This window comes from Microtus pennsylvanicus, chromosome 6 (genome assembly GCF_037038515.1).
Source record: "Microtus pennsylvanicus isolate mMicPen1 chromosome 6, mMicPen1.hap1, whole genome shotgun sequence".
Lineage (NCBI taxonomy): Eukaryota > Metazoa > Chordata > Mammalia > Rodentia > Cricetidae > Microtus > Microtus pennsylvanicus.
In genome coordinates, this window is record NC_134584.1 from 81722030 (window position 1) to 81866208 (window position 144179).

The 144179-nt window shown below is 46.1% G+C and overlaps 1 protein-coding gene and 1 pseudogene across 8 annotated transcripts; both read right to left on the reverse strand.

Moving 5' to 3' along the window:
• Positions 1–3942: 3942 nt before the first annotated feature.
• Gab1 (GRB2 associated binding protein 1) lies at positions 3943–120106 on the reverse strand. 8 transcript variants are annotated; one of them, XM_075976548.1, is made up of 12 exons: positions 119134–120106; positions 38681–38975; positions 31669–31897; positions 31251–31331; positions 26883–27484; positions 22948–23033; positions 22483–22783; positions 14438–14527; positions 13234–13327; positions 12830–12953; positions 9638–9760; positions 3943–6135 (listed from the first exon to the last, which is right to left on the reverse strand). In XM_075976548.1, the coding sequence occupies exons 1-12, from the start codon at positions 119203–119205 to the stop codon at positions 5977–5979; spliced, it is 2256 nt and encodes a 751-aa protein (XP_075832663.1). In that variant the 5' UTR covers positions 119206–120106; the 3' UTR covers positions 3943–5976. The 8 variants fall into 8 exon arrangements, with proteins under 8 accessions (XP_075832663.1, XP_075832665.1, XP_075832664.1 ...); XM_075976550.1 differs by lacking the exon at positions 14438–14527; XM_075976549.1 differs by lacking the exon at positions 31251–31331 and having other exon boundaries at positions 119134–120104.
• Positions 120107–143669: 23563 nt separating this feature from the next.
• Positions 143670–144179, reverse strand: part of LOC142853074 (neurturin-like) — a 3166-nt pseudogene continuing 2656 nt past the window's right edge.

The following is a 144179-nucleotide window of genomic DNA, read 5'->3' on the forward strand; positions in this document are numbered from 1 at the left end:
GTGGTGATCTTTAACCATACAGTTATTTTCATTGCTAGTTCATAAGTCTATTTTTGCTACTCTTATGAATTATCATGTAAATAAATATGTTTTCCAATAGTCTTAGGCGACCTCTCTGAAAGGATCGTTTGACCCCCCAAAGGGGTCATGACACATCAGTTGAGAACCACTGCTCTAAGACTCAGGGAAGGCACAGCCAGCTCGATGTTTCTACAGTGCCAAAGATTCCACAGCTATTCAAACTATTCATGCATTTGAGCAGAATGGATTCGATAAACAGAATCACAACCACCGTTTATAACATAGTGTACATGCAAAAAGTAGCATTTCTGCAAAATACTTTTAAAAAACTAAAAATAACTAAATATTAAGTAAAAAGGAAAAGCAGAGAACTTCCCATTGGTTGAGGACAGCGGTGCACATCTGGCATCCCAGCACTCCGGAGGTGAGGGCAAAAGAAGCATGTGTAGAGGCCAGCCTGGCCGACACAGTGGGTCCTGTTTCAAGAAGTCCCCCAAACAAAACAAAAAAGAAAGGCAAACACTAGTGTTCAGTTTAAACATGGATAACTGGCAAGGTGGTGCACATCTTTAATCCCAGCACAAGGGAGGTAGAGGCAGGCAGATCTCTGAGAGTTTGAGGCCAGTCTGGTCTATGTAGCAAGTTCTAGAATAGCCAAGGCTACATAGAGAAACCCTGTCTTGAAAAACAAAAATAAAAGCAAAAATACTCCAACATAAATAATTCAGAAAATTTTCACTTTAATGTACAAATATAGCAGTATTTCTATATCAAATTATTTCATGGTTAAACAAATATACACACACATATTTATGAATATGTACATGTGTATATATGCATATACATGTATGTGCACAGAGACACACTCTTAACTTTATAGATTTCTTTAAAATTTTCACAGTAGAAATGTATAGAATGCCGATGAAAAACATTTTTTGCAGCTTAGTGGACAATTACTTCTGTGGGTTAAAAGCTTCATTTCTGTTTGAATTTCAGTTTTTGGAAGCAGAACTATGCTTTGACATCCAAATCTTTGTCAGACCTTACAGCTTTGTAAAATAAGGGATAAAAGCAAGGCAGTAACAAATATAAGAGAAAAATAATTCTCTTATTACCTCTCATCTTTGAATTGACTGTATTGTGACTTTAACTACCTCTAGAGATCCTTATGAAATCTGTGGGGGATTTTTGTTGTTGTTTGTTTTTAATATTTATTTATGTGTATATTTATCTACATGTATGTCTGTTTGTTACATGTATGCCTGATCTCCACACAGAGATCAGCTGGCACTGGAATTAAAGGAGGCTGTGAGCCACCATGTGGGTGCTGGTATCTGAACTTGGGTCCTCTGCGAGAACAGGTGCTCTTAACCACTGAGCTGACTCTCCAACTCTGTGCTGGTTTTTGAAGACAGGATTTCACTGTGTAGCCGTGACTGTCCTGGAACTCACTCTGTAGACCAAGCTGGCCTTGAACTCACAGAGATCCACCTGCCTCTGCCTCCTGAGTGCAGGGACTGCAGACAAATGTTACCACGTCTATGTAAAGATGTTTGTGTTTTAACTTAAGTTTGTGATTATCTTTGCAGAAACAAATGTTTTCCTAATGGCATACACAAAAGCCCCTAAGCTTAGACATAAACTAGTTCCTCATGTCTTTATAAACAATTTCAACACATCAAGTTCTCCAGAGATAATTTAAACACAACAGTGAAATAATTTTTTTTCTGGCTCTATGTATTTGAGTAACATAAATATTTTAGGTGCCTGATGCTGAAAAGGACTTGGAAAAGTCTGCTCCACAGTAACTGTCTCATAAGTCAAACTACTACTACAAAGTTTAATACGTCTCATCTATGACAGCAAAGGGCCTCCCTAACACAACTGCTTCTGTGTTTTAAAACTGTGAATTGGGCCAGCTTATGAAGCTCATGGCCTGCCACTAAGCTATATCCCAGCATAATAACATGCTTGCAAACCAGAATGCTGTAGATCTACAAAAGCAGCACTTTCTGAAAAGCTATGGAGAGTTTCATAACTGTTTTGAAACCGACTGGTCAGATGATCTAAACTATTTTCATATGTACGTGTGTTCTACCTGCACATATGTCTGTGCACTACATGTGTGCCGTATCCAGGCCTGGAATTACACACAGCTGTGGGCTGACATGTGGGTACTGGGAATCGAACCCTGATCCACTGGAAAAATAACCAGTGTCCTTAACTGCTGAGTCATCTCTCCAGCCACAGGTAAAATGGTTTTGAGACAAAGTCTCAATGTAGCCCAGGCTGGCTTTAATCTTTTCAGTTCCTGCCTCCACCTCCCGAGTGCTGGATTATGTGTGTGCTACTATGCCCAGCTGGCCCATTTATGCAGAGCTGGGGACTGAAGCCAAGGGTTTGCACATTCCAGGTGAGCACTCTACCGGGTTCCTGACATGCAGCTTCAAAGAAAGGTTTTACTTTTGGATTAATCATGTATTATTGTATTTGAAATCTAAAAATACATTCATCTTCCACACAACACCCTCTGCTATCTTTCACACCTATTTCATGGTTTGAGAGTTTAGGTGCATCTCAGTCATTTGGAAGTTTTGTTTCAGAACGTGCAAAAATTCAAGGTTGTGAGCCTCTCTGGGCTCCCAGTAATGTGGTTAACTATATTCAGATACCTAGGAGTAGGATGAGCCATGGGTTTCCTTTCTTTTCTTGCATCACTTTGCATGCCTGGTGCCAAAGGAAGTCAGAAGAGGGCACTGGGTCCTCTAGAACCAGAGTTATGGATGGCTGTGAACTACCATGTAGATACTTGGGATCAAACCCTGGTTCTCTGCAAGAGCAACCTTTAGGCCATCTCTCTTGCCCTCTACCTGCCATGTACATATCCATCCATGTACATATTCATCCATGTACATATCCATCCACGTAGTATCCATCCATGTACATATCCATCCATGTACATATCCATCCATGTACATATTCATCCATGTACACATTCATCCGTGCACACATTCATCCATGTAATATTCATCCGTGTACATATTCATCCGTGCACACATTCATCCATGTACATATCCATCCATGTACATATCCATCCATGTACATATTCATCCATGTACACATTCATCCGTGCACACATTCATCCATGTAATATTCATCCGTGTACACATTCATCCATGTAATATTCATCCGTGTACATATTCATCCATGTACATATTCATCCATGTACATATCCATCCATGTACATATCCATCCATGTACATATTCATCCATGTACACATTCATCCACGTAATATTCATCCGTGCACACATTCATCCATGTAATATTCATCCGTGTACACATTCATCCATGTAATATTCATCCGTGCACACATTCATCCATGTAATATTCATCCGTGCACACATTCATCCATGTAATATTCATCCGTGTACACATTCATCCATGTAATATTCATCCGTGTACATATTCATCCATGTAATATTCATCCGTGCACACATTCATCCATGTAATATTCATGTGTGTACACATTCATCCACGTAATATTCATCCGTGTACACATTCATCCATGTAATATTCATGCGTGTACACATTCATCCATGTAATATTCATCCGTGTACATATTCAAAGAGAACATGTACTTAACAACAATGACAAGTTTTAAATTTACTTTAAGAACATTTGTATGGGTGCTTTGCCTACATGTAAGCCTGTGCCCATGTGTGCAGTGCCTGGAGGCTGGAAGAGGCTGTCAGATTCCCTGGAACTAGAATGACAGACAGCTGTGAGTTGTACAGTGATGCTCAGCTTGCATCCCAGTCCTCTGTAAGAGCAGCCAGTGCTCATAACCACTGAGTCATCTCTCCAGCCCTCGTACACATTTTCTTGACACGTTACTTATTCGCAGAAAATTACAAAAGAGCTCACACACCAAACTCAATCTTTTTTTTTTATTTATTTAAAAATCCACCTCAAAATTCAGTTCTGGGTTTTAGTTTTTGTTTAAAAAGGAGCGAACATTTAAAAGCATCCAATGTTACTAGTCTACAATTCACCTAGTTATGAACACTTGGTTTGTGGCCTGGGAAAACAAGCACAGCACACAGATCAGGCACAGTACTGTGGCCAGTGGGCCAGAAATCAGGGCACATTGTGTACGCAGGCAACAGTTAAGAGGTCTGAATGGAGGGAGACAAGCCTCAGATGTGGACATTCCGTTCTGTGTCCCCTCCCCAAGCCATCAGTGAGTCTCAGATCAATGCATAGAGATTGTATGTAACTTGGGCAGACAAGGGACAATGCTAGCTGCTTTCCAAGTCACACGGCAAAGCCAAGACAGACAAGTGCAATTACAGTGACAGTAATTCATGGTCTGAACATCCACACCACGCGACGCCATGTTACAGATGACAGAATCGCACCATTCCCTTGCTGGGTTCAGAGATCCAGTCGGGCGGTATTCACCACGACAGGGATTCACACAACAGCAAGGCTTCGATGGTTTGAGAACTGGGGCAGTGAATACAAATCACAGTACAAAATTCTTAATTCATCTACTCACCAAGGCAATAGGTGCTACTTACAAGGATCACTTAAAATGACATTTCTTTTTTTAAAATGCAGATATAAAACATTAATTGCATAGGGATTTAAATATAAGGCCAAGAAGAATATTAAGTAAAAAAAAATTATAGAAAGGGCACTATGGTGTCAAAAGAGAGGATTTCATTCTCAAGAGTAATAATATTGAATTACTGTCTACTTAATTCAAAATCACAGTATGTTGCTGTAACTGACAGTGAATGCCAACGTTTCATTAATTCTAAACCAATATTAGGATTAACCCAAACCTAACTGGAGCTCTCTGTCTAAACCTGATCAGGGTATTGGCACGGCAGTGCCCTGAACGTACCTGATTAGCCACAGAATCCACCTTTTGCAAATGTTTGATCCATGTGAACAAGGGTTGAGAGCAGACCACCAGTCCATCTGCAGGGGATTTGTGGGCCTAATAGTGTAACCGGAGCCAGTCTGGCAAAGGTGCAAGGTCCTACCCAGCAGAACCCTTCACACAATGAACCCAAAACACCAATTAACAAAAACCAACCAAGTTATACTATTAAAACCTAAGTATACATGAGCCAAAGAACTAGGTCTTGACACCAGTATATACATTTTCCCCTGTATTTTGGAAACCAACAAAGGGGGAGTCCAACTATATTCTACAGTTTAAGCTCATGGTTACCACCTTTACGGGAAAGCAAATTGGTGAACTACTTCTCATTTTAATGGTGTTAGCCTGTAGCTTCAACTGAAATTTCCAGAACTAAAAGGAGCTCATTTCACTTAGTATTGTTACATAGAGTAGTGTGAGAAGACAAAAGGAACTCCCAAGGGAATCTGCTAGGGTACATCGGGAACTCCCGAGGGAATCTGCTACGGTACTTCGGGAAGACCGAAAGGAATCTGTTAGGGTAAGTCGGGAAGACCCAAGGGAATCTAATCTGTTAGGGTACGTCGGGAAGACCCAAGGGAATCTGTTAGAGTACGTCGGGAAGACCCAAGGGAATCTAATCTGTTAGGGTACGTTGGGAAGACCCAAGGGAATCTGCTAGGGTACGTCGGGAAGAAGGGAATCTGTTAGGGTACATCAGGAAGACCCAAACCAACATGGTCAATGAAAAAGTGCATCACTATAGTAATACTACAGGCATGTTAGCTAGGGACAGATGTTTCTGTGAGAACCACAACACTATTTCCCCCACATTATTTACACGTTACAAATCCAATACCACACAGCACCATTTACAATCTAATTTGCTTGACCACGTCTGAGAGGTCCTTTTCTCCATCCTTGCTTGCTTGAGCTTCTACTGAGAGTAGAAGCATCGTGTTCTCTGCTTGGCATCTGTCTTTTCCTCAGTTCCCACTTGTTCGGCAGTGGCAATGGTGTATCTTCACTTCACACTTTTGGTGGGAGTTTCCGATTCTGTCGACTGCCTGCCATCCGTCCAGGCTTCCCGGGTGCTCTTCAGAGCCAGAGTCTTCTGCTGGTCCACCACAACATAATCCACCCTCTCGTCGGCCATGCTGCTGCCCGATCCACTGCTCTTTTGCTAAAAAAAAAACAAAGAAATTGCCCCCCAAGTGCAATTTGTGAGAATGATTCTGGGTGAAACTCAAAACTTAAAATAGATACATATGCCTTTCATGGGAGTGCCCATCTTTCCCCCCCAGGACTCGGAAGGCAGAACTAGGTAGGTGGAGCTGAGTTCAAAGTCAGCCTGGTCTATGTAGAGACTCCAGAGCAGCCAGGGCTACACAGTGAAACCCTGCTTCAAAAACAAACAAATATAGACAGATATTTGCAGCCCTGAAATTACATACAGAAAAGCCTTAGTTTAAGTGTATTGTCTGAACGTACCTAACTTGACACTAATTTCTCTTAATTTTAAAATTATATAGAACCATTCAAACAGAAGAAGGTGAAAACCAGGTCCATCTAAAACGCGGAGACCAGAGTCTTCCCTTAGCTTCTGTTCGACCTTTCCAGACCTGGATCAGCACCAGGACCACCTGCTGCTTACTCTTAGCCCTAAGTAAGGTGCTAGTCAAAGGAAAACAAACTACAAAGGTGATCCCCCTCGACCCCTAATGTGCAACTAGATACAGGGTAACTGAAAACAAACACAGCTGGCAATGTTCTGTAGGGCTCAGTATACAGCAGGAGACAGCTAGGATTTGAGGGAATGGTGAAGAAGGACAAGCCTTTGCCATGTACATGGATTGGTACAGTGCAATGGGGGGTGTAGGAGTGGGGGGCTAGGGAAGGAGAGATGCTGGGGTGTGGGACTAGGGAAGGAAGGATCTGGGTGGGCTAGGAAAGGAAGGATGCTGGGGTTGGGGGAGGCTAGGGAAGGAGAGATGCTGGGGTGTGGGACTAGGGAAGGAAGGATCTGGGTGGGCTAGGAAAGGAAGGATGCTGGGGTTGGGGGGGCTAGGGAAGGAGTGATGCTGGAGTTGGGGGGGTAGGAAACGAGTGATGCTGGAGTTGGGGGGCTAGGAAACGAGTGATGCTGGGGTGGGGGCTAGGGAAGGAGTGATGCTGAAACCGAGACTCCGGATAAGCTGGAGGTCCTCTAAGGAAGCTGATGTGGTCCTAGAGTAGTCGTCTCATCTGGCTTCTAGAAGCAAAGGAACTAGAATTGCTTTGTGCAGGAAATTCAGCTTCTCAAAGTTCAACCCTGAATTTGCAATAAAAATTCATAAACACACAAGGAGGCAAGCCATAAAGAATGTAGGCTAGTGGAAAGAATAAACACGAATTCCGGCCTCTGAGGACTTCAGATACTGAAATTACTGTATCAGACTATAGGTATGTGCACAGAGTATTAACGGGCTAATCAGAAAAGGCATTAGACACACAACAGAAAGAGATGAACATCAGTTAAAGCGAATCAAACAGAATTTCATTTCAGAGATAAATATACAATAATTGAAAACAACAAAGAAACCAAAAACCAAAATTCTCAACAAAAGAGAACTGAGAATTAGTAAATTTGGTGATAGAGCTATAAAAACTATCTAAAATTAGACAGAGAACCCAAGGACAGAAAACTACAAAGATGTGGAAATAGAAGGTGTGCTGTGTCTTAACTGGCAGGTGATAAAGGGAATTAGCAGAGAAGCGATATGTAAAGCCGCAGCGAACAGACTTTTGAGAACTGAGAAAAAGTTATAAATGGGGGTGGGGTGGGGAAGCACTGTTAACATCCAGGCACACGTTGAGAGCCTGGCACAGTGCGTCACCCACCCGTCTGCACATGGCTGACAGTATCCTGTTCCTTAGGAGACAAGTTCCATCTACTCCTGCTTTCTTCCTTTGCTTCTTCTCTGAGGAGGCAGCTCACTGTCTGTCTGTCTGTCTCTGTCTCTCTGTCACCTCCTCCTTACCCTTCCCTCAATCAACTCCACACTCAAGCTCTGTCTGTGTGGCCTCTCTGTCTTTCACCTGCCACGAGACTCACTGAAGGTTCCACCTTGCTGGGTAATCATAACAAGCATAACTTCTGTAGAGTGGACCAGTGAAAAGAAGTCTACGTCTACACACACTCTCGTGAAATTGTGAATTCAGACAGGGAAGAGTGAAGGCAGCCAGATGGGACATGGACAGAGGAAGAGGGTTCCGGGTGGTGAGGAGGGTCAGGCAAGAATCGACCTCAATAGCTCAACTCCCTGCCAGGAAACTGAGTCTCTCATTCTGTTAGGAGACGGTGTCATGTCAACATGACAGCAATGAGCTTTTCTCTGGTACAAATAATGACATCTTACGTAAGCAAACTCCCTAATTTTAAAGATTTAAGTTTATTACACTGAAAATTATCCAGATAAGCTGTGGAATACTCCTCTTGTACATTGTAGAGATCTGTCACTTGAACTGGTTTAATAAAACAATGATTGGCCAGTATCCAGGTAGGAAGTATAGGCTTGGCGAGCAAACAAAGAATGATAGGAAAGAGAAAGGTGACTTAAGAGCCCCTTGTCAGACAGCAAGATGGCCGTACTGAGATGAGGTACCATCATATGGCAGGGCATAAATAAGGGATATGGGTGAACTTAAAATATAAGAGTTAGGTAATTATAAGCCTGAGCTATTGACCGGGCACTTATAAGTACTATTAACTCTCTGTGTGGTAATTTGGGAAGCAGCTGCCAGGTATTTGGGACCAAGCAGCTCTGAGACAGGAAACTTCCACCTGCATAATTATGTGGGGGGAGGGGGAAGGAAAGAAATGTGATCTCAACAAAACCTGTTTCCAAAATAGAGACACACAACCTGAAAAACTCATCCCAACAGAGCTCCATTACAGGGACTTCTACAGGATGTACCGCAGTGGGGATGAGTGTAGGAAACACGACTTACAGAACCAGGAACTGGAAAGGGGCTTGGGGCTAAAAGTGTACACTGCTCCTGCAGAGGACCTGAACTGGATTCCTAGCGTTCACATCAGCAGGCTTTCAAGCACGTGTCATTCTGGCTCCTGGGAGCCGCTGCCCTCTTCTGGCCTCTGATGAGCATGCACTCATGTGCTTATACCCACACACAGATGAAAAGTTAAAAAATATATAATTTAACTGTCTAATTGGCAAGCATGATAGAAATTAAAATTTAAGGAAAAAAACAGCACATGATTTGAGCCATATTTTCTTTTTCTTTCATTTTTACAGAGGGTCTCCATGTAGAGCTGGCTAGTCTGGAATTCTCTATGTAGACCAGGCTGGCCTTGAACTCAAAGACCTTCCTGCTTCTGCCTCCTGAATGTTGGGATTTAAGGTGTCACCACCATGCTCAGCTAAGCCACATTTCCTTCATTCTAAAGAGAGTGAAAGCATGGGCAAACTCAGAATTTGTTAAGTAATCATTTCTACAGTAACCACAATGAGTGGAAAGCTTACAACTTCCACACCTCTACAGAACTAGTATCTTCGTAATTCTGTTGCTTGTGACTTAGAAAACAACTGTGGCGAAATTTCCATCAGGCCCCTAAAACTTCTCCAAAGAAGATGGTCTTTCAAAGAGTGCTTGAATTACTTACAGGGCACATCTGTCTCACTTACCTTCCGTGGTGGCGTGGATTTCCCAGAATCTAGGTCTAGATCTAGGTATTCGACTTGTTTATCTCCCTTGGGCTTAACCATGGGGCTGCTTCCTCCATCGAGGCTGTTACTGCCGAAGAGATTCTGAAAGCACAGAACAGCAACCAGTGGGCAGACATTCAGGAGATATGCTCTGCCCCCCTCTCTCTTTTTTCCCCCCCGGGGGATGGAGAAGAGTCACTGTGTTGTCCAAGACTGGTCTTGAACTCCTGGGCTTTAATTCAAACTTAGTTAAAGCAAGACCTGACCTAGGAGAGCCCCCAGCGATGACTACAGTAGGAGGCAGCCATATTTCTTAGTAGTGTAGCTAGCCACTGGTAAGTGTCCCTTGCTCAAGTAAATAACTCCTTACCCACACGTGTGCAAGCAACCCACCCCAGGCACATGTGCACACGAAACTGTGAAGAGCAATAATAAAAAATATTTAGACATCAAGCCACACATGACTGCAAAAGCTGAAGCAAACATTCTTTTGTTTGTTTTGGTTTTGGCTTTCTGAGACAGGATTTCTCTGTGTGTAGCTCTGGCTAGCCCGGAACTGGCTCCGTAGATCAGGCTGGCCTCAAACTCAGAGATCCACCTGCCTCTGTCTCCAAGTGCTAGGATTAAAGGCGTGTGCCACCATTGCCTGGCTGGTGTATTTTTAAATGCAGGGAGCCTGGTAAAAACTAAGACAGTTTTAGAAGATTTGTATATGTGCCCAGCTCAATTACATTTTTATAGAGAGGAACCCTCTTAGGTCTTGCTTTTAAAGTGGGGGGGGGGGTCTGGTAAGAGGTGAGGAGGAGAAGAATATGATCAAAATATACTGCATGGAAAATTTAAAAATAAATATCCACATTTAATTTCAAGCTATTTGGAGAAAGATACATCCAAGCATGTTAACTAAAGCTATGGATCATGACTGCACTTCCTTCAGCTAAGGACCTCACACTCTCTCAGCCTGATCTCTTCCTTACATCAAAGGAACTGCATTATAGAAGGACTCTCTAAAATCAGGCAGCAAACCCTGAAGACAGACTTTGGCAAGGACTTCCAGAGCAAATGGCACAGCTCACAGGATGGGGAGCACCTTAATGCCCAGTTAAAATGGCGGGCATGCTCCCTCTCCTAAGTTATGAAAAGAACAAAACCCCGCAATGCAATCACAATTCTTTCCCTCTAGAACGGCCCTCTCAGCTTGGAGTGTGGGTAACGCTCTGTCTGAAGGTGCCCAGTGCAAACACACATTTCACTTTTCTCCGGCCAGGGCGGTTTCTACAGTATTTTAAGTATAAGAGTGACACATAAATTCCTAGTTCCTGCACAGTTAATTCCAGTTGGCTGTTCCTCAGAGGACTGGTCAGCACTCCAAGCTGAACTCTGTCTAACTATCAGCAGAGCAGAACTAACTAACTGGGCTTTCTTCTCATCTCAACGTGGGGCTGAAATTCAGCTTCTTTAGGAACTCTATGGGCCCATCTCCACACTAGCCTTTCACCCAGTATTTTTCCCACACAAGTTTTAGAGAAATTCCAGGATTCTGAGACTCACTGTAAGCACTATGCACATGAAGTAACAAAATAAAGCAATAGTGCTAACGTTCTAAGAAATATGCAGGATTGATTGATGTTTTTGTTATCATCTAACAACATTTATGGCAGTAGTTGGACCATGACTCAAATTTTTGACAACCTATTAAGGGTTCATTTGATGAATGTGTGACTTGATCTGTACACACAAATCAGATGTAATATAAATCTGTCCTAACTTTTTGGAGACTATTAATTTTTCTACACCAGTTTAATAAATCCAAAAGCATGTCAGATCCTGTGAATTTCTGTCAACACATTGTATTACAACAGTTAAGAGTTCTGAGGAATCTTAACAACCACATTCTTTTCTAAGGAAGGGCCACATGGGCCACTGAGTCCTGGCAGCTGGCGGCATGGGGAGCTAGAAGGGACACAGTCGACTTATCGATTGTACCCACAGCTATTGCACTTAAAAAAAAACACAACTGTATATGTGTGTCTGTACATATGTGCATGTGTGTGCGGGGACTCACAGAGACCAGCAGAGCACACCGGATCCCTTGCGGGTAGAGTTACTGCCATGAACCATCTGAAGTGGGTGCTGGGAATTGAACTCTGGTGTGCTTGGCTGCTGGGTCATCTCTCCAGCCCCAGCTCATGCTTGTTTGGACATACTAGACATACCAAAGTACTTTCCTGCCTTAATGCCATAGGTACATACAATTCTTAATTTCATTTCCTCAGTTTGACTTCTGATTGTAATGCCTTTCTTTCTAGTCCTTCCTTTAGTAGAACTGAAAGATCATTGGAGACTGTCTGCATAAGACAGTTTTTCCAGACGCCTGCCATAACCTGGGCCTGGAGGATTTCACTGCACTACAGCTGGGGATGTTTTAAATGAACTACAGCTGGAACGGCTGTGAACTCCTGGAGTGTGGATGTGAAATGCCCTTCAAAGGGTGATCTGTGGGAGGACTTGATCTCACAATGGCACTACTGAGAGGTGGCGACATCTCCAAGAGGTGGGGTCTTTATTTATGTCACTGGGGTCACATCCTGAAGAGGGTGTGAGATCTTGGCTCTTTCTCACTTTGATACAGGTAAGGAGGCAGTAGCTCTGTCCCATGGGTCACCACAGGCCCAAAGCAACAAAACCAAGCAACCTCAGACACTCAGCACTCCAAGTAAAATAAACTTTCTCAGCCAGGCATGGTGGCACGTGCCTTTCCCACCTTTAATCCCAGCACTCTGGAGGCAGAGGCAAGCAGATCTCTGTGAGTTTGAGGTCAGCCTGGTTTATAGAGTGAGTTACAGGACTGGCTCCAAAGCTACACAAACCCTGTCTCAAAAACAAACAAACCTTCTCTCTAAACTGGTTGTCTCAGGAATTCGCTACAACGGTGCAGAGCTGGCACAAAACCCTTCATGTTTTTCAATGATTTACAACGGTAACACAGAACAGTTTGACCGCGGCTGGCATTAGACTATGATAGTCCTTAAATGAGCAAAAGTACTTTTAAGGGAGCCTTGGATTGGTTAGGCATAGGAAGAAAGGTGTGAGGGTAGAAGTGTGCAGATGGTCAGCACGGTTTAAGCTGCCCTGGTTTCACAGGGAGAAATGAACGAGGACCGTACATACCGAGTCTTCGCTGGACAGGTTTGGGTTCATGGGGACGTAGTTCTCCTCACTGTCGTGAGAGTCGCTGCTGGACGTCGTGCTGTGCACAGAATCCGGCCGAGGGGACAAGGGGAATCTAGAGGAGCTAAGGAAAGATCTCCATGAACATGAGGAAGAGCTGTCCAATCACTCCAGTATAAACCTAAGCGATAACACGCATCCTTTCTAGTTTACGGTTACATACTGCACATTTGTATTAGAACACATGACAGCTCCGACTTTGTAGACCCCTGGTAGGGGAGCTTCTCTAGGCTGTTGTTTGACCTATTGCTCTTGAATATAGGCGTTTTATAAAGTTATTTTATAAAATAGAATATTTTAATTGTCCCGCTGTCCAAACTTCGTGTTTTGAGCAGAAGACTTACTCCCGAGCGAAGCTCCTAGTGATGGGGGATCTGACTGGGGCTTGCAGCTCTTCCCACTCTGGCAGCGGCTTTATTTCCAGAGGTGCTGGCTTGGCTAGGAAGAAAGAGAAGAGAAGATCTGGGTGCATAAAGCCTCGAAAACCAAACAAGATCCTCTCAATTGCACAATTTATACATGGCAGGCAGACACTGTCTTACGTATGATAACAAGGCCTGCAGTGTCAGAGTTTTAAACGCTCAGGGAAAAAAGCTAAAACTTTCGATGCATGACTGTCAGTCAGCTCAAGGTCCAAACTACGAACGACTATATGTTGTTTCTCAATGCGGATACACACCTTGTAGATAGAAATTAAAGTTGCTGGGCACTATTCTCATTAAACCATTTTTTTTTTACAAATTTAATCTTTGGGAGCGGGGGACTTAAGCATCTGTGTAAAACTCGTTCCCCAGTACTGAAGCATCCAGCGGACAGCAGCGCATGTAAAATGACGTGCCAAAATCACCGGAAACTTCGCTAGATCCCAAACCAAAGGATCATCAACTTGTTCAAAAACATGTAATCTTAATCAGCTATCTTACACATATCACGAGAGCACCGGGTGGTCATTTCAAAGCTGCAGATCTCCTGGGCTCACAGCTCAAGCATGATGAAGCCCGTTACTGAATCTCAGTCAAGAGCTCTACCAAGCTATAGCCTTAAAACAGACACCTTCAGCATACTGCCTGCATGAAGGTGATTTTTCTTCGAGTTTCCTTTATTTATTTTTATTTTACATAGAATGGTGAACAAGAGTTCAGCTGTCAATTTCTAAGTTATGCCATGGTAAAAACACCGAAACTACTTTTTATTCTATTTCAGAACAGAAAACATATATATATATACAAAGACAGGAGACAACTGGGGCTCACAGCAGCCCATAAGCAAAGGGGAAACAGCTTGCTGCCGCCTAGAAAGTTAAGGGGTAATGCAGAGACAAGGCTGACTGTAGCTGACATGGAATCAAATGGTCCCCACGCTGCCTCTGCCCATCGGAACAAAGAGACTCACTGTGCACCATGAGCTGCATTCTCTTTAGAGACAGCACACTGGGAAGCAGCTTGCAACAGCAGTACTACTAAAGCTCCCCTTTCCCTTTTCCTTCTTTCTTCTGAATAAAAAAAAATAAAAATAAATAGATTCCCAATGCCCCAATTAGGTACATACCCTTTCTTCTTGTAGCAAAGTCAGCTATGGTTTGTGAATCAGTTCGCTCTAAACCATGGGGTTTGGGTCTTAAAATTTTAGGACTCTGACCTAATTGGTAAAAAGAAAACTCTCTTATTATAATGTTATTTTTAAATTTGAAAATGGATTCTGTTAAAAAAAAAAGGTACAGAGCCATGTGCAGAAGTGTGACTTAATAAAAGCACAAACAAAAACCTGTTAGTGAAAACCATGCCAGCCTCTCTAGACACTATTCATGCTCAGTACAATGAAAGGGAGAAGCTGCATGCTACGGCGTGACAGGCACGGGGAGGGGGACAGAGAGGGCCGGGAAAGGGACAACGAGCTGCTTAGCCTTCTTTTCTTGAGGACAAGGAGGAAGGCCGTGTGCCATGTTAGCAGTTCTTGTAACATGTCTTAGAGAACTAGAGAGCGCAAGAGGCTAAATGAACGTGACTTGAGCAGCTTCCTTTGGCTTCCCGCTGCTCAGGGATGCAGCCTTTACTGTGTTCCTCTACAGAGAACCGGGTGGCTTATCCACAAGTTCAGTATTGTTCTCCAGGTCAGCTTGCGATCTCACAGCTCTCTGGAGTCCACAGTCACCCACAGCGTCAGTCTACTCAAATGAAGCAGAGAGGTGCCCAGGACTGTTCTTGAATGTAGAGCTGTTATGACTCTGAGTAAATACAGATGTGGACATCACCTGTCTGAACACCACAGACCGCTGGCACATGGAGGTTCTAGTATATCCAAACTGCTGTTGGTGTTACCTGCGGCGTGTTGTTCACCCGGTGGTTGTCAGAAGGGCCAACGGTAGTTTTACTTTGTTCCTGAATTGTTCACCTCAGTATTCTCTAAACCTTTATTTGTTTAAGACAGGGTCTCCCTACATAACCCTGACACTCATTAAGTAAATAATGACTACACTTGACCTCACGGAGCTCTGTCTGCCCCTGTCTCCTGATGCTGGGATTAACGAAAGGCAATGAGCCACAACACCAAGCTGTACTCTCCAAATGTTATCTGGTTAAATAATGGCTGCTGTCTTGCTCTGGTTTCTCACATTTCTGTAGCTCCATACTTCAACTGCAACTGCTGTCCAGTACTTAGTGGGTCACACCATCAAGCCAACAGCCTTAGCAGGACCAGCACAGGGGTCAAAACCTCAGAGCTGCGTGAGAAGTCTGGCTCCTTCGAGCAGCTGCATCCGGACCACACATGTTAGGGAAGAGAGAACTACTAAATGAGAGGCATTGAAACAGAAGGAACAGGTCACCCCGGAGGATGAGAGCCTGTGTGAGTTCAGGCCTGGTGGCTCCCGCCCAGAATGATCTTGGGTTATGAAAAGTAGTGACACTCTTTAAAAAAACAAACAAACAAAAAACAACAAAACTATGCCTTAAAAATCAGGACATCAGTCTTCAAATGTCTCTTCTCCTGTTTCTACCAGGACAAACAGGGGCCAGGGTGTTCACAGACAAAACAGAATCATCAAGGATCTGATAACTGGGAGTTTCCTGATGGCCACTGAACTTATTAAAAGCTTAGTTATCTAGGAAATTATTTTGTTTTAATGTTTTCACCCCTGTGTTTTCGTTTCATAGATCTTTTTTTTTCTGGGAGGGACCAGTTTCAAATTAGTAAAAGCAGAAAAAAGTTCCCATCTATGTCCCTTTAAATTTCTTCTAGTAACATCTTATTGTGGCAAACAAAACAAAAGTATGCTTAGAGGAAGAAAAATCAGAACGAGTTTACTACTTGGATTTCTATTTCGTTTGTTTGGCTTTCCAGACAGGGTCTCACTGTGTAGCCTAGCTGTCCTGGACCGCACTCTATAGACCAGGCTGGCCTTGAGCCGAGAGGCACCAGTGGCCCTGCTGTGTGGGACCGTACAACGGGCACCCACTTACTTCCCATGATCACCCAGACATGAGATGGTTTTCGGAGATTAGATGGAGTGGAGGATCTGCCACAGAAGTGTACTGCGGACGCCCACCTCACCACACTGGTCAACGTCCCTTGTCCCTCCACAAAGCTCACTAAATCACACTTTATAAGACTGCCTCAGATGGCCCTTACCGAACAACAGCAGACACATACTGAGGACTTCCGGTAGCCAGGGATTGCCTGAGCGCACCTAACCCTCCCCAAGCTCCCCAGTGAAGGTCGGATTGGAACAAATGCTCAAATCGTCACTGAGGAATGAGGGGCTGCTAAGAGTCACAAGGACGGCAGCAGTGCCAACGGAATTGGAACTCTCTGAGTGCAGGCTGAGGGTTCACTTTCTCATCGCCATGGGCTTATTGCCGCCTGGAGCCCTTATCATGGCTATTCTACTTGCATAGTGGGTCCTCTCAACTGTGTTTATACTACCGCCTTCACGAGGAGGCGAACTCTGCTTTGTTACGTAAATAAAATAAAACCAGGCACCAGGGAGACAGTTCAATCAGTACCGGGCTGTGCAAGCTCCAGCACCTCATCTCTAGCACTCAGGGGGGCCCCAGGCAGAGTGCTGTACCCCTGCAACCTCAGTGTTGAGGAGTGGGGGTGGTAGGAGGGGGGCTACACAAGGGGATCCCCGGAGCTCACTAGGCAGCCAGTGAGGTAGGGGGGTGAGAGAGTGTGGTGGTGGGGATCCCTGTGTGGGGTTGGGGGGTGAGAGTGGGGTGGTGGGGATCCCTGTGTGGGGTTGGGGGGTGAGAGAGTGTGGTGGCGGGGATCCCTGTGTGGGGTTGGGGGTGAGATAGTTTGGTGGTGGGGATCCCTGTGTGGGGTTGGGGGGTGAGAGTGGGGTGGTGGGGATCCCTGTGTGGGGTTGGGGGTGAGATAGTGGGGTGGTGGGGATCCCTGTGTGGGGTTGGGGGTGAGATAGTGGGGTGGTGGGGATCCCTGTGTGGGGTTGGGGGTGAGATAGTGGGGTGGTGGGGATCCCCAGAGCTCGCTGGGCAGCCAGGCCAGCTGAATCATGAAGCTCAGGGTTTAGTGAGAGACCCTGCCTTCAATAATGAAGTGGAGAGCACTTGAGAAAAACACCCCACGCTGACTCTGGCCTCTGTACACTACATGAATAGAGGTGGGGGAAAAATCAAAGATTGTTATCAGAAAACATTTGCCTCTCAGAGTCAGTGTACTCAGCGCGGTTCTGCAGGCCACACTTTCTTCAAACACACACGTGCAGTTCCTTGTGAAAAGTCCTGCGCACTAATGGTATCCTTGGAGGTAGTTCCTACATAAACTCAAGGCTACACGAGAACGTTCTGAATTAGTTTATAATAGCATAGCTACATTATTACTCTTTTAAAATTATGTTATTATTTCCAGTGGGCACCCCCAAAATGAAGGCTGAAGAAAAGTAACTCGTAAGATCACTCTCTCAGCTGATTTCAGCAGGTACCTGAGGCAGAGTTGTGAAAGAAAACATCTGGGCTTGTGTGGACAGTGTAAGGAGGAGTGCAATAATGTAAGAGCGACAATTATTACACAGGGAAAACTGTCTCTGGCTAGTGAGGCTCTGCTATAAGAACAGAGCCCACACTTATTCCCCTTAAGCCATGACAAGTACTATCCCCAGTCTGATTTAGGATTAGCTCCTCTTTATTAACATTAGAGAAGGGGCTGAAGAGATGGATCAGGGAATACAGCACTGGCCGCTCTTGCAGAGGACTGGGTTTCATTCCTAGCATCTACAGGGTAGCTCAGAGGACTGGGTTTCATTCCTAGCATCTACAGGGTAGCTCAGAGGACTGGGTTTCACTCCTAGCATCTACAGGGTAGCTCAGAGGACTGGGTTTCATTCCTAGCATCTACAGGGTAGCTCAGAGGACTGGGTTTCATTCCTAGCATCCACATTAGCAAAACAAAGGCTTCACCGCTGCCCCAGTTCTGCTCAGCGCTTCTGGCGACTTCTCTGCTTCTCTGGCACCTCTTAACAATACGATTAAAGCGCTCCTTATCCAATGCATGTGACATGTGCCTCAAAGAAACACCCCTGAAAAGGACAGTGAACACTGAGCTACCCCGAAGGCCACACATTAGGTGTCTGCCCTTCTGCAGCTTCAATCAGTTGAGAGCATTTGGAAAACTGGCCAGTAGCACACACTATGACAGCTGACGTCTAGAACTGGGGCATAAACAAGACTAGGCTGTCACTTGTTCGTCACAGACTCTTCCAAGGAAAGCAATTGCAAAAAGCCAGTTGGTTGAGGCTCTAAGAGGAACCGAGTGAGTTTCTCACGAGTTAGTTAATAAGAGACGCTGACATAACAGCTCAATCACTTATCTGGTGTTAACGAACTAGCAGCTAAAATGCTCACCTGTTGCTATGAACAGCGAGAAGACTCTCACGGCCAAACGAGACATGCGCTCCCAGTGCATATGGTCAAGAATAAACTTAGTTGTGAGGTCGCAATTTCAGTTTTTATTTTGTCTTCTTTAGTGTTTTGAGACCGCATAGCCCTGGATGGCTTGAAACTTAGAAAGATCTGCCTGTGTCTGCCCCATGAGCTAGACCCATATGGCTGGAATCGGGTTTGTTGTTATTGTTTTGAGACAGGGTTTCTCACTGTAGCCCTAGCTGTCCTGGAACTCACTCTGTAGACCAGGCTGGCCTCGATTTTACAGAGATCCCTCTGCCTCTGCTGGAATTAAAGGAGTGTGCCACCACTGCCCAGTAATTTCTTTCATCTGTACTTACATGCATGTCAGGGGAGATATGTGTATGTGTGAGTGTGGGTGCCCTTGGAAGCTAGAAAAGGGTTTGGATCCCCTGGAAGCTGTAGGGAGAGCTTCTGGATATGGGTGCTGGGAACTGAATTTTGGTCCTTTTCAAGAGCCATCTTTCCAACCCCATCACTTTTTAAAATGTTATCATCATCATCGTCATCATCATTTGTTTTACTTTAGCCAGGGTTTCTCATTGTAGCCCTGGCTGCTCTGGGATTTCGCTCTGTAGACTAGGCTGGCCTCCAACTCAGAGATCTGCCTGCCTCCTAAATTCTGGAATTAAAGGCATTCACACCACCACCAGGCTTGGAATCTGTGTTTTAAATGGTGCTTTTTTTAAAAAAAAAAAACAAAAGATTTATTTATTTTATTATGTGTATGTCTGCACACCAGGACACCAGATTTCATTACAGACTGTTGTGAGTCACCATGTGGTTGCTGGGAATTGAACTCAGGACCTCTGTAAGAGCAGCCAGTGCTCTTATCTCTGGGCCATCTCTCGAGCTCCTAAACTGAACTTTTCTTAACAGTTAGACCTTCCCAGGGTGAGCTGACAAAGTATCCCTCGTGCAGTAAAAACTTTCCTAGGCCTCCTCTAGGAATCCTGCTGATTGGGATTAAAGGTTACAAGAGCACAAAAGAAAAGCAAAAACCCCTTTCACCGATACTATGATTTCAATAACTTCTTTAATATTTTGCTAAAACTGACCTTGGATGTTGCCCCGGCTGCTTTTTCTCAGCTCGTCATGTATCTAAGCAAATATGTCAAAATAAATAATTTGGTCAGGGTGTAGTGCTGGGAGTGGGCTCAGAACCTTCACACGCTGGCTGCACACCCAGCTTTCTCCTGTCTCAAGCTTGGCTAACTTTTATAAGAACGACAGCCTCCAGAAGCGTTCCAAACTTACTTTGTTCTATTCTATGGTAAAGTTACTTCAGGTTGATATAAAGACCCGAGGCACACAATGTCCTGGGTATCAGAGAGGTTGGTCCTTCCCCTCTGTCAGGGGGAGGCATAACTGTCCAAATATGTAATTAAAGAGATAGTATACGTCACAGTATGAAACAGACCTAAGACACTGCATAATAATACAGGACATAGCCGGGCGGTGGTGGCGCACGCCTTTAATCCCAGCACTCGGGAGGCAAAGGCAGGCGGATCTCTGTGAGTTCGAGACCAGCCTGGTCTACAAGAGCCAGTTCCACGACAGGCTCCAAAACCACAGAGAAACCCTGTCTCGAAAATAATAATAATAATACAGGACATACCAGCAATGTCAGGTTTAGAACCTCTGCCTTCCCCCTCCACCCCACCTCCACATTTATATGGAGCCAAAAGCTAACACAACTCCTAAGCTGGGGGTTCAAAAGCAGAGACTGCCGCTAGCATGAACTAACCACAGGAAAATAACACGCTGGTTTAATGTTTTAAAAAGGATCTCAATAATTGGTGTCTACAGTTCACAGACTGATCTTTCAGTGACCTGTGGCCCAATTATGAATCTCTTCATGTTCACTTACACTTTATGCCAAGAAGAAAACTATTAGTGGGGTTTCTAGTCGAGTTAAAGACAAAGGCAAAGAAAACGGAGAAAAAGGTTGCGGCACTTGGACCCTTTCTAAACAACTCCAGATCGTGATCAGGAAGGATGGGTAACTGGGAGGCAATGGATGAGACCCACAGTGGGCCTTTGCCGCAACAGCAGCTAGGTTCCCCAGCCAGACGTGAGAAGACAACCTGGGCCACTCCAATGATCTCTAACCAATCTGAAGTCTGTAATGATGGCGGAGGTAATCAGAAGCAGATGCAGGCAGGGTAGGCGCACAGAAGGCATTCAGAACTGAGGCCACAGAGAGGCGCTGCAGGCCAAAGCTCGTGAAAGCAGAACCCAGTCAAGGCAGAGAGCACAGGGAGGGAAAGAGAAATAAGAGACCAGAGTCTTATTGGCAGAGACGGCCACAAGACAAGCACACGAGGTGAAGACCACAGACTGCCGTACAGCAGTTCAGCATAAATACATTTATATTATGTAAGATTAAACCAGAGCCTTTAGTTTGAAATTGTCTGTCTCAGCCTCGGCTTCCCACAACTACAACATAATTAGTGTGAGTGATCAAAGCCCTGGTTAGCAAGAAATTTGCATAAATATTACATGTTCTGAAAAAGTCATAGATGGCACATGGCTTTTCAAATGACTTTAACTCCCCTGCAAGGAGCCAGGAGCCCATCTCGCTACATAGACTCTAACTTCAGTTGCTTATGAAGCCCAAGGCAGGCAAGTGGTGTGCTGAGCACAGTGGGTTGTATTTAAAAGGCTTATTCTAAATTTGCTTTATTTTGTTTTTGAGACAGAGTCTTAATATGCGGCTCTGGCTGACCCGGAACTACGTAGACCAGATTGGCTTTGGATCACAGAAATTCACCCGCCTCCCAAGCCGTGGGATAAAAAGAATTGGTCATCATGTCTGGTTTGCACCCAAGTTTTTAAAACTCGAGGAGACATTACCCGAAGGGCTGAGAAGTTTCCTCTGAAGAAGAGGACCAGGCCTAACGCGCTCTGCTGCTTTGGAACCCAACCTTCTTAGGAAGTCCAGACTAACCGCTACTGGAGCTTCTGCTCATCCCGGAGCCAAAACAGACTTTTTTTTTTAAAGTTATGATGTGGGAAAAGATTATACAGACACCATCACTATTGTTAAATAATCAATCAAGTGTGTTATAATGCACCTTTAATTTGATACTATATAAAAGAGCAAGGGAAGGTCATACATATCTACTGCTAGGTTTAATTTGATACTATATAAAAGAGCAAGGGAAGGTCATATCTACCGCTAGGTTTAATTTGATACTATATAAAAGAGCAAGGGAAGGTCATATCTACTGCTAGGTTTGGCTTGCAATTCTTTAAAAAAGCAAAATAGCTGGCAGACATTAACAACAATAAGAAAAAAAACAATCAAGAGGCGATGCACATAAACCCCTAGATTTCAGGTCACTCTTGACATGCATGACAGTCACACGCCACTGCATGGGGACAGTCAGGCAGGAATCGGATGTCCCGCCTACATGCTTTGGAAAAAAACAATCCAGATTCTCCTAGTGCTGGCCCGTTGCTGCCAGCGTTCTGGATATTGTAGCTTGTAACCACTATTCTAGGTTGAGGAGACCTGGAAATCCCATTCATTCACAAATAGCGGGATTTCTGTACTTAAGGACCCAGGCTGTATTACGACTTCAGACTGTCCCCCGCTAGCTCCGTGTTTAGGTATGGTTACAGGCAGCCCTAACTGCACCCTCTTCTACTTGCCACATTCCCCCTTACCTTTTCTGTCCGGCTTGAGGTTCCTATCCACTGGGGGTGGTTCACAGTCAGCGACTGGAACTGGCCTCCGGGGAGGGGTCTTTGGGCTGGACCTGAAGCCCAAATGAGCAGGAGGAGGGACTTGCATCCCAAATGAAGAAAAATCGAAGGTCCCAGGGGTCATTGGCACGTAATTTGGCTCCTGAGTTGGCTCCGTAAAGCTACTGGATTGTCGTGGTGGCGAGTTGGGGTTCATGGGGACATAGTTTTCATCCGGCTCTTCGCCTGAGACACCGCCCACTGTCAACACAGTTTTGATTTTCTAAAACACACATACATTTCTCTTAATAAGCAAAGCCACTGTTGCACGTGAAGACACAGTTATCATATCTGCCCATACGGGGTCTATTGTTCGTTTCATTTCACGGTCTCAGAGTCTCGGGTACTAAGTATGAAGATTCAGACAGTGCTACCGTCAATACTTACAGACTGGCTATGGAAGCCTTCCAGGGAACTAGATCTATCACTTGGAAAGGTTCGTGGAATATCATAGCAGTCTTGAGAAACGGCATCTAAAATTAAGAAAAAACCCTGTCAGTTTTGGTTCCCACTTCGCCAGTCTGCAGGTGTTCCGCTCTTCATGCTTGTCCACGCACACATTCGTCACCCTCGAAGGGTCACTCGCCACACAGGCTCTGGAACTAGCACATCAAACAAACACTGAGATGCTTGCCAATGTCACGACCTGACTGACAGCAACCGAATGTCGAAGCCCGGCATGAGAAAAGTTATCTAAAGATGGAGAAAAGAAATGGTATCCATTTTGAGCCATCTTGAGCCTAACATTTCACTGACATAACTAGGCTATATAGCCTCTTTGGAAAGAGAGTTAGAAGGCCATGTGTGGTGGGTCATATCTACAACCCCAGCACTGAGGAGGCAGAGGCAGGAGATGAGGAGTTCAGGTCATTCTCAGCTACACAGGGAAATCAGGGCTACATGAGATCCTGTGGCAGGAAGAAAGGAAGGGAGGGAGGGGAAAGGGAGAATGGCAGAAAGGGAGGGGAGGGGAGAATGATAGGGAGGGAGGGGAGGGGAGGAAGGGAGCATGGCACGAAGGGAGGAAGAAGGAAGGAGCAGAAATTTGAAATTGGCATCGGAAGACTGAACACATACTGATAAAAGTAACTTTATGGTATATTAATTCTTTGGCTTTTTTGCAACAGTTAGAAAACTCTACCACTGGCTCTGGCTCTAGGCAGTTTGGATGCTCACCTTACTAGACCTGGATGGAGGTGGGCGGTCCTTGGGCTTCCCACAGGTCAGGGAACCCTGATTGCTCTTCAAGCTGATGAGGGAGGGGGACTTGATTAGGGGAGGGGGAGGGAAATGGGAGGCAGTGGCGGGGAGGAGGCAGAAATCCTTAATAAATAAATAAATTTTAAAAAAAAGAAAGAAAACTCTACCACAAAACACAGAAATGCCAACGCACAGTTCTCAGGGCCTGTGTACCTACAGCAGTGGTTTTTAACTTTATAATTTTAAAAATCTTAGAGAAACAATGATTGTAGCACAAAACCAGACAGGTAGATCAATGAGCTAAGAAGGCCCAGATATAACCCCAGGTAGCTACAGCTCCCCCCCCCCATGGTCTTTTACAACGATGCCAAAAATATACACAAGAAAACATAGTCTCTTCAACAAAGCGTGCTGGGGAAACTGGATATCCAACTGCAGAAGAATGATACCGGATCCCAGTAGCTTATCCTGCAAAACTCAGCTCCCAGTGTATCAAAGGCCTTACTGTAAGACCTGAAACTCTGAAGTTGCTGGAGGAAAAAGAGGAGGAAAGACTGCTGGTGTGCCTGGAGGTAAGGACACTAAGTCCCCAGAACCAGCAAGTGACCAATGAGACCGCAGGAGATTAAGATGCCTCTGTAGAGCAAAGGGAGAAGCTGATGAGTAAAGAGATGGCCTAGAGAGTGGGAGAAAGTCTTTGCCAGCTACACAACTGATAGAGGACTCATTCCAAGAATAAACTCAAAAACAAACAAACCAACAACAAGAACAAAAGACCTAGCCCAGCAGTTCTCAACCTGGGGTGGGGCGGGTCTCCATCGATCCCTTTAAGGGGGTCTGCTAAGACCATTGGAAAACACGGATACTTGTATTATGATCCGTAACAGTAGCAAGATTACAATTATGAAGTAGCATCGAAGATAATTTTATGCTTGCCGTGTGTGTGTGGGGGGCGGTGTCATGCAACATGAGAAACTGTATTAAATGGTGGCAACATTAGGAAGGTGGAGGGCCACTCACCTAGTCAATAAACGGGCTAATTAAAGGAAGATCCAATACACAAAGAATGGGATACAAATGGCCATTAACACACAAAAACCTGTTTAGCCTCACTAGCTGTCAGAGAAATGCAAATTAAAACTACACTGAGATTCCTCCTTACCCCAGTCAGAATGCTGGTCACTAAACAAAAATAAACAAAAAGCAACTAAAAAGTGCTGGCAAGGATGAGGACAAAAGAGGGCTTTAAAATGTTGCTGGCAGGAACTTAACCAGAGCAGCTACTGTGAAAGCCAGTATGGAAGTTTCCGAAGAACAGAAGTCAGTCAAACTACAGGTACTGTGTGCGCAGCTACACCACTCCCGAGTGTTCAGGGTGATGCATGTGATGCATCCGAGACCTGCACATCAGAGTGTTCCCTGCAGCCCTGCTCACAACAGCCAGGCTAAGCGTCCACCAGCAGGGGAATGGACAGGAAAGTGTGATACACACACACACACACACACACACACACACACACACACACACACACACACACGGCACTCTAGCCATGAAGAAGTTGGCTCAGCGAATAAAGCCTGAGGACCTGAGTTATTCTCTTGTACCTCCATGGCAGAAGGAGAGAAGTGGCTCCTGAATGTTGTCCTCTGCCCTCCTACACATCATAAATGAATAAATAAAGGCAACCCCCCCGCAAAAAAAACCTGAATGAACATGTAAGAACATGGATGCAAGTTGAGATAATTAGAGAAATTATACAAATCTCATAAAAACAAATGTGTTTTATGGTCACTAGATTTTATATTGACATACAAAATTGTACGTAACATGAAAGCAGAAACAAAACTCTCTAGGAGATTAAGGGAAACAACAGGAACAGGGAGAAGGGAGGAAAGAAAGGACATGAGAACAATACGCTCAACACACGGCATTCAACTGTACCAAAACTTAAGACTCTTGGAGAATAAGCCAGACATAGTCCCCACTCCCAAAGTCTCCAGTTTGTGTTCACAAGCTCTACAAGACGGAATAAGACAAGCACCCCACAGTCAGTCAGCAAAGATGAACAGGGAGGACACTCAGTGCTCTAAAGATTAAAAAGCAGGAAGAGCATAATGGAAAACCCAAGAGATCTGACACAGAAGGGGCCATGTGATGGAGGAAGGTCATTGGCTAATAAAGAAACTGCCTTGGCCCATTTTATTGGTTAGAACATAGGTGGGTGGAGTAAACAGAACAGAATGCTGGGAGGAAGAGGAAGTGAGCTCAGAGACGCCATGCTCCCCTCTCCCGGGCAGACGCTATAGCTCTGCTCTCTGAGGCACATGCGATGAAGCTCCGACCCAGGATGGACATAGGCTGAATCTTTCCCGGTAAGACCGGTGCTACACAGTTTATTAGAGATGGGTTGACCGGGATATCAGAATTAGCCAGTAAGGGCTAGAGCTAATGGGCCAAGCAGTGTTTAAAAGAATACAATTTGTGTGTTGTTATTTCGGGTAAAGCTAGCCGGTGGCGGGAACTGGGTGGCGGAATGCAACCCGCAGCTCCTACTACAAAAGCCATGATGGCACATGGTCACAGGCAAGAACATAGCCCACTTCTGCAGAAGTCCCAGAAGGTAGCAGGCATATGGCCATACATTTCCAGGCATTAGATGATCCAGGTCTTTTCTAACTGAGCAGGCAGGCAGGCAGACAGACAGACACACTCTTCGGGGATGTACTGACTCTGACATCATGGATATATGTATGGGGGCCAGGGCTACAGAAGAAGAGAGATAAATACCCTTTAACACCACACTACACAGAAAGGAGCAATTACCGAGGAAAACGGGTTTTCCTGCATGTACATGTATGTGTCTGAACGAATGTGGTACATGTGCACATGTGCATGTGGGTTCATTTGCCTGTGTGCCTTCCCAGTGAGTGGAGACGAGAGGGGATGTCAGGGGTCCTCCTGAACCACTCTCTTGCCAGGGTTACACACTTGAGTGGGCATTGGGATCCGAGCTTAGGCCTCCATGCTTGAGCAGTAAAGGCTCTGACCTATTGAGCCATGTCTCTAGCCCCTCAGAAAACCAGGCTTGACCCCTAACAGAGGAGAACCTGCTGGAGCTGACCTTTCCGTAGCTTGTTCAAATCCACGGTGGAAATGGTATTACTCCGGGATGGCGGCACACCCGCTGCAGGAATACAGTAACTGCTGTCGGTGTCTGAAGCTGCGCGTGGGGCGCCACACGTTTCCACAGGAGACCGGTCGTGAGCTGGAAGTGGCTTTGGTGGCCGAGGTGGGGGGATATCAGGAATGGTGTCCAGCTTTGATGACTGTCCCAAGGTGCCTTCTGGAAATGTCCGTGGAATCTGGTAAGTGTTCCCAGGTGTGGGCGGAATGTCGTAACTGATAGATACGTGTCTCATCTGAGCTTCCACACTCGAAGCCCCAGACAGGGTATTAAAGACGTACAGCTCTCCGTCGGCTTCAGTGCTTGACGGAGACTCCTTTGGTAACACGTCATGGGAGTAACTTCTGGGCAGGTTATAGAGGCTGGAGTCTACAGAGACGGATGGAGCTCGGGATGGCGGGCAGTCATACAGCATTTGCTGCTGAAAAAAGCCGTTCATTCCGTGTTTGCTCTGGGAGGAAGCAGGGGTCTTATGGGAAGGGACGTTGTCATTGCAGTCTGTCTCGGAAGGGGTTGGCTTTGCAGAGTCAGCGTGGGTTCTGGATACAATTGGGAATGTCAAAAATAAAACAGTCAGGATAGACAGATTCAGTTTGGACATACCTACTATAGCTCAGCAAATAAAGTATGTTTTTCTGCTAGACTGTTTTTGTGATCCATAAGATTCAGGAAGCATAAATGTTCTTTAGTTGCATATAACTATAAACCAACAAAACGACCACCACCAAACTGCCAGAAGCATTCTCAGTAATTCCCATCTTGTACTGGCCCATGCCCATTTGCACCAAGGAAACACACAGACAGACAGACAGACACACACACACACACACACACACACACACACACACACACACTCCTCAGCACTGATCTCCACAGAACTCCAAACAGACACAAGGAAAGCATTTTCTACCAAGAACATGCAAAAACAAACAAACAAACAAACAACCCTGGCACCCATCCAGAATACAAAGTTCATCTATCGTTCTTTAATTTTGACAAACTGTTCTGCAAACCCAAAAACCAAGTGGGAACTGCAGAGGACTTCCAAGAGGACAACAGGCTTCTCTCTTTGGAGACACTCAGCCCGCGCTATTAAAAGGAACGAAATACATGGTACGGGGTTAACTAACTCCTAACAATCAAAGGAAATCTCATTTGAGATAATCCTGCTTTGGATATATTTCCAGTACCTGCAAAAAAGATTAATTATTGTTATTCCTAAACTTATGGATGTGTGTATCTGCACACAGGCGGGTACCAGAGGAGGCCACAGAGGGATCAGCATCCAGGAGCCGGAGTCACAGGTGTCTGTGAACTGCCTAAGTAGGTGCTGGGAACAGAACTCGGGTCCTCTTCTAGAGCTGAACCCACTCTCCAGCAGTGCGCCACCTCTACAGTTACACCTGGCTCTGTGTCACATCTGCCCTGGGTCCCCTCCCACTCTGGGGCAGAGACGTCACACTACACTAGACTACTTACCTTCTCTCTAGCTTTGTCCCACAGGACCTTTGCTCAGAGGCTAGCACCTCCCTCAGTCTCTACTTAGAAATGGCCAAGAAAGCTGCGCACACAGCACCGGAAGCTTCTTTCTCGTACCTTCACCTTCTCCAGGGAATGGGGACAGCTCTCATCTTCTCATTGAACTCTGAGTCCCCTATTTTCCAAGTCCTATCCTGTATGATATAATATCCATATCCTGCTCACATGCCCCAGTGCAAACTGCATTTCCTTTACAAACTAGCTGTTCTTGGCTGTCGGGGACAAAAGTGACTCCACTCGGACTCTTTAGCTTCAGTATCCTCGAAGCTTGATTTCCTGCGACCCCTACCACCAGTCAAGCCCTGAGTTTGAGTCCTCCCTCCCTCCCTCCGTCTCTCCCTCCCTCCCTCCCTCCCTCCCTTCCTCCCTCCCTCCCTCCCTCCCTCCCTCCCTCTTATCTGTCCCCTGCTCTGTTCCCACTCTACTCCAAGTTCAGATAAATCTCTGTGACACCCTCAGCACAGAACCTTCCCCTTCCAATCTGCCCACTTGAGCTAACACCAATATTTTCAAAACATCGTCTTTACAGTATTCATTTAATTAGAGAAAATTGTATAGATTGCTAGAGGTTGTTTGACTCTAAGGCCAAAGACCAGCTCAGAGTATCAAGGCTCCCAGTAATACTTAACGTTATTTGTGTGTGTGTGTGTGTGTGTGTGTGTGTGTGTGTGTGTGTGTGTATGTCAGGGGCTGTTGACAACTTCACAGAGCAGGTCCTTCCTTACATCTCCACATAGGTTCTGAGAATTGAACTCAAGATGTCCAGCTGTGTGCTAATTGAACTATCTTACTGACTGCCTTTTTTTTTTATCTTGAAAACAATGTTCAAACTATTCTTGTAGAATTCCTCAAGTGCCCATGCGAGCTGTGAAATATGCACCTCCTTCAGTCTGCATGTGGGGTCTCAAAGTGTGAGGAAAGCTTCTGGATCCCGCCAGTCGAACTCTCATGGTGGGAGAGAATACCTTCTGAGTTATTTCCAATACTACAATAGGATAGGGCACTGTATAGCTAGTATGGCGTAAAAAAAACCCAGAGAAGGCTGGCAGGATGGCACGGTGGGTAGAGGCCTTTACCACCAAGCCTGAGATGGTCCCTGGAAGCCACACAGCGGAGGAGAAAACCAACTCCTTTCTGATTTGTCTTCTGCTGTGCACACAAGCACTGTGGTATGGGTGACCGCACCACCACATACACACATAAATAAACAAACGTAAAAAGGCAACAACAAAACCCCAGCAACCCAGATGGACATTTCAGCCCAAGAGCCCGGAGAGAGGCTTCCCAGCAGGTAGAAAGAGCATGTGTGACCAGTACCACCTATGTCTGAATCTGTAAGTACTTCCCACTCCCACTGTCTGGCTTCTTCACAAGAAGAGCTCCCAGGGCGACTGCATCTCAGTGTCCTGTGGAATCAGTTTGTATCTTCACAGCATCTAACGTAATAGTGGGCATGGGTGGGCACTTCAGAAATGTTTGTTATTTAACTGTCACTCTGATAAAGTATCTTACACGCAGACATTTCTAGAACAATTTCTCCTGGAGCTGTAAAGGTGTTCTGCCGGTGATTAATGAGAGCGCAGTCATAAGACGAAAACGCACTAATCACGGCCTCACTTAAGATCCTCAAGTGAGGCTTCTTAGAAACAACAAACCACCCGAAAGTAATGGTGAGTCTCCATAAGGCAAAGTCTCCGTTAGTGGCACAGGGACAAGTCACAAGTGTGCAGCCTTCAGTCTTCACAGCAAACAAGCAGAGTTGAGTTAGAACTGGGCACTAGTAACTACTGTTGGTTTGCACAGCTTTCTTGCTCTTACAGGTAAAATTCCATTATAACAAACAGAACCATGTGAGGAATGTTCCCGCGCTCCTCCTGCTATCCCCCGGGAAGGTTTCACAAAAGCTTTTTCGGGGGTCGGGAGGTTGAGCTCTACATTCTTTTGGTTTGCTTGTTTGTTTTCAAGACAGGGTTTCTCTGTGTAGTCCTGGCTGTCCTGGAACTCATTCTGTAGACCAGGCTGGTCTCGAACTCAGAGATCCACCTGCCTCTGCCTCCCGAGTGCTGGGATTTAAGGCATCTGCCACTACACGCTACAGGTTCTACATAACAAGTATCCTCCCAAATACTATTCTAATCAACGACCACTTTCTTAACACCGAGAAAAGAAACAATAGAGCTTGAACTCCTCAGCACGTGGGTTTATAAACACCCTGTGTGCGCTCTGCAGGTCACCGCCACTTTTGCCCTGTGAATCAAGGCACCAGCTGGCAGTGCGGTCACCGATGGTCACAGGCTGTTAGCAGCAGACACTGGCCTGCTACTGATCTTCGTTTTCCTGTTGCTTCCTCAGGTAGTGAAATAACTGTGCTCTGGCCTCCTCTGCCGCTTTATGCCTTCTAACTCCCCAAAAGCCAAAGATGACCGATGACCAACTTAAAATATCGTTGGGATTATAGAACGGGGTATGTGTGCGGAGGGGGTGATGATCCCTGTACCAAGCATTGGGGAAAGGCTTTCTGGACCCTCTGGGTCAGTCATACACTCCATAGGTTTCTACTTAAAAACCTGTAAAATCAAGGCTTGGGGGTCAGCACTGCTCTGTGTCTGGGGAGAAAGATTTGAAAGGGTCACAGCTTTTAGTAGTCTATCTGATTTCACGAAACGTCATTGCCCCTCAGTCCACCTAGCCTCTAGGATTTGCCATATTGGGATTTTACCTGCGCGATTAGTTTCTCACACAGATCCAAAATTACAGCACACTCACTGCAATGGGATCGGTTTGCTTTCAAAATCTTCTAGTAGTAGGTACTCCTCTCCTTCTTCAGAAACAAAAGATGACCCTTGTCTGGTTTATAATCACATAAGAAATGGAGCAAGATCACCATTCACAAGTCAGAGACATCTGTCAAGCAAGTAACAAAAACTGCGAGACTCTTTACAAAAGAGCCTTGTAGAAACACTGTGATCGGCCATGATGGCAGAAACGGTTTTATCAACAAGAGACCTCCCAGATAACGGAAATCATTAACAAACCTATAATACAAACCTGCAGTGTAAGCCTACTGAGATGGTTTCGTGCAAGCTAGGCTTTTAAACTCTATACACACACGTGTACATATGTGTACTTGCATGCACCCACTCACACCCATTCACACACACACACGATGGCATGGATCATGTACCTGGTGGGTTCAGGCTTCTTGCTCTGACAGTTGATCAACAAGAGGTAGTCCTGGGGGTCATCCTGGAGGCCTAGAGTGTCTGGGTGTGGCGGGAGGCTGATGAGCTGGTAAGAAGGAGGTAGTGCTGCTGAGGAAGAGGCTTCCAGCTGGGTGGAGGCTGGTGCTGTATTCAGAGGGAAAGGTGAATCAACTGGTGCTTGCGAGGAGCTGCCAAGGGGCTTCACGGGATCTGCAATAAAGTTTAATTTTCTTCAATCTATCACAGTTTAAGGCTTTGTTCATGTTGTTAGACTAAACAGCTTTGAAGATAAACTCTTTTCATGCACAAAACCAGAATAAATGGTACATGTTGGTTAAAACAAATACTACCCAAGGCCACAGGCAGCGGTGCATGTGTGCAATGTTAGCTATTCTGAAGGCTGGTGTGGAAAACTTCTCACACTCAGGAGTTCCTCAGAACAAAGCAGCAAACACCACTTACATAGCCACATTTATGCGCTGTTTGATTCTTGTCAGAGATGTCTGAAGGATAACCTTCCCTTTATCGGGGGCCCTAAAGAAGTCTCAGTTGGGGCTGAGGAGATGCTCAGTTAGTTGGGAAAGTGCCTGCTATGCAAGCAGGAGGCCTGAATTGAGATCCCCGCAACACGCACGAAAAGCCAAGCAGACCCCTAAAGCTCACTGCCACCTAGTCTAACCCTCTTGAGCTTCGAGCAGAGTGAGAGACTTTGACTCAAATTGAAAGGAGATAGAGAAAGACATGATACCAACCTCTGGCATCCACACGCATGTGAACATGCATGTACACACGTCTACATCCCCTCCTCATGAGACCACGGTAATGGAACTCTGAACTACACTTAGTCTTGAAACTACTTACATTTAAAATAAAAATGTTCTATGATCTTAGCAGGACACATTTTTAATGCTAATTTAATTTACTGTGCACAGGTGATTTGCTTGCACATATATCTGTGCACTGTAACTACACGCATGCTTGGTGCCCTTGGAGGGCACAAGAGGGCATTGGGTGCTCTGGAAGTGGAGTTACAGGTGGTCACGAGCTACCATGTAGATACCAGTAATGGAACCTGTGGCCTCTGCAAGAACAGCCAGTACTCCAAACCACTGAGCCATCTCTCTCCAGTCAAGAGACAGGCATCTTGTTTGTTTTGTTTTGTGATTCCTCACCTCCCATGCCGAGGAAGTGTTTTCTAGGTCAAGCCAGTCTGACAAGGACAGCCTTGATGGCCACAGTGCTGATGGACGCTCCTGGGTCTGCTCTCTAGGCTATACCCAGGGTGCTGCTCATTCTTTCCTTTCTACTTCTCCCGTGGCTTGGGGAAAATCTGTCTAATCCAGAGGCTAGTGAAGATGGACTCTTCATCGTCGGCATCAGAGCCTCTGCCCTGGGCTCGCACCATACCGAGCAGCTTGCAGAATTTTCAGGAAAAGACAGTCAGTGAGCAAAGAAGCTATTCACACATCTCTTAATCATGTTCCCAAGTGATAAATGAAAATTGTGCAGAAGAATATGACTAGAAAATAAGTTGAGTAAGTTGTACGTCTAGAAATAAAACCCTCTGCAGTTTCTGACATGACAAAGTGCAATTCTAAGGGCCCTGGCAGATGGCAAGGCCATCATCGACAGCCAAGGAAAAGGCAATACTCAGATGTGAATGAACGAACAGAAAGGAGAAGGCTGAGGGAAAGTCAGTCTTTAAAAAAGGAAATACGCAGCCGGGCGGTGGTGGCACATGCCTTTAATTCCAGAGGCAGGCGGATCTCTGTGAGTTCGAGGCCAGCCTGGTCTACAAGAGCTAGTTCCAGGACAGGAACCAAAAGCTACGGAGAAACCTTGTCTCAAAAAATCCAAAAAAAAAAAAAAAAAAAAAAAAGGAAATACGCAAAACATGCTAAAGGGTTACCACGCCATCAGCTCCGACTGAGCACAGTCATTTAACCTGACGACCTGAGTTCCGCCTCAACCACTCTCTGGTGGAAAGAAGGGCACACTGTGCTCTGACTTCCGCTCTGTGACATGTGTGTGCATGTGTGCGCACACACAGATAAACACTCACACACAAATAAATGATGTCAATTAAAATTTTTGAACTGTGCCTATATCCTCTCTAATTTAAGATCTCCGCAAGAGTCAAACGGCCCCCAAAGCCTGCTGTTGGACCTTACAGGCTGTGACGTCAGCCACTTCTGGGCCACAAGCCCCACGGCCTAGACCACTCTGCTCTCTGCCTTGCTTGGATTTCTGATCTTTTCCTCTCTCTAAGTATCTTCCTAAGAACAAACAGTGGTTCAAAGTCTGCATGCCCATGTAAAATCATTTCCCATGTCTCAACTCAGAATGCACCAGAGTATGATTGATGCCTTTAAAGGCCTAACAAGCCCCTGGAGCAAACGCCTAATTGGAATTTCCTTAGAAAGCTAATAGACACCTCTAAGGTGAGACCTTCCAGCAAGTCTTCAGCACAGAAGGGAGATTATGATCTGAGTGGATCCACAAAGAATAAACTGGCTCACATGACCCCCTCACCCTATGTGTTGGTTTTTACTATTTAGGAACATCATGCTTTGTGTTAAAAAGGAAATATAGGCGACTGACAAGAATGGGGGGCAAGAGAGAAAGGTGTCTTATGTGGTAGTGGACATGACCAGAATATACTTGTGCATTGTATGAAACATCATTTCAAACCTACTAGTATATACATACAATGCATGATAATGAAAATTTAGTGGCCCAGTGACATGGTTCAACAGGTAAAGGCGTTTGCTGCCAAGCTTGATGACCTTAAGTCTGTCCCCAAGACCCACAAGATGGAAGGAGCTGACTCCTGCAGGTTATGCGACCCAGTAGGACCCACATGATGGAAGGAAGTCCTGCAGGTTATCTGTGACCCCGTAGTCACTGCCAGCGAAGCAAACTGCAGCTTCCACAGACTTGAACAACCAAGCAGGACTCTGAACCACTCACTTCACAACTTGTTTTCTGTTTCAAGTACAAAATGTCTCTTCGCTTTCCAAGCCTCTATTCACCACAGATTTCAAAACCTTCTTGGAGCCTTTTAATCCATAGGAGATGTTGACAAATGCCGCCATTCTTATTCAGCAACCTGACGGCATGAAAGTCCACTGTGGGGTGGTGTAGATGTTTATGAGGTGGGGCTATCTCGAGATAAAGGATTCCCTGGTGAAATGTGACTGCTGAAATTCTTAATTGGAGCTAGAACTTTTTAGCACACTGATGTTTATATGTGTGCAGATAAACACATATAAAACCTTGAAGCAATGCATTGACAACCTGTGATTACACAGTAGTAATAATAGATAGTGCTTTGATAAAAATGGTAAAAAGAGAGCTGGACGTGGCAGTACACACCTTAAATTTTAGTACCCGGGAGGCAGAGGTGGGAGAATCTGAGTTTAAGACCCGTGACAAAAGAAAAAAAAAAGATTGAAAAGAAAAAAAAGTTTCTTTTTACTGGGTCTGGAGAGAAGGATTACCAGTTAAGAGAACTGGTTGCTCTTCCAGAGGACCCGGGTTCAATTCCCAGCACCCACATGGTGAGTCACACCTGCTTGGAACTCCAGTTCAGAGGACCTAATACCATCTTCTGACTTCTACAGGCACCAGGTGGGCGAGGGGCACCCAGACATAATGTGTATGAGGGTTTGTTTGTATTACGTGTTCTTGATTAGTAAATACTGCTTTATTGAAAGGTTGCCACCCTCAATCCACCACTCTAAACTCTTTCCTTTTCACACCTGAGAAAAGATTTTCTATGTCCACGTAGCCAAGAAGGACCTTAAACTTCTGGTCCTCCTGCCCCCACCTCTCAAACGCTGGGATTTTACAGGCATGTACCAGCATGTTGGGCTTATGCTGTGTGAAGGATCAAACCCAGAGCTTTGTACCGGCTAGGCAAACACTCTACCAAGCTACCTCCTCAGTCTGCGTATGTTTTTCTTAAATGCCAGTGTATCTAGCTTACTAACGGGAAGAATACCAAACGGAGAATTGCATCTTTAAAACTGAACTACTATGGTCTGGATGCTTCGAGAAAAAGCAGTCCTGGCGGCTTTCTAAGCGCATGCCCTAAAATTAGCCCAGAGGTTTTTGCTCGATGTCAGAGATTCCTGCAGCCACCCCCCCCCCCCGCTGCCTCCCCGCCCCCCACCCCCGCACTTATTTTGCAGAGTTAACAGCTTCCACGTTGGTGTGCCCAAGCAAAAAAAGTCAATCTGAGCATTTCCAAGAAAAACAAAACAAGCCGGAGTCTATCCTCACATCCACTAAAGAAAGCTTCCATGGGAGCCACACACAGCTCAATGCACTAGGACTGAAAAACAGGACAGCGGCCAGCATTCTCCGTGGTCAATAATAGCAGCGGTCACCTGGGGCAGCGGAAATAACACAGTAATGATATTTTGAGGGGTTCCTGGAATCAGAACATAGGTCAGCTTTTTCCCTTCCTTTTGTTTTCAGGGGAAAATGAGCTATTCTCACAGGGACCAGGAGTCATTGCTGTCCGGGCCGTCTATTTCTTCCCACATTTGCCTTGAAACTCCCACAGAAGAAAAGTATCCTGAGGTATCAGTCAACATTTGAGCAAAGAACCGTGCGTATCCAGCCTTCAAATGGAGAGCACAGGGCTTAGCGACAGACCCGAGAAAGGAAAAAGTACCTATTACTATTTGGAGATTAGTTATGAGGTATGGTTGGAAACAGTAGGCATAGGAGAGGGCCCTGGTTTGATATACAGCACCCACATGGCAGCTGACAACTGTAACTCCAGTCCTAGGGGACCCAACACCCTCTTCTGTCCTCCACAGGCACCAGGCAGAATGTGGTGCAGAATAATATAATAATATACGCAGGAGAAATGCCCGCAATTCAAAACAAAACAAAACAAAAAACCCACTGTCTCCAATTTCAGTTCCAAGGGATCTGATGCCCTCTCCTGGCCTCTGCTGGTACTGCACATACATGCTGGCAGATCATCCAAATACATACAATAAAAAATAAAATTTAAGCCAGGTGGTGGTGGTGCACGCCTTTAATCCTAGCACTTGGGAGGCAGAGGCAGGTGGATCTCTGCGAGTTTGAGGCCAGCCTGGTCTACAGAGTGAGTTTCAGTACATCCAGGACTGTCAAAGAGAAATCCTGTCTCAAAAAACCAAAATAAATAAAAATAAATAATTAAATAAATTTAGCCAGGCGCGTGTGCATGTGCACGCGCACATACACACACACACATACAGATAGAGAGAGATAGAGATAGAGATAGATAGATAGATAGAGAGAGAGAGAGAGAGAGAGAGAGAGAGAGAGAGAGATTTAAAAACAATGGTAGCAAACCTAACGGAGAACACAGATATCCAGTCCTGATCACACGAGCTAAGTGCGGCCACAAAGCTCTTCTCTGCTGTTAGGATTGGATACAGAGCTTCAGACTCACTGAAATTATGTACTACAAATGCATGAGAATGTGGAACACTGGTTTTTAAAGCATGTTCCGCAGTTTTCCACCACATACTGAAAAGCAGAATTACAGAGTACATTGCTCTTTCTGGCTCTCTAACATGACGTAATAACCGGTCACCCGTCTATAGAGTTCTTTAAGAAACTCAGCTTATACATCAACACAGCACATCAAGACTGTCGGCTGTTTGGGGGCGACGGGTAGAAGGAAGCTGTGAGAACATGAACTAACAGCATCTAAGATATAATTCCCATTCTGCTTCAGGGGCTGTAAGAAGGATCGGGGACACTGAAACCTAGGGGCCGATGGAAAGAACAAGTTCACAGAGCGCGCAGCCCACATCTGAACGATGAGTTCCTAAGCAGCTCACAGTCTTCTGCCCTTCATGCGTGGCTGCGAAGACCAGTCAGCCCGAATATATTGCTGATTTCTAAAGACTTCAGAGTTCTGCCACTGGAAAGGTAGCTTCAGGTTATATCCCTAAAATACCCTCGTCAAGCCAGTGTGTAAGCAAAAGCTGACATGATTGTGACCAGCCAATCAATCCTGACATCTAAAAATCAAGGAAAATGTTCCACTAAATATTAAAAAAAAACCACTCAGTACATTTATCACAGAGCATTTAAAACAGGTCTTTTTCAGGAAAGTAGGAAGGGCACACCTGAAGGGGGAGAGGTCAAAAGGTCAAAGGGGGCAAATGGAGGTGATGGGATATTTAAGACACAAGGCCTTGCGGCACGGAAGCGGACAAGGAAGAGGTGAAGGTGGGAGGGGCCCATGATCATGGGCGGAGCAATAACAAAGCGTAATGACGCATACGCCACGTCCTATGACTCATGGGGCGTATTTTTTTTGTATTATAACAAAAAAAATTAACTGGAAATGTTCTCAGGCCAGCAAAGTCACTAAAATAGGTAAAAGCACTTGTCGTCAACTTGAATTAAAGTGCCAGGATTCCTACCTGGGGAAGAGAAAACAAACTTCTACGAGCTGTCCTTTGACCCCGCAGCACTCCTGGGCCATGCTCACACTGCAGCATGCGCATGCGCATGCCCCTTCCCCAAATCAGCAAAATGCCAACGTTCAAAATAGTTCCTATCACTGTCTTCATGACGACAGTTATTTAGACACTGGTCCACGCCAATTGGGTCTCTGGAAACCTGTAGAACTTTTCCTCAAACTGCCTGAAGAGTTTAGTGCTCGCTCTAAGTGTCAAACTCCTATTGTAAAAACAAAATAATGAGGCATATAACTGAAAGAACAAAGAATTTTATAGCTTTCTTAAACTATAGTAAAAAAAAAAAGTAAGCACTGCTCAAACTAATAGTAAAAGCCTTAAGCTCTGGGTGTGGAGAGATGGATCCAGGTTCAATTCTCAGCCCCAGGAGGTCTGACGCCCTCTTCAGGCTTTCTCAGGCATTGCATGCATGTGGTGCACAGACATACATGCAAGCAAAACAGCCATACACATATAATATTTTTTTTTTAAAAAAATCAAGCAGAATGGAACCTACCTTCTTCTGTGGGATTGAAGCCACAGATGTCACAGATACAACGAACCCACTTGTTCATGTCCTCCTCACTGTCTGCCACCAAGTAGAAAATCCGGTCGATGGTGTTGATATCAAAGATGTAGCTGTTTTCAAACTCCTTCTTGTTGAACGTCAGCCCAGCATCAACTTGCTGACACAAGTTTAAATCAATAATCCGGATTGGTTTCTTGGCGTGGTCATTTTTGTAATACTCCAGGACATCGGGGTCTCCAGTCAGACGGCCGCTGCGTAACACAAACCACCGTCTCTTCCATGCCTAGAAACAAGCAAACACCCGCTTGCATCAGGAAGGAACATCCTGTGGTGAGGCACATATCTCATAAAGGCATTGTCTGAAAAAGTTGTAACATCTTGTGTCGGTTCCATAACACAACAAATGAAGCCAAGTATAAAATCATTTCCATGAATAATGTTGGGAAAACGGCATCAGCCGGAGAAAGCAGCCACAGGGCAAACACTGTGATCCTGTGATACGAAGCATGTACGGTAGTTAAATCCAGACAGGCAGTGTGTGTAGAATAGTGGTTGTGCAGCTGTTCCAGAAAGGGGAAGAGGAGAAGGTTCGAGAGAAGTGGTCAAAGTGTATAACAATGTGAATGTATTTAACAACACCGAACTGGTTACTTAAAGTCAGTTAAAATGGTAAGTTGCCAGTTATTTTACCACTTTGAAAAATAGTGGGTTTCCATATCTTAATATGTCAAAGAAGGGCTGGAGAAATGGTTTAGTAGGGCAGAGTGTGCTGGGCGAGCATCAATTCCAAGTTCAGGTCTCCAACACCCATGTAAAAAGCTGGACGTGACCATACGTGCATCTCTATCCCCGGCTATACAGGGTAGAGGCTAGAAGGCTCGCTGGGGTTTTCTGGCCACCAGCCTAACGCTGGAGTCAGTGAGAGACCATGTATCAAAGGAATACACACAAGCACACTGTCTCCACCCTTACGCATGAGAGAATATACTTATGGTGCTTCTTCCTAAGATTTTAAACTAGAGAATCTGTTTTCTCAGAGTGAGACAACAGAGGAGGGAGAATAGGCTTGGGTGTTTCCCTGGTTGCTTCTTCCCTAGGGTGCCATTCTAAATGCATCCTACCTGATGTTCGACCTGAGATCTGTATTGCTCAACTGTCGTATTTCTCTTCCCGACACACATACATTACCAACGCACACACACAATGCTCAATATTTCCTTTCTCTTTCTCTTTAATACCATTCCTGAAGAAGGCTGGGAGAGTTGAAGCGATGACTCTGTAAGTAATAGCACTGGCTGCTCTTACAGAAGACCCAGGTTCAGTACCAGCACCCACGTGGCAGCTCAAACCATCTATAAGTCCAGTTCCAGGTGATCCACCAACTCCTCCTATGGCCTCCAAGGGCACCAGCACACATATGTTGAATATATACACATGCAGACAAAACACTCACACATAAAATTAAATATATAAATCAAAAAATCTTTTGGAAGAGGCTGCGATTCTTACCGCCACCTTCTCTAAAGACTGTATGGATTAGGTAAAGCAGGACTAGATGGCAGACTGTCTTCTTTGTTAGCTCGGATCCCCTCACATCTGGCTCTGGATCTCAAACCAAGCCTCACTGCTCTGAGTTTTGCTCTCTGGCAGCTAAGCAGGAAAAGGCAGTACCTCTCAGTCCCCTCCTAGGACACACGCACACTCCAGAACAAACCCTGGAGACAGGATGCCCAAGGATGGCACTCTGCAAACAGGGAGGGCTGAACCATGCATTTCTGCAGCTCTAGGGGTATCACGTGTGGCCAGAGTTATGCTTGGTGTCACAGCGTGTCAATGTTTTGGTTTCGGAAAACTCTACCCACACACACACTGCACAGATTTTCAGTAACGACTGGGATAAAGTCAGCCCCATGCCCAGTGTTTTCAGAGTTCATCCATCACCCATTAGGAGTTTGGTTTCCTGTGGTCTCATCAGATCAAGAGTGAGCTTCGTGGCTGTGTTGCTGATGTAAGGCGACCCCCAACTCAAGTACTCCTGTGTCTTCATTAACACAGTTGTGTGTTCGCAACTCGAGTACTCCCGTGTCTTCACTAACACCTGCAGATGTGTTCCCAACTCGAGTACTCCCGTGTCTTCACTAACACCTGCAGATGTGTTCCCAACTCGAGTACTCCCGTGTCTTCACTAACACCTGCAGATGTGTTCCCCAACTTGAGTACTCCCGTGTCTTCACTAACACCTGCAGATGTGTTCCCCAACTCGAGTACTCCCGTGTCTTCACTAACACCTACAGATGTGTTCCCAACTCGAGTACTCCCGTGTCTTCACTAACACCTACAGATGTGTTCCCCAACTCGAGTACTCCCGTGTCTTCACTAACACCTACAGATGTGTTCCCCAACTCGAGTACTCCCGTGTCTTCACTAACACCTACAGATGTGTTCCCCAACTCGAGTACTCCCGTGTCTTCACTAACACCTACAGATGTGTTCCCCAACTCGAGTACTCCCGTGTCTTCACTAACACCTACAGATGTGTTCCCAACTCAGTACTCCCAAGTCTTCACTAACACCTACAGATGTGTTCCCCGAGTACTCCCATGTCTTCACTAACACCTACAGATGTGTTCCCCGAGTACTCCCGTGTCTTCACTAACACCTACAGATGTGTTCCCCAACTCGAGTACTCCCGTGTCTTCACTAACACCTACAGATGTGTTCCCAACTCGAGTACTCCCGTGTCTTCACTAACACCTACAGATGTGTTCCCCGAGTACTCCCGTGTCTTCACTAACACCTACAGATGTGTTCCCAACTCGAGTACTCCCGTGTCTTCACTAACACCTACAGACGTGTTCCCCGAGTACTCCCGTGTCTTCACTAACACCTACAGATGTGTTCCCCAAGTACTCCCATATCTTCACTAACACCTACAGATGTGTTCCCCGAGTACTCCCGTGTCTTCACTAACACCTACAGATGTGTGTTCCTCTTGTTTAAACCACCAAAAGCAGAATGAGCGCTCCGTACCTTCTGTGTATCACAAATTTGGCAAATTTAACTAACAGACACTACAGTACCAACCTAAAAACAGCTTCATTTTATTCTGAAAATACATGAAAAAAGGATAATAACTAATATAATATCCATTTCTCTAGTAGCTATCTTGGGTTTAGCCTCCACATCAACCATTTTATCATAAATTAAGAAGGAGGAGCTAGGAAAGCACATAGGGTCTGAGGGGAAGACAGAGGGTCAAGCAACCTGCATGGCAGGCTTCATACCGTACTCACAAACGACTCCATCTGGGTGATAACTCTAGATATGTTAGAAATATTTTAAATTATATCAATTATGTAAATTTTTAAACTGCTTTAAATTATATCAATTAGGTAAATTAAGAAAAAAAATATCTATGAGTATATCAGTCAGTGAGTTCCTCTAGGCCCTAGAGAGAGTAATTGCCAACGGTGAAGGAAACGCTTCACATCCATGCAAACACTTTAGGACATAACAATGCTGGCAAAGCACCCAAAGCAACAGTGATAATGCACAGGCACCCACCTATAGAAAACTATGTGTAATCCTTCGGGGGAAAAACATGCAATTCTTTTCCCCTTTCTTTCTTTCTTTCTTTCTTTCTTTCTTTCTTTCTTTCTTTCTTTCTTTTTTTTTTTTGAGATGTTTTCTCTGTGTAGCCCTGGCTGTCCTCAAACTCACTCTATAGACAAAGCTGGTCTTGAACTTAAAGATTCATCTGCCTTTGCCTCCCAAGTGCTGGGATCAAAGGTACCAGCATGCAATTCTTCTTTTATTTTCCAGATTATTATTTATTTATTATGTATACAGTGCTCTGCCTACAGGTATGCTGGCATGACTGAAGAGGGCACCAGATCTCATTACAGATGTTTGTGAGCCACCAGCTGATTGCTGGGAACTGAACTCGGGACCATCTCTCCAGCCTCCAACATTCAATTAAGTATCAGTATTTGATTCTTCTTTGATGGAAACAGGATTTCATGTTTCCTAGGCTAGCCCTGAATTCTTGATCTTTCTGAGTTCTGGAATTACAAGCATGTAAACACTTCGTTTATGTGGCACCGAGGACTAAGCCCAGGGCTTCCTGAATGCCAGGCCAGTACTCTTATCAGCCAAGCTAAATCCCCATCCCCTAACATCAATATTTTAGATGAACTTCCCAAGGGAGTAAAGAATGTGTCCAGAAGAAGGCAGCATGGAGTTCTGTGGATGTTCCAAGTATCAGGAAATCCCAAGGCAACAGAAACACATGAATGTAGCACTAGACTACAAAAATCCACTTATTTAATTCAAATAAACAACAGCCCTCCTAGTCAGGGTGTGACAGTGCAAGCAAGATTCTGCGAGGCTCTGCCCCCACGCAGTAAGCCTGACCCAGCAACAGAGAAATAGAAAGGATGAAAACAGTTATTATTATGCAAGGCCATCCCAGGAACCTCTCTCTGACTAGTGTCTTTTCCAGACTGAAGAGGTTCTGTCTTTAAATACAGAAATGACTTTTAAAATTTTAATGGCTTGCAAGGAAATCTTTCTGAAATGCCTTACTACATAATTCATTGAACATAATTCACCCATTCCCCAGTGGCTGAGGCAAGGTAGTACAGGCATCCGCTTCTCAACTGCATCTGGGAGAGGCTGCTGGGCTGTGGAGGGTCATTTGCCCCACATGACCAAGCCCCCTGCTGGGTCTGCACGGTTCACCTGATCTTTTTAAGGTGTGTGTACACACACGTGTGTGCGCGTGCATGCAGAGGGCAGAGATCAACCTTGGTGTCACCCTCAAATACTGCACACCTTGTTTCTTATGTTTTACTTTTTAGTTCGGTCTCACACGGATCTAGAGCTTGCCAAGGAGTCTAGGCTGTCCAGCCTGTGAACCCCTGTGCTCTGCCTCTCTTTTCGTTTCCAGGCTTGGGCTTATAGGGACATCCCACCATGCCCAGCTTTTCTGCATGGGTTCTGGGATCTAACTCCGGTCCAGATGCTCGTATGACAAGTCCTTGCTCATCTAAGCAGCTCCTAGTCCTGCCTACAACCCTGCAAGCATCGTCTCTAGCCTTTCTGCCTTACATTGTATCATCTACCACTTCCGTCATCTGTCTTTGAGAGGATAAACTCTTTGCAGATTCTCTTTTCAAACATCTATTCTATTCTTCCGCCCCTCAACCCATGCCTTTCCTTCCGTGGCCACCTTTAGAGCGCCCAGAGGAAATAAAGTTGTACAGTTTGGGGAATATTAAATGCACTCTATGGCCTCATTAAAATGAGATCAGTGCTTTCCAAACCTCTTGTGGTGTGAGAAAAAGAAATACATGTGAAAAAAAAAACACGTATAAGATAACTGGTCCAAAACACGCCAGTGTGGTGGGAAAACCACAACCCAGAGGAGAACGGGCTGGGAGTCTTCCTGTGTGCCTTGGAGACACTTGAAGGATCACATTCTGTATCCTGCTTAATCAGCTTCCCCCATTTGGCCCTTGCTGTCCCCAACATCCAGAAGGCCTTTAGAATCTGCACTGGCCACAGTGGACCAGTGGCCACAGGAGCTGAGCAGACACCAGACAAACATGAACCCCAAAGACAGGAACTGCAGGACTGAAACACGGAACCGAGCCAGGCAGCACCTGCCACTTCTTTATTTATTTTTAACACGGTCCAAATGTGAACGTTTGTCTCGGTCACAAAATGAGTCACTCTCATTGACTCTGGCACTGACGAAATGGGAGAAACAAAAGCAATTACATAAACGCACACTTTAACAAGGCAGATACAAAGACTCTCTGGACTGTGGGACAAAGCACAATTTAGTCACAGAATAAAGCTCGATGCTTGACAAGAGCTCTGACATCAGCTCCCTTGCTGATCACAGCACAAAGGCCTCTCTGTCTTGTCCGAGCACAAAACAGCCTGCATAAGTCACTCTTTGTTATCTGAAAATATCTGGGATTCTTAAAGTTTGTCCTATTTTTATCCCGCTGTCTCGGTAGCCCCAGAGACAGCTGTATGCTGCCTTCCAGCCCTGCTTGAATAACACACAAAGCAGACAGTTTTCACGAAACCTTCAAAATCAAGCACTCGGATTAATTTGAAATACAAATCTCATGAAAAACCACTTAACTATTAGACGTTCACGACGTATGGGCAGTGGAGCAGTATCCATAAGGTTAGTTGAGAGTAATTACATAACAGTTTATGGAATTATTACCATTTCTTACATCAATTACTCCAATTTCAAGCTGAACAAACAACACAGTCCCAACTCCAGCGACTGCATACGGATGAAGCTCTGAGTGGCCACACTGGGACCAACTCCCCTGCTGACTGGGTGACTGCGTGCTACAGGAGAGAGCCCCAATTCTCCGACAGGGCATAATAACCCAGCCTCCAGCCACACCCCAAAGGTTCGCAGTCTCTGTTTCTGCCTCGGGCCCCAACACATGCTGTTTTTTAGCACAGGATACATCCCTGGACTCAGCTCACCCCCGCTTTACATCCCCGGACTCAGTTCACCCCCGCCTTACATCCCCGGACTCAGTTTACCCCCGCCTTACATCCCTGGACTCAGCTTACCACCACCCTCCGCCTTACATCCCTGGACTGGCTTGGAACCCCCCATTCTCACCTCCTTTCAATTACATACTGTTGGGTAGTCTTACATTTGAACCACTTGGGGGTTGGGGAAGCCTTGTTTTCTCACCTTGCCCCCAAGGGAGCTTCTAGCAGCCACTGCTGACGATACAGTCAAGCCCTCTGAAGCAAGGCTAAGGATACGGACGTTCTCATATGACCTACACATCTCAAGGATACGGGCTCGGGCACAACTGGCCTGGCCTTGTCAAGGACTTTCAGGAGAGGATGGGTACAGAAATACTCAATTAATTTATTTTTCAACCTCCAAACATACAAGAGGGTGTCTATGAATTTCAGTTGAAAGGAACCGTCTGTATAAACACTTTTTGCATTTAAGCAAATGAGGCAATGCTAAGCTGCATTCAGGCACATCCCACCTGCAACACTTTAGTGAGATCTGAGAATCGGCTTCTCGAGAAGCCACTAAACAGTATGAACGCATCAGCAACAAAGGAGAGATGGGGTCCTGTCGTCTAGCAGGAGGGACGAGAATTCCCACCCGTACTAGCCATTCCTGTGCTATTAGCAAGTGTACAGAACATGCCGAATTAGCCTGAGTGGAGCCTAGGTTCAGTTTTAAAGAAAACCACCCTTTCTGCCACACACTTGAGTCTCCAGTGGATAGAGGAACTGGAGAACTCTGCTTAGAGCGGTGAGTGAAGCCTTTGGAACAGCTACACCATCACGGCGTACCTGTGACGCGCACAGGTTTACGGCATACGTGGTAGCTGGCTTCCAGACACCCAGCACTTTCCCCCAAATGCTTCTCAGCTATTTTTCCAACTAAACGTAGACCCATTCTTTTATTGGTAATTTTTTTGTATCATCAACAATTCACAAATTATTAAGACCTTGAAAGCCTTGATAAGATAGATGGTCTAGTGTTTTCTGCCCACCAGAAATCACCACAGAGAGCCAGTGAACTTAATGGGAAGACCTCAGGGAAAGAAACCAGAAGTCTAAATTACCAAAGTCCAAGAGGCTGTTAAGGATGGCACATGAGCCAGTGTCTTCCAAACCAGGCTCTGCCCTCCACCCCACCATACGGCATTTTCTTTCTGTTTGTCTGTATTCCAAAGACCTCACCTGATGATCAACTTCCTTCAAAACCCACATCAAGAAGACATCGCTTAAAAAGGCCCGACTGCCTCACCTGCCACCCCTCACCCCTGCCTTCTCCGTGCTCTGGGAGACCACACCAGAGAGCCCACAGACAACCCTGCTTGCTCACGGGAGCTAAGGGGAGGTCTCCAAGACCTGCGGCAGCTGCCGAAGCCCACCAAAGTTTCTGTGAATGAGACACAAATGGCCAAGGACATCTCATCGGCCTGCGTTCACCTGAGAAGGCATGAGGAGAAAGTGCAACGGAGCTGGTACCATACAGCTGATACTCTGCGGGGGCAAACTATGAGCCTGTAGCAGGTTCTTTGGTAGAGAGAATGCAAACTGTACACATAGTCTGGGAATCTGGGGACCGTCACGAAGACGCAGAGTTTGCATTGTTGGGGTTCAGGATTTTGAGATGGTCTCATGTAGCTCAGGCTGCCTCTCCCTAACTATGCTCCTGTCTCTACATCCCACGTGAGATTTCAGGTGTTGGCATCCATGCCTAGTGTTCTCACCCAGCAGTCAGCCAGCTTTTTGGGACAGGGTTTTTCTGTGTAGCTCTGCCTATCCTGGAACTCTCTCTGTAGAACAGGTTGGCCTCGAATTCAGGGATCCACCTGCCTCTGCCTCCTGAGTACTGAGATTAAGAGTGTATTTTGTCTGTCTGAGAACACTGATATTTTGTTTTGGGTTTTGGTTTTTTGTGAGGCACAGTTTCTCGGTGTAAGCGCCCTGGCTGTTGTTGGACTAGTTCCGTAGGCCAGGTTGACCTTGAACTCACAGAGATCCGGCTTACCTCGGCATTCTGAGTGCTGGGACTAAAGGCAGGCACCACCATGCCTGGCCGAGCACTGAATTTTTAATGATAGGAATTGCATGGTTCATGTCTATCTGTAATCCCAGCACCGGAGAAGCTGAGGCAGGAGGACTGCCATAAATTCAAACAGACTGAAAGACACAGTGAATTCCAGGCCAGTCTTGATGACTGAGACCTTGCCTCAAACAACAACAGAGCAATAAGGCAATAGCTGCAGAACTATACATAAGGCATGGCTCTATTTGTCTAAAATTGCGTTTGCACACACACATTTGTACACACAGGTTTGTACACATGGAACAGTGTTTAGAAAAACCATCTGAAAACATGTGTATCCCACTGGTGACGGTGATGACTCTGTCACAGGAGTCAGAGGTTCAGACAAGCTGCACATCTAATTTTATAGACTTTAGTATAATCTGATTTTTTCAATGATCTTCCATTTATTACTTTTATAATTGAAATGTTATGTATTTTATGCCTAAAAAGACTTTAAAATGGAAAATGAGATTTTTTAAAAAAAATCTAGGAGCGGTGTACATAAAATGAAAAGTTTGCGTTGCCCGGAAATACCATTTTCTTGTTCCTCTGCAACTAGAGAACGAATTTAAAGTTCCTCTCAAATATAGAATTCCAGGATACATCTGGAAGCAGCTTAGCCAGGAAATGGCTTAAACAAAGATGTGGTTTTTGAGGACTGGGCTCAGGGGTTAAAAACAAACAAACTAGCAAAGCTGGGGAACACTTAAAATAGACAAGCGCCTGTCCCCCTCCCCCCATCTAACAGCCTTGCCACCCTCATTGCCTTTAAAAGCCACGCCAGCGAGTAGTCATGCACCCCGATGTTTGCATATCTAAAAACATACAGTCCATGCCTAGGGATCTGTTTTCCCCACTGAAACTACCAAATTTCCAAAATACTGTTCCAAGTGTAAATGAAATCGAGAAAAACACATTATCCGTGCACAGGGACAAAAGCAAAGCCCGGTGCTTTAAAAACCCTCACTTGTTTTCCAGGAAGCATTATCTTCTCTCCTAGAGCAAAATAAGGAAAAGGCAGGCTTTGTGGGGCTTTCCACCCACCGGCGCTATCATTACGACCGTCTGTTCCAAACACACACAGCCTAAAATTTCCTGTTTTCAAGCCGTGGTCACCACTTTCTAGCCCGGTCCTATGTGTGCTAACTTTAGTTTAGTAACATAAACAAGAGAACACACTGGAAATACTGCAGAATGACGCCTCTCGCTCCGAGCTCTCGGCTGTCCAGTGAACTGGATAAAAACAGGTTAGCCAAATGTGGAAAGGGTAAAGGCTTCCAAAGGCAGAGAAACCAGATTCAGCAGTAGCTGAAGAGAGCTCAAGGAGGTTTTGTGTAAACTGTTTCTTTTTGACACACATGCTAAATTGCTATCTCTCTAACAGCCAGGATATAAATTCTACATTAAAACAAGCACGCACAGTCACGACAGAAATGTCTTAGTGTTTAGTATGCAAAGTTGTTCTTAAGCTTTTTCCTGAGGCATGACTTGGTTTGAGGATTTGATGAAGGCAAACGGAGTGTTCCCTGGGAGGCAGGGGGGAGAAGTAAGGAGCAAGAGGAACAGACTAAGAACCATGAATACTTCTTACTACAGATAAGGCTGCTTTCCTACAGACTCCATGCTGGGAAATAGAGTTATCAACACGCATGCCAGTCACCTCCTGGGCTCAGTAGAGCACTTTAAGGCAGTTTGGGGTATTTTTTGCCACTGAATACTAACTACTGCTAGTATCTGGTTGTATTTCTCTTACTTATTCTGACCAAGAGAAGGCTGGGAAAAGATAACCATTCCACTTTCTATGTGGGCTGGATGAGGCCTGGGTGGCAGGGTAGCTCAGGGAAGAGAGCCGGGCTGCCTTGGCTCCACTGTATCTTGTCTTTCTTACAGCCCCAGACACCGAGATGGACACTCAGGTAGGACCAGGACATCCACTCCATGCCTGGAGAGCAGCATTTGGCCTGCCGCCGTTCTAGGCAAGAGGCAGCTGCAGTTTCTGAGTAATCCAGCCACTGGGTGTGCAGCTAACGATGAACAAATACACAGTGTGGTCCCTCTCCCGAAGGCAGAGGTGGACCCCTAATCCAGCTGAACAGAGCCAAAGGGCACAAGCGTTATCACAGCCACAAATGTGCCCAAGGGGACACAGGTGGTAGGGGAACCAGAGCGTTAAAGACTGTTGCAAAAACAGCTGGTTTTCTGACTTCATTTAAATTTGACTGCTGTGGCCTGAAGCTGTCATGTGGACAGCACAGCCTGAAAGGACAATTCTGTAACTCACAGATGAGGCAGCGTCATGTGGCAAAGCACAGCTCCAGATGATGAGACCCACGATGAATATTTGCTCGGGGCACTACTGTTAGCGGGGCGTCCACTCACTCCACACGAGTGCGCTGTGCACACTGATAGCGGGGCGTCCACTCACTCCACACGAGTGCGCTGTGCACACTGATAGCGGGGCGTCTACTCTACACGAGTGCCCTGTGCACACTGTTAGCGGGGTGTCCACTCTACACGAGTGCCCTGTGCACACTGATAGCGGGGCGTCCACTCTACACGAGTGCCCTGTGCACACTGATAGCGGGGCGTCCACTCTACACGAGTGCCCTGTGCACACTGATAGCGGGGCGTCCACTCTACACGAGTGCCCTGTGCACCGCTGTAAACGTGGCGTCCACTCTACACGAGTGCCCTGTGCACACTGTTAGTGGGGCGTCCACTCTACACGAGTGCCCTGTGCACACTGATAGCGGGGCGTCTACTCTACACGAGTGCCCTGTGCACACTGATAGCGGGGCGTCCACTCTACACGAGTGCCCTGTGCACACTGATAGCGGGGTGTCCACTCTACACGAGTGCCCTGTGCACACTGTTAGCGGGGTGTCCACTCTACACGAGTGCCCTGTGCACACTGTTAGCAGGGCGTCCACTCTACACGAGTGCCCTGTGCACACTGTTAGCAGGGCGTCCACTCTACACGAGTGCCCTGTGCACACTGATAGCGGGGCGTCTACTCTACACGAGTGCCCTGTGCACACTGTTAGCGGGGTGTCCACTCTACACGAGTGCCCTGTGCACACTGTTAGTGGGGCGTCCACTCTACACGAGTGCCCTGTGCACACTGATAGCGGGGCGTCCACTCTACACGAGTGCCCTGTGCACCGCTGTAAACGTGGCGTCCACTGTACACCATGAATGTCTGTCACTCCCATTACTGTTATTGCTATCTGGAAAACAACAACGCCTATTTTTAGGAACTGGAGCTGGTGTGGTGGCATGCACATTTAAAGCCAGTACTGGGTGATAGACACAGACAGGTCTCTGTCAGCTCAAGAACAGCCTGCTCTCCAGAGTGAGGGGTGGACCAGTCTGGGCTACATCCCAGCGCCTGTCTCCGCTGGTTTGGGGATGTCGCTCAGTACGGTGGCTGCCTAGAACTCATGAATCCTCGTTGGTACCCAGCGCCACATGGCATGTTGGCTTATGCATGATCTCAGCATTTGGGAGGCAGAAGTCTGTGAAGTCCAAGGCCACACAGCTGTGGGACGCTGTCCTTCAGCCATGGCACAGGCGGTTCCTTCGGTGACTCTCAGCAGTTGTGATTGTCTACAGCAGCGGTTCTCAACCTGTGGGTGGCGCCCCCCATTGGATCTGCATATCAGACCTTAACATTACAATTCACAACAGTGGCACAATTACCATCATGAAGAAGCAATGAAGTAGCTTTATGGTTTGGGGTCACCACGACATGAGGAACTGTATTTAAGGGCCTCAGCATCAGGGAGGTTGAGAACCACTGACCTACACAAGGCTTCTCCTCAAGACTGGGCCTATAACACTGCACCATGGAGGAAGGCAAGAGCTCACAGGTCCGAACTCCTCTCATCAAAGGTCTACTGACAATTAACACTTCTGGGAGGAAGAGAGACGTTCTCTTGAGGGGCTGCCCACTCGCTGCTTGCAAACTGTGCCTCTTAATGAAGTACACCAGTTCCCCCTGCCACACTTCAGTCCATGGCTGGTACCTTTTTGGGGTGAGCAGACTTTTCTGTCTCTCCAGGAAATGTTCACACAAGCTACATAGTGAATCCAAGGCCAGCCTGGGCTACATAAGACCCTGTCTCCAAACAAAAACAAAAATAAGCAAAACAAGCACCAAAACAATAATAGCAATCGCGCACGCGCGTGTGCGTGTGTGTGTGTGTGTGTGTTTTATCTTCTGGCTGGAAAGATGCACAGGAGTTAAGAGTGAATATTGATCTTCCAGAGGACCTGAGCTCAGTTCTCAGCACCTGCACCAGACAGCTCACAACAACATGTAATTTCTGCTCCAAGGCACTCAACACCCTCTTCTGGCCACCACAGATACATGTGCATATTGCCCAAGCCCCCACACAGAAACACACATACATATAATAAAAACAAATCCCTTTTTTATTTAAAAAAAAAAAAGCTATCTTCTGTAAAAACCCTCAAATTTCTCAACTCGATTTCTTGCTCACTGACCCAATCCAAAATCTTTCTTTCTGGGGTAAAATGAGTGGTTTTGTTTTGTTTTGAGTTTTCAGCAAAATATAAAAACATGTAGGCTGTCCAAGTTTCTTGTGGAGCTTTTGCAATGTATAATAAATTGGAGCTACAGTAAGAACCGGATGATGACAAGCCGGAGAGGGGCTCATCAGTTCCTGTGTGTACCTACTGCTCTTGCAGGGACCCTGTGGTCAGTTCCGAGCACCTCCAGGGCAGCTCGTAATAGCTGAAATTCCAGCTCCAGGGGAATGAGATGCCCTCTTCTAACCTCCAAGGTATCCTGCACACGTGGTAAACATACATATGCTAGGCACACACACATACCCAGAAAACAAGTAAATATATATATATATATATTTTTTTTTTTTTAAAAAAATTGGGACACAGTTCAAAAAATACTTTCACATCAATCACTGAAGTACTGGTAAAATTTCAAATTGCCATAATGATTCCAATATGGAGTAAGCCCATATGATGCTCAATCCCACTTTCTCCTGAACACGCAACTCAGTTCAAGACTTCTAGACCAAAGGCACGCAGCAATGTGAGTTTCCTTGAAGAAACTACTACAGTGAGTCCCACGCTCTAGAGTTCCTGACTCAGACAAGATAACTGACCTTACCCAAAGACAAGCACCAGGTACAGAAAGGATCCTGAGACAAACATCCCCTCACAAAGAAGAAAGTAAAATTCTCTTAACGCAAACATGGAAGGCTCAGCTCACGTGATCCAGGCACGGCTCTTCAAGGAAAATGATTTCCATTCATGTCACAAGCCAAGCATGATCTTGTCACCCAAGAACAACTGTTGACTATTAACCTCTTTCTGTTTGCGAATCACCCAAGCACTGGTCGGACCATTCTAGGCTGTGGACCCACTCAGAACCCAGCTTCCTATTTCCCGTCAACTTCCCATGGCCCTCTTTACCACACTCAAGCCTCATAACCTTTGGTCAGCAGGAAAGCCATAAAATGTACGGATGATGACAGCAAGAGAGGACCTGGAGGACCAGGACGCAGTTGGTGTAATGAGAACAATGTCTTCTGCCAAGTGGCGGCACCTGGTGTACCTTCCACTGGAATCAAAAGTATAGTCAAAGTCCCATGGCTCATAAAAACAAAACAAACCCCACCGACAGCAGTCCAGTCACCTACATACAACCACACCACAGAGGGCAGCTGATGCCAGAGAGCCTACATGCGCACAATGTTGGATGTGTTGGAAACCCCGGGAGACAATCAGAGCCATTGACAAAATGGAGTATCTGAGGTACAGGCAATAGTCAGAACTGCCTCTGCCTGCTAAAGTCTATGAAAGCTAAAAATAACCACACCGACATGTTTACAGCATTTAAAAACACAAGATCCACACAGTCATCTAAATATAGCCCTTGAGTTCAGACTGCAGGGGCTGGCTTTGGGTTTGCAGAGATGTCTCCCGACAATCCCACAGGACATCACAGACATTCACATTTTGCTATTTTACTTTAAATATGCAATTGCTGACGTTTAACTAGAAAGAAGAAGCAGTGAACTGGGGGTGAGGGAGGACAAGCAGGAGGAGGAAGGATGTCACTTTGTACCCCTCTAACTAGAATGCCCCAAATCACCGTGAACTCCTGCCCAAATACTTGATGGAGGAACCTGACCTCAGGGGACGTTATGCTTATATTTCTCCGCTCGGCACATCTACCCTTCCTCCCAGGGCTCCCTGTCCCTTCCCTTGCCTCATTCCTCACACAGAAGATTCCGAGATGCACACAGATTAAAAAAAAAAGCATGCACACATGAAAAGCTCCCATCCGCCATCTGGCATACCTGGTACAGGCTTGTGAAAGGCAGCGGTTTGGATTCGAATCCTGCTCTCATATTTGTTTGCTTCTGTTTTTCTAGACAGGGTCTCCCTACCTCGACCAGGCTGGCCTGGAGCTTGAGACCTACATTCTCTGCCTCACCAGAGTGCCGGGATTAGAAGCTCCGAAGCGAGCTTCTGATTCTGTTCTTGAAAAGTAAGATGTTCTCAATCAAACCAGTGAAAATATTACCTTGGAGTCACATGAAGGCCGGCAGATCAACTGAGCATCTCACCAGTGTGGTACTGTGAGATGAACAGCCAGATACTTTAAGGTTTATCCCCATAAAAACAAATAAACAAACAAGAAACGCTTGTCACAGCTCAGCCTTGTATTCGGAAGTAAGGCACTGAAAATATCTACATCTTTTAGAGGACCGTGGTGGAATTTTCACTGCTGAAGGTCATCTAGTGTTCCAGGAAAGTGTTCTCAGTTAACACTGTGCAGGTGGTATTGTTTTCTTTAAAACGTTTACTTTGAAGAAATTAATAGTAAAACGGAAAGGTTAGGGAGTGGTTGTAACTAACATGGCAACCATCAATGCGAGTATTTTCCAGACTCGGATCCAATTTTCATTCATATGCACACACATGCTTTCAATTCACCTGCCTTGCACGCGCTAGCAGGCCCTCTACACTGAGTTCCGTCCCCAGCACTGACTAATAGTGCAGGCAAACGGCTTTGAACCCCCAGCCCTCCTGTCTCAGCTCCTTGAGCATGAGACTGCGGGTGCACCAGCAGGCCGCTCTTCTAAGCAGTTCACAGAGAATCATCTCATGAGCCACTTCCCAGCACTGCTTTGTAAACATCCTTTCCCTCACAGCACAGCCCTCTTAGGCCAATGATCTGCCATGTGTGCACACTCAGGTCACGCATCTACCGCCTGTGCACACTCAGGTCACGCATCTACCGCCTGTGCACACTCAGGTCACGCATCTACCGCCTGTGCACACTCAGGTCACGCATCTACCGCCTGTGCACACTCAGGTCACGCATCTACCGCCTGTGCACACTCAGGTCACACATCTACCGCCTGTGCACACTCAGGTCACACATCTGCCACCTGTGCACACTCAGGTCACACATCTACCACCTGTGCACACTCAGGTCACACATCTACCGCCTGTGCACACTCAGGTCACACATCTGCCACCTGTGCACACTCAGGTCACGCATCTACCGCCTGTGCACACTCGGGCCACACATCTACCGCCTGTGCACACTCGGGTCACACATCTGCCACCTGTGCACACTCAGGTCACACATCTACCGCCTGTGCACACTCGGGCCACACATCTACCGCCTGTGCACACTCAGGTCACACATCTACCGCCTGTGCACACTCAGGTCACACATCTACCGCCTGTGCACACTCGGGCCACACATCTACCGCCTGTGCACACTCAGGTCACACATCTGCCGCCTGTGCACACTCAGGTCACACATCTACCGCCTGTGCACACTCAGGTCACACATCTGCCGCCTGTGCACACTCGGGCCACACATCTACCGCCTGTGCACACTCGGGCCACACATCTACCGCCTGTGCACACACGGGCCACACATCTACCGCCTGTGCACACTCGGGCCACACATCTACCGCCTGTGCACACTCGGGCCACACATCTACCGCCTGTGCACACTCGGGTAACACATCTACCGCCTGTGCACACTCGGGCCACACATCTACCGCCTGTGCACACTCGGGCCACACATCTACCGCCTGTGCACACTCGGGCCACACATCTACCGCCTGTGCACACTCAGGTCACACATCTACCGCCTGTGCACACTCGGGCCACACATCTACCGCCTGTGCACACTCGGGCCACACATCTACCGCCTGTGCACACTCGGGCCACACATCTACCGCCTGTGCACACTCAGGTCACACATCTGCCACCTGTGCACACTCAGGTCACAATCTGCCGCCTGTGCACACTCAGGTCATGTACCTATCATGTGTGCACACTCAGGCCACACATCTACCTCTGTGCACACTCAGGACCATGCATCTACCATCTGTGCACACTCAGGCCCCTGCCCTCTCGCACTGGTGGTCTTCCTCAAAACTCAGCACACACTAACCCACTGAAATGGAGTGTGAAGGCGTGAATTAATGTCTCTGTGCACAGGGAACATCAGGATAGTCACCAATGGACTGAAGAGACAGCTCAGAGGTTAAGAACACTGGTTGCTCTTCCAGAGGTCCTGAGTTCAATTCCCAGTACCCACATGGCAGTTCACAACCATCTGTAATGCAATCTGGTGCCCTCTTCTGGTGTATAGGCATACATGTAGGCAGAACACTGTATATGTAATAAATTTTTTTAAAAAAAAAGAAAAAAGAAGATAATTACCAATAAGTGATCATTAAGTGTTTGATGATAGATGTACCAGAAAAGTAAGAGACACTATGTCAACAAACTGAGGAATTGCCGTCGGAATTGTATAAATTTAAATCGTATAGAATTAAGTACAGGAAAGGCAAACTCTAAACCACTGTGTGAAGCTTAAGCAAGGAAGACTTGCCCCAAGTAACTGGGGCATAGGGATGAAGACATGTCTGCTCCCTAGTGGAGGGCCCAGGGACAGGGCAAGCTTCAAATTGGCTTACACTGCAAAACCCCAAACAAAACAAATCTGAAAGACAAACAGCACTGGGGCAGGAAATGAAACAAAGCCAGAGGTTGCTTCCCTCTTCTACAAGTAAGTCACTTCAAAAAAGGAAAGGTGACGACGGGTCCCTGGTAGGCACCTTTGACCCAGAGACAAAGCGCATCTACAACCCGGGCAAGCTGTTTCCTCAGGCACCTTTGGATGGTGATCACTGCCTTGTAAGGAACAGCCTCCATTTCTAGATTGTATCTAGTTCCCAGTGTGGATTTCTCCACAGGTAAGGCAACAATTCACCGGCTTTTTTTTTTTTTTTTTTTTTGCATCTAGGCCAACACAGGCCAGCCCCTCTGTTTCTGTTTATTTTGGATGTCCCAAACACGAATAATTAAAATAAAAACGCTTCCATAAAGAGGGCTCTGGAGGTCTCAGGGTTTCATAGGCACAGGCAAAATGAGTCAAGCCCTGGTTAGGGCTGGCAGCCGGCAGGCGAGGCGGTGTAGCTCCCCCAGACGCACATGGATCTCTGTGGGGCTCTTTCTGTGGAGAAGGGGTTGTGTGGTTTGCCTATGACCTCATCCTCAACCACAGCTGTCTTTTGAAACCAGCAGCGCCTTTTATATTAGAGTTCCCCACTAATACACAGGCAGTTCCTGACAGACAGGATGACAGGGAGGGCGGCTGGACTGCGGACACAACCCATCTGGGGACCCCCTCCCTGGAAACTAGTGACACAGGTTTCCAAGACAGAGAGCCACAGCTAGACAAGAGGCGTGGACTGGACAAAACACGATGCCTGAAAGTGAAGCCCAAGGACTGGGTATAGTTTCTGGCCTTAAATGATGGGGGGTAGTTCAATTTCTTTGTTCCTAAGCATCCAGAATGCATGGCTACTCTCTGTCTCCAGAGGGGATTCTAGATTCCCCCACACCTCATATTTAAGGGCACATAAAACTCCTTCTGGATCAGCTGGAATCAAGGACAACACAGCACTTCCTCAGTCCCTGTATCACCTTCCGCAGAATACACTGGTCACTTCGGTAGGTTCTAAAAGCGATCAGCCGCTAGTGATCTCTTAGCCACACCTGTGTGGATGCAGTGGTAGCTTGAAAGATCCCCACCAGCCTTTTGGAAGGCAGCGATGGAACGGAGCTGACATCATCGTGGCTGGAGTACTCATAGCTTACACTCAGCAAGTAAATGCCCAGGATCTAGGAAGATAAAACTTAGATTTTCCTGCTTCCCTGCCCAATTCCTGTTCATTCACGGTTGCGAATGCCACAATGGATGGGAGGAGAGGAGACTGAATCTATCCTCCTCTTGTTTTCCCTCTGAATCCAAACCCTTCAGCAACGGGACACACTAGGAAATACAGACAGACAAACAGACAGACACCCCATCATTGCTTGGGATCTCTACCAGAAGAGGAACCCTCAGCCAAGGCATCCCAAAAGATCTGTTCCAGCTACCAGGTTCTTATGTCTGGAGGAAGGTGGTGGGGGAGTCCCCAGCTCTCTCCGCTCAGATACAGATCCCTGAGTTAATTTTTATTCCTTGTCTCTTTTCTGTCTTCCTGCCAAATTATTTACGGTGGAGGAAAACAGCTCAAATAATTCACTTTCTTAAAATTCACTATATTTAGAGAATGATGTCACCACTCAGTCTGAAACACATGGTATAAGTCTTAAAGCATGCTCATATGTCTAACTTCATGCTTTGGAGTCAGTTCAAATTATTCATTAAAATGAGTAACAAAGAACAAAACACAGGGGTAGCAGCTGTTGTATTTGGATATCTGATTTGTATCAAGTAGTGTTTTTATAGTGGACAAACTGGCTTCACAGGAAAAGAGCCACTGCGACTCCCAAGTAATTATATGGCAAAAATAATCAAGCAAATAGTTTATTCAAAAAATGAATTGATTTTACTTATTATTTATTTACTTACATTTTTTGAGATGGGGTTTCACTGTGTAGCTTTCTCCTGGAACTCACTCTGTAGAAGAGGCTGGCCTCGAACTCATGGAGATCTTCCTGCTTCTGCCTCTCAAAGCTAAGATTAAAGGCATGTACTACCACTGCCCGGCTCTCAAGAATGCATTTTTATAAACGTGTTTGTGCACGTGTGTGCAGGTCCGAGATGACTTTCGGGAGTCTGTTCTCACTTTCCTCTTTGTCGTTGAGGCAGTGGCTCTCGTTTCTGTCACTATGCAGAACTCCAGACTAGCTGGCTAGGAGCCTGCAGATTCTCCTGCCTCTCCTATCTCACAGCAGGAGTGCTGGAATTACAGATGTGCACTAAAACATCCAGTTGTTTTTTCTTTTAAAAAAAAAAACATGATTTCTGGGAATCAAACCCAGGTTATCATTTCCCTGACCCCAAGAATTATTTTTTTTCTTACACTGTTAGTGGTTTTTGTTTGATTGGTGTAGCTTTGGGGCCTGTTCTGGAACTTGCTCTGTAGCCCAGGCTGGCCTCGAACTCACAGAGATCTGCCTGCCTCTGCCTCCAGAGTGCTGGGATTAAAGGCGTGCGCCACCACCACCTGGCCATTGTTAGTGTTTTTATAGGTTCTGAATTAAAATTTGTTCCATCAGGCATAGTTATAAACAAATTGAGGGCAGAGACTGAGTTTGCACTGTCTAACAAGCTCTGGGGACATTAAGTAACATGGGTGGATGCAAACTTTATCTTAAGTTGTTCTATTAAATCTATACGTGCACAAAGTCAAAATGTCAAGTAGTACAGGGGAGCTACAGAGCACACACTAGGATCGCTGTCTCAGGCATTCTGGACCCCAGCTCTACACGAGACAGAAGTACGCCCAGGCTTTGGTTTCTCTTCGTGGACACCCACTCCCCCTTGGCTAGCCTTGGTTTGCCCCCATGTCTTCACCTCATCTACCATCCTCTGCCCACTGTGTTTGGGGAGAGGTGGGCAGACGAATTCCCAGGGTGCTCCAGGCGCTGCTCTCCTATGGCTCTGCTGCCCACTGGACTTAGGCACTTGTTTGTTGTTCCAGCGACAGGGTTTTTCTGGGTAGCCCTGGCTGTCCTTGAACTCAGAAGACAACCTGCTTCTGTCTCCTGAATGTGGGGGATTTAAGGTGTGCGCAGCCATCACTCTGCTGAGAACCAGTTTTGAAACCTGCACCTATTGTTTGCAATTTTCTTTCCTGTGTCCTTCAAGTCACCTAAGCCAAAGGAGTATTTGAAACATCTGGAATGAATTCAGTTTATGATGGACATGCTTAAAAGAAAGACACAAAGAAGGAAAAGAAACTATGTTCACAAGGGAAACAGCACGCTTAGACATAAGCTACACCTTAGACCTCTGCTCGAGATTTTGAACTCATGAACGCTTCTTTCCAGCGTGGTTTTTCTTGTGGCTGGAGAGGTTTCCAGCCACACACTTATGCTGCTCCTTCTTTCCTTAGTCTCGCAATTTCTCTCCTGGTTTTCTGGCAGTATGAGCTTTATCCCCTCTCTGCTATTCCGTGTGTCCTCGAACTTCCCCTAAGTTCCATCTGCTGGACTTAGACTTTTAACTGTCAAAGCTGGTGCATAACCAGCTCAATATTTTTTTCTTCAATTTTAAAGTCTGCACCAATTTAAAGCCAACACAGCAGTCACAGTACTGTGACCATAGACACATTTCCCTAAGTCCCAAGATGGCCTGGGATTCTGTTTGCTTCTCTGCTTGTCGCGGGTCCTTGTCATTCTCCTCCTGTCACTCAAAGGCAAATGCTCTCAAGGCAGGCTCTAATGGAGGTCCCTTTTTTCCCACCTCACCAATTAATTGCCTTTCCAAAACTGTTGCGGCTTGAATGTGAATTGTCCCCCAGAGGTCGTGTGTTTGAACTCTTGGTCTCCAGATGGTGGTGCTGTCTGGAGAGGTCATAGAACCTTCCGGAGGCACTGGGGTCAGGCTTTGAGATGTAACGTTCTGACATCACTTCCCACCTCCTCCCTCTCTCCCTCCTGCCCCCCTTTCCTGAGTGTAGATGCAAGGCAATCATACAGTTTCTTGTCCCTGCCACCAGGAGCCATGTCTTCTCTGCCATGGTGAACTCTATCCCTTCAAAACTATAAACTGAAATAAACCCCTTTTCCTGTAAGCTGTTTCAGTGGTCTGGATATTTTCTCACGGCAACAGAAATCTAATCTGTAGTTTCCCCGCCCCCAACACCCATGCAATTTCTTAGCCATTCTGCACAGGTAGCTTCGGCTGGAATCTATCCCTTGTCCCTTTCTTCACTCAAGGATGGGGCTCACAAGCCTGATACATGAGCCAACCAATCCCTGCAGCGTGTCTTACTCCTTGGTGTGTTCATCTTACTCTACCCAGGGCCCATGAAAGGGTGTGGACGTCGGGCTTTAAAGGACGTGTGGCGTAGTGGTTACCTGTGTTTTCTAATTCACTCTGTCTGAAAGAGAAGTTCAATGAATTTTAGTTCATGGTGCACACAAGAACACAGAGAACAGCAAACTTTTAAAAGTGTTCTCAGATATTCTTAGAAGTTAAGGCTTCTGACTGAAGCCTTCGCCGCCTTGGCTGTTGTATCTAACCATGGTGTCAGTCACCATTTGCGCTGCAAAAACATAAATGTGTAAAAGCCTGAGTTGAATTTCCCTTTGGCATAATCTAGCTTCTCAATGGAGATCATTCAAAATTTACAACATTCTTCTTAGCAAAAATGGATCTAACATAATGCCAACTGGCAACCCACTTCCATCTGGAGAGGTATTTCATTGGGAATAATGGTTATACTTATTTAATCTGTTCATCCATTCACTCATTCCCAAAATATTTATTGAGTACTGACAAGTGCCACTGTCACCGCTGGAAGAAGGGTGGAGCTTTACCAAGTAGAGCGCTTCTGCCTTGGCAGACTCAAACTCTACTACAGGACGACAAAACCCAACAATAAAAAGAAATTGATTTTTTTTTAGGTCTATCATTGCTACAAAAGAAAACTCAACATTTTCTAAACCATCCTAAGGACACTGGGAAATGCCCTAACAGGGTCCCACAGTGTATTTCAGCAGGCCGAACCACCACTACCCTTGACATGGTCCCCCTGGGAGATGACAATTGGCGAGCTCTTAGCTCAGATCCTGGGAGCTGCACAAGCTTAAAAGCTCTGCAATCTCGTCCTCTTGAACGTCTCCATCAGCTCATAAGATGAGGTAATCAATGCGTGGCTTCATCGTGTAATCCTCATGCAAGGCCATTACTCCAGTCCCCTGACATCATCAAATACCCAGCCTAGGCCACTCATCACTCCGGTCCAATATCCATCAACAGAGTACACAGAGAACACAGCTAGAGTGAGAAGGAAAGAGAGAGAGAAACATGGAGAACTGTCTTTCATTAATTTTTAAAAAGCATTTTCTAAATAACCATTTGTCCTTTCCTGACTCAAAGGCCCGAGGATCAGAGAAAGGCGCTCAGACGTGGGTCAAATGTTTGATGATAACCGTGGCTGTGAATAACTAGCCAGGTGTCCTAAAGACTAAACATGTAAATATGGATTCACGGAGGTTCCTAGGGAGACATACACAAGGTATGGTTACTTGATGCCAAAAATTTATCTCTGCAACAGAAGAGAATCAAGCAAAAGGAATCACACATTTCCTGGAAATAGCGTGATCAACTGGACCTTGAGAAGCCTGCAGTGTCCTCTCAGCTGTGTCCTTCCCCTTTTCATTCCCATTTCCCCTTAGGTCTCTTTCTACATTATCTCCTCTTCTACATCTCTCACTCCACACCATTTCTTCCTCGACTGCTTCGCCGGAGTACATCAAAGGACTTTTGATTTGCTGTTTTTGAGGCAGGGCCTTTGCCATGTAGGCAAAGCTGGCCTGGACTGCATCCATCTCTTGCCTTAACCTCCAGAGTGCTGGGATGACAGGCCACGTGTGTGTCAACATGCCCAGCAGAAACGAGCCTCAGCGCCCCTTAACTTAGGAAGCATCGCTGTTTAGGGCTCCTTTTTTCAAGCGTTCTTCTCACATTTGAGTGTAGATTCAACTTTATTTTTCTTTCAGTAAAGCACTAATTATTAAAAAGCAACCCCCCCCCCAAAACCCAAATAAGCCTTCCCCTCTCAATGCAGAAATTACAAAATGGATTAAAGCATTCTGGATGGGCACCAGCTGAAACCTAGACCTAACTCAGACGCTCCTATAGAACTTTTTCCACCACAGAAACACTGATTAACATTTATTGAGCACTCATTAATCCCAGACATTGTTCTAAGCACTTATACATTCAGTTAATCCTCACCACAACACTATGAGGCAGGGTGTAATTATTCCCAATTATAGATGCAAAAATGAGGCAGAGAGATTAAGTAATTGGCCTGCGTCAAACCAGTGTCAGCTCAAGAGCCCAAGCCTCTTCCACAGGTATCTTGTCTTTGAGGGGCAGCATACGTTTTGTAAAGGTTAACTATGACATACATCTGTCCCGTTCTTTTTTTTTTTTTTTTTTTTTTTTGAGACAGGGCTTCTCTGTGTAACAGCGCTGGCTGTCCTGGAACTCACTCTGTAGAGCAGGCTGGTCTCTAATTCACAGAGATCTGCCTGCTTCTGCCTCCCAAGTGCTGGCATGGAAGACATGCGCCATGACCACCTGGCTCCGGCTCCGGCTCCGGCTCCGGCTCCGGCTCCGTCTCCTCCTCCTCCCCCTCCCCCTTCCCCTCCCCCTCCTCCTCCTCCTCCCCCTCCCCCTCCTCCTCCTCCTCCTCCTCCCCCTCCCCCTCCCCCTCCCCCTCCTCCTCCTCCTCCTCCTCCTCCTAGCAGCCCTTTCAAAACTAAGACCTTTCTTAAACAAACCAGCACTGCAGTCGCCTTTGCTGACCTCTGGTGTGTAATTCTATTATTTGTGTGTGTTAGTGTATATACACGCACATGAGTGGTAGTGGAATATGTGCATATAAAAGTGTAAGTTCTTGTTAATGTCAGTGTGTGCATGTTAGTGCGTACAGAGGCCAGAACTTGGGTGCTTTCCTTCACTGATATTTTTTATTTTTTGAGACAGGGTGTGTTGGTCACTAACCTGAGGCTCATGCCGTTGGCTAGCTTAGCTGGCCAATTAGGTTCTAGGATCCTGTACCTCCACCCTCTGCCCCTGCTAGGGTTCCCTGCTCCCTCGCAAAAGCCTGGGCTTTTCGCATTCATTCTGGGGATCCAAACTCGGGTCCTCACGATGGTGCAGTGGACACCTTACAGACCAAACCATCGCCCCTGCGCCACTTTTATTATTTCATAGGTGCCAGTCCACTCCTTTCACAGAAACAAGTCCAAGTCGGAGCAAATTGCTGTGAGACTTCAGTCGGTCTTGCAGTCCACAACCCAGGACCCAGAGCGATCAACGGTGCAGGCACAGAACAGGTAAAGAGAAACAAACATCCAAATCCATGCTGTCTGTGGATGCACATAAAACATATAGACCACAGGAAAGAACCAGGTGCATAATCACAAAAGAGAGGCCATAGGGATAATAATGGGATAACCTTAATAAAAACCAAGGACCTTAAGTTTCACAAAGAAACTTCACTCTCTACCTGCTGGACGTACAACTGTTGACACCCTTGCTGACATTTCTCAGGGTCTGCACACTGAGAAGCCACCAGTAGCCAGCCACTTAGGAATGCTGGCTCATTGTTTCCTTATCAAATATTATCTTCAATGTCAGAATCCTTAGCAAATACTATCTTCAATGTCAGAATCCTTATCAAATACTATCTTTAATGTCAGAAATGAAGGAAAAGTAGTCCGTTCGCTAAACTCTCAGGGCTCCTGAATGTGAACACTCGTAGCCCCCCCCCCCCACATCGGAGAGGACCTGCTTCTATAAAATAATAACCTTGGCATGCTTTCTCACCTTCTTAACGCATCATAATTTCTAACATTAATATTTTAGGCCACATATATTTTACCACAACTTAATGTCTTTTAAAAATCAAAAATTCTGAGCCAGCAAGACGGATCAGCTGGTAGACACTCATTTGCCACACAAGGCTGGTGACCTGAGCTTGATTCCAGGAACCCATTGAAAGTGGGTGGGGAGAACCCACCTCACAAAGCTGTCCTCTGATCTCTCCACACATGCTTCCCTACCTCAAAATGATAATTGTTTTCATTGCAACTAACGATTTACATTAGGATTTAATTAATAATCCAAAGATCTGTTTTGAATTAGGTCGCTTATATTCACTTTCAATCCACTAAGATACACAGCTCCGTCTACAAAGCCCATGCCCAGAAGTTTTCCTTCTAAGCATTTATATAAAATTTGGCTAATTTTAGCCTGGACGAGGGGCACAGACAATAAGAAATCATTTCACATCGACTTTCTTTCCTACTAAATTGAGGACATATGTTTAAAGTAACAGCAGTTGTTTTTAGCAGTAAGACAAGAGGGTACTTATAAAACGACAGTCACCTCTTCTTCAGCATCAGCCCTCATGCAGAGGAGGGGTTGCACATTCACACAGTTCCCGGGGTGCTACTGGCACACATACTCTTACAGACCGTTTTGTTGGGTTTTGGTTGTTTTTCATTCCTTCAGATTGCTTTCAGCAGTTTCTAAGCACGGAAGAGTTAGGAACCTGAGATCGTCACAGGCATCCGACAGAACCTAGTGACAACCCTCCTTAAGACTCTGTGCGTCTCTAATGAGGCAAGCTGCTAACTTCCTACTTCATATCTAACCTGAACTCCTTCCTCCTGAATGCAGGAATCTGTGTCTTCAGTCCCTTTTCTCCTGGGGGGCAGTGACAAGAGAAAGAAAATATAAGTGACTTCCTCCTTTTCATACAACAATGGTGATCGTCACAAGAAAGTCAAGCCCCAAGCCCCACCCCTATACTTCACCTGCCCTCTCTCTGCCCCCCCCCCCCCCCCCGCCAGCCCCTGGAAGTAACTGCACAGCTTCTACAAAGTTTCCTTTAGAAACCAATGCACTTTGTCATTGCCAGGTCGGATAAGGGCTTAACTTCAGAGTGGCCTTTCTCAGAGTTTTCATTCTCTTAGTTCTGGAGCTAATTGTACATACCCATGAGCTACAATTTGATAGCTGGGAACAGTGTGTAATAATGATCAAACCATTGCGGTAAACATATGTGCTCCTTTAAGCCTTATTTTTTTTTCAATTAATGTAACAGTCATATGCATTTGTGGGGCACCGTGCAATGCTTCAACACATGCATACAACATATACTAACAAAATCAGAACAATCCATGTTTCCCTTATTGGCATTATTTCTTACTTTTGGCAGCACAATTCACAAGATGTGGAATCAATCTAAATGAACATCAGTGTAATGGATAAGAAAATATAGTGTAGTAATTTCATCAAAGTACGCAATGAAATACTATTCAGCCATTAAAATGATATCCTATCATAGGCATCGAAATCGGTGGAGCTGGAAGACACTGTGCTGCGGCTAATTTGCAGGGACAGATGCATACGTGTCACATGTTCCTCCTGACACGCGGACGCTAGAGAGTCAGTGCCATGTACAGCAGTGACCGCAAGAGGCTAACAGGGCTGGAGGACAACCCGGAGCCGGTCACAGCCCACAGCCGGAAACCACAGCACAGTGGGGGAGACACGGGACACAAGAGCGATGAAGTATTTTAGAAACGCCTTAAGGGGAGGAGCAGGAAGGCTCTAAACACAGGCAACGAGAAGCAAGAGCTGGGAGAGAGGAGGGGGCCCCGCTACCCCATACTTGCTATCTACTGTGCTCACACTTAGTCCTTTGGGGTTTTGCTCTTTTTGAGGCAGGGTCTCGTAGCCCACGCTGGCCTTGAACTCCCTATGCAGGTGAGGCTGAACTTCTCTGATCTCGCCTCCACCTTCAAAGTACCTGGATGTCAAGGCGTGCTGAGCCACTGGAGCCAACATCTTTCTACAGAGTTTTAGTCATACTTTCTTTTTTAATGTGAGGTTTATCCAAAGTTTAAATTCGATACTTAAATAAGTGGATTCCATCCAAAAAAAGAAAAGAAAATCTATCTCATGTGAGAAACAAGGCCCGTGTGCAGTTCTGAGATTCCTCTCCCCGAGCAAGGACATTTAGATCTCTATTTGAAATGCTGTTTTAATAAATATTGCCTACACTGTGAATGAGCAGTAACTGGACACAGAAACCCACATAGAAGCAACACTTCCCAGTGTCTCTGGCAGTCGGCTGTGGCTGGGTGACTTAACCCTAACAGACACGGCACAGCCAAGAGGAACCTTTTCTAGGTCCAGGTCTACTGTCAACAGGCAGTCTGACTTCCCAGGTCTCCCTCTGCCCAGCGCAGCGTATCCTGGCTCCTACCGCAGAGACGGTCTCTGAGAGGCTGGGAGATGGAGCAACCGGTGGAAGGAACAGGAATCCTTGCAATTCAGTTCTGCAAGGAGCATCCTGCCTTGCACACCTGCGATGCTCGCTCTGCCAGGGCGGCCACGGGTGCAGCATAGGCTCCTTCGGTTCACAGGTTCCGAGGTCTCTGCTCGCAGCACAGGTAGCAGTCATCTGGGCTGGTAGCAGCAGGGACCACATGCCACACCGCCTCAGCTGTTTCCCGTGGACTATCTCATTCCTGATTTGGGGGCACAAGTCCTGCTAATGGTCCCTGCTTTGAAATAAAGAGGGAGACAAGCAGATGTGGCGGGCTGGATGTCTTATTGTTCCCCCAAAGACAAAGGGCAGGGCAGGCTGGTATATGATCAACTGCAGGTCTGCCCAATGTGCAGTGCAGACAGCTAACTACTACAGATGGTTTGTCCTCAGGGAAAGCTCCTGGCCACTCAGAGCGCTGCTCTCTTAGATTTTCCCTCTGTGGAGGTGCTCGTATCTGGGCCAGAAGAGTTAGATCAAAATTAAAGGTTTAATATCTGATTTGTTCACAAATACCTATAATCTACTGTTTACTTTTATTACATTACACAAAAATGTATGCGTGTGTGCATGCATGTTTGTGTGCGTGAGTGACCGCCAAAGTGCCTGTGATAGCAAGCCACCTTTACCTGCTAAGCCATTTCACCAGGTTGAGATTTCTGTGAAACTCAAACTTTGGAGGAAGTAAACTCAAGCAGAAACAATTCCTGGAGGAGACCTTCTTACTGTTATACAGTCTGTGATGTCTCAGTAAAGCCAAGCTTTGCATCATCACATTGCAGGGCTATAAACCACTAGACCATTGCAAATGAACTCAATCTGCAGTCCGTGTCTACGGCAGAGGGGTGGTGAAACGCCCTACGCACCCTAACTCGCCCAAACTTCTTTTTTGTTTCTTTTATTTTTCCAGATAGGGTTTTTCGGTTCTGGAACTTGCTGTGTAGACCACGCTGGCCTTGAACTCACAGAGATCTGCCTGCCTCTGCCTCCCTAGTGTTGGGATTAAAGGCATGTACCACCACTGCCTGGCTTCTCCCAAACTTCTAAAAGCAGGAGAGATTCCGGAGAGGCATAAATGCAGGGAGGATGAGAGCGTGAAGGAGGTGCCTGGAGATCACAGCCTTTTGTCTTCTCAAGACAAGCATCGTGCTCGAGAACCCTCTCATCCTCCTGAAAGCCCTGACAATTAAGTGTCCAGTGCACCTCTTTATTCATTCAGCAAACACGTACCGAGCACTCGCTGTCTGCAGAGTGCCATGCCAGTTGCTGGATCCACTTTGGCAAAGTGACTGAGAAGACAAACCAGAAACTTTCATACAGCCATCATGGCAGAGAACCTAACGTGAGCTTGAGAAAAAAACTCCACGTTAATTTGCTTTACCCCGAGTCACAAAAGCATAAGGAACAAGACCCCTTCGCTTTCCTTCCTTAAGTGACAGGTGTCCCACTGTCAAAAGGGGCCTGCCCACTGTATTTACGCTTCAGACACCACCCTGCTCAGAGGAAACCCCACCACTACCCCTGGGACTATCTTTCCTGCTGATCTTTTTAAAAGTTTGTGGTTATCTTATCCACCTGCTTTTCCAATGCTGTCGCCAAGCTCACCAGGTTTTAATTAATAAGCGATGAGAGAATGATGTGTGCTCTTGGCCAGCACAAGCAAGTATTTCATTATCTGTATCAGTCTCCTCGTTACATGCTTGCCTACAAAGACTAAGGAAGAAGGAGCACTGGCACCCTACATGATCAGCCATTCCTATTAAAATAAAAGCTCCCCTTTCCCTTGATTAGTTGCTGTGGAAAGATGAAGGGACACACGTGACACCAGCTGTGGCTAAGGTCCCTGGCAGTCTGCTGTGGGAAGGTCCCTGATCCTGTCCTTCCAAGTGGCCTGGGCTACATTCTGGCACTCATAGGGAACTCTGCCTTCACACCCCTACTTATGTGTCTCACTGGGCCACCCCTAAGTTTGGAATATAGACCCAGATGCAGAGGGGAGGTGCCTTCTATATCTTCCTATGGGGTCCATCCACATGACATCAGCACCCTCCTCTGCCCCAGTCATGAAAGAAGCGAGAGAAAAATGCACAATGATCTGTAGGGTGCAGGGAAGGGGGGCACCCCTGAAATAAGGGACGTCATTATGAAGGGAGAAGTTCACATGAGAAGCAACTTTTAAAAAGAGACACAAATGTGTGTGTGTGTGTGTGTGTGTGTGTGTGTGTGTGTGTGTGTGTGAGTGTGTGTGTGTATGTGCCCACAGTGGCTAGAGAAAAGCATTGGATCCCCAGGAGCTGGAGTTACAGGCAATTGTGAGTTGCCTGGTGTGGGTGCTGGGAACTGAACTTGGGTCCCCTGGAAGAGCAAGTGCTCATCTCTCTAGCGTTCCCCCGAAGCAACTTTTTGCACCACCCTCTTTCTTCACCCCCAACAAATAACTTCCTGCCTTGCTCCAAAAATCTACCCCTGAGCACCGCTTCTTCAACAATTACTTGCACACCAACTAACTTTCTGTGAGCTACCAATCTTTGTAGGCACAACGCCCAGCTGTGCCTTTCTACGGCACAGACTCACCCTGTTTACCAAGCTGCAAACGGCGGCACCAACTATTAGTTACTCCTCTAATTTCATTTCTCCATTTTATCTAGCAGATGTCAGCAGGCTTCTGAGAAGGGCAAGATAATAAATGTGTTCTGCGTTGAAGTCTATATGGTCTCAGAGAACTCCTCATCTTGTCCACGGTGCTATGAAAGGAGACCAACCATCCACAGGTCGATAGGAATGGCTGTGTCCTAACAATTTTCTTTCCAAGTTAGGTGACGGGCTGGTTTGACACACTGGCACTACTGACTCTTTAAGCATACTCTGTAGTCACAGAACCTGTCTGTGTGCTAATGTGTGTTTTTCATGGCTTCCCTTGCAGCTAGCTACGGCCACGTCAGGGTTCTGGAGAACTGGACGCTGAGTGAAAATGACCCATACAAATCTAGATCATCTCCCTTTTCTCGAGCTGAAATTAAACTAGGGCGAACTACATTTGAATGTGGAGGTAGGAACAGCTTTCAGAATGACTGAGGAAGAAGCTGGAAGGAATGTCCGGGCTGGAGGAAGGACTGGGAGAGGGAGAAAGGGGAAAGAGGGGGGAAAGAAGAGAGACAGAAACAGAGAAGACAGAGAGAGGCAAATTGTTTGTTGTTGTTGTTTAATTAGGTGGACTTTGGAGACCTTTTAATAAAGATTTGCATCTCCAAGCTTAGTTCAGGGCACAAGATGGTAACTGACTCAGAAAGGAAAGTAACTTTGTTCTAAGACTACAAAACCCCGATAATCCCACCACACACCCACACACCAAGTGGAGTCCAGTGACTTGCTACAAATCTACTAATACTGAAGCATCTGACCTCTTACAAGGCTAAGTCAGTGCTGTGCTCTTAGACATGCCTTCCCTTTGTAACAGTTGATATGAACTGTCACCTTTAGAAAGTGACAGTAGAAGCTCAGGCATCGCTGCAGAGATGTCTGGGGGACACAGAGTTCTTAACCACACTCTTTTCCCCCAATCGCCCACCTTGGGTGAGGACCAACCACAGTACTATTTAGTCGATTGCAGCGCGATCCTTAGGAGATGGCTTTGCCACTCCAGGTTTCAGTTTTCAAACCGAAAAGCGCCGCTGAGATCCACTGGCAGCTGGCTCCGGTTTAATTAGGACGCTCCTTTAGGAACCAAGTAAACCAATAACACAGGTTAAATGACTTACCAGGATTCCTCTGAAAAACCTTGAGAATGTCAAAAAGTGGATTTCATCGGACAGCCCCCAGTCTGCCAACCTCCAGCCCGGGCTGGTGCCATTACCTCTTCCCCAATTGCCCAGTGGATTGCAACGGTCTTGACGCTTAGGACACCAGGTTGAGAGAGGCCTGCTAATCAGTGGCAAAGCCCGCTAGAAAAATCCAAACAATTTTCCTGCCCCCTCTGTTTGGTGTGGCATCTACCCTCTGCTGGAGGTTTGGCACCTTAATGGGGACAATCTGGCTCTGTTTCCCTGACTGCCATGGCCTTTCTTGTCCTATACAGCCTGGAGAATCAAGGAAAGTTAAATATACCCTGAGACTACATCACAAGTATATAAACCCAAAAGCCAGTTGCAAAAAAAAAAAAGAAAAAAAAAACACAAAAAGCCAAAACCTTACTTCAAATTTAAAGGGAAGATTTCTTTCAAAAAATTTTAAATTTATTTATTTTTATTTGCATTAGTGATTTGCCTGCATGTAGATCTGTGGGAGGGTGTCAGATCTTGGAGTTATAGACAGCTGGGAGCTGCCATGTGAGTGCTGGGAATTGAACATAGGTCCTCTGGAAGAGGAGTCAATGCTCCTCACTCCAGGCCCTGAAGTTTTTTTTTTTTTAAGGTGGGGATAAAAGTTGGTTGTTTGAAAACTTTGCTATGAATAATAACTAATTAAAATAATTATTTTAATTAACTGTTGTTACGCAAAGGATTTCTAATATATGTTCATTTTATTACAAAAATTTTTCAAAGAGTAAATCTTTGGTATGTAAACATAAAATTTGCATATTATCAATTAAACTTTGAAGCAAATTTTTACTTTTAAAATTAGGAAAGAAATTAAAACTAGTGAGTGTGGTTTACCAGCAGGTATTCCAGTATCCTAGCCAGGGTTGCTGCTGCTGTGCCAAACGCCATGACCAAAGCAACTTGGAGAGGAAGGGTTTATGTCACTTACACTCCCACATCACAGGTCACTGTCACAGGAAGTCAGGGCAGGAACCTGGAGGCAGGAACTCATGCAGAGGCCATGGAGGGTGCTGCTTACTGGCTTGCTCCTCAGGACTTGCTCAGCCTGCTTTCTTATAGAACCCAGGACCACCAGCCCAGGAGTGGCCACACCCACAGTGAGCTGGACCCTCCCACATCAATTATGGGGGGGGTCACTGACCAATCAAATAAATGAAGGCATTTACTCAATTGAGGTTCCTTCTTCCAAAATGGCTATAGCTTATGTCAAGATGACAAAACCAGCCGCACACCCGCCATTAGGGACGTGCAGGCTGGAAGATCATGAGCTCAGGGGTAGCCTGTAATACACGAGACAAGGCCTTAGCATTTTTCTTTAAAGGTGTGTTAGGAAGATGGTAGAGTCAGTCAACTGTTTGCCAGAGAAGTCTGAAGATCTGAGTTTGGTCCCCAGTACCCACGTTATACCTGTAATCATCCGTCTGTGGAGACACGGACAGGACCTGGGCTCCCTGTCAGCCAGTTTAACGAAATCTGCAAGCTCCAGGTTCAATGAGAGATTCTCTCAAAAAGTCAGGTGGAGCACAAGTGAGGACCGCACCCAGTCAGTCTCTGGCACGGGCACACACGTGAGCATACGCAGAAATAAATAACTTGTAAAAATAAAAGAGAAAACAGGAGACATCTTCCAACTGTGCCTTTTAATTTTAGTGCACATTTTTCTCTAACTCTTTACAAGAAAAACCACACTAGATTAAAAGCAAACTCTGCAGCTATTTAAATACTATTTACCAAGAACAATCTGGGATGTGGAAAATGTGCTCAAATACTATGGTCTACAAACCCAGGTTCCTAAATAGTTTAAAGTATTTTTTCAAGAGAATGAGCAGGGCTGCTGAATGGCATGGTGCACAGAGAGATGGAAACAGGAGAATTAGGAGTTCTAGGACAGCCTGTCTCAAGAAGCCTGGATAAATAAATAGATAAGGATCTATGCATACAAAACCAATGTGGAAGTAATTACCTCAACATGTTAATAGTGGCTTTTCTATGATTGGTTTAATAATCGTTTTCTTCTTGATAACTTAAGAATTTGAATTTTTTTTCTACAACACATTCTAACAATATGGTTTTATTATGTATTTCGTATTTCTGGAGTTTAACTCACATATGCTAGGCAAGTAGTCTACCTGGCTACACACTCAGCCTATACACACATACACACACACACCATTTTTTTTAAAGACAAAATCTCACAGTGTATTTAGACTTCTCTGAACTCTAGGTGCTCCTGCCTCGGTCTTCCAAGCGCTGGGATTAAAGATATGCACCACCATGACCGGTCCATCACAGTCATCCCTAAGAGAAGTAGGTATAAAGACACCGCGACACTAGAAGAACAGACTTCTCCTTTCACTGTGGGAAGAGGCTGAAACAGCGGTGTGGGGGAAACACAAGTTCCTCCCTTTCATCAGAATCTGGGAAACTCACAAACTAAGCATCAAGCAAGGACTGAAGGAGCCAAGAGTGGGAATCTCAGGGGAAACCAGGACACGGAGTCTCTGGAGAGAGGGTCCGGACACATCACAACTCGCCAGTGCTGTGGCCACCCTTCCTGAGCCTGACAGTAAAGACAGAACGTGTGCAGTGCGCACGCATCCGTGGTCATGACGGAAGTCGCATTTTCTTAGGAATTATGATTTACAATTACTGCTTTTGAATTGAGAAAACAGAAAAGAAAAAAAAAACACCCCAAACTGTTGAAATAATAATGAAGTCCATGCATGTCACAATTTAGCGAGAAAGTAATTTTTACTTCACAGTGGAAAACCCCCCAATCATGTAGGAACATAAGTCAAAAGAAAGTATGTCTGGATATTGTTATCTTTCCCATTCCCACCACAACACAGCAGAATCTGAGTGCATGTATCTGCTTTCAGATATTAGTAACTACACACTGGTTTTTTTGTTTTTGTATTTTTAAAGAAGAGCTCAGCTGCGCAGGCTGACCTATGCCATTGTCCTGTCTCACTCTGAGGGTCACAGGATCCTCAAGCGCTCTTCCTCAGACTGCATCTTTCCTGGCAAACAATACCTCTTTTCATGAGCCAACCGATCACCAAAACAGCCTGAGCCCTGGCATCTGTGCTCTTCAAAGTGTGGAACCCCTCCAGAGCCAAACAAGGAGTGTTCCAGGAAAGAGCAGGTAGAGGGTTCAGGAAAATGTCTAATAAAATTCCACTGTGTTTTCCCAAAACCCAGATTCCCAAGCCCCAAACACTACAGCAGAGCAGGAAGGCAAGCATGTTCTTCAGTCACGCTCCTCAGACAAAGATTCTGACTCTGTCCACCGCATTATTCCAGTAACAGGGGAAACCCAGACGCCAACACCAGTGACACAGACGCAACAATTGCCACCCAACCTAGCATATGACAAAGGGTCTACAGAAACAGCCAGTCTAGTTGAACAATTCTACCTGCACTCAATAGACAAGATTTTATGCAATGAAGTAACAGCAGACAAAGGAAGCCGGACACATGGCCAACACAGCCCCGGTCAGCCTACGCAGAGAAGAGAAAGGCGCCCAGTGAGATGGGAGCTGCAGAGACAGTGAGCAGGATCCAGACCTAGTCACGTAAATACGAGGAAGCAGACAACACACCTTTCCTGTGGGCTGCTAGAGACGCAGCTTCCCTGGCCCTCTGACTTCCATCATCCCGCTCATGACCAGTCCAGGGAAGTAATAGACGACTTCAGTAATGCTGCCTGGCCTTCACCCAAGTCAGTGACTTCAACCGCTCCACATTAATAACAAAAGCCAGCCAGAGTGGACGCAGGGAGCAGGGAAGAGATGAAAGACAGGGGCAGCTCCTAAGAGAACAACTACCTCTTGTTAAAGATGCAGCCAGGGCCGACTGCTCGGAAGCAAGAGTTACCTCCTCTGAGCTATTAGTGGCTGAAGAGCCTACGGTAGGCCCATGTACACACCAAGTCCTCACCACACAAAGACCTTCACTGGGAAACACTATAGCAGCGCTCTGTGCACGCTGTACAACGTAAAGGCTGCCGGGCTGCCAATCAGGTCGATGCTATTCAACTTTGTACACTAACAGGAAGATACTCTTCAAGAGTACGGTTAGCTGAAGCAAACACAGCTTTGTCTGGCTCCAGAGGCCATGGGAGGAGCCAGTGGACCTGGATCACACAGTGAGTGCTCCAGAGGCTATGGGAGGAGCCAATGGACCTGGATCACACAGTGAGTGCTCCAGAGGCTATGGGAGGAGTCAGTGGACCTGTATCACACAGTGAGTGCTCCAGGGAAGAGCACAACCCGTTTGAGGCTGGAGACATTGCAGGTGAGACAGCAGTGGCTGCCCACACAGAAAAGGGCAAGAAGCTGACTTCTGCTAAGTGTCCACCCTGTGTCAGATGCTGTGCTACTTGGCTTTCTATTGCTGTTGTAAAGACCATGACCCAAAGCAGTTCTGGGAAGGAAAGCGTTTGTTTGGCTTACATTTCCTAATCGCAATCAATCATTCAAGGAAGTCAAGGCAAGAACTGAAGCAGAGCATGGAGGAGCTCCACCTACAGGCCTGCTCTCTATGGCCTGCTCAGCTTGCTTACTGTATATCTACAACCAACAACCGCCCGCTCAGCATGACACCAATCACAGTGAGCTGGACCCTTCCATGTCAATCATTAATCAAGAACTGAAGCGGAGCATGGAGGAGCTCCACCTACAGGCCTGCTCTCTATGGCCTGCTCAGCTTGCTTACTGTATATCTACAACCCACAACCGCCCGCTCAGCATGACACCAATCACAGTGAGCTGGACCCTTCCACGTCAATCATTAATCAAGAAAACGGCCCACAGACTTGCCTATAGGCCCACCCAATAGCAGCATTTTCTCAGTTGAGGTTCTCTAGATGACCCTAGCTTATGTCAAGTTGACAAGAACTAGCAGAATCCTTTTAGAAACAACACAAGTTGGAAGGCAGTATGGAGAGAGATCCCAGAGAACACGAGTTCACTCTCCAGCAGCCAAGCAGAACCGCCAGCAACCCCAGATGATAGAGAGATAGATAGATGATAGATAGATAAGTGAGCATGATATACCATCACTCGGGGCTCAGGATGGACAGGGGTTGAGCGCTGAAGTACACGAGGTAAATAATGCTTGCTAAGTCTTCACTAGAATCCGTGGAAGGAACACTGAACACATTAGAATACTATCTGCTGATGGGAAGGGCATACCTTGAAGGTGACAGTTCCTACCCATGATTAATCCCAATAAAAACACACAAAAAAAAATTAGAAAAAAAAAGCTGTCTGCTTCCACACAGGGTCCAGACCAGGAGCCCTTTGATGTTAACAGGATGTGTAAACTACGATCTTCTTAATTGCCCTGATAAGTAAACAGTGCTAATTGTCCGGGGAAGGGGAGGGGACATACCAGCTCTGGCTTCATCCCCAGCCTAAGTCTACCATCTTAATACAGAGTTGTGTAATATCAGTGCCAATTTACAGTGGGCGGAAGGTGTGACAAGACCCTGATGTCCTCTGAAAGGATTCAAGGATGGCAAGAGGAGATGCTTAAGCTCAGCTAGTGTAGCCAGTCTAAGATCTTTCACTGCAGAATAAAAACTGTTCTTTCTGTCATCTGTCTGCCCCTTGAATTTTAAGGCCTCGACACAAAAATCAATACTTTAATGAATTCTTTTAAAACCAAGACTTGTGGCTCAGCGTCAAGACTGCTCTTGAAGAGGACCTCCTGTAACTCCTCTTCTGACCTCCACCGAGGAACCAGGAAGGTGGCGTTAAACTGCCTGAGGCCAAAGGCATCAGGCCAGAGAGAAGCCAGGTCTGGGAATTTGTGGCCAGTGTGTGACCTGAAACTGGAGGTGATGAGGACAGGCATTCTCGGGGCTGGGGCTGTTTAGACTGAAAAGCCACCTTTCCGAGAAACAAACCTGGTTTATTTTCAATTCTGACCCCTGGATGTACGGTTGATGGCAAGTTACCGCTGACCCGTTTAGATGTGCCTGCACAACATGTAAGAGATGATGGGTTAAATGCACTCTGAGCGCCTGCCCGCAAACTCCACCACCACGATGGGCCGTTTCACATTCTGACCAAAGGATTACAGAGTTAGGGATCATGTGTTCACATGGCCAGGGCTAAGTTAGCCACCATGGCTATGCCTTGTTATGTCTTTTAAGCATATGCAGACATACACAGAGCATGTGTTCACAAAGCAGTATGCACAGCAAGAAAAGCTGAGCATGTCAGTGTAACCCAAGAACCTCGACGAAACTCCCACATGCTAAGATGGGAGATTACAGAAAGAGGTGGGAAAGTCCCGTCTATCCCGAGGCTGTGCCAAGACATCTGACATGGTCACGTCGCCAGGACTCTACAGTTATTCAAGCCAGAATCCATTTCTTTTACTTAAATCAGCATAGATATTGCAATGTTCCAAAAAAGTTCCAAGCGCCATTTCTCGCCAGAATAATTAACTTCTTGATATTTGCCAAAAGATTTGTTCTGAGAAAAAAAAATGTCTCCCTGCTAAGGGATTTCAATTACAAAAGGCAGAGAGGCAAGTTTTTCGGTTAGTAATTTTGAACAAATAACTCACCAGGTCAAAAGTTTTTTTTTTAGAGAGATCATATCAAGTTTAATATTCAAAAGAGGTCTCCAAAAGAGAGACCTCAGACCTAACTGTGACCGCCATGTCTACCAAGCAATGAGAACACTAGGAGAAATTCAGCTAGCCCAGAACATTTATCTGCAACTTCTGAAAAACAGTTTTAAGACTAAGATCTACATGAAACCAAACAAAGACAAAAGAACCATCCAGGTAAATCTAAACAGGGAACGAGCCATACCAAAGGCCACGAAGGCGCTGTGTCAGCCGGATTTCACTCTACCTCAAACGCAGGTGGATGTGCACTCCACAGCACGGCGGCCTGCCATTCGCTCCTGGCCTCTCACTAAGGAAAGGCCCTCCGAGCAGAAGCTCTGAGAAGTACGACAGAGATGAAAGCAGAAACAGCCGACACGCAAGAGAAACTCCGAATTGCCTCGTGTCTGTCCCGGAGCGTCCCCGGCTGCCGGGCCTCCCTGTAAGTTCTGAAGAAGAACAGCATAAACCCACTTACAGCTGTTTGTAGTCAGAAGGTACAAAATGTGAGAACCAAATTCCCTTGGCTATGGAGATGAGTCTTAAAATAGCCACAGGCAGCTAACATTTAATTTGGTGTTCTTACCTTCATGTGAGAAACCCTAGTGAGACACAAAATGCCCCTTATAAAACGCAGCAACCCACGGTAGGAGTCACGCACAGTACAGGCGTCTACAAAGAGCCTCGTCTCAATTTGGGGGGAGGGGAGCAGCAAATTGGTGTTTCTTTCTTGACATAAGAACTTCAAATAGTCTCTCAGAAGCCAGTTGCTAGTGAGCTTGCTTGGCTCACTTGAGAAATGTTTACTCTGCAGCTCGCATTTAAAGAATACTGGGCCTAGATACTAGTTTTTCTGGGACATTAATAAGCCGGTATGAGCATACACTTTCTTATGACGGGACAGAGCTTCATCAACAAGTCTGATGACCTTGATTTAATCCTCGGGACCCACACAGTGGAAGGAGGGAATCAGCACCCACATACTGTCCTCTGATTTCTATACACGCCAAAAAAACCCATGCACTCACACCCATAAATAAATAAATAAATATAAATAAATAAATAAATAAATGTAAAACAATTATACAATGCCAACCCAGTATTCTCCCCTCCCTCCATCTCCCTCCCTCTCTCTCTCTCTCTCTCTCTCTCTCACACACACACACACACACACCTTTATTTTTAATATTCACTAATTCGGAATGGGGGTCGGGTGAAGCGTGCCCCGCAGGACAGCATGCTGTATGGTTTCCACTCCATTCTCTCATCCGCTGGCTGCCCTGCTCCTGCATTTACCAGAAATCTGACGGCTATTTTGCCCCCAGGGGATATTTGTCCATCGCCAGAGACATTTTTGGTTGCCACAGGCTGCGGGTGGGACAGTAGTGCAATATTTAGTGATTTGAAATCTCGTGTACCATTACCTCCAACACATCCTATAAAAAGCAATTTTTAAGTTCTGCTTTTAAATTCATTCATTATTAGTAGTAGTATGTTTGTGTGCATGTGCTTAGGGTGTTTCCTGAGGGCCAGAAGTCAGATTCCCTGGAGCTGGAGTTCCAGGCCATGGCAAGCCACGCCCCATAGGCACTGAGAACGGAATCACACATGCGACCGCAATTGTGCAGTGCCCACAGGAGTCTAAGCCCAAAGTTATCTCTTCCTACCACATAGGTCCCAAATAGTGAACCCATCTGAGAACAATGCAGTCTTATATAGAACTCATAAATTAAAAACTAAACCCAAAACATGCCCAGTGCTTCGACATTTAACTAAGACCAAACGTAAAAAGAAATTTGTCTCCCGACCAGAGGTCAGATAAACAGGCCAGAGCCCAGTAGCCCCCAATCGCAGCAGCAGGGCTCCTGGGCACACAGAGCTGTTCTCCTACCTTCTTCTAAGGTTTGCCAAAGCGAGAGGAAAATACCACGCAAGGGGGTGGCATGCCTTCACAATTTTTCTAAATAAGGATCAAGCGGGGACTTCATGTTGGAAATGGTTATCCCTGGAAAAGTTACAAGGGGTACTTTAAATTGTAGCCATGCCTCATCTTTAAGGACCAAGGAGTCACTACAAACAATGCTTACATAAAATGAAGACACAGATGACAAGAGTCGTGATTGTTCACGGTTACTGCCATGCCATTAAAAAAGTTTTATTTTGGTTGTCGTTTGTGGTTTTTTTTAAAAAGGGATTAATTCATTTTTATTTTATGCACATGTTTGCCTGCACGTCTGTCTGGGTACCACATGCAGCCTGGTGCCCACAGTGGCCAGAAGAGAGTGTTGGATCCCCTGGAGCAGGAGTTACAGGTGGCTGTGTGTGTCACTGTGGAGCAAGGGCAGTAAATGTTCTACTCACAGAGCCAGCTCCCCAGCTCCCTTCAATGCCATCTTAAAGGAAGAAAACTAGAGACTGGCATTCTCGGGAACAACCTGCTATCCCTTTGTCATTTAGTGGAACAACTGTATTAATTACCTCGCTGAAGCTTGAGAAGGTCCTTATCAGTTTTGCAGATGACAAGGTTAGGTGAGAGAAAATATTCAAAATGATCCTGGGCTGGAGAGCTAGCTCATCAGTTAAGAACACTGACTACTCTTCCGAAGGACCCCAGTTCAATTCCCAGCACCCACACAACAGCTCACAACCATCTGTAACTGCAGTTCAGGAGACATGACACCCTCTTCTGTCCTCCACTGGTACCGACCATTGCAGGGAGCACAAGCATACATAAAAGCTGAATAGTCACATACGTAAAAATAAACAAATAAAAACCAAATTGTTGTATTCTATTTTTTTAAAAAAAATTTAAATATTTTACAAAATATAATTGTTTTTGCTTTTTGGATATTTTTCTTTTGAGAGGAGGGTGTTTGAGACAGGGTTTCTCTGTGTAACAGCTCAGGCTGTCCTGGATTTACTCTATAGACCAGGTTGACCTCAAACTCACAGAGATCCACCTGTCTCTGCCTCCCAAGTGCTGGGATTAAAGTCATGAGCTACCTGGCCTGGCAAAAAAAAAAAATAGTATTTGGGGGCTGGAGAGATGGCTCAGCGGTTAAGAGCACTGGCTGCTCTTCCAGAGTTTCTGAGTTCAATTCCCAGCAACCCCATGGAGGTTCACAACCATCTGTAATGGCGTCTGGTGCCCTCTTCTGGTGTGCAGGCATACGTGCAGATAGAACACTGCATACACAATAAATAAATAAATAAATAAATAAATAAATAAAGAATAGTATTGTTTAGAAAATAAAGCATGAATAGCAATGAACTTACACTTTAAGAGACAGAGCGAGAGAGCGAAAGAGAGGTCAGTATACTATACACATGAATAAACTGTACAGAGAGAAACACAGGAAACTGGCCTAACAAGACTGAGACTCATGAGACCGGCCCTTTGTTTCTTTCTATTTTTTTTTCAGGAAATTCAATCCTCAGCCACCTTACTAAACAGAAAAACTAGTTCAAGGGAAGGAAGCCAAAACAGCATTACCCAAGAAGAAGCCACATCTGGAGACAGCAGGTACATTTCAGAGCAGCGATGTGGGAGGGGATTAATTATCCGCAGTTAAAGAGACAGAGGTGGTGTGTGAGAGAAATCGATCATAATGGGAAGGTTAAGTCCAGAGCACTGCAGGAACTGGGGACATGATGGTCTCTTCAGCGATCTGAGGGCTGTAACAGGGAGCCCTCCCAAACACGTTCTAGTTTGCTGTCGTCTCTCCAAACTGTAAACCGCAGCACTCCAGGTCTGGCTTGATAGGAAGAAGGCAAGCAAGACCTCAGGTATTCAAGGGCAGGATGATGACGCAGCCTAGGCTGGAGCGGGGCTTCTTGGCCACCGCATCACCTGCTTGACTCATAATGAACTGAAACCCAATTTAAGCAGTTTTCTCTTGTGACCAGGGTTAACTGCTCTTAGTCAACGCTGTTATCACCAACAGACATCATGTTTCGTGTTTGTTGGCTCAAAGTCAGTCCTCACCCTCTAAGATGCCTCTGTCTGACACTGGGCACCAAGAACAAATCATGCCCACACGAGATATTTAGTAAGTGAGCTGCGTAAATGGTTGACTATTACAGAAAACAACAAAAATGTCTGTAATGCAAAAGACAGACACAAAAAAAGTAGCCTTGTCTTGTGCAGCTCCAAAAGAAAGAGAAAACAAGAGGCCAGGAGAGATGGCAGGGGATGAGAGCACTTGGTGACAAGAACGACAACCTAAACTGGATTCCCTGATTCTACAAGGTGGAAGGAAAGAACTGACTCTCACAAGGCAACCTCTGACCTCCGCATGGACCACACACTGTAGTGCATGCCCCTCCCCCTCTCCTGCACCAAACAAACAAACTGGTTTGGAAAAAAAGTAGTCAGAGGGGGCAGATGTCAAGGAAAACTTTCCTCAGGGATTCCTCAGTATCAGGACAGAGGGTCCCCGGAACATAAACTCGATTCCTTTAACTGAACAGACTAAGCTGGACGTTGAGTGGGTGCACTTTTAGAATCCATGACAGGGTAACTTCAAGCATCTTAGAGAGTCAGCAATTCCTGAGAGAGAGAGAGAGAGAGAGAGAGAGAGAGAGAGAGAGCGCTCCATGGTACCATGTGGAGGACAAGGCTGCCCCATCTGAGAGGACATCTATCCTAGACAGTATCCACCCTGCCTCCTGCCTGCGCTGCTGCCCCATCTGAGAGGACATCTATCCTAGACAGTATCCACCCTGCCTCCTGCCTGCGCTGCCTCAGGTTATAGGCTGCTGAGCTGACAAGGCAGGCGACAATGGTGGGAGATAGGACGGGAAGCTGAGAGGGGGCTGGCTCCTGGCTTGCAGTTTTGTAAACGCTCCTGGTTTGGTTCTGTGTTAGCAGCTTGAGCCTGCAAGGCAGCCCTTTCCACAGCCATCCCACTGTCCAAGTTTAAACAATCACACCCACATCATCTGCTCCAAAAACGGCAGAGTCCAAGGGACCTGACACCTGCTGCGGGGGAAAACAGAAACCAAGAGAACCCCAAGAATCTGGATTCTCCCTCTGCCCAAACTGGGCTGCCGTCTGCCCATCGTTTCCTTTTCTCTCGTGCATGACCACAGGAAGTAGTCTGGCACTAGAACAGGATCCCATCTCTTGTTTCATTCCCAACTCGGGCCAATCATCAGTGTTCCCTCCAACAAGCCTGTAGCTATGGCTGAAACACAACAGCAGATAACCAGATTCCTCCACCTTGCACTTGACAGCCACGTGTGCGGAGAACACAACAAGCGTGGAAAACATCTAACAGTTTAAGATGCTTTGCCTTAAAACGCCATCCGGAAAGAAAAATGCATCTGCTGTCTTTTAAATCCCGAGATCAAGTTCACTTCGGACACGAAACGTGAAAAGTTAAGTTAAGCAAAGTTAATATGAAGTTCAGCATCTGAACAAATGTTCTCAGAGTGAGCCTAACATCCCTCCCATGAGCCAAGCAAGAGCACCCTGGGGCCACGCTCCATCATACATGCTTCTGCTGCTGTATGGAAAAGACCTGCAACTTACAGAAGACATCAGTTTCTGTTCAATAGTCTCAACTTTCCAATCTTGTTGCTGATCTTCTTTTCCATCGATGAAACCACTACTTCAATGTGTAGCTATTTTGTGCCAGTTAAGGGGGAAAGCGTTTCCAGTTGTGGAGGTGGCTCGATCAATACAGCGCTTGCAGCACAAGTGTGAGCACCTGAGTTAGGCCATGCAGAAGGCCCAATGTGTCTGCCCGTCAGCCCAGCGTGTCAGAGCCTCTCGGCCTCCCTGAAGCAGCTATTGCCCATAACTGATGGGCTGGGATGTGGGATTTCCCTCTGTGTGCTGTGATTACCATTAATGAATAAAGAAACTGCTTTGGACCTATAGCAGGGCAGAATTTAGGTAGGTGGGGAAGACGAAACTGAATGCTGGGAGAAAGAAGGGCGGAGTCAGAAGCCATGTAGCCCACGTGGTGATATACAGATTAATAGAAATAGGTTAAGTTAATATATGAGTTAGCCAATAAGAAGCTAGAGCTAATGGGCCAAGCAGTAATTTAATTAATACAGTTTCTGTGTGATTATTTTGGGGCTGAGCGGCCAGGGACAAACTAGTGGCCTCCTTAGTACAGGCTGTTTCTTCCCTCAAACAGAACTAGTCTCTTAGTGTGAGGTTTCAATTTCTCATAATTACGGGAACCAGATTCCAAAGAAGTTCGAGTTTCATATTAAAAGAAACTGCTCTGATGTTGGATAAGAAACTCAAAATCTGAGGTTTCTCAGTAGTTGCGGAGAAGTCTAATACGGAGCTGCATGCATGGGTGAGCAGGCAAACATGACGGTGGAAACAACACAGACAACTACTGCAAATGTATGCACCCGCAGGAAACACAGACAGCAAGGAGTGCAGGCTCCTTAGGTACTGACTTGGGAATTCACGTGCGCAGGTGCCGACCACCGAATGAATGAAAGCTCCTACATGAAGACAGTGGCGGCTTCACCCCAGATCCTGGGAAGAAGCAGGCATCAGTTTACTTGCCAGGAGCAACCACACTAGTTAATTTACAGGCTTTTGGGAATTTTTTTTTTGAGACAGAGTTTCTCTGTGTAACAGTCCTAGCTATTCTGGAACTAGCTCTGTAGACCAGGCTGGCCTCAAACTCCTTGACTCACTGAGATCCTCCTGCCTCTGCCTCCCTAGTGCTGGATTAAAGGTGTGCACCACCACCACTGCCCAGCGATTTACAGGCTTTACTTAAAATAAAAGCTATCCATTAATAAGAGGGTTTGTTGTTCAAAGATGTGATCCACAGCGCTAAAAGGAGAAGGGGGGAGGGGGAGGAGGAGGAGAAGAAGAGCAGGTGGGAGGAGGAGAAAGTGGAGGGGAGAAAGATGTGGGAAAGGAAAAGGGGGAGGGAAGGAAGATGTGGGGGACGAGAAGGGGGAGGGGAGAAAGAGGTGGGAGAGGGGAGAAAGAGGTGGGGGAGAAAGAAGATTGGCAAGTAGCTGGATAACTTGAGTCTCAAGTTTGAAGGGAAAAAAAATGACTAGCCCCACACAGCCCGTCATAATTCAGAAAACTCAAAAAATAAAGATATAAAAATAAAAGGTTCATGTAAATTTGCTTCAGGAAATTTTAAATCTATTATGTAAATACCAGCAGAGTTTTCTCATGAAAATATAGATGTCCCACATCCCAGCTCCCACTATTACACAGAGATGCACAGGGGAGTGGGGGGTAGAGGATACACAGAGGTGACTGACCTTGAGAAGTCTAAGCCACTCAAATACATGCCTGAATCTAAAGACATGCTGTGCTGTGTGCATGGGTGAGTGTACATGTATGACGTGGAATGAAAGAAAAACACAATTGTTGCAAAAAGAACACAGACTACAAGAAAACATAAAAAACAAAAACAAAAACAAAAAACCACCAGGGACTGGAGAGATGGCTCAGAGGTTAAGAGCACCGGCTGCTCTTCCAGAGGTCTTGAGTTCAATTCCCAGCAGCCACATGGTGGCTCACAACCATTGATAATGAGATCTGGTGCCCTCTTCTGGTGTGTACATGTTAACAGAACAATGCATGCATAATAAATAAATAAACAAACACATACATACATACATACATAAATCTTTAAAGAAAAAACAGCCAAAAGTATATATTCCTACCATGTATATTCCTGCATTAATCCTTGTGGAATATCACATGACTTTCAAAGTGAACATATCCCGACACTAAGTCACCATCGTTCTATTTTTATGTCAGTTTCTTGATGTGTCTTTGTCTTTTTATTATTTAAAAAAAACTAACATAAAAATCCACAGAGAGGGCTCCTAAGATTGTTCAATAGTTACAGGCCTCACAACCTTTGATTGCCAGAACCTGGAGGGGACTCCTGCACAGCTGGGGTGCCCTCCAGACCCCTGATTAGGCACAACCCACACCAAACACCTGTATTCACAGAGATCCTTTATTAAGCAGGGAAGAAAGTGGCTGCTTTCTGACTCTGGCAGAAAAACAGCAGCAAACAACCTTGCATTTTTAAGAAGAGAAAAAGGGAAGGCCTGTGTTAGGAGGGGCTAGGATATGGTGGTCAAGGAGACAGAGGACAGGGAGACGGAGAAGGGAACAAGAGAGAGGGGCAGGGATATTTGTCCCAGAGAGACCAAGGACTGCCTTTGGATAGAGGGCAGACAGATGTGGCATATGGGGAAACCCACGCTTAAGGATGAGGTATTTCATTTTAATGGTGCATGCTAATTAGGTGAATCAAGGGGGGGTTTGATTGCTGGACTTTGGTAGTCAGCCTCAGGAGGAGAAAATGGTCAAATAAGGAAATGTAATCTAATGATTTTAGCAAGGAAGAGGGAATGGGAAGAAAGGGTATGGCCTGCGAGAACCATGCTCATGTTCAAGCTGGCCAGAGTCCCCTTAGGAATCATATGGTGGACACAGGGAACTGACTCACAAGGTGGCCTCTGATGGACACACATTCGAATGGCGTACACACACACACACGAGAGAGAGAGAGAGAGAGAGAGAGAGAGAGAGAGAGAGAGAGAGAGAGAGAAATATAATAAAAGAAATTAAGAGAGCTAAGCCATTTTGAAGTTACCAATTGGCTGTCACAGAATAAAGGGAAATGAAATAAAAGGCCATTATACTGCTTGCTCCTGGATTGTACATCTTTGTCCTAGGCTTCGGCGGGGTGACACCGCCACTGGGTGCTTGAGAATGTCGCTATGCTTTCACCCACTGTTAACTAAAAATAAATCTGGTTAACAGAACCACATAACCCAAGGAAAACAGGCAAACCACAGATACAATAATTCAAAAGTCACAGAATCAGTACGTCACATCTGGAAACGACCTTCTACGCTGGAGTTGAACTCTTGCTCAAGTGAAATCTCCCACGGTCCTCTGCAGGACTCCATTCACGTGTGAAGCCTTCCTACACCATCATCCAGCGTGCGCTAGGCACACGACAAACACATTTGAGATGAACTACCCATGTTGGCTGGACAAAGGAAATTCATTTTAATGTAATAACTTACAATCTCCAGAGAAAAGATCCCTCTGGCTCTGGTCCTTCAGCAAGGTAATGGTTGTTCACTTATGGAGAAGTGGGTAAAGGCTGACCAGGAAGCATGTGATAGAGTCCTCACTGGCTGGGACGCTCTCACCCAGAGCTTGGAGGCAATGGGTTCATCAGAAGTCAGAATGTATGCTCCCACAGAAACCATGTCCACAACGCTTTACTCTAGACCAGCAGCCGAGAGACACCGAACACCACATGTGTGAAAATGTTCCACACAGCAACTACTCACCCCAGAGTGGGAACTACCTCCAATGCTCCCCAGGAGAGCGATCCCTTCAAGGTTAATCTGGGGGACATGTGGGCGAGGACAGAGAGAAACGGCTGGTCCGAGTCTCCTTCTCCTCTTTGCTCGTTCACCAAGCAAGATTTATTGATTTACTGATGGTGTTGGGAATGGAACCCAGGGACTCAAATGGCCTACACAGATTCTACCACAGAGCTACATCCTTGGCCCCAACCAACCATCGTTGGAGGCCTCCTGGATGTCACGTCCCATGCTAGACATGATTTCTAACAAGGAAAGAAAACAATCTAAAGGGTTAGAAACAAGAAGTTGAGGTGAGAGGGTATATGATAGGCAGGAGGGAAAGGGGGACAGAAAGTCCATTATTGTCTCCCCGTCCCTCTTCTCTGTCTATGCTGAGCCCGTCTAGGTGAAGGGAGATGAGAACAGACAGATTTCCAAACGCAGACATGGGGAGAAGTTTGAGTTCTTTGTCCTGATCCTTCTTAAACCTTTTTAAATAAATCTTCATAACTTACATGGGATAAGTAAAAAATGCAAAAATGTGGGTAGGGCCGAGGGCCAGCAAACACTGAAGATGCAACCTGACTTAGAGAAGGACTTCTCACAACTCTAGAATGCAGGAGTTGAGGCTGCACCTAAAACCAGGAAAACCTACTCAGAGCACAGGTGAGAGACGCCACGCTGGATGCTTACCCTTACAGTCACCAAGGATGCTCCGGCGCAGATCCAACTGCACCCACGGTTTTCAAGAATATACTTTCTTTTCTGCTGTGATGGCGCCTCAGTGTCTTCCAAGGTGTGTGGGGAAGGGCAGGGGGCACGGGGCTGGTTCAAAGTTCAGGTCCTTTACAAAACTGCCGTGGTATATAGATAAAACCTACTCACATCCTCCCATACTGCCTAGATCATCTTTATGCTAATTCTAGTAATACATATAAATATTTTATGAAGTACAGTAGAGATGAAAACTTTTTCCAAGTATTTTCTACCTATGATTACATGAATCAAGAATTACAGAAGCCATGGGTACAGGTATTCTTATGCCATACCCAAGCGTTCTGAAGTTCTCTCTACTCTAGCTAGCCACTTTTATAGTTTGTAATTTATTTATTCAGTTTTTAGTTTTCTGGGTATGGGTGGTCACCTGCATGTCTGTCTGTGCTCTGTGTACATGGCTGGAAACCTGAAGAGGGCAGGGGTTACAGATGCTTATGAACAGCCTTGTGGGTGCGGAGAACCAAACTGGTCCTCTAGAAGAGCAACCGGTGCACTTAACCCTTGCGCCATGCATGGCCCTAGCCCAGAAGCTGGTGTAGGACAATGGTCTGTATTCTGTCAATTATATTTTAAATAAATGCTGGTTGTCCAGTAGCCAGGCAGGAAGTATAGGTGGGACAACCCGACAGGAAGTAGAGGTGGGTCAATGAGAACAGAAGAAGCCCATTCCTCTACAGTCCTGACCCGACCACAGAAGTAGCAAGATGTGACTGCCTGGCCAAATAAGGTATAGAATAAGGTACTGAGCCACATGACTAACACGAATAAGAATAATGGGCTAATATAAGTTGTAAGAGTTAATAAGAAGCCCGAGATACTGGGCCAATCAGTTTATAGTTAATGTAGACCTCTGTGTGATTTCTTTGGGATTTAACAACTGCGGGGACCAGGTAGGACAGAAACCCCTCCAACAACAAGAAGCCACAACTAAATCATCGTAATTACAACGTGAATTCCAATGGTCCTGCAAGGTGACAGCAGGTCGGAGCTAGAAACGGGATGGAAGTCACTACAAGGCCTTCCGGGTTGGAAGGGAGATGGCAGGCGGGCTCCGAGTGGACACCTGGATGGAGCCATAGAAGAGAACAGTTATTCTTATGGGAAGGCCTCCTAAAGCAACAGCAAGGGGTATGGGGGGGGGGGGACACCAGAGTTCACCTAGAATGTTCAGAGAGTCAGCACCCAAGACCAAAGGGGACAAAAAGTGACCCCACTGGAAAACCACTATAAAACCAAAGCACAAAACAGAGCCTGACCCAGAATAGCACAGGGTTTGTTGTTGTTGTTTTGTTGTTTATGTTTCATTGCTGCACTGATTTAGAGGGGGAAGGTAGGCAGAGAAATTACACAACATCAGCATAACTTCCTGCTTGTTCAGGTCACCCCGCCTTCCCCCAAGCCCCTGGCCCTTAGTCAGTTCACCCCGCCTTCCCACAAGCCCCTGGCCGCTGTCCACTCTCCTTTTAAAAGTGTGCTCTGGTCCCTCACAGGCTTCCATTCTGGTCCTCCTCCTGCCAAGTTAGCAATGACCTTCTGAGGCTTCCTCCTTGTCCAACATGCCCCTGAACCAGTGTTCTGGTGACTTCTCTCCTCTCTTGTGGAACAGATGGATTCCTTCTGTGCAACCTCCTCTAGTCCCAAAGCATAGGGACTCTTACAGCCTGTGACTCCAGAGTCCACGGCTGGCCCCTGTCACTTTCTGGTGACTGGCAAAATCTTGCAACTCCAGATAAAAGATAAAATCTTGGATTAAGGGACACCACACAGAAACACACTGGAAACTGTCTACTCTTAGTCGGGGAGGTCATCTGTACTCCTCTAAGAGATTCCAGTGCAGAGAAAGCTGACTCAAAGGCCAGAGCAAGGTTTTGGAGCAGACATACATGTTGCCACATCCCAGCTGTGTGACAGGTTGGGGACCCGAACATCAGTTTCCTGTATAAAGAAGGGAGCGATGGCGTCTATTTTTTTTGAGGGGTTTTATAGATTACAAAAACAAACAAACATATAGATCTAACCTAGCCTCTCTGGAGGGCTTGCCAGTGGGGAGTCACTGGGCCACTGTGGCTCTACTCTACCCCCACGGTTACAGGGCTCACGAAGCGCCTGAGTGACTGACAGTGAATAAGGCCAGGCAGGCTCGGCTGGTGCGGAAAGCAAGCGTCAGGCCCGCCACTGAACAGCCCACGTTCCAGCACGGTACAGTCTGGGCGCTGTAAGGTTTGGCACCCTAAAAGTGGTGCCCCCTGGATCTCAAGGGTTGTACATTTGGCCAAGAGGAAGTGGGAGGGGCTGAGCAGCACAGGCTAGCCCCCCCAGAAGATCACTGAGCCCACTGTGTCCCCAGATTACACCATCCTTGGTGTGGGATGCACCAATCTCACAGCTGTCCAGCGTGGAACAGCCACTCCTGTGTTTGTGGATGCTATGAGGCCACTGCATTTTTCTCATTACTATTAATAGACATTTTATGTTTTTCAAATTAGTTATATATTGTGTGGGGTTATTATAGGGTGGGCAAAGGTCAGAGGACAATCTGCAGGAGGTTTCTCCTGCTTGTGAGTTCAGGACTGAATTCAGGCCCACAGGCTTCATAGCAAGCTCCTTTACTTCCTAGACAATCTCACTGGCCCGATGTATTTTTATAATTATTGTAAAACTGCAGCTCATCTTTATTTTTTATATACATGCTGCCACATGCTACATGTAATGGAAATATGATTTTCCTGTGTTTCTACATGCCACCAACGTGCCAGATGTGATGGAGTTGATGTTTTGTGTTATCCAATGTCTGACTCCCTTCCTATGTCAGAAAAACATTAACTGCAAAAACAAAAGCCCCAGATAATCATTTCCTCATTGACTCTCTAACCTAAAGTGTAGGAACAAGACTCAGCCCACCAGCTCTACACACCAAGTCCACCCTAGCTCCTGAATCATTTTAAGGAACATGAACGAGGCCCGAGATGGCTTGCTGAGTAAAGGAGCTTCCCACTCAGTCTGATGACCTGGGTTCTTTCCCAAGGTTACATGGTGCAAGGAGGGAGAGAATTGAGTCTCCCAAAAATTGCCCACTCACCTCCGTACATGCACTGTGGCATGCCTACCCCACCCCTGCAATAAATAAATGTAATTTTAAAAGTTAGAGTAAGAAGCATCGATGAGAACTATATACAAAATCCGTGTCAGGGGTTGGGGTGGGAGGCAGTTGGGGTGGTGGTCCTGTCTTATGTCACTGGTGTGGGCAATGTAGGATGTGGGACCTATGGTCATGGGCCTCAAGGTGTTTGTGATGTTCCTTGGGCCAGTCTAACCACACTGTCCTAGAGGACAGGCTTCCATGGCAGGTCCTGGGATTTCCCAGAAAGACTATGAGCTACCTAATACCAAGTCCCAGAAGAAAGGGAGGGAGGGAGGGAGGGGGGAGAGAGAAAGGAAGGAAGGGAGGGAGAGAGGGAAGGAGGGAGGGAGGGAGAGGAGAGAGAGAAAGGAAGGGAGAGGAGAGAGGGAAGGAGGGAGGGAGTAGAGAGAGGGAAAAGGAAGGAGGGAGGGAAGAAGAAGAAGAAGAAGAAGAAGAGGAGGAGGAGGAGGAGGAGGAGGAGGAGGAGGAGGAGGAGGAAGAGGAGGAGGACGAAGAAGAGGAAGAAGAAGAAGAAGAAGAAGAAGAAGAAGAAGAAGAAGAAGAAGAAGAAGAAGAAGAAGAAGAAGAAGAAAGAACTTCTCCCTCTGATTAAAGCAGAGATTTATGTTGCGTACAAATTCAACTTGTAACTGATATTTCACGTCAGGTAACAGCTTATTGTTTTGGTCAAAGCCACTGTTAAGTTTTCAGAGCACACACAGCAATGAATCATTTCAGTCAGAGTCCATAAGTTGCTGAGCCAAAGGTTCTTGGCATTTCTGAATCATTTCTTGAAATTAACGAAAGGATGAACATACTACCATAGTGTTTTTGTAGTGATGATCTATGATGTGGGTCAGGCTGAGGCAGGAGGATGCAGAGTTGGAGGCTAGACTAGGATAAACTGAAAATTCAAAGCTAGCCTGGCTACAGAAACAAGACCCTATGGCAAAAAGAACCAAAAACTCAAAGAATAAGATTTGTTTTTCCCAATCAGACAGAAAGACACAATGCCTCGTCCCTCAGAACACACCTATGGGCTAAGAGATAGCTCGGTGGCTACAAAAGATCTGAGCTCGGGTGCCCAGCGTCCACATCTACCTGCAGCTTGAACTCTAGGAAGCTCTGACGCCCTCTTCTGGCCTCTGCAGGTTCCTGCGCACACATGGCATACACTCACATGGAGACACACATACACATAAATGAAAATAATTTTCTTTAAAAGAGCATTATTGTATATTTGACAGCTGATCACATCAAAAGCCCTCTAAAAACAAACAAAAAAAACTTGTTTTTGTTTTTGTTTTTTAGTGCTGAGTTTTGATCCAGGGACTCTGACACACTCATCTACTCATTGAGCTACATGTCCAGCCCTAAAGCTTAAGCTGGCTTTCCTGTTTAATACAATGATGCTGCTCCATTTAAAGGGGTCGGCGAGGAGCAGAGGCTTGTGGTGACCCGACAGAACAGAGCAACAGCGAGCTTTGATGGAGCTCTGACTGGCTCCAAATGAAAGTGCATTTTGCTTTTAGCTACAGCCAACAGCTATTCTCACTTTAGTCACTGTGGACAGTGCGCTGGTCTCCTAGTATCTGTAACTAAACTGTATCAAAGTCTACACTAAACGTCCCTTTTGCTTTATTACCAAGACATTTACCAATGCTCTTTAAAAAGTCTTTCCGGTGAGCCAGGCGAGCCAGGCGGTGGTGGTGCACGCCTTTAATCCCAGCACTTGGGAGGCGGAGGCAAGCGGATCTCTGTGAGTTCAAGGTTAGCCTGGTCTACAAGAGCTAGTTCCAGGTCAGGTTCCAAAACTACAGAGAAACCCTGTCTCAAAAAACCAAAAAAAAAAAAAAAAAAAGTCTTTCCAGTAAGATCCAAGTTGCTACAAGAGGCACATGACAAACAAAACTCTGACACGTGAGAAACTTTCCTCGGAAAGCAAGCATCAGGATTCCGAGAAGAAATAACTTGCAAGAAAGCTTCTTTTAGCAGGAGGGAGGGAGAGGGAGGGAGAAGGGACTGACAGGAAAAGGAGCTCACACTGCCAGCCAGCCCTCACATTCTTGCTCCTACAGCTACTTCATCAATGTCCAAGGAGAACTCCTTATCCCAGCCTCGTTTTAGTTTCCACTTTGTCCTCTCACAGTTACCCACTGTAACTGCCAGTGCACCCATGGAGGCTCGCCAACCCTAACCCTCAGTTCATGAAGGCAGAAAAGAGCAAAGGGGCTGGCAAGATGGCTCTGTGGGTAAAGGTGCTTGTCAGTAAACCTGAAGAACCGAGTTCAACCTCCAGAACCCACATGGTGGAAGGAGAGGACTGCCTCCCACAAACTATCCTGACCTCTACATACATGGCAGCCAACACACAGACCGGGGGGGGGGGGGCGGGGGGATAGAATGTGCGTGCGTGCGCGCACACACACACACACACATGTAAGAAACTGTATAAATAGGAAACTTTCAAAGAGTAAAAACTATTATTTTTAAATGTTTTTTAAAGAATAGAGAAAAGGAGTCAGGCAGTAATGGCAGCACACACCTTTAATCCCAGCACTCTGGAGGCAGAGGCAGGCAGATCTCTGAGTTTAAGGCCAGTCTGATCTACAGAGAGATTTTCAGGATAGCTAGGGCTACATGGGGGGAAACCCATCTCGGGGATATAACAACAAACTATAGAAAAGTAGTTTTTCAATCTCAAATAACAGAAGCAAATTTAAAACAGGAAAGTGCTTTAAAAAAAAAACAGAATCAGAAAAATAAACTGTTTGAAAACAACCCCAGTTCCAGAACTGACTGCTTTTTTTTTTAAAACAGGTATAACAAACACAGACGTATCACCTTCTTCACTATTCAAGAGTAAGACGGGAGTGGGAAACCTTTTCACACAAAGGACTAGTTTGTCTGGGAGCCAGACTTACAGTTACATCATCGGCACAAGGCCACGCAGTTTTGGCCATTTCCTCTTCTCTCTCTAACCACTCAACACCAGCGATGCTAAGCAGTCAGGCAGGTTGCAACCTGCCTGACCTACAGAAGTGGAGGCTCTTTCAGGGTATTTCAAGCTAAGAGTGACTCACTGGGGGTGGGGGTGGGGACACAGGTTGCTGCTAAATAGAGATCGTCTACGAGTTCCCCGTCTCTGAACAGACAGTGAGCCTAGAAGGGTCAGCATTGAGCTTCTACTTTGGATCTTAGAGTCATCATCTTACGGAGTCCAGAAAAGCACATATACCGACAGGGGCCCACAGTCCCATCAGACATGTCCTTCAGGGCCTTATCAGGGACAGTGTTATTCTGGGAAATTTCTAGAGTGACCCTATAGCTGAGGGAACACAGCGTCACTCAGACGGCCATCACTAAACACTCGCCTACACAGCGGGTTCCCCCCAGCCTTCCCTGTCTTCACAGTGGGCACAGGCTGCTGACGTGGGTGCAACTCTTGAGGTGGCAGTTAGCAGCTACCTGTTTTTAGCCCCGGGAATTTGCACTATCAGGCATGGAGACCTGCGTGTCTCACGTGGAAGGTGTCGTCACCTGACTGGGCCCTTCCTTACTACAATTTCCCACTTAGTTCCTGTAACGCAGAGGAACCGGAAACTGACCCAAAGGAGGCAGTCTCTTGGCACCTGGCCATGGGCCCTTTAGTCGTCTCTGGCCAAGTACTGTTTAACTTCTAATACCATTTAAAATGTTATCACATATTTACTTAGCTCTGCAGTTTAGAACAAACCAACCAAACAGGACAAGCCAGTCTGAATTATACAAAGTACCAGGGAGACGGCCGCCCGTGGGACGGGCAAGTCAGAACAAGGGCTGAGGGAGCCAAAGCGCACTACACCTGAAGGCAGCATCTCTCCTCCGACCTCACTTCTGTCCTAGAAGTGTCTTTACAGCTAAAAAGTGGGGCGCACAAACACCAATGAAGAGGCTTAGTGAGGCCACAAACATGGACAGAGCTGCTGCCAACCAGTTCCTGTGAGACAAAAGGCATTTAGTCTTCGAAATCTGGCACACCCCCTGAATAGCTCTTCCATGGGTCTGATAACAGTCAAAAGCATTCTGAAGGGATTATCAGTCATTAGTTTCTTCTTCCCCAACGAGCGCATATGCTATCAGTTTAAGTGCGGGCCAGGAGCCAGTTTTACCAGCGTTCTTCCTCTTCTGACCTGCCGAAATTGTCTTAGTTTCATGCATATGCTTGCTGAAGGATTTTCACATGGCCCACCTTCCTGGGTGTTGAAGAGGCAGCAGCAAAGCAATGGAACTGGTAACATTTCACAAATATCCCCGTAGAAGCTAATCTGAGGATGATCCAGAAATGAAACCACAGCCATTCTAACCCAAAGACAAAAGACTTCCGGAGATGGTATCTGAGGTGTTCGCCAACTGACATCACTTCGTGGAGATCGTAATGGCTTGTAATGTTTTCACGTCTGTTATACGTCAACTGGGAAAAGTTAGGGAAAAAACTACAGTTATGTTTCCTGTCTTAATTGCAGACGGTGGTCACACAAACACGCGAATCACAGGCATTACGGACAAAATTACAAGCCAAGCACTGACGTTCAACAAAAGAAAGGCTGCCAAACGATGGCTTCAACCTAGAAAGATAAAAGCTTACTAGTTACAAATAGGACTGAAGCATAAATAAATATATATTTAAAACATCTATTAAAAATGTGGGGCTTCCAGGCACGGTGACTGATAATCTCAGCATTTGGGAGAGCAAAGTGGGAGGCGGAACATCAGAGTTTGAGGCCAGCCCGGGCTACCTAGGGAGTGATATGTCAGTCAGCCTGGGATACAGTATTTCAAATTTCCCATTTCAAATTAAGTAAATAAAAATAGGAATACTGTAGAACTTAATGTGTGGGATTAGGGCTCTTCCCTAGATACTCAATTCTAAAAGGAAGTGGGGGGGGGGGGGCATGGGATATCATATAGGCTAACTTTAAACGCTGTATGCAGCCAAGGATAACCCCGAACTTGTGGCTCTTTAGACCTCAATGTTCTGAGTGCTAGGATTACGTGTATGTACCACTATGTTCAATCTACAGGGAGCTAGGGATTGAACCCAGGGCTTTCTGCAGGATAGTCCAATCAACTGCATCTCCAACTAAAGTACACCCTCCTTAGAAAAGCTTTTTGAAAAGCAATAATCAATTTGTTCTTCCCTATTTCTGATACTAGATGTCACGTGATTCGGAAAAAAAATCATGGTGGCACATATGAGACCAATCAGGAGGCTGAGATATAAGGGTCAGGAGTTCAAGGCCATCCTGGGCTATGTGAGATCCTTTTATCAAAACACAAGTATTAAAGAAGCACACACCTTTAATCCCAGAACTCTGGACTCTGGAGGCAGAGGCAGGCAGTGAGTTCAAGGCCAGCCTGGTCTACTGAGCTTCCAAGACAGAGAAACCCTGTCTTGAAAAACCAAACAATCAAGTATTATAAACCAGTTTTGAAGAGATAAAAGAAAAAGTAAAGCCCCCAAATGGGTGGCAGAGCCCATTTCTGGAGAGCCTATTATTTAGATTTATTTTATTTTATGTGTATGAATGTTTTTGCCTACACGTATGTGCAGCACCTGGTGCCGCAGGTCAGAAGAGAACATCAGATCCCTTGGATCACAGCTGTAAACCACTGTGCGGATGGGTGCTGGGAACTGAACCCAGGTCCTCTGCAAGAGCCAGGACTCCTAACCACCGAGCATCTCTCCAGCCTCTTGGTGAGCCTACTAAAAGTACCTTTTTTAACATTTGATTACTATGATGAGGATGGAGATGATGAAGAGGGTGATCGGAAACAAGGTCTGGCCAGACAGACTCGGCTATCTTCAAACTCCCAATCCTCTTGCCTCACCTGCCTAACAGGCTCCCAGCTTCATTTCGTCTTTGATAAGGCAGAATTGCTGTCACTAATCAGGAACATTCCATCCCAAAGAGCAAGCATGAGCTGCGAAGGCTGACCAGCAACGGGTCTGCTCCACGTGTGTGAAAGCCTGAGTTCAGCCCCTAGCGCGGGAAGGAGAAAAGTATAAAATAGAAGGGGAGGAGTGGGCACCTAAGTAGAGAAATCACCACACCATGGTGCGGATCATCAACAGTCACCCTTCACTTCAGTGCTCCCCAGATCTGCCTCCTGTGCTCCGCCTTTAAACCTGCCACACCCCCAAAACAAACAAACAACAGTAACAAAACCCACCGTAAATGGAAACATCTAGAAGCCTTCTCTTTTGTCAAAGAAACGTCAAGAAAGTATCTGGACAGACAGACCCCAGGCCACATCTTCACGGGGCCTCTTTATGATGTGAGCATCACTCTACAGGGCCCCTAGCTTATTCTGTCTGTCCTGGTACAAGCATTTATGATCTCACACACACAAACCCTCAGAGAAGAAGGTCTTCCTCCCAAAGCGTCAAACTTGCTGGCCAAAGAAGGTTGGATTACCAATCTCCCGTGGCACTGTTTAAAAATAATTAAATCAAAAATCCGGGTGTAGTAAGATCACTCCTGTAATCCCAGCACTCGGGAGGAGGCGGAAGCAGGTGGATCCAGTGTAGCTTGGTCTACAGAGTGAGCTCTAAGTCAGCACGGGTTACCCAGTGCCACCCCACTGAGAGAGACGATCCGAATTTAATCAGAACTGAAACAAAAGGAAACAAAATCCAGAAACAGGTTGTGAGGCAAGTGGGGACAACAGTCTTAAAGGCGTATTCTAAAGTCCTCCCCTTCAGAGAACCAGGAGAAAAAAGACTGCACACTCCCATCTCTATCTAACCTTCTCGCCAAAACTCCCACTGCTGCCTGGCGGGTTTCCAAAGGCCCAGCAAAGCTGGCACACATTCCAATACAGTTATTCAAAATATGTTAATGAGGTTAGCCCAGGGCCCACATCACACACACCTCCTTCCTTTGCTCTGTGGGAAGTGAACCTGCGCAGACTTCAACAGGCGTGCCCAACACTTGCTAGGCAGGATGACGGACGCAGGCTGGACAGCTGCCAGCCTAGGACAAGCTCTTAGGAGGACCAGCTCCTGGTTTTCCTTTGGGGATCAGTCACCGGCCTTCACACTTTGCTCTACTGGTATAAAAAGTCATTAATGATTTACGTTCCTTGAGATTACCCTGGAGATTTCAAGGCCCCGGATAAGGAGGGCAAACTTTTCAAATATGTCTCAGTGAACTGGGCTGCGTCTGCAAAGGAAGAGATAGGAGGAACGGCTACACTCTGCGCAGACAGTGGTGCAGGGACAGCAAGGGACAGCACCATGACAGTGAAACACAGCCCACGGTTTCTCCTGAACCCAGCAAGGCTGGGGGACACAGTGAAACCACAAAACAGCCAGACACTCTGCTCATTTAGGCTATGCGTGCGAACTCGGGCTGTCCTAAAGCGGTCGATCCTCCTTTCCCTGCCTCCCCAGAGAAACATTTGCTTTGGTCTGAACAGACATTCCAGGCATAGCCTGCATTTCAGAGCCCAAGCTATGCAGCTTCGTTTGCAGCAGGAAAGCACTGCTGGGGGAAAGGAGAAAAAAAAGGCAAGAAGAAAGGAAAATTTCACCACCTCCCCCAGGCTTTAAACGTAGCCTCCGTGTTAGACCTTACACTCCAAGGTCTTGGATTTCAAGAGCTCAAGCAGAGTTGGAAGGTGTGAGAGCAGAACTGCACACCTCTCCAAGGTGACTCATCCTCACATGCTCAAGATTAAACACAGCACGGAATCCAGCACCAGGAAGAAAGTTTTCCTCAGGGGCAGAAAGGTGTGTGGGATTTCCAAAAGTACACTGGAGTAGGATCATCTGTGTGGGTCAGGTGAGCAAATCCCACACACAACTTACTTCCTACTCCGGGGAGAGCACAAACACCATGGATGCGCAAGCCCTTCCTGAAACGAGTTTGGACAGAGTCCTGGGGGTGAGCCGTGTGATGTGGGGGCTGGGTGGAGATGCCAGGGGTGGGCTCCATGGCAGGGGTGGGCTACGCTTACACTGCTGCAGGCTAGAATCTGAGCGTGGATATACCCGCAATCACAGCACTGGAGAGGACACCCAAGATCAGGAGTTCGAGACCTGGGCTCCAGTGGTCTGTTCTACAGTGTGTGGCAGTCATCTGTTTTTAAACACACGTAGCAAATAAAAGAGGCAAGCTGGGATGGATATGTCATATTACAACTACTTTGGGGGTGCCTAAAGAAGGCTCTTCTCATGTAGAGACTGAGAGTGAGCAGAGAGGATGGAAGAACGTGCAGGCTGGGAGGAGCCTCCAGCGGCGTATCTGGAAGCCGAGTTCTGGTCCAGCCCTGACTGCTCGAGCAACTGGTCTTGGACAGAGAATGTTTCCTATGCTTACATTTCCTATACGCCTCATTTTTCTCATTAAGAATAGGAGGAGGGTCAGGGTGTGGTTCAGTGGTGAGGTGCTAGTCTTGCAATGCAAGGCCAAAGGTTCGAGCCCAAGTACTGAAAAGAAAAAAAAAAAGTGTGGCGTTTTAGACCGTCATGGTGATACACAATCACAGCCCAAGCATTTTGCAAATCTACCTGGAGACTACCTGGAAATCTACCCTGGAGCATGCAGTGAGATTCCACAGGGAGCTGGAGGCCAATCTGTCAACAGCTTAAACTGTCTCCAAAAAATAAAATAAAATAAAATAAAATAAAATAAAATAAAATAAAATAAAATGCTGGACCTAGTGGCACATGCCCACAGCACCACCCAAAATGCAAGAGGACTTTCCCAAGTCTGAGGTCAGTCTGATCTACATGAAGAGTTCCACGCCAACTAGGGCTACCTAATGAGATCCTGCCTCAAGGAAACAAAAAGGATAAAAAAGAACAATATAATTTTTTCTCCAGTTATATAAATAAGAAAAATGGGCCTTTATTGCGTGTGTGTGTGTGTGTGTGTGTGTGTGTGTGCATGCGCGCGCGTGCGCGCGCGCAGGCATGTGGGGGTAATGTGGTCACCATTCATCTTGTTCCCTGAGACAGTGTCTCTTACAGGCCTGGCGTTCACTGACTATGGTAAGCAAGCTGTTTGGCCAGCGAGCCCTGGGAGCCATCAGCGTCTGAGGCCTCAGTGCTGGGACTGAAAGCAGGAACCACTCCAGGCAGCTTTCCTCATGGCTTCCGGGAAGGAATGCAGGCTCTGGCGTCTGCGAGGCCCTTTGCTGCCTGCACCTTCACCCAGTCCCTGCACTTTATCTCTTTCTTCCATCATTTGCTTTTACTTGAGGTGCTTCAGACTTAGAAAACATGTGGTTTACAGAAACAAGAGACCTTGTGTGAGAACAGGCAGGACCGCGTTCAAGACAAGAACTTATTTCAAAGATGAGAAGGTATTTAAAGATACGGCTCAAGCTGTCCCTGGTCCAAGCTCAGGCTTCTCACCAAATATCTAACTTCCCAAGTTGGAACTAAACACACTTGCTTTTAAAAAAAATAAATACATAATTGGAGTATCTTCTACTTGCTTAAAAGTTACTTGACATCTCTGCTGGTTCCATGTTTCACTCACTTTATGTAAACTGAATCCAGGCCATAGGAATGGACCAGCAAAGAGGCTAAGTCTCTGATTTCAGTTAAACTCTAATGCAGACTGGCAAGTGGAGAAACAACCAAGTAAGTAATAACCTAGGAAGCAAAGGAAAGTTGCTGGGTCATATAGATAGAATTTTAAAGGTTCAGATATACTGGAAATAATAAGATTTTATGAGCTAAGCCAGGCATGGTGGAGCACACCTTTAATCCCAGCACTTGGCAGACAGGAACAGGATGATCTTTGGTGAGTTTGTGGCCAGCCTGGTCTACACACCAAGGCTGCAAGGTGAGACCGTGTCTCTGTCTCAAAATAATATTAATTAATATCACCTAAAATCAAATACCAATATAGTATGAACTTCAAGTCAGTCTATGTACATACTCTATTCAAATATAAATAGCTATAAAATCATAAACATGTTATAGGATTAAATACATTATAGTTCAAGGGTAATTCTAATAAAGAAACAGTTCCCCTGGGCCACATAAGCCCCTGTGTGGGGAGGGGAGGAGAGAAAGAGAGAGAGAGAGAGAGAGAGAGAGAGAGAGAACATTTCTCTTTAGTAGCTTACAAAGTCAAAAATCTGCTAACCTTACAACCTTTTATCTCTGTGCTAAACACTTCCAAAAGAACACCAAGTGTCAGCACTTTGACTGACGGGTCATAAGCCGTCATTTTCCAGTAGCGCTTAGCTGACTTCCTGATCAGCCTTCCCCGTCTAGTAAGCACTAGGACCCGTTCTCCGGGGGTCCCTGGAAACCTCTACCTCTAGGTTAAATTTACATGGAATAGAGTAGACTCCAAAAGTAAAACTAGATTAAGGCCAGTAAGAAACATTTAGCAAGCACATGACCACAGCAACATCCAAAGACAAGGGTATAAAGTCACCTGGGAGAAGCAAACACTCCTGTGTGTGGCCTTCCGTGCCTAGAGAAGAGTAGAAGCCATGGAGAGCGTCTTCCCGGGTTACCACCAGCACACAGCAGTAACCCTCCCGCTCGCTTCAGCAGCTAAGCATCTACTGACCCAACTCCCTTGCTCTGAGCAGTGCACGGGTGTGGCCTCCTCCTCCCCTAATGACAATAATGATCCTCAGCACTTACAAAGCAGAAATGAAGATGCGTGGAGATCTCGTAGGCAGATGGGTATGGTCCTTAAGAGGATGGAGTGTTCCTGGGTAAATGAGTGAAGGAGGAGAGGGGAAATGGAAGGTAGAAAAGGGAGAGGGAAGATGGGGAAAGTAGTGAGTATGACTGTATGGTGACGAGAATTCCAAGGAGCGTTGTGAGCAGAAAAGCAAAGATGTTGGTGCCAAAATGGATGGAGCTATTAAGATGGATCGTTTAATAAAGGTGGTGACACCCAGCATATTATAAACATCTCCCAAATCATTATTGATATCTTTGGTCAATATCTCCCCGTGAGGCAACTGAACAGAACGTTAAAATTCTCCCAAGGAAATACTATGTCAGCAACAACAAAAACCAGTCTTCCAGATAAAGACCGAGTTCCTTAGGACACAGCAGGAAGACAATTCCCTCACTCCCCTGCTGGGTGAAGCAACCTTTCTTACCTGGTCCACTTCTTAGGTGATTTCCTACAACAGGCTGGGTCTCCAGAGCTCTCATTCTCTATTGTGGATTTTGGGTTATACACATATATAAACGATAGTTGGAAAGTAAGAGTTTTGACGTCTGTCAGTAAGAGCAAGCACTTTGGTGCTCTTTCTCAACCAATCACATCTCAAAACCAGAAAGTAGGACACGCCAGTTTTATATTCACCAGGCAGTGGGAAAGGTATTTGAATTCTGAACTATTCCAGGAAATAATGTCACTTTAATAACACTCTTTCAAATTCTATAACCAGAATAACCAGTACTGTGGTGAAGAACTAATCCCCTTCATCTCTCCTCCTCATCTCTAAGCCATCCACAAAGTCTGCGCCCTCTTCTGAATGGAACTCGTTCTTGTCTGATGGATGTCAACTTAACACCTTCTCTGGCTCGACAGCTTTTGAGGACTTAGCAATACTTAGGGACTTTTTAACAGTCGAATCATTCTGAAAATTCTTCTTTAGTTTTGTCATCTAAGTACATCCTTATGGAGGAATACTTTTGATGTCAATCACAACCAAAAAAAGGCAAAACTAAACACCTGTATTTCCAAAACTCCCATATTCCCCTCATCTCAAAGAAACAAGAAAAAAATAACTCTGAGAGCCGATTCTACCTTCTCATCCCAATGTAAACAATATTCTTATTAGATCTTTGTTCTTTTCCCCTTTGCACTAAGATCAATATCTCCTCAAGTATTATCTGAGGCCCACCTCCATCAAATCATCAGGTGGACCAGGGTTGGTTTTTAACTGTGGGATCCTAGGGCTGGAGAGGTGACTCAGCTATTATGTGCTTGCTATGGAGGCCCTGAGTTCAGTCCCCAGCAGTCACAGAAAATAAATAAGTAAAAAGCCAGGTGTGGCAGTGTGCACCTGTCACATTAATGCTGGAAAACCAGAGCAGGGGGATTCCTGGGCTCTACAAACCAGCCAGTCTAGACGATTAGTGAACTCCAGGTTAGTGAGAAGTCCAACCTCAAAAAAAAAAAATAAAAAAGTAAGGTGGAGAGAGAGTGAGGACATTGGCGGAGACCTTCATCTTCCATCTGTACCAGTGCACACACGTGTGCACATACACAAATGTGTGTATCTACAAACCCCACAGACAAACACAAAATAGACAAATATATTTGCTTTTCTAAAAACAGAGTCCCTTTTCTTTGTACGTGTATGTGTGTCTATGTCCAGATATGTACAAGCCACAAGGGTCATGTGGTCAGATCCCCTGGAGCTGAGCCGCCCAATGAGGGTGCAGGAAATGAAACCCAGGCCTTCTGGAAGAGCCTCAAGTAAGGGAGCTTCTTGATAAGCACCCTCTCCAGCACAACACTTGGGGTTTTGTGGGTTTTTTTCTTTTTATTAATTTCTGGACCCTTACCTGTACTTACTAAAGTCATCAGGTGGGGGAAGGAAATAAAAACAGCTAGGCTGCACTTTAGAAGTGACACAGTGACGTCATGAACATGGAAATTTGAGGGCCACTACCTCAAACCTTCCATTTCCCCAAACCAAAGGACAACAAGGACTCTCCCAAGTCCTAACGTGGGGCCGCATTACATCTGAGATCCCGTGCTGGGTCTCTCCGCCTTCCATTTCAAACACAGGTAGAAGAGACAAGCGAGTTTGGCGAGCACATCTCCTACCCTACAAGAGCAGCAGTGCAGACTCGCTGGCCCGGCTCTGTGGCGACTGCCAATTACAGCAGCCAGACCAGCAAGAGGGCTTGATTACATGTAATTTATAAAGAGTAAACAAGTTGGGCGGCGTATGAACAGTGACTGGTGACCTTCCAGCCAGGAGGTAACAAAGAGTACAATCAATGACTCAGCACCCCCGCCCCCCACCCAGACAACAATGGCCTGTGCTCTATCTAGGAGAGTGAGGCAAATGAGCATCGGGGTTGATCTGAAGGACAATAGCTCTTTGGGCAGAGGCTCTGCCTTGCACAGTCTTTCCCAACCCTAGAGTGTTCGAAATACACGCACAGAAATGACTGGTCTTGTTGTTCTGACCAGAGTGAAGAAACGCTTTGACTCTAGGGTCACAACTGAACCCTGCACCTTCTAGAATTGCAGCTTCTGGTGGAATCATGGGACAGAAACCCAACAGATAACACGGGGGAGGGGCTGCTCACTGTGGCACGCTGACAGTCAGGGTCGGGCTGTGGTGTGTTGTGGGGCTGGGCTGTACAATACAGGTTTGGTCCTGATACCACCTCCCTCCAGACGCTACAAAAGACATCGCCTTCAGACACAGCCACATGTCCTATACCTGGGTAAAACGGCCTCCCCACCTCATACCACACTGACCCCTCTATGGGGAAACATCTCAAGAAACAGGCTTGTTAGTAAGCCAGCTCATGGAGCGTATTTTTGAAATCATAAACATCGCAATGATTCTTGCTTTTAAACATATATAAGGGAGTCTTGTAAGCATATATAAGGTAGCAAATATATACGTTTTTAGGTGTATCCTAATTTTCTGAGAACTGTTCTATTCCCAGGGACCAAACAGTGACATCTCAGAATTGCTTGTGAGCTACCTGGGTGATGACAAAAGTGCCACATAACTGAGCTGAGTGACCTTTTTGCCACTGTCCTGATCTATCTGCTGACGTATGCAGTGGGACTTTATCTGCAAAGCATTTCTGTCCACTCAACAATCAGTGTATCCATGAATGAATGGTATGTATACAAAAGGGGCAGTATCTGGTGACCAAGATAGTTTAATAGAGCTTAGAATATAATTACATTACAAAATATATTTTTGCCTACCCTGCCGCTGTGTGTGTATATTCATATATTTTTGCAATTTTTGCAAGAGTTGGTTCTCCCTAATTCATCATATACTCCAGGGATCAAACTGAGGTCTTCAGACTTTAGGTAAGTGCTCTGTGGAGGTTTGAAAGAAAATGGGCCCCAAAAGGAGTGGCAATATGAGGAGGTGTGGCTTTGTTGGAGGAAGTGTGTCACTGTAGAGGCGGGCTTTGAGGTCTCATATATACTCATGCTCAAAATAACACCCAGTGTCTCAATTCACTTCCTGTTGCCTTTGGGTCAAGACGTAAGGCCTCTCAGCTCCAGCACCATGTCTGCCTGTGTGTTGCCTTGCTTCCCGCCATGATAACAATGGACTAAACCTCTGAACTGTAAGCAAGCCACCCCAATTAAATGCTTTCCTTTATAAGAGTTTCCAGGGTCATGGGGTCTCTTCAGAGCAACAGAAATTCTAAAACATACCCTTATCTAAATTTTCATTTTCTGCTTCTCTGGTTTTGGTTTGTTGACACAGGGTCTCACTATGAATCCTTGGCCGGCCTGAAACTCATTCTGTAGTTCCAGACTGCTTTCCAATGTGAACTCATCCTGTCTTGGCTAGCCAAGTGCTGAGATTATCCATCCAAGCCACCACACCTGGCTTTACATTTTCTATGCAAGGGGATCCCATGAGAGCAAAAGTGCCTGGAGCCCATAGAAGTTGCAATGGACTTTACCTACCAGTATCACACAGTCTCTGGGAAAATAAACAACTACGTAAGTAAATACAACCAAGGGTGGGAGTGGCATGCTTAAAGACACAACTGTCTTTTATTTATTCATTTATTTATTTATTTATTTATTTATTTTTTTTTGGTTTTTCGAGACAGGGTTTCTCTGTGGTTTTGAAGCCTGTCCTGGAACTAGCTCTGCAGACCAGGCTGGTCTCGAACTCACAGAGATCCGCCTGCCTCTGCCTCCTGAGTGTTGGGATTAAAGGCGTGCGCCACCATCACTCGGCTTTTTTTTTTTTTTGACACAACCGTCTTGCACAGTGTGTCTGTGCCGGTGATGGAGTCCAGGCTAGACCACAGAGAGGAGAATGAGAACCAGCAGAAGTTAGTGTAGTTGAAAAAACAGAAAAAGAAGGTCAAGCATTCCTTCAGGGGCTAAGGTGTGTACAAAAGCCCAGAACGACAGGTCTCAGGGCCAACTGGGAACACAAGAGTCCAGCAAAGCTGAGGCAAAGGCTGCCTGAAGATGGTGGCATCAAGCCTCCTGGAGGGATGTGGTCATGCCACATGATGAAGCCTGGTGAGCCAAGGCGAAAGGCCTGGCTATTACCAACAGCAAAGGAACGCAGCAGAACCAACAACCTCAGCCCAGGGCGATGGCATCATTAGATTTGTTTCAGAAAAGTTGCCTCTGGATGCAGAGGCCAGCTAACAACTGCAGCTGTCCGGAGGGAAGGCAGCAGAGCCAACGGTCGAGAGCTGCTGAGGTAAACTGACAAGGTCTGTTTCTGGTCACTGTGCACAGAAGGAGAAAGCCTGCCCTCTCAAGCCACTGGAGAAGGGCCGCAGTGCTGAGCACCGGGGACGCGATGGGGACACCAGGCCTGAAAGGTGAAATGCTGGCACAGCCACCTGGCCCTTCTACAGAGCAACTAAGCAATCTGATCCACAGATTAAACATTGTGTCTGTGGGCATACGTCTGCCACACTGTGCGCAGGAGACGATCAGAGAAACTTGGAAGAGCCAGTTCTCTTCCACCACATTGGTTCTGGGGACTGAACTGGGTCGTGGCACTTGGTGGCTGGTTCTGGGGACTGAACTGGGTCGTGGCACTTGGTGGCTGGTTCTGGGGACTGAACTGGGTCGTGGCACTTGGTGGCTGGTTCTGGGGACTGAACTGGGTCGTGGCACTTGGTGGCTGGTTCTGGGGACTGAACTGGGTCGTGGCACTTGGTGGCTGGTTCTGGGGATTAAACTGTGTCATGAAACTTGGTGGCTGGTTCTGGGGATTGAACTGGGTCATGACACTGAGTGGCTGGTTCTGGATACTGAACTTGGGTCATGACACTGGGCGGCCAGTGTCTTTAAAGCTGATCAAGCTGACCCACCTGAGCACAGGGCTTTGAAACTCTCAAGGCGGTCACAACCTCACCATGGATGAAAAGCCACCGACAGGGACGGCAGAAGAAAGGTCACACTGGAGCTCTTAGGAACTCCAGGAGTTAAGCAGACTACAGCCTGCGTCAGGAAGGTATAGGAAGGGACTTGGTCATATACACCCAAGAGTTTCAAGAAAAAAGCTACAGTTCACCCCTAGTCTTGTTAACATGGGGCTCCCTGTAGAAGCTGGTGGCCATGGTTTTAGTTCAGGCCATGGAGGACTCGGGTTGCCGTCCACTACCACACTTGAGTGGCAGGTGAGGGAGCCAGCGGCCACATCTATATAACTCAAGGGTAGCTGGGGAAAGGCAGAGATGCAGAGTACTGAGGTCCTGCCCCCACTGTAGAAAAGTGGAACCAACCTTAACTAAGCACTGAAGAAACAGTCTCTTTTTAGGAAGCCTTTCTGAATCCCTGGACCAACCTCTCTTTGCCGAATTTAGTGAGAGCTCCATCTCATTCGTCACAGTCATCACGGGATGCTGAGCCTGAGCACATCCCATGCCCTCTACCCACGCGCCAACTCTTGAAGGTGACAGCAGTGTCCCTGGCCTCTCCTTTAAGTTCTTCACTGTACCTTTATAGCCTGCACTCACGGGGAGACTAAAAGATTTACCCTGAGCCCGATGGGACAGCTGGTGACACTGCACGGCCTTAGACAAATCAATCGTTTCCCTGAGGTTCCGTTTTATTTATTACCTGTAAAATGAGGGGGCTGGACTCTTCCACAAGTGGGGAAGGAGATACACGCAACTGGAAAGAGACTAGTCGATGTTGTTAATGTTCTTGGTATGCAAATCAAAGACAGGCTAAATAAAAAGCCAGAGGACACTGAACAAACCTGAGGAAGGAACCAGGAAAGCTGAGGAGGCGCTAGACAAGATGATTTATAATTCTGGACTCAAAAGTCTACAGCTGTTTGGTTATACTGTTCAAGAGATTGCATAAGGTCCCACATTTTAGACAAAGCGTAGATACCCTCTGCCCTCTGGGAAGGAATATCCTGCCCCAAACACCAAAGAGCAATGAATGAAGCAGTGATTGTTTGAAATAAATGCACACTTTCTTTTTACTGTGTATACCGTGGGTCAGTTTGAAAACCATCTTCAAAAATGCGCGATGCTTGCTGTTTCTGCTTGGAGCATCGCACACTGGGAAATCTGACCCGACTATGACGGCTTACAGCAAAAGTAATGAGAACCCGTCTCAATAGGACCTGTCTGATTCTGGTTCCTTTCTGGGGGTGCAAATGACTTACCTACCTCGCGAAGAGGCTGGGGCAGAAAAGCACCACCAGAGTAAGCCCCTTCTCCAATACCCAGTGTCTCCCGTCACTTTCTCTCGACCCTTCACTGAAACTGGAATTATCAGGGAGAACTTGTCAGGTCAGTTATGACCAGAGACTGGGGTTCAAATGACACCTCCCTAGCTGAGCCAGGCCATTGTTCCTCATCAAGCCCTAGACCACCCTCGGAATTCAAGTCATGGAAGGTGGCATCTTACCAAGCATCTCTCGTCCAAAACTGAAATTTGAAAGTGCTTCCACTGAAAGTCAAGTGTCACCTTGCCAACCAGCAGCCGTCAAATCCTGGCTCCGAGACTCTCCTCTGACCAGAGCACTGTGGGGAGGTCGAGCTACAGACTGAGCTGAGAAGGGGGTGAGTATGTCAATTCTTTAATCAGGTAGTCATCTCTGGGCGGAGTCCTGCAGTCAGAAGTGGCCCAGCCACATTTCCCAGTGCACTAGTAACTGAAGCCATGTATCATGAGAATGAAGCAAGCAGGCTGCCTACGGAGTGAACACCACCACTATTCGAGTCTTGGCTACCATACGGTGTCAGTGCAAGTTAGGAGTGGAGGGGAGGGGACTCTGGGAATAGCTTCTTTCTCCCAGCAGTCTGTTCTGTCTACTCTGCCTAGCTAATTTTCTGTCCTATCAGAGACCAAGCAGTTTCTTTATTACTTAACCAATGAAACAACAGATAGAAAGATGACCCTCCTCCTTCAAAGACGGACTTTTCTCTGACTTACGAAAGTTAGCAAAAACAATTTTAGAGCAACAGGCAAACCAATGCATTAAATACAACAGAAACCACAACAACAATATGCCAAGCTCTCAAAATCCCTATGCCACAGTCTATACTAGAGAAAAGAGTGCCAAGTGTTTGCCTGGGCTAGAGAGGTGGCTCAACACTTATGAGCATTCACTGCTCCCGTCGAGGCCCTAGGTTCAGGTCCCAGCAGCTGCACTGTAGCTCACAGCTGTCCATCACTCCAGTGCCAGGAGAGTTGATTTCCATCTGCTGCCCTCCACCAGCACCCAGGACACGTGGTGGCAGTGCAGACATGTACCCCGGCAAACGCATCCATGCAAAATTAAACAAGTCAGTCTAGAGAGGTCTTTAAATAAACAAGATTATATTTATCCGCTTATTTCATGCTAATGCGAAGATAAGTTCAACTTTATCTGGTGTTGTGAGAGTAAGCAATGCAGACTGATTTGCTTCTTTTTTTTATTTTTTTTTTTTGGTTTTTCGAGACAGGGTTTCTCTGTGGTTTTGGAGCCTGTCCTGGAACTAGCTCTTGTAGACCAGGCTGGTCTCGAACTCACAGAGATCCGCCTGCCTCTGCCTCCCGAGTGCTGGGATTAAAGGCGTGCGCCACCACCGCCCGGCATGATTTGCTTCTTGATATTGCGCCCCTATTCGTCAGAGCAGCGGGCAAGCCTCTTTCCTAACAGAAAATGGAGCTGTCATTGTCACTGGCCATGCGCGGTCATGAGAAGACCGTCTAAAACCGGACTCAAGTTACTTGATTCAAAGCAAAAGAAAATAAATAAAAGGGGGGAAGGAAACACACTTGACAGCATAATTAAAGCAAAGTTCAGTATTTTTCTTCCTTTAACAAAATGACGAGAGATTTTTTTTAAATGAAAAGAAATGTTTAGATTTTAGTATATTGTTTTTAATTCAACAATGTGGCAATTTGGGTCCCACGTCCCTTTCAGGACATTTGTTTTTTAGAACAGACATTTACCTAGGCCAAGGAGGAACTCAAAGCAAGAAGCTGAGAGAAAGAGAAAGAGAGAGGAGGGAGAGAAGAGAATTGAAAAACCTAGCAAACGCAGCACTCTTTGCAGTGCATAAAAACGAAAGATAACTTAGTTTAGAAAAATGACAAACATCTCTGGAAAACACACCAAGGCGACTTTAACAGCAGGGAAATATTAAATCACTCACGTTACTCCTTCTAGCCGCTTTCTCCTTTACAAAGTACACCGTCCCGGTGCGCTGCGCCGTGCCTACAGCAGCACAGCTGAGGCGAGCCACATGGAAAATTTTTGCTGCAGATAATAGTGCAGGACAGGGCTTGGCGGCTACCAATGGTAATCAGCAGGCTTCAAGAGCTAAAGTAGCAGAGATAAGGAAGAAATATGCACTGCAAAGCCCTGCCCTCAGAGCTGCAGGGCAGCCCAGAGCCTGCGAGCTTTCCACTTTGCTACGAATTTGGAAATGAGAAGTTTTCAAATAGGGAGATATTTTCCCCCTCTAGGTGTATAAAAGAATCACCTAAAATATATACACTCTTTCTTCCAGGTCAGGAACCCTTGTGTTATTGAAGGTGCCCATTTGTACGAGACCGGAATGGCTCATCTAAAACTTCTAGCTCCTAAAATGACTGCCCAACTATTCTGCAGCCTAAATGTTGCCTACAATTCATGAAAGTTCCCAAACCACCGTGCTCTGAGTTAGCAGTGGAAGGGTCTACATATTTAACAAATTTGGAAATTCACATCACAATAGACCACTTTCTCCTCAGTAATCATAAAGAATAATAATTTATTTGTGCTGTGGTCCAAGAGGAGAGGAGAAAGAGCCTCGCGATTCTAAGTTTTCTGTAGTTAGTGGACATGCGGGCTGAGAAAAAGGGAGTCACAGAAACGTGACTTTCCTCCAAGTTCACAGGGCAGATTTAGAAGGAGCTCTGGCTTGCTGGGAATGAGCACTGTCCACACAGGGAATGGGAGATGAGAGACCCTCACATCCCATCAACAGTCAGAAGGTGTGTCACGTGATCCGCTGGTATTATTCTCACCCCTCCAACACTGTCTGGCACTCACACAGCTGGGCTAAGATGGCTTCCAGAGTCCAAGTTCAGACGCTAGCAGCTCAGAAGCAGAGGAATCACAGGCTCTTTTATTCTTCTTCCCACCCGAACATGCTCCCTCTCTGTTGTAAACTGAAGGCTTGCCAGAATGAATTATTTAGCTCAAAACAGACATAAAGAAATCTTAAATCACACAGGTGCCTTGGAATTTTAATAGGCCCAGGTGACCATACAGGTTGCTGTATTTCTTTCGTCTTGGTTGCAGAGAACACACTGTGGTTAGGAGTCCATGAGAACCTGGTTAGATCACAGCAGAAGCAGAATTTCTTCAATGAGAAGTTACAGCTGACATCCACACTCTAGGTGTGAAGCCCAAGCATCCTGAAGCACTTCTTGTCACTTAAACGTCCTCTTTTCTTTATTGAAAACCATCCTTCCCGTAGGATTCTGCTGCAGCTGAGGGCAGCACCTCGAGCCTGCCTTCCTGGAACAGCCTGAAACACTGGTGGCAAATTCTCTGTGGTCTCTTCTTCCTGTTCTGCTCGCAGTTTGAACTCTGAAACAATTACAATCTGTAGCCCTCATCTGGCATTTAACCACAGATAGTTCCATAGCCAGTTTCTTGGTAAAGCTATTTAAATGTGCATGCATCTCTAACTTGTTTCCACAGATTAGAAACCCCTCACAGGGAGGGAGGGGACAAATGTCTCCACTGCATTCCACGCAAGGCCCAGGACCAAAGCTCCCGAAAGCAGCAGATAAGCTGTGGACTTCTACCCTGAGCCAGTGCTTGTCAGTGCCCCAGCACGTGAGCACTGCAGCCGACTGTCCGACTGTCCACCTGCCTTCTGTGCTGACTGCAGCCGAGTGTCCGTCTGTCTGTCTGAGCTGACTGCAGCCGACTGTCCGTCTGTCCATCTGCCTTCTGTGCTGACTACAGCCGACTGTCCGTCTGCCTTCTGTGCTGACTGCAGCTGACTGTCCATCTGTCTGTCTGAGCTGACTACAGCCGACTGTCCGTCTGCCTTCTGCACTGACTACAGCCGACTGTCTGCCTGCCTTCTGCACGGACACCAACACTGGGGAGGCCACAGAGAATTCCTACCATGTCTCCGCAACTATCAGAGATGAGCAGTAAGGCCTAACGTGCAGCTCCCTGTCTGCGCTGACATCAGGAAATGTCTAACAGGACGGTCTAAGAGGATGCTCTGGCTGGAGCTCTCACTGCCCACCCCCCAGAAGAAAGCAGAATCAGGTAGGAGGCGAGAGGCACAGTCCAGCACTCAGCCTGAGTTTCCTCTCACAGCAGGCAGAAGGCACAAGGAAACGCTCGGTGCTTTTTTGCTTTTTGTCCCCTCACTGTTCTGAGTCTCAGACTCAGTCCTCCCGCCTCTGTCTCCCGGGGCCTGCAGATTTAAGCTGCAAGACCCCCCCCCCCCCCGTAAAGATACAAGGTCTTTTTTAAAAAATTTAGCCGGGTGGTGGTGGCGCACGCCTTTAATCCCAGCACTCGGGTGGCAGAGGCAGGCGGATCTCTGTGAGTTCAAGGCCAGCCTGGTCTACAAGAGCTAGTTCCAAGACAGGAACCAAAAAGCTACGGAGAAACCCTGTCTCAAAAATCCAAAAAAATAAAAATAAAAAATTTGGCCTCAAACTATGTAACTTTGCGTGACCTTGAACTTCTGATCATTCTGCCTCCACCTCCCAAATGCAGGATTGCTGATACACTCCACCATCGCCAGTTTTCCACAGCGCTGAGGACTGACCCAGGGCTTTACCCGGCATACATGCTGGGCAAGCACTCACTCAAGTACTCCACATCCGCAGACCAAAGGACATCTTAATTTTCTTTTAAACAGCAGAATTCTAAATCCGTAGTCCTGACAGATGCTGACCATCTACCCCACCCTAATCTTGTTCGCCTTCAAGAACGGGGTGTCTAACAGCCAGAAGTTCCTCTTCAGGTAGGCTAGCCAAACTGGAAGCTGGTTGGCTCTAAGCTGGCTGAGAAAGAGACCACCAGATGGCTGCTGGCTCAATTATAATCCAATCTGCATGGCAAACAACGCACCTCCCAATGTCAGTACAGTTTAGAGTTGCCATGTTGACACTGGAAGGAAGCATAAAAGGAACAAGGAAAAGCAACACTTGAATGATCCAAGAAATCTCCACCTATTCCCAGAAAAGACACGAATATTCCTCCACTTCATTAGCCTGTCCCTCCTCTCATAATTTTTTTTTAGCCTGTCTATAACTTTCCTAATCCCAAGAGTTGAAAAGTTTCTAAATTGACTTTCCACTTCTGTTCTTGGCAGAGCTGAATGTCCTCTCCACAGCCCCGTGAGAGCTGAATGTCCTCTCCGACTCTGAATGTCCCCGCGAGTGCCTGCATCTTGGTTTTGGTTCCACAGTTTTAGAAGGAAAGAAAGGATCCAGTTTGGGGGTAAAAAATGTCAATGAAACTACCACATGACATAGTTTTCATACAGTAATTCTGAACCCCCAAAAGCTAACAGTGGTATTTAGAGATCCGGCGAGCATAACGGGGGAGTTTTTTTACAACTTACCATTCTGCCCAGGCATGACAAAAGAATTACCTATCATTAACTAGTAGGAAGGCTTAACATAATTGATAGTTAAAGCCCTGTGTTAATAGACAATGGTCCTGCCATACTTCATAATGTGGAGTGGAGACAGCAGAACTTGAGGTGAACTATTCACTAACAAGAAGATAAAAGGGGAAAACATCCCCAACTGAGAAGCCGTACGACTTCAACATAAGGCCATGAGAGCAGACCGTGGGCTTGAGTTTAGCACACAGCGTCCGTTACCCTTGAGCCAAGGGGATGCTGCATGGGCTCCCCTCCTCCGTGTCAGATGGCAGGTGCCCACCCAGTGAGAAAGGTTATTCTGTTTCTAGGCTCACTTCCAGAACGAGGAGTGTGTTCCCAAAGTCCAGACAAAAACACTGCCCCGTTAATTGACAGCCGCAGTTCCAGAGCTCAAGCCGGGGGACAGATGGCATACCCACCCAAGAACTCGCCGAGGCCGTGCTGCAGGGCCGTCTGCTGACAGGCCGCCTTGCTCTGGCTGCCCAAGCAGGTTCTCTGACTGAGATGGAACACCTGCTCCTCCTTGACACCTGCCCAGAGCTGGCGGCAGGCTGTGTGTCCCAGCTCACTGGGTGTCCAGGCTGGAGGGAGACTCCGGGGAAGCTCCACCTGCAGAAATACGGTGAGAGCCAGCTGGCTGGAGGCAACCCTTTATTAACTCATTTACATCTACTTCTGTGAAAATTTCAAGTTCTACTGAAAATTCCCACCGATACTTAAAAAAAAAAAAAACTTCTACTGGGTTTGTTCTTTGAAGTTTTCAAGTATGTATAACGTGCACTCTGGATATTATAATCCCCACCAATACTTTTAAAAGAAATCCTTATGAATCTGAACACCTATCAAGATGCATCTTTTATGTGTTATCAGGAGAGATGGTCAATGACTACCAACACAAACACAAAAATTAAAATGTTTAGGGAGATAAGAAGACTTAACTACCTGACCTGACCACTGCACACATGTACTAAATCACCACACGGTAGCCTCAAGTGCTCGGACAGCTGTTAAAACGTTTACATGTTGTTTAAGACGTCATCGTGGCAAGGCTCATGTCTACTAGTAAGGACAATCTTATTAATCTTACTTTTTATTGGGGCTGTGTGTGTGCTTAAGTGTGTGTTGTGTGTGCGCATGCGTGCACTGTACATGCGCGCGTGCGCGATGAAACTTGGGTTGAGGTCAGAGGACGACTTTCAAGAGCCAATTCTCTCCTTGCAAGGATGAAACTCAGGTGATCGGTGGCGGCATGCTCTTATCCACTGAGCCATCTCCCCTCCCCCACCCGCACCCTCTCCACTCCCTGCCAAGATGAAGCTTGAACTTTGGCTCTTCCTGCTTCCTCCTCCCAAGTGCTGGGATTGCAGCTTGAGACAGTGTGACTGGTTCAGAGATGCTGGACATCAAACACAGGACTTCCTGTCTGGTAGGCCATGCCGAGCTACAATCCAGTCCTGCAGAATTAAAGTGTAATAAGAAATTTGAGCGCTACCTTGGAGTTCCCGCCTCTCTATAACCCTCGTAACTAAGCTCTGGACAGCATTCAGCAAAAGTGAAAGAAAGCCGGGGATGCTCAGCACCACTGCAGACAGACTTCACAAGCTGCCAGAGAATGGAACGTGCAGGAAGTTCTTACCACTCTGCACAGAAGAGACTGAAAAGGATCAAAACTGAAGCTGACTAAAGAATCAACTTCCGACTCAGGCGTCTTCTTCCTTTATCCCGTGTCACTTTCTCTCTCTGAGAAGTTCAAGGGAGGTTCCTCTACCAGATGAGCACAGGGCAAGAGAGAAAAGTACAAAAACTGACCAAGGGAGCAAATACAGAAGCAGGAGCTGCGAGGAATTTGTCAGGGGCCACGTTCTGAGACGGTTTTAAAGATAAAATCAATATAATTTTGTTTTGCATGTGCATTTGGTATGCATGTGTGTTCATGTATGGGCACACATGTATGTACAAATGCAGGCATGTGAATCATGTTTGCAGGCCCACAAATGAGATCAGATGTCTTTCTCAATTCTCCTCCACCTTATTCATCGAAGGAGGAACTCTCTTCAATGTGGGAGCTTGCTAATTCCAGCTGATCTAGCTATGCAGCTGGCCCCAGTATGCTGCGTCTAGCTCCCTGGAGCTAAAATGACAGGCTGCCACCATATCTCCCTGCTTCTCACATGAGCTCTGGGGATCAGAACTCCAGTTCTCAGAATCATGAAGATGAGGCAAATGATTTATCCACTAAGCCATATCCCTGGCCCTAAAGTTTTGTTGTTGTTGTTTTGTTTTGTTTGTCACTTACAGACCTTAACAATGATCTCAGTCAGTGTTTGGACCACTCTACAAATACTGCAAACAGTGAGACAAAGTCCCACAGGCAACATTTCCCAGCAGAACCACGATGCTCAAACTCCCAGGAGTCTCATTTAATAATTACAGGACAAGCCTCCAAGATAAGCTTTTCACAGTGAATCTCCTCATTAAAAACCATTATCGGGCAGAAGGATGGCCCAGAGGGTTAAGGCACTTGCTCCTAAACTGGGCAGCCTGGGTTTAATACTCAGGACCCACATGGGAAAAGGAGATTAACAGACTCCAACAAGCTGTCCGACCCCCACCGCATGTATGCACACACACACACACATACACACACACACACTAAATAAAGACTAGACTTTAAGAAAAGAAGTGGCAGGGTGGTGACATCTCTCTCATCCCAGTGCTTGGCAGGAGAAGCAGACAGAGTTCTGTAAGTTTGAGGCCGGCATGATCTACATATCAGGTTCCAGGCAAGCCATGGCTACACAGTGAGATCATGTCTTTAAAAAAAAAAGGAGGTGAAAGACAGCTCAGTTGTGGAGCATTTGCTACTATTACGTGTGAGGCCTCAGGGCCTTGGATTCCACCCCCATAAACACACACAGACACAGACACACACACACACACACACACACACACACACACACACACACACACAGAGAGAGAGAGACAAATTGAAAAACAAAAACCACTACCAATCAGTCTTTGACCTACTTTGCTGGATTCTGTTAACCAAAGAAAATAAGAATAGAAAAATGCATGTGGACATGGCCTCTGTCCTCCCTGGTCAAAATTGCTTTTGCAGAAACACAGCCAGACACCAATGTCAAAGGTTCAAGAATCTGAGGACGTCAAATCTTGTGGGGAATAAACCACTTGGCAGTCCGCCATGCCATCTTCTTGGCAGTCACCTGTTCACCGTCATCCTGGGCTGTCCTCACCTACTTCACAAATGTGTAAAGACTCACCAGTCATCTGGAGAGAGAGCTCACTTAATACCTCCCACAGAAGCACCAGGAACTCAGCTCAACCCTCAGCCCCCTTGTAAAGGCCAATCACAACGCTGCACCTTGGCATGCTAACAGTGGAGAGGGGGACACAGGACTCCTGGATCTCACTAACTGGCAGCTGAGCCTAGTCAGTAAGTCCGAAGTCCCAGGGAGACACTTTGGAAAAGTCTCCTGAGGAACGGCACATCTGAGGCTGACCTCTGGATACCACAGGTGAACATACACATACCGGTATGCAACACACATGCATTCACGAACACCTCGGGGGGGGGGGGGGTAGGGGGTAGAGAGAGAGAAAGAGAGAGAGAGAGAGAGAGAGAGAGAGAGACAGACAGACAGACTGACTGACTAGTTTTCCACACTTGGCTTCCCCCACATCCTTCTGCTTACTGAGAACACAGTTTAGGAACCCAGTTTTCTCCTGAAGGCATCTTTAAAACCCCGACCACTCAACTTAGACACGCAAATATAAACACTTTGCATTTCGGCCACCTTTCTTCACATATACTTTGTTGTTCCCCAAACTTTAAAAGTATGTAAGAGCAAAGACTGGGTCTCACTCTTCAGTGCTGTGACTCTGCTCGGAACTTCTTGAGTTCTCAGATAACAGACTCACAGAAAAGTCTAGTCTGAAATGACCGTATGATCCAGACCTAGCCCCATGTTTGGCAAACTGCTGTAGAATATGGCCATGAGACCACGCTTCCCTGATTCAGAAGCTAACAGGGTTTGATCTAATTGGGACTTGAATGGGAGAAAATTGTTGTGGTCAACAAATGATACGTGTAAATATACATAATCACACACATATATTCTCCCACACTTCATTTATTTGTATCTATTTATTTATTATTAATACCTGTTTTGGGAATAAACTTTATTTTGTTTTTGTTTGTCTTTGAGATATAGCCCTGGCTACCCTAGAATTTGCTATGTAGACTGCACTGGCCTCCCATTTCTATCTCCCGAGTGCTGGGTGGTACGCGCATATGCCACCATGCCCAGTTTTCACTTCATTTGGCCCTTGTTAAGACCATTTGCTGTTGATTTTCTTCCTGCGAGGCTTTTCCGTTCTGTACTTCCTCCCCTTGTGGCTGGTGCCCATCCCAGAGCTCAGTAGCACTAGTGAGCCTATCAGCAAACAGACTGTACTTTAGCTCTCCCAAGAATCCTTTCCTAAGCAGAGCCTTCTCAGGCCTAGTGTTTCCAGCTCCCCACCCTCCCCTTTCACACACAATTGCCTCTCTACAACTCATTCTGGAGATGCCAAAGCCACTCGCAAAGTTTTGCAATCAAGTTGCCATCTTTACTAAGATATCCAGGAAAACCGTGACAGATGGAAAGACATCTTTGGGGAGGGGAGGGAATCCTCTGACAATTTATTGAATCACTCTAGCAGAAAGTAAACCAGAAACTGCGGGTGAGCTCTGGGAAATAAATGCCCCCCCTCCCGCCCCCCCACTTCATGCAAGCAGGCAGTGAGTAATCGGATTAGCTTGAGGTGGGTACTGGTGGAGATTCCCTTCAACCAGAAGGAGGTTCCCTCAATACCGGTAGTGAACTCTACCGAAGAAGAAGGTACACTGTACATTTTGCTTTTGGAAAACACGTTTACTCGAAAAATATTTGCTTCGGCTGCCAGGACAAAGTGTCATTTCTTTGCTGGCAGGGGACATCGTAAAATTAGCCGATCTGAAGGAAGGCTTAAGATTCCAGAGTTCTGAGGCTCCTCAGATTTCCGCTGAAGTAGTGTAGGTTCCTTCAAGATAGTTTCCCTAACAGCGAACACAGTTTAACTCACGATCGGCACCTTGAATAAATCACACAAATACCATTTAAGCCGTTCTGGTGCCCTGGAAAAGAATCACAACACTCAGAAATCCCTGCTTGCTTCAGCTGTCCCCTCCTGCCGGGCTTGACAGCGCGTCCGAAGGCGCCCAAACATCAGCCACCAGGCTCCCCCCAGCGCCCTCCTGTCGCATCAAACCGCCAGCGTTCTCGGGCCAAACTCCAGCGTCCCTCAAAGCAAAACCGCGAAAATGTGAACCCTGCTAAGCAGATGGTAGGGCGCGTAATAACTCCCCCACCCCTTTCCCCTGTGCGAGTATTTAGAGAAGTTCGCCTATACTATCCACTTCTCGCCTCCACGGTTCGCTTGCCTCAACCTCCTAGAGGCGCAGATGGGGCGCGAACCCAAGGGAAAACCGATGATCACTACTTCCTCCGCGGCTTCTCGGTGAAAGGAGATTTAACAACTCCTCCATGTGAACCTGACGCATTTAAGAGAAGGCTCTTTCTCCCCGTGTCGTCCCACACATGCTAAATAGAACTAACAACAAGGAAAGTATATCTGCAGCGGGCTTTGAGCCTGGGCCCCTCTCAGAGGCGACGAGGCCTTCAAGGGAGGCGGTCTGCAATATGGAGGGAGAAAGTTTGGCCACCAAGTGGACGTCAGGGTGAGAGAGGACCGCACCCGGTCCGAAGACAGCCAGCCGAGAGAGGGATCGAGGGCGGGATTCGTGGCAGAGCTTGGCGAGCAAGCTGTGACTGCCGCGGCCGGCGGTGCCCTGACCCGTACTTACATAACGCTTCAACTTCTTCTCCGGAGGGGACTTGCGGAGCCATCCCGAGCAGACCACTTCGCCGCCGCTCATGGTGCACGCCGTGAAGGCTCGAGGGCCAGGCACCGGAGGGGTCGGTGGAGACAGTGGACGCGCTCGGGACACGGCAGGCACACACAGCCCAGAGGTCCTCGCAGCTTCCCTCGACGGGGCGGTCAGGTCCTGCGCGCCCTGGGTCGGCTATCGAGCCTCTCTCTTCTGCAGATCCGCGGACCGAAGGGAACCCGAGCGGAGCAGCGGGGACCAGAGCTCGCCGGCCTTCTTTCAGTGCACCCTCCTGGCCGCCAGGCGCGGCGGGACCGCCTCGACAGCGGTCGGGCTCGGCTGGGACTCGGCCGGGACCCGGAGCCCGGAGCTCGATGCCCAGCGCTCCGCCCCTCAGGGACAGGACCTCCCGCGAGCGCTCCCTGCTGCGGACCCCACGCTGCACGCGTACACACAATGCCCGCGCTCGGTGTCCGCTCCGCTCCGCCCGCTGGCGCTTTCAGTGAACGGGGCGCGATCTTCTCCTTTCCCCTCCTCCGAGGAAGGCGCCCGGGAAAGCGTGCAGCGTCCCGGTGGCAGCGGACGCGGGAGCTGGTCCTGATCCGCCTAGGGAGCCCGAGGACCGGCGGAGAGGCGCGGGGCGTCGCCGGGCGTCGGGGAGGTCGCGGGCCGGCGGCGGGAGGGTGGGTCTGCGCTCCAGCCTCCGACGAGGGCGGGGATCGGCGCAGGGACGAGGCGCTGGGCGGCTCTGCTGCGGGGAGGGACCCCCTCTGTCCCGTCCCCTGCGCTCCTCCCCCACCCGGGGGCGCGCGGCGGGTTCGGGGAGGTGCAGCCCGGGCTCGGGCCCTCCTTCTCCTGGCCTTTCCGCCTCCCCTTCCCACGATCGGTCGCCTCTAGCTTCTGCCCAGACTTTCTCTGAAACTCCTCCGGAGCGGTTCCAGCCAAAACAACAAGGGCCAGGGAGGCGGGGCCGGCGCTGGGAGGGAGCGAGATGGCAGAGGCACCCTGGGATCTGTAGTCAGCCGCGCGGCGCGCTGGGGTCCTCGCCGCCCCGCCGCCCCGGGCCCGCGCGCTGGCGAAGGCGGCGGTCTCCGGAAACGCAGCGCCACCCCGGCACGAGTGCGGGAGCGGCGGGCACACTCGCCAGCTCGGTGTGAGTTTGCCATCTTGACACTATCCCGTGTCAGTTAAGAGTTTGGAGTTTCCTGTACCCTTGTGATCGAGAGTTTTAAAGGGTTTTCTCGACTTGACAGCCTGAAAAAAAATTTTTTTTAACCCAGCCAAGAAGGCCCCGGTAGCGTGAGGCTGAAGGGCTGTGACCCCTGGACCAGGAGTGCTCCATGCTGTACACCAGGTGCAGAGAGAAACCTCCAGGACTTCTAGGGCCTGACCCAAGGAGCCTTCTATCCAGGGTACGATCGCTTAATCGCCAACAAAGCGTTCAGCTGCATGCAGTGTCTCTGAGACACGATAAAATCTCACACTACCTCCATTCGTGGGCAGTTTCTTCCAGTTTGCTTTGTATTTGCTTAAAACCTGCCCTAGGATGTTGGACAGGAAACAGAATCCTATTGGATATGCTAGTTCTATTTACTTTCTTGTGTGTTTTACAGTTATTGTACCTGGGCCATTTGGTGCAGTCCTGTAATAGAGCTCTTATTTGTGGGTGTATTTGGAACAAAGCCTTGGAACAAATTTTAGTAGGTAATATAGATAATCAGATATAAGTTTTGAAGAGCTGGGCGTGGTGGGGAGGCAGAGGCAGGCTTGTTCTCTGTGAGTTCCCGGCCAGTCTGGTCTACAAAGTGGGTTCTATCTAGGATAACCAGGGCTACAAAGAGAGAGCCAGACTCAAAAGAGGGGGAGGGGTTGTGTGAAATTATGAATAGATAAACGAGCATTTGTGAAAAGTGTAAGCTTGGGGTTCCTAATAAACAGGAGTCTGGGTTTGGAATGTTGTAGCTTGTAAAGAGAAAACAGTGCTAGGAGCCCTGCCTGGCAGCACCCCTGCAAACTCCGACCTGAGGAGGGAAAGCAGGGGGAGAGACAGCACAGAGGGAGGAACTGAGGCAGGAGGAGGCAGAAGTGAGGAGAGGAAAGAAAATAGGTGCTGGATTAGTAATAAGACAAAAATCCCCGTGTGTATAAAAAGGGATGGTGAGCTCCTTGCCACAGTGTCCTTTTCAAACGGAAAAGTGTCATCTGCTTTGTGACGTTTGACTTTGGGAATTTCAAATAGAGCTTTTTCTTTCGGATAGGTTTCAGTTGTTCCGTTTCTATATGCAAAATCTTTAACTGTGTCAGTTTACACCTGTAACCCCAGCACTTGGGAGACTGAGACAGGAGGATTGCTATGAGTTCCAGATCAGCCTAGGCTGGAACATGAGACCCTATCTCAAAAGAAGACAAATTTGAAGTGTTGCATTAGGGCTCTGATGTTAAGAACTGTTAATGTTAACTCTGATGTTAAGGCTGTTCTTCCTGAGGACTTGGGTTTGGTTGCTAGCATCCACATGGTCCCAGGGGAATCAGACATCCTTGGGCCCTCTACTGCTCTCCATAGGTACCAAGCACATACAAGGTACACAGACATATATGTAAGCAAAACACCTACACGCATAAAATAAAAAATAATTTACTAAGTATTGGCTTAGATTTGTGTTTGAGCCCATGAGATATGCCTCCATATTTTATACATTATTATAGAAATATTTACATTCTTACCTTTACATCATTGATTGAATCATATTTTGTATGTGTGCATTAAAGGATCTGCTAGTGTGGTGGCTTATGCTTCTTTTGGTGAGGGGGGCTTGAGACAAGGTTTGTTTGTGTAGTCCTGGCAGTCCTGGAACTCGCTCTATACACCAGGCTGACCCTGAACTCAGAGATCCCCCTGCCTCTGCCTCCTAAGCTCTGGGATTAAAGGCGTGCACCACCACTCGACTCGTGATCCTAACGTCAACGTATAGGAGGCTGAGGCAGTGTGGGATCTGTCTCAAAAACAATCAAAATAACTAAATAAATGAGTAAATAATTGGCATGCTGGGAAAGGCTATTACATATGATTACGCTGGGTTTTAGTCACACAGCAAGCATTTACAGAATGTCTGATGCTGGAATACAATAGAGGGAGGGCAGACTTGATCCTGGCTTCATCTACTCTGGAAAGAAAAAAATTATAGCTAATTAACTGGCAAATGTCTATAATTTAGTTGATACATGGTGTGGAGGAAAAATAAATAAATCTTTGGGCATATAATGGAGAATTTACCCTTCAAGAAAGGAGGGGTGGGTGGAGAATGACTGCTCTCAGCTAAAGACTTTGCAGCGACCTCTCAGGAGAGGCAGGAGCGGCCTGGCCTGCGGAGACCAAAGATCCTCTAGGTCTACAGGTCCTCGGGCTGCCAGGAGCTTTGCGAGAACTGAGTAAATTCCGGAGCAAAGAGCGCAAGAGCAGAATTAGCACGGTGAGATTGTAGAGAGAGCACACGAGCACGAGAGATTGTAGAGAGAGCACACGAGCACGGTGAGATTGTAGAGAGAGAACATGAGCACGGTGAGATTGTAGAGAGAACATGAGCACGGTGAGATTGAAGAGAAAGAACATGAGCACGGTGAGATTGTAGAGAGAGAACATGAGCACGGTGAGATTGTAGAGAGAACATGAGCACGGTGAGATTGAAGAGAAAGAACATGAGCACGGTGAGATTGTAGAGAGAGAACATGAGCACGGTGAGATTGTAGAGAGAGAACATGAGCACGGTGAGATTGTAGAGAGAGAACATGAGCACGGTGAGATTGTAGAGAGAGAACATGAGCACGGTGAGATTGTAGAGAGAGAACATGAGCACGGTTAGATTGTAGAGAGAGAACATGAGCACGGTGAGATTGTAGAGAGAACACGAGCACGGTGAGATTGTAGAGAGAGAACATGAGCACGGTGAGATTGTAGAGAGAGAACATGAGCACGGTGAGATTGTAGAGAGAGAACATGAGCACAGTGAGATTGTAGAGAGAGCACACGAGCACGGTGAGATTGTAGAGAGAGAGCACACGAGCACGGTGAGATTGTAGAGAGAACATGAGCACGGTGAGATTGTAGAGAGAGAACACGAGCACGGTGAGATTGTAGAGAGAGAACACGAGCACGGTGAGATTGTAGAGAGAGAACATGAGCACGGTGAGATTGTAGAGAGAGAACATGAGCACGGTGAGATTGTAGAGAGAGAACATGAGCACGGTGAGATTGTAGAGAGAGAACACGAGCACGGTGAGATTGTAGAGAGAGAACACGAGCACGGTGAGATTGTAGAGAGAGAACACGAGCACGGTGAGATTGTAGAGAGAGAACACGAGCACGGTGAGATTGTAGAGAGAGAACATGAGCACGGTGAGATTGTAGAGAGAGAACATGAGCACGGTGAGATTGTAGAGAGAGCACACGAGCACAGTGAGATTGTAGAGAGAGCACATGAGCACGGTGAGATTGTAGAGAGAGAACATGAGCACGGTGAGATTGTAGAGAGAGAACATGAGCACGGTGAGATTGTAGAGAGAGCACATGAGCACGGTGAGATTGTAGAGAGAGCACATGAGCACGGTGAGATTGTAGAGAGAACATGAGCACGGTGAGATTGTAGAGAGAACATGAGCACGGTGAGATTGTAGAGAGAGAACACGAGCACGGTGAGATTGTAGAGAGAGAACATGAGCACGGTGAGATTGTAGAGAGAACATGAGCACGGTGAGATTGTAGAGAGAGAACATGAGCACGGTGAGATTGTAGAGAGAGAACATGAGCACGGTGAGATTGTAGAGAGAGAACATGAGCACGGTGAGATTGTAGAGAGAGCATGAGCACGGTGAGATTGTAGAAAGAGAACACGAGCACAGTGAGATTGTAGAGAGAGAACATGAGCACGGTGAGATTGTAGAGAGAGAACATGAGCACGGTGAGATTGTAGAGAGAGAACATGAGCACGGTGAGATTGTAGAGAGAACATGAGCACGGTGAGATTGTAGAGAGAACATGAGCACGGTGAGATTGTAGAGAGAGAACACGAGCACGGTGAGATTGTAGAGAGAGAACATGAGCACGGTGAGATTGTAGAGAGAGAACATGAGCACGGTGAGATTGTAGAGAGAGAACATGAGCACGGTGAGATTGTAGAGAGAGCATGAGCACGGTGAGATTGTAGAGAGAGAACATGAGCACGGTGAGATTGTAGAGAGAACATGAGCACGGTGAGATTGTAGAGAGAACATGAGCACGGTGAGATTGTAGAGAGAGAACACGAGCACGGTGAGATTGTAGAGAGAGAACATGAGCACGGTGAGATTGTAGAGAGAGAACATGAGCACGGTGAGATTGTAGAGAGAGAACATGAGCACGGTGAGATTGTAGAGAGAGAACACGAGCACGGTGAGATTGTAGAGAGAGAACACGAGCACGGTGAGATTGTAGAGAGAGAACACGAGCACGGTGAGATTGTAGAGAGAGAACACGAGCACGGTGAGATTGTAGAGAGAGAACATGAGCACGGTGAGATTGTAGAGAGAGAACATGAGCACGGTGAGATTGTAGAGAGAGCACACGAGCACAGTGAGATTGTAGAGAGAGCACATGAGCACGGTGAGATTGTAGAGAGAGAACATGAGCACGGTGAGATTGTAGAGAGAGAACATGAGCACGGTGAGATTGTAGAGAGAGCACATGAGCACGGTGAGATTGTAGAGAGAGCACATGAGCACGGTGAGATTGTAGAGAGAACATGAGCACGGTGAGATTGTAGAGAGAACATGAGCACGGTGAGATTGTAGAGAGAGAACACGAGCACGGTGAGATTGTAGAGAGAGAACATGAGCACGGTGAGATTGTAGAGAGAACATGAGCACGGTGAGATTGTAGAGAGAGAACATGAGCACGGTGAGATTGTAGAGAGAGAACATGAGCACGGTGAGATTGTAGAGAGAGAACATGAGCACGGTGAGATTGTAGAGAGAGCATGAGCACGGTGAGATTGTAGAAAGAGAACACGAGCACAGTGAGATTGTAGAGAGAGAACATGAGCACGGTGAGATTGTAGAGAGAGAACATGAGCACGGTGAGATTGTAGAGAGAGAACATGAGCACGGTGAGATTGTAGAGAGAACATGAGCACGGTGAGATTGTAGAGAGAACATGAGCACGGTGAGATTGTAGAGAGAGAACACGAGCACGGTGAGATTGTAGAGAGAGAACATGAGCACGGTGAGATTGTAGAGAGAGAACATGAGCACGGTGAGATTGTAGAGAGAGAACATGAGCACGGTGAGATTGTAGAGAGAGCATGAGCACGGTGAGATTGTAGAGAGAGAACATGAGCACGGTGAGATTGTAGAGAGAACATGAGCACGGTGAGATTGTAGAGAGAGAACATGAGCACGGTGAGATTGTAGAGAGAGAACATGAGCACGGTGAGATTGTAGAGAGAGAACATGAGCACGGTGAGATTGTAGAGAGAACATGAGCACGGTGAGATTGTAGAGAGAGCATGAGCACGGTGAGATTGTAGAGAGAGAACATGAGCACGGTGAGATTGTAGAGAGAACATGAGCACGGTGAGATTGTAGAGAGAGAACATGAGCACGGTGAGATTGTAGAGAGAGAACATGAGCACGGTGAGATTGTAGAGAGAACATGAGCACGGTGAGATTGTAGAGAGAACATGAGCACGGTGAGATTGTAGAGAGAGAACATGAGCACGGTGAGATTGTAGAGAGAGAACATGAGCACGGTGAGATTGTAGAGAGAGAACATGAGCACGGTGAGATTGTAGAGAGAGCACATGAGCACGGTGAGATTGTAGAGAGAGCACATGAGCACGGTGAGATTGTAGAGAGAGCACATGAGCACGGTGAGATTGTAGAGAGAGAACATGAGCACGGTGAGATTGTAGAGAGAGAACATGAGCACGGTGAGATTGTAGAGAGAGCACATGAGCACGGTGAGATTGTAGAGAGAGCACATGAGCACGGTGAGATTGTAGAGGTGACCAGATAGTCAACTGCAGATCCTTGCACGGTGGGGTTGTTTAGTTTTGTCTTGAACTGCTCTGGTGAATCCAGGCTAGCTTTGGCATGGATGACCTTGAATTTTTGACCCTCCTGCTTCCATCTCCTCGAGGCTGGATCACTAGTGAGCACCGCCAAGCCCAGGTTGGGAATCTTTTTGAGTCTAGATCTTTTTCTTAAAGTATACGACTGTCCCATCACTACAGCAGCCCTCTCTCTTGATCTGCACCCCTCGCTCCTTATTTCCACTCTCACCCTGTGCCATCTTTCTGGCTTCTTCAGGCTTTCCCGGGCCATGGATGCTCTGATTTCCTGTAGTCTGTCTGACATCCCCTTCCTTCTTCAGCCTCACATCTCTGCTCCATGATCAGCTTTGACAGCATGCTCACACTTCACAAGGATCCAGTCCTAAGCAGAACCCAGCAGAACTGTTTTCTGTACCCACACAACCAAGTCCCAGCCAGATGAGTAACAACATTCTAGAAAGTTCAGTGAGTGGCCTCAGGTCCACCTCTAGCTCTTATATCTTTCTGTGATGAGACCTAAAGTTTATATAGTACAGAGAGTCCTTTGAAAGAAAAAGTGCAGGCAGAGGGTTTATTAGTATGTATGAAGCCCCCTGAATTTGAACCCCGGCACCACAGAAAACCCAGACAGGGAAACACATCTGTTATCTAGCACTTGGGAGGTAGGCGCAGGAAGATCAGAGATTCAAGGTCATGGCCTAGATTGCATGAGACCCTGTCAAAAAAGAAAGAAAGAAAGAAAGAAAGAAAGAAAGAAAGAAAGAAAGAAAGAAAGAAAGAAAGAAAGAAAGAAAGAATATATCTTATAATAGTATTTAAACTATTAGTATGGTATGTACTTATAATGAAGAAATAAGTCACCAAAAAATGACTACAGCCTTCTTTCTAAGGTTTGCAGGTGACATCAAGACCCCTTTCAATGTGGCATCCCCTCTCAATAAGGACAATCTACCCTTCCCTCCAGGAAGGGGGACAGGACGGGCCTTGTGCAAAAGCCTCATCAGCTTCACAGACGCCTCCTGGTGTCCCAGTCCACTGAGGCCGTTATAACAAAATTCGCCACACTGGACATCTGTAAGCTATAGAACTCTACATCTTAGAAAGCAAGAAACCATGTCCTACTTTCCCTCTTGCTTGCTCTGGGTGGTTGATCTGCCTGTTCTCTGCAGTTCTGTCTGTCTCTGTCTCTCTATCCCCTCTTCCCCCCTCTCAATTCACCATTGCTAGGGATTGAGCCCAGGGTTTTGTGCAGGATAGGTAAGCACTTTATCATTGAGCTCCCAACTTTTCCCTTCTCTTTCTTTTTTAAAAAGTGTGTGTGCGTGTGTGTGTGTGTGTGTGTGTGTGTGTGTGTGTGTGTGTGTGTGTTGGTTTAAATGAGAAATGTGTCCATAGTCTTAGGCATTTGAATACATATGGTCCTCAGTTAGTGGCACTGTTTGAGAAGATTTGGGGGTGTGGCCTTGCTACAGAAAGTATGTCACTGGAGGTAGGCTTTAAGATTAAATCATTTTAGCCAAAACAATCCTGTACAATAAAATAACTTCATGAGGCATTACCATCCCTGACTTCAAACTCTACTAAAGAGCTACAGTACTGACAACAGCCTGGTATTGGCATAAAAACAGACAGGAGGACCAATGGAACCAAATAGAAGACCCAGATATTAATCCATACACCTCCAAAAACCTGATTTTTGACAAAGAAGCAAAAAATATCAAATGGAAAAAAAGAAAGCATATTTAACAAATTGTGCTGGAATAACTGGATATCAACGTGTACAAGAATGAAAATAGACCCATATCTATCACCACGCACAAAACTAAAGTGCAAATGGATCAAAGACCTCAACATAAAGCCAGCCACACTGAACCTCATAGAAGAGAAAGTACATTTGAATGCATCAGCACAGGAGACCATTTCCTAAATATAACTCCAGTAGCACAGACACTGAGAGAAACAATTAATAAATAGGACCTCCTGAAACTGAAAAGCTTCTGTAAAGCAAAGGACACAGTCAACAAGATAAAATGACAACCTACAAAATGGAAAAAGATCTTTACTAACTCTACATCAGAGGTCTGATCTCCAAAATATACAAAGAACTCAAGAAATTGGTCATCAAAAGAACAAATAATCCAATAAAAAAAATGGAGTATAGACCTAAGCAGAGATTTCTCAACAGAGGAACCTAAAATGGCTGAAAGACACTTAAGAAAATGCTCAACATCCTTAGTCATCAGAGAAATGCAAATGAAAACAACTCTGAGATTCCATCTTACACCTGTAAAAATGGCCAAGATCAAAAACACTGATGACAACTTATGCTGGAGAGGATGTGGGGTAAAGAGAACACTTCTGCATTGCTAGTGGGCATGCAAGCTGGTACAACCCCTTTGGATGTCAGTGTGGCGATTTCTCAGAAAATTAGGAAACAACCCTCCTCAAGACCCAGTAATACCACTTTTGGGTATATATCCAAAGGATGCTCAATCGTGCCACAAGGACATGTGCTCAACAATGTTCATAGCAGCTTTGTTTGTCATAGCCAGAACCTAAAAACAACCTAAATGCCCCTCAATCGAAGAATGAATAAGGAAAATGTGGTACATTTACACAATGGAGTACTACACAGCAGAAAAAAATAATGACATCTTGAATTTTGCAGGCAAATGGATGGAGCTAGAAAACATCATTTTGAGTGAGGTAACCCAGACACAGAAAGACAATTACCATGTGTACTCACTCATAGGTGGTTGGTTTTTAAACATAAAGTAAAGAAAGCCAGCCTACAAACCCCAATCCCAGAGAACCTAAACAGCAACAAGGACCCTAAGAGAGACATATATAGATCTAATCTACATGGGAAGTATTAAGATCTCCTGGGCAAATTGGGAGCATGGGGACCTTGGGAAAGAGTTGAAGGGGAAAGGGGAGGCAGGAAGGGGAGCAGAGAAAAATTTAGAGCTCAATAAAAATCAATAAAATAAAAAAGAAAAATGATTAAATCCTCTAGCCATTTCCAGTGTACTCTCACCCCGCTTTCTGCTCTGAGTTTGCTCTCCTGCTAATCCTCCACTGTACCATCATGAACTTAATATTGTGGAAGTTATAAATCAGAAAAAAAAATCTTCCTTCTATAAATTTCCTTCATCTTGAGTGTTTGTCATAGCAACAAAAAAGGTTCTGTAGCTCAGGCTGGCTTCCGATTCTGAGAGAGCTGCCTGCCTCTGCCTCCCTAGTGCTGGGACTAAAGTACACCACTACATCCAGCAAAAAGGGCATTCTTGAAATAAGATTTATACATAGTGAGAAAACAATCTTTTCAACAAGGAAATAAAATATTGCTTGCATTGTGAATATTTCAAATAAAAGTATTATGGGATATGATAAGTTTCATAATACTTTAGTTATTTGAAGTATTCCCAAAACAAGCAATGTTTTATTTCCATGTTAAAAAATATTGTAAGTTCCTGTTAAAATAGCCAATATCAAGAACACTGATGACAGCTTATGCTGGAGAGGATGTGGAGTAAGGGCAACTAACACTCCTCCAGGGCTGGTGGGAGTGCAAACTTGTATGGTCACTTTGAAAATCAGTATGACGATTTCTCAGAAAATTAGGAAACAGTCTACCTCAAAACCCAGCAATACCACTGTTGGGTATATACCTAAAGGATGTTCAATCATACCATAAGGACATGTGCTCAACTATGTTATTCATTATAGCCAGAACCTGGTAACAGCCTAGATGCCCATCAACAGAAGAATGGATAAAGAAAATGTGGTATTTACATAATGGAGTACTTCTCGGCAGTAAAAAATAATATCTTGAGATTTGCAGGCAAATTGATGGATCTATAAAAAAATTTCGGGGCATAAGCTAGCCAGCCAGGCAGCTGGGAGCTGGGGCGGCAGGGAAACGGCCCGCAGCTCCTTACAACAGTAACCCACATCCAGAAAGACAAATATAATATGTACTCACTCATAAGTGGCTCTTAGAGATAAAGCAAAGAAAACCCAACCTACAGTCCACAACCCCAGAGAACCTAAATAACAAAGAGGACTCTAAGAGAGACATGCACGGAACTACATAGGAAGGAGAAAAAGACAAGATCTCCTGAGTAAATTGGGAGCATGGGGGTCACAGGAAAGAGTAAAATGGGAGAGTGGAGGAAGGGAGGGGAGCAGAGAAAAATGTATAGCACAATAAAAAAAAGAAAGAAAATTAAAAATAGGATAGGTTTAAATGCATACCATGTCACTGACTGACTTGTCTACTTTTACTTCTATTATTTCAGATTTTAGATCCCCCACTGGGACAAATGAGGTCTTCTTTGGAAACATAAGAAGGATCTTCTGTGATTATGATGAAAGAAATTCCAGCACCATGCTGCAGTCATTAAAAACCCCACCCTGAGCTACGTTGTCCTTGTTTGGGATAGGAAATAGTATCCTGTGCAGTCAAAAATGTGTATTGAGTCCTGTTTTCTTTTAACCTGGATGTTATTAAAATGGCTGCTTCAGATCAATGCTGTCAAAGTAAACACTGCCCAGGTAACCAAAGTGACCGAGAGATAGAGCAGGTGACAGTTTCTCAATATATGGCACTGGACCAAGGGACATTCATATGGGAAAGATATAGTTCATGATCTCATCTTATGATACAAATCAACTCACTGTTAAAATACATAGAAACAATGGCAAATTGTGGGCTTGACAGCTAAAGTTGACGCCAGCGCTATAGATCTCAATGGCAGTATTTACTGAGTGTCTTCAAGACTTCAGTTGATTGTCAGTGTCACAAGGAAGTAAAAACGAGCTGGTGAGAGGGCTTGGTGGGGAAAGGTGTTTGCTGCCAAACCAGTGAGTGAGCCATGTTCCATCCACTCTAGAGATCTACATGGTGTGAGAAGAGAAATGGCTCTCTCCATTGTCTGCTGACTTTCACACGCACACCGTGGCAGTTGTGGGGACACACACACACACACAGAGAGAGAGAGAGAGAGAGAGAGAGAGAGAGAGAGAGAGAGAGAGAGAGAGAATAAGTTAACGAAAATTTGGATTAAAAATGTGGGAAAATGAAAATAATCTAAAAGATGTAAAAAAACTCTCTTAAACTTTGAGAAATATGAACACCTACAGAAAGCATTGACCCCCAAAATTGTAAAATAATATGTTAGGCACAAATAAAATTGAAATTGACAGCATCTCCTGGTCAAAAAATGTTTTAAAATTTTTGTTATTACTTATTTGTTTATTTTTATTTTCTGAGGCAGAGTTTCCCACTGTACCCCTAACAAGTCTGGAACTTGCTGTGTAGCCCATAAGATTACCATCACCCCCAATCAGCAGAAAGTAGTATAAAAACCTACAGCCAAATTCCTAAAATATTGTTTATAAATATTTGTTTTCATTTAAAGGGGGTTGGTTATACATAGTTAATGGTCATAGTCAATCTCTTTCTAAAGAAAAAATAGAAATATGATATAGAAATTATAAAAAGGTAGATCATTAAATCTACTTTAATCCACAAAACAACTGTTAATCTCAAAATACTTCATACTGGTATGAATTTTGATTTACTGATACAAATTTAAGGTCAATTTTATTATACTATATGCATATTTTGCTCTTATTTAAGGTATTAAGTTTTTATGCAGCTCATTTAAAAATGTAATGTATAGTTAAGAAATAAATTGATAGTCATCTATAATAGTTAAACTTATAGTCGGGTTATTTAGGTTTTCTAAATAAGCAGAGATATATTTCAGATGGATAGGTAATCTTTAAACACTTCAAAGATCTACAGAATACAATATTTAAAATGTTTTAAGAACTTAGACTTTTCTTTTTTTTTTCTTTTAAACACTGCTTGGTCCATTAGTTCCAGCTTCTTATTGGCTAGCTCTTACATATTGATCTAACCCATTTCTAATAATCTGTGTAGCCCACGAGGTGGCTTACCAGGGAAGATCTTAACCTGCGTCTGTCTGGAGTGGGAGAACCATGGTGACTCTCTGATTCAGCTTCTTTCTCCCAGCATTCTGTTCTGCTTAGACTTTTCTTGACAGTGAGACATGTCTTGCAATTACTTCAAGAAGATGATGGGCATCAAAGAAGCTCCTTATGGAGTTTGCTTTCTATGTTGCAAGGCTAGTCATTTGGGCAAGAAACTGCTCTTGCCTGGACTTTTGACAATATGCTATATAAACTGAATGTGTTGAACCCACAGGAAAATGAGTGTTGAACTTGCGGAAACAAGGTGGGACAGCCCTTTAGGGTTCCTGTTTCATGGAAGAGTTTGCCAGACATTCTGCAGGACACAGAAGAAAGTGACTGATAAATTTTGCCAAAATAGGTGAGGCAGTCCTTCTTATTTCCTGCTTCACTGAGAAATCTGTCAGATGCTCTAAGCCTATAGGCTGAAGGTGGCTGCCCCAATGTTACAGAAGAACTTTGTGTGACTTTCCAAGGATCCAGATATGGCTGCCATTTCTAGAGTTTTGAAAGTTGCTTACAATGTACCTCTGGGTGACTTATGTAATATTGTATCCTTCTAGGGTCTTTTATGGAGTTGAAGACTAGATAGTTATATAGTTTTCTTTAGTTATGAAAAATGTTAAATTATATATGAAATATAAATTATATATGAGACTCACAAAGATAAAATAGGTAACAAAATATTTTCTTTAATTTTTCAAATACAAATAGACTAAATATTGTAAGTGTAATTCTTGCTTGATAACCATCTTGTTATATGTAATTTTACTATGCTAAAGGTAAAACCTTTCCTTTTAATTAGACAAAAAAGGGGAAATGTGTGGGATGTCCTTCTGCATGCTGCAAATATGTGTTGCTTTTATTGGTTGATGAACAGGGCAGAATATAACTAGACTAGAAAGCCAAATTGAATACAGGGAAAAAGAAGGCAGAGTCAGAAAGACAAGAGCAGCCTCAGGTGAAGAAAGCCATGGGCCTTGTGATAAAATATAGAATAATAGAAATGGGTAAATTTAAGTTGTAATAGCTGGTTAATAATAAGCCTGAACTAATAGGCTAAAGAGTTTGTAATTAATATTAAGCTTTAGAGTGGTTATTCAGGAGCTGGTGGGCATGAGAGAAACCTTCAGTTACATAGTTATTTAAATTAGCCAAGAGCTAAGTAAGCTGTGGTCTTAGGAAAGAAAACGCAGCTATAGCAGCCATAAGGTTCAAGCTATTTCTAAGTGAATATTATAAATGTGGATATGTATAATAACAAAGGCCATGTATTTATGGGAGACAAACATCCAACAAAATAAAATGCATAGAGTCTAATACCATGATCATTAATAATGTCAACTTGACAGAAAATAAAATCATGGAAAGACAAATCTCTTGTATTTCTGTGAGGGGTTATCTTAAACAGGTTAACTGAGGTAGGAACACTCACCTAAATGTGGCTGGAACCATTCTTTGGGCTGAAGGGAACATGACCTGAGCCAGGGCTGTTACACAAAGAAACCTGTCTCAAAAAATCAAAAGTAAAGAATCTTAGTTGGGACCAACTAAGAAAACTGAATATAGTGAATGATGCCTATAATGTCAACATTCAGGAAGCTTAGAGCAGGAGAATCGTGACTTTGAGGCCAACCTAAACTAAACAGTGAGTTCAAGACTAGCCTGAGCTATATGGTAATACTCAGTATATAAAGTAAAATAGAAGAGACACTTATAAGAAAATTAGTGGGCAAAAACATTAGAAGAGTTGTTATGGCTGGGGATATGACTTAATGGTAGAGGGCTTGCCTGACATGCATGAGGCCCTGTGTTCACTTAATAGCATTACAAAAACGTATGCTAATCCCATGTTCAGGGAGCTCTAGGAATGACATCATGTTAGACAGGAAATTAGGAGGAAAGTTATGTAGAAGGACCAAAATCAAACTTCTAAAGATGAAAACTATAATGACAGACAAGAAAAATGCTCTATGTATGACTTAGTGCTTAGATATCAGATTAGTGAATTTGATACAAGGAATATGAAAAAGATTGAACATAACATTAATGGAAACAAGTCCATCCCAGCAAATAATACGTGTGTAATTGGAGTCTCCTGAGGTGGGTGAGGTATACATAAAAGACATATTTGAGAAAATAATGGTAAAAATTTATCCCATTTCATTGACAGCTATAAATGCATATATTTGAGAGAGGCATTTCTTGGAGAAATTAGAGGAGAACCTAGTAAGAAATATGGAGTCTGTGAACTGAAACATATCCGCAGCTGTCTTCAGTTTTCCCCCAGATCGACACATAAAGTTGAAGACATTCCTGATCATTACACCAGCACCTCAAACACAGCCCTTGCCCTCACAAATATACCGGCTGATTCAGCATAGGAAGGACCTGGTGTGTCTAAAATATCATTGATAAGGAATAAGATAACTGAGACAGGAACGAATACAGAAAAATTGTGGGGACTTGGAAAAGAAAAGGAACTACTCACCCAGGGTCTGGTTAAAGCCTTTCACCAGCGTGGACTCAGAAATTCCAGAGCATTTAACTAAATTTGCTTTGCAAATTGCCTATGTGAAGACAATATGCCGCCGTTTAGCAACGATATTTTCAAATAAGAATGTTATAATAGTAATGACCCATGCTTGAGGCCAGAGTGTGGATAACCTTGAGTGTGGCCTCACTCCTCCGCAAATTTCTGAACTCACACAACTATCGAGTTTTGTTTACAATGAAAACATCTTCCTTCCCTACAACTCCAGTGCCCTTGGCTGCTACCTCAAAGGCTGTCATTTTGTCTGGTGCAGCCCAGGAACCAAGAGGTGTCCTATTTAAATTTCTTTCTTTTCTTTTTCTTCTTTTGGTTTTTCGAGACAGGGTTTCTCTGCGTAGCCCTGGTTCTCCTGGAACTCATTCTGTAGACCAAGTTGACCTTAAACTCACAGAGAACCGCCAGTCTCTGCTTCTTGAGTGCTGGATTAAAGGCATGTGCCACCAACACGTGGTTAAATTTCTTAACAATCCTTTAAGATAATTTCAGGGCCAGGAGGACTGCTAAGCAAGTAAAAAGGGCTTGTTACTCAGGCCTGATGACTTGAATTCAGAACCCTGGAACTCACATAAAAGTCAAAAGAAGAAGAAAAATCAGCTGGTATGTGCTGGAAATCCCTGTACTTCTACAAGATGGCAGATAGAGACGGGAGAAGCTCCTGGAAGATTGGAAGCCCATAGACAACCTAACCTGTAGTGCTTATCAGAAATAGACAAAGAGAGACCCTGCTCAAAGTAGGTGGAAGGCAAGAACTGATGCCTGGGGTTGTTCTCTAGCAACTTGTACCTGTGACACACATAGACACAAACACACACACACACACTCCTGAACAAGCACACCCATTATCCATACACACACACAGTGTAACAATTTTTCAGGGGAGGAACCTTGGCTGTGAGAGCGACAAATATGCCATGCAGCCATAGACAGAGCTTAAGTGGGGAGTTTATTGAGAGAAGGGGGAAGGAAAGGGAGAGAGAGAGAGAGAGAGAGAGAGAGAGAGAGAGAGAGAGAGGGAGGGAGGGAGGGAGGGAGGGAGGGGGGGGGAGGGAGGGAGGGAGGGAGGGAGGGAAAGAGAGAGAGAGAGAGAGAGAGAGAGAGAGAGAGAGAGAGAGAGAGAGAGAGAGAGAGAGAGAGAGAGAGAGAGCCACTTGCCTCTTCAGAAGAACAACGGGAAAGAATGGCAATGGGCAGATGGGCAGAGCTTGTCTCTTAAAGGGGCCTTTTGCACCATTGTACTTACTACGCAGTGACATAGCAGCCATAGGACCCTGGGCTGGCCAGGCTACTGCCTGAGTGCATCCTGCAATGTGACAGGCAAGCATAATGCCGGAATCCTAACTCACAGAACTAAATAACACTTTAAAAAAAAATAAAACTAGTTAATGATTCAAAATCCCAGATATGGCTGCTGGACAGACTATAAAGTGTATCTTTCCTTTGAGAACCCCGCTCTCACACGCTTAGGTGTCTTATTCCTTCCCTGAATGTCCCCCTTTTTTTCAATCTTCCCACGCAAGGGCTAAGGCTATGTTCAAAATCTCCTTTAATAAGTCACAGCCCTGTTTTGTGCTGGCCATCCTTCAGCTCCTTTTTGATTCAACTTTACCTGAGCGGAGGGCCCTAAAATGAACTCCTCAGGCTGCTGCAGGCAACGGTATGGAGCTCTATGTGTCTGTCCGCACTGGCGCTGATAAATATAATGCCACAGCCATGAAAGGCATTCAGTGTTGACATCGGGACAGATGGACTGTTGAAACACAGGCACACAAACATGACCCATTGATTTTGATAAAAGAGTATAGCCAATTCAAAGGAAAGAAAGGAAGAATTGATCTGGAAACAATTTAACCATAACGCGCAGACTTCGATCCATGCCTGGAAGCACTTACACCAAGGTGCTCTCAGCAGATCAGAAGTATAACACCTGGTTGAAAACCAGTCTTCTAGTGGAAGAGTCAGCTTTAAAACTCTACTATATGGAATTAGGCAAGGATCTCCCAGATTAGGGGCCGTAAATTATACATATGCGCGCGCGCGCGCGCGCGCACACACACACACACACACAGAGGTTGGTATGTCTAAAAATTAAAAATCTTTTTTTTTCTTCATCAAACACTGTTGAGGGAATGGAAAGTTAAGCCCACAAACTGGAAAGATAAATCTACAATGACATCTAATAAAAGATCATGCCCAGAATATATAAAGATCTACAAGAACTCAATAATAAGAACACAAACAAAACAATTTCAAATGGATAATATTTGTACAGACCCCAAAACAGATGACAAATACATTAAAAGCTGTGTCTCGAACCACTAGCCACTAGGAAGATGCAAACTCAAGCCCCAAAGTAACAATGCAACACCATGTGTCTGTGTTAGAGTGTCTGGGAAGACGCACACAGTAAGTGCTCACGAGAAGACTGAAGATTGAAAGCTCTTATACACTCCTTGTGAAAATTTGAAATGGGAGGCATTTTGTTAGTTTTTATAAAGTTACAAACATTTGGCCTGGTCACTTCCAAGCACTGCTCATAAAGACTTGTGCTTAGAAGTCGATAGCCTTCATCTTTAAAAATCTTTTAAAGATTATATATTATACATATTTTATATACATAAACATTCATTTAGTCTGTGGGGGGCACACACAAGCACATGCACATATGCCATGCCATGCATTAGTGTTTGAGAACACGAGCACATGCACACATGCCATGCATTAGTGTGTGTGTGAGGACACAAGCACATGAACACACACCATGCCATGCATTAGTGTGTGTGAGAACACGAGCACCTGCACACATGCCATGCCATGCATTAGTGTGTGTGTGAGGACACGAGCACATGCACACATGCCATGCATTAGTGTTTGAGAACACGAGCACATGCACACATGCCATGCATTAGTGTGTGTGTGAGGACACGAGCACATGCACACATGCCATGCACTAGTGTGTGTGAGAACACGAGCACATGCACACATGCTATACCATGCATTAGTGTGTGTGTGAGGACACGAGCACCTGCACACATGCCATGCTATGCACTAGTGTGTGTGAGAACACGAGCACATGCACACATGCCATGCATTAGTGTGTGTGTGAGGACACGAGCACATGCACACATGCCATACCATGCATGTGCAGGTTGAAGGACACCTTGAAATGTTGACTCTCTGTCTCTTCATGTGGGTTACAAGTGTCAGACTCAAGCTGCCAGGCTTGGTGGCAAGTGCCTTTACCTACTGAGAAATCTCATCGGCCTTGTGGCCTTCATCTTAAAAAGCTGCAAGATGGAAACAATCTAAATATCCAACAGATTAAGAAACAACGTTTGAAATTTGGAGAATGTTATTTCAGTTAATGGGGTGTTTGTCTTCCATGTTTTCAACCCTAGCTTTGATCTTCAGCAACGAAAACTAAACTGGATGTGTGGTTACATTCCTGTCTTTGAAGCAGTAAAGAAAGGAGTATCCAAGGTTCAAGGTCATTCTCATCCACATACCAAGAGGCTAGCCTGGGCTATACAATTCCCTGTCTCAAAAAGAAAGGGAGACAGGAAGTAAGGGAGGGAAAGGGGAGAGAGGAAGGAAGGAGGGACAGGTAAGTTGTTTCTTTGGTGCATTTACAGAACAGGTACTGCTCAACGATGAAACAGAATAACCTAGTGATGTCCGTGATGTCATTGATAAAGCTTCGAACCTGTATGCTTAGTGCAGAAGGCAGGTAAAGATAAAGGCATACTACACAGTCACATTCATTAGAGATTCTAGAAAAATATGGACCAGTGTCTGGCAGATGGACATCAGTAGTTGCTTGGGTTGAGGAATGGCGGATATCTTCACTTCTCCATACTCTTGAGACAGTCTCACAATGAGGCCAGGCTAGCCTGGAACACTCCATCCTACAGTTCCCATTTCCAGTTGCTGAGATTACACTTGTTATCATACCGGTCGTGTGTGGTGATGGTTTCATGATGGTTTCATGCCCCATCTTCTTCCATACCAAGTACACCTCTACAACATTGTTGTAGCAAACAAAGCCAGGGACAGGATGGCCCAGATGATAAAGGTGTCTGCCACCAAGACTGGATTCCTTTCCATGCCCCACATGGCGGAATGAGAGTCCCTACCCAGACAGGTTGTTCTCCGACCCTGTGTGGTGGCGTGTCTACCCCTGGTAAACAAACGAACAAACAAAACAACAGCAGACAAGAGAATGGGGGAAACCAGTAGAGGACTTAACCAGGACTTTTGGGCAAAGCTTTTCTGTGGGGTGGAACCTGGGCGCTTGCCGAAGCCAGAGAAGAGCTGGAGTCTGAAGCCGAGAGCTGATACTTGGCGTTTGTTTCCTTTTGGAAAAACATGCAGCTTCTTCTCTGTGCACATTTTTGTCTTTTGTCTTTATGTTCCACTTTCTGCTGAAAAACTTATTTCTAATGAAAACAAAAGTCCTTGCATCTGCCGTCCCGGTGGGGAACTTTGCAGTGTGGCAGCCAGCTCTGTTTCAGGGGATGCCTCTGCCACTCCCGGAATCCGAGCTGAAACCCCTTTCAGTGCTTTTGCAGGTGCTAGACCTTCTTCCTCACAAGTTTCTCAGAATACTGCTTATTATTTTATAAGTGAGGGCTGTGCCTATTTTAACTTCAAAGAAATCAGCAACCTCTTCCAGACAGGAAATTGCTTGGGAGATGCAATTAGATTGTTCTGAATGCTAACACAGTTAGATTCCAGAGGGCGGTGCCTCGCTCGGCCCTAGCCAAGTCCACAAGCCTCTTCCCTGGGAACTTTCTCTCTTCCCAAGCCCACCCGGGGTGGACTCTTTGGTCATGGTTTTGCTCCCTCATGTTGCTGTGAGTTGTGGGGAACAATTGAATATTTGTGCTGGGAAAATTTGTTCTGGAAGAATTTGGAATTGGAGTAGAGGTCCCAATAAGGTCCTGATGGCCTTGGAGCTGGGAGATCTTGTAACTCTCCAGAAAGGAGAGTGTTTGCTGAGGGACTAAGGTGCCCTGAAACAGGAGGAAGACTAAGGCCACGTGCTCTGGGCTTCCTCAGGGCCCACCAGAGGCCTTGCCCTTGCAGCCCACGAGGTAGCACATGTTGAAAAGTGGTTTTGATTGAACCTGGAGTGGTCTTTCTCCCATGCACCCAGATGCCCTCCATCTAAGACACTCGGTAAATAGGAGAGGGAGAAAAACCAGTGGGCGTGGTCTATGTGCTCACAGCCCCAGCTGCCCAGGAGGAGGCAGGAGGAGTTCAAGGTCAGCCTGGGCACTTAGTGAGACCCTGTCTCAGAGGTAATAAATGAATAAAATGGTTCACAGTAAGGCAAAATCTGGCTTCTGATAGGAGGCAAGAGTCCTATTGGCACCAATCTGAGGTCTGCAGTTAACGTCAAGCTACCCAAGCCAGACTTTGCCCTCATTTAGAAGCTCCTTTGCTGTCCGTTTTCTTCCCCGCCCCCTTTCCTTTCTTTGATTCTTCCTTCTTTCTCTTCCTTCCTCTGTCCTCCAGCAAATACCCAAGGAGTGCTTCTATTAGCCAGGCACTATTTTTGGTGCTTAAGCAAACCAAACAAAACTTAATTAATTAAATTTTTTCGGGGGGGGGGGTTCATGTAGTCCATGTTGTTCTTGAACCCATTCTTAGCTGAGGATGACTTTGAACTCCTAATACCCCCACCTTTATTTACCTCATATGGGCTGGATTTCACCCAGGTGGTGGGGTTGCACCATGCCTAGTCTATGTGTTGCTGGGGACTGAACCCAGGGCTTAATGCATGCTAGATGATCATCACGCTAGGCAGGCATTTTATTGACTCAGCTTATTTCTCGGCCACTGGACCCCCCGCCCCCGAAAAAGAAAACCATAAATAGGGTCAGTGAGGCGACTCACTGGAGAAAGGTGCTTACTGCCCAACAAGCAAAGCCGGAGGACCGGAGGTTGATTTCTGGAGCATGTGCACATGTGGAAGGTGAGCTCCAACTCTACCAAAGGGTTTGCCCCTGGTATCAGAGAAGTATGTTGCTTTCTAATATTCCGGTTTATTATGGTTCCCATCTCTGAAGCATAAACTCCCTTAAGGCAGAACATTTCTTCTTCTTCTTCTTCTTCTTCTTCTTCTTCTTCTTCTTCTTCTTCTTCTTCTTCTTCTTCTTCTTCTTCTTCTTCTTTTCTCCTTCATTATTATTATTATTATTATTATCCTTGTGTGTGTGTTTGTGTGTGTACATGGTTGGAGATGGGTGTATGCCACAGCCTGTTGTCTCCTAATCCTGTACACAAAATCCTCTGAGGGAAAAAAAACCCCAATGTGTAAGGACTATAGTGCTGTGTGAGGTGTCCTGCTGCTCTGGGAACAAGCTGTGAGAGAGAGACGAGGAGGCATTGACCTGAAGGAGCACAGAGAAACCAGAATCTACTGGAGGAGAACTGGGGAGATCGTGTTTATTTAACAGGGGCCAACCCACATGGAGCTACAGAGGCACAGAGCCAAATTCAGGGTCTCGTGTGTGTGTGTGTGTGTGTGTGTGTGTGTGTGTGTGTGTAACAAAATAAACTGTCAGATCTGGAGCTAGAGTCACACCTGACATGACATGGGTACTGTCAACTGGACTCAGGTCCTTTACAAGAACAGCAAGTGCTCTTAGCCACCGAGCCATCTCTCCAGTCCAAATCTGGAGTCTTTGGCTCTTTCTCTGTTTGAACTGAGAAGCCTTCTTAGGGCTCTCAGCAAGCAGATTTGTGTTTTAACAAAACTGGCTTCTCTCGGGAGGCAGAGGCAGGTGGATCCCTGTGAGTTCGAGACCAGCCTGGTCTACAGAGCTAGTTCCAGGACAGGCTCCAAAGCCACAGAGAAACCCTGCCTCAAAAAAACCAAAAAAAAAAGCGTTGAGAAGAGACTTCGAAGGGCTAGGAGGATAGGTTCAGAGACAATGTGGTCATTCCTAAGGTATCTTGTAACATATAGCTTGTTTTGCTCTAAACTCTGGAGCACTTAGAATTAATATTTTTGAAAACTGCCTAATTTGCATTTAATCTATGTGTGTATGTGTGTGGACCTCTCTGTGTTCATGCACACTCATGTGATGTCCAACAAGACCAGAAAAGGGCATCAGGTCACCTGCAGCTGGAGTAACGGACAGTTGTGAGCGCCCTGATTGGGTGCTGGGAACTGAGCTCAGGTCCCTTGCAAGAGCTTAAAAACATTTTTAAAATTACACCTATTTGTGTGTGTGTGTGTGTGTGTGTGTGTGTGTGTCTTTCTCTAACTTCTCAAAGGGACCTTGATAGCTAGAAGTTGAAGTTTGGGGTCTTTGCTTGCCATAGAATGGTCTGGATAACCTCCCTGCTCAACTGCCGAGGACCTTTCAAGCAGTCATGTTATTCCAGAATACTCCAGCCTATACGGATGACTTGGCTCTCACTTATATGAGGCAGAATCCATCCTGTTGGTATATGGAGCTGGAGCTGAAGGCAGACTAAGGTCTGGAGAGAGCCGTGTCACACAGACAAAGGGGCACCTCTGCTGACTTTCCTGCTGCTGTTCCATTTCCCACCCCAACCCTGAGCTCACTCGGCTGTCTTTCTAACTCGGATTCTATGAGACACTCCTGTTTCTATGGAAACCGAAGAGTCCGAGCGGATGCTGAAGATCAACAACTCGCTTGCATACCTACGCGTCTTGCCTCACTGGCGGCCTGTAGCCGTGTCTCACACCCACCTAGTCTAAGCCTGGACCACACACAGAGTCACGGTTCTGGCTGGATCGTTGTCCTGGAAATACCTTGAGTGGTGGAGAACCAGAGCTCCCCAACTTGGTCAGACTCCTTGAGTTGCCTGTGACTGTTAATGATTCTATTGTTAGTTTGTGATGTTTAATGTTTACTATCAAGTTCACAGAACCTAGAATCATCTGGAAGATGGGCCTCTGGGCATGCCTGTGGGGAGATCTTCTTGTGTTCATTAAAGTGGCAAGGCCTGCCCCTTGTAAGTGGTAACCTTCCCCGGTGGACTCTCTGAGAAAGGGAACTGAGCGGCAGTGACATCACTGTCTCCTGATTGTAGACGTGATGTACCCAGCTGCCTCACGCACCTGACACCTTGACTTTGCCACCATGAAGGGCTGTGCTTTTGAACTGCGAGTCAGGATAAATCTATTTATTCTTTCTTTCTTTCTTTCTTTCTTTCTTTCTTTCTTTCTTTCTTTCTTTCTTTCTTTCTTTCTTTCTTTCTTTCTTTCTTTCTTCTGTGGTTTTGGAGCCTGTCCTGGAACTACCTCTTGTAGACCAGGCTGGTCTCGAACTCACATAGATCCGCCTGCCTCTGCCTCCCAAGTGTGCGCCGCCACCGCCCGGCCTAAGAGGAATTCTTGAGAGAGACGGAGATGGTCCTCGGTGAAGGAAGTCTGCAGACAGCTGAGCTGCAAGGCAAGGCAAACACCCAGTTTTCGAGAGAATTGCAAGTGAATCTAGAAATCCAGGACATAGTGATTGGAGTTCAGACTCAGAAGGCTCAGCCCAGTTCTGCCGCTGTCCGCTGGAGTAGTGGACCCTTCTATTCTCCTCGCTTCACTGACTTGCTTCCCCATGAAGAGGCCCTAGGTCCAGCATGGGCCTTCTTTTTCTTGGTAACTGAAGACCCCAGATCCTTTATAGCTGCAAGAATGTGCTTGGAAAGGACAAGGACTTCTTCCAGAGTTTAGACCAGTTTATCAATCCAACTTTCCTAGCTTGAGTTTCGTAGTAACAAGTCTAAGCTATTGGACAAGTATTATTATTTTTTTTTTGCAGTTCCCACACTTTATGTGAATTAAGTTCTCGCGAGGGTGGGCGTGGCCCCCGGGCAGGGGCCCAGGGCTGGGGCATGAGGTAGCGTCACACGCATGCGCACTCCCGCGCCCACAGCTCTTGCAGTGTGTGGTAGCAGCTGTGCACGTCCAGGAACGTCGGGCAGCAGCACGAGTGCGCGCACACCCGCTCCTTGTGCACTGCCTCCGCTGGCGCAGGCCCAGGTCGTAGATGCACAGGGCCGCCTCGCACGCGCCTGCTTAGTAGCAGAACAGCACGGTCTTGTCCAACGTGTAGCCCAGGTCCAACTTGCTCACGCGCACCTCGAGCTTGCGCAGCCCGCAGGGGCGCGCGCCTGCCGTCGCCGGGGACCCGCTCCACGGCGCGGGCCGGAGCGCTTGCGGCCCAGGGGGAAAGTTCTCGAAGCTCTAACACGTCCAGGGCGCCCTGTGGCGGGAAAAGGAAGACAGGGGATTGGACCATGAGAGCTGGCCCCGCCCCATTCCCTCCGCTGGGGCTGCGGAGGAGGCGCGGCGAGGGACGCCCGTGATAGCTAGAGCTTGGGCGGTGGCCAGGAGACAGACAATTGGCCGGTGT

Bases quoted from the DNA above. Each gene is read 5' to 3' on its own strand.
- Gab1 (XM_075976548.1), bottom strand. From the start codon at position 119,205: ATGAGCGGCGGCGAAGTGGTCTGCTCGGGATGGCTCCGCAAGTCCCCT. The intron at 31,332-31,668 runs GTACATGATCCA...ATTATAAACCAG, and splicing joins AAGAAGCCTGAACCCACCAG to ACAAGGGTCATCTTTTGTTT. The intron at 27,485-31,250 runs GTGAGTGTGCTG...AATTGTATCCAG, and splicing joins AGCAAACCGATCCCATTGCA to AACCCACGCTGACTCTGCAA.